Source organism: Hippoglossus stenolepis, chromosome 6, assembly GCF_022539355.2.
Source record: "Hippoglossus stenolepis isolate QCI-W04-F060 chromosome 6, HSTE1.2, whole genome shotgun sequence".
Taxonomy (NCBI): Eukaryota; Metazoa; Chordata; class Actinopteri; order Pleuronectiformes; family Pleuronectidae; genus Hippoglossus; species Hippoglossus stenolepis.
In genome coordinates this window covers 13,608,249-13,737,022 of record NC_061488.1, presented here as the reverse complement: position 1 = coordinate 13,737,022, position 128,774 = coordinate 13,608,249, and the positions used below count along the sequence as shown (strand labels likewise).

At 42.3% G+C, this 128,774-nt stretch overlaps 8 protein-coding genes across 13 annotated transcripts in view; 4 read left to right on the top strand and 4 right to left on the bottom strand.

Moving 5' to 3' along the window:
- The first annotated feature begins 19,155 nt into the window (after positions 1-19,155).
- fignl2 (fidgetin like 2) lies at positions 19,156-36,436 on the top strand. Its single transcript, XM_035159625.2, has 3 exons — positions 19,156-19,292; positions 20,844-20,984; positions 31,819-36,436. Exons 2-3 carry the CDS (start codon positions 20,960-20,962, stop codon positions 33,855-33,857), a joined length of 2,064 nt encoding a protein of 687 aa, XP_035015516.1. The 5' UTR covers positions 19,156-19,292; positions 20,844-20,959; the 3' UTR covers positions 33,858-36,436.
- Positions 36,437-41,273: 4,837 nt separating this feature from the next.
- On the top strand, positions 41,274-59,790 carry stat6 (signal transducer and activator of transcription 6, interleukin-4 induced). The gene is made up of 20 exons (XM_035159090.2): positions 41,274-41,777; positions 45,893-46,038; positions 46,259-46,403; positions 47,387-47,467; positions 48,597-48,780; positions 50,361-50,452; positions 50,824-50,972; positions 51,470-51,586; positions 51,697-51,864; positions 54,237-54,324; positions 54,411-54,533; positions 54,729-54,821; positions 55,592-55,795; positions 55,881-55,975; positions 56,069-56,202; positions 57,065-57,214; positions 57,328-57,388; positions 57,491-57,541; positions 57,840-57,959; positions 58,074-59,790. The coding sequence occupies exons 2-20, from the start codon at positions 45,905-45,907 to the stop codon at positions 58,132-58,134; spliced, it is 2,250 nt and encodes a 749-aa protein (XP_035014981.1). The 5' UTR covers positions 41,274-41,777; positions 45,893-45,904; the 3' UTR covers positions 58,135-59,790.
- Positions 59,791-62,124: 2,334 nt separating this feature from the next.
- On the bottom strand, positions 62,125-63,500 carry mipa (major intrinsic protein of lens fiber a). Its single transcript, XM_035159401.1, has 4 exons — positions 62,936-63,500; positions 62,586-62,750; positions 62,410-62,490; positions 62,125-62,310 (listed from the first exon to the last, which is right to left on the bottom strand). Exons 1-4 carry the CDS (start codon positions 63,293-63,295, stop codon positions 62,125-62,127), a joined length of 792 nt encoding a protein of 263 aa, XP_035015292.1. The 5' UTR covers positions 63,296-63,500.
- A 3,039-nt stretch (positions 63,501-66,539) lies between these two features.
- Positions 66,540-70,814, bottom strand: ptges3a (prostaglandin E synthase 3a (cytosolic)). 2 transcript variants are annotated; one of them, XM_035159250.2, is made up of 8 exons: positions 70,641-70,814; positions 69,638-69,751; positions 68,413-68,482; positions 68,221-68,319; positions 67,943-68,032; positions 67,798-67,842; positions 67,627-67,648; positions 66,540-67,507 (listed from the first exon to the last, which is right to left on the bottom strand). In XM_035159250.2, coding segments are annotated over exons 1-8 (444 nt in total). In that variant the 5' UTR covers positions 70,643-70,814; the 3' UTR covers positions 66,540-67,505. The 2 variants fall into 2 exon arrangements, with proteins under 2 accessions (XP_035015141.1, XP_035015140.1); XM_035159249.2 differs by having other exon boundaries at positions 67,627-67,651; positions 70,641-70,813.
- Positions 70,054-81,828, top strand: dtx3 (deltex E3 ubiquitin ligase 3). 4 transcript variants are annotated; one of them, XM_035159245.2, is made up of 5 exons: positions 76,018-76,687; positions 76,917-76,957; positions 77,432-78,234; positions 79,123-79,340; positions 79,892-81,828. In XM_035159245.2, the coding sequence occupies exons 2-5, from the start codon at positions 76,945-76,947 to the stop codon at positions 79,965-79,967; spliced, it is 1,110 nt and encodes a 369-aa protein (XP_035015136.1). In that variant the 5' UTR covers positions 76,018-76,687; positions 76,917-76,944; the 3' UTR covers positions 79,968-81,828. The 4 variants fall into 4 exon arrangements, with proteins under 4 accessions (XP_035015138.1, XP_035015136.1, XP_035015135.1 ...); XM_035159247.2 differs by lacking the exons at positions 76,018-76,687; positions 76,917-76,957 and adding an exon at positions 70,054-70,390; XM_035159244.2 differs by having other exon boundaries at positions 76,020-76,957.
- Positions 81,829-83,399: 1,571 nt separating this feature from the next.
- Positions 83,400-86,575, top strand: LOC118111685 (probable E3 ubiquitin-protein ligase DTX3). Of its 2 annotated transcripts, none has more exons than XM_035160495.1 (3): positions 83,400-83,801; positions 85,362-85,579; positions 86,009-86,575. In XM_035160495.1, the coding sequence occupies exons 1-3, from the start codon at positions 83,436-83,438 to the stop codon at positions 86,085-86,087; spliced, it is 663 nt and encodes a 220-aa protein (XP_035016386.1). In that variant the 5' UTR covers positions 83,400-83,435; the 3' UTR covers positions 86,088-86,575. The 2 variants fall into 2 exon arrangements, with proteins under 2 accessions (XP_035016386.1, XP_035016387.1); XM_035160496.1 differs by having other exon boundaries at positions 83,402-83,786.
- Positions 86,576-99,837: 13,262 nt separating this feature from the next.
- rnd1b (Rho family GTPase 1b) lies at positions 99,838-111,128 on the bottom strand. The gene is made up of 5 exons (XM_035158050.2): positions 110,880-111,128; positions 110,290-110,377; positions 103,547-103,656; positions 103,296-103,430; positions 99,838-102,776 (listed from the first exon to the last, which is right to left on the bottom strand). Exons 1-5 carry the CDS (start codon positions 110,997-110,999, stop codon positions 102,531-102,533), a joined length of 699 nt encoding a protein of 232 aa, XP_035013941.1. The 5' UTR covers positions 111,000-111,128; the 3' UTR covers positions 99,838-102,530.
- A 5,526-nt stretch (positions 111,129-116,654) lies between these two features.
- cacnb3b (calcium channel, voltage-dependent, beta 3b) overlaps positions 116,655-128,774 on the bottom strand; it is a 23,050-nt gene continuing 10,930 nt past the window's right edge. The window contains exons 2-14 of the mRNA XM_035160280.2: positions 126,087-126,206; positions 125,845-125,967; positions 125,618-125,739; positions 125,346-125,398; positions 124,903-124,922; positions 124,631-124,711; positions 122,481-122,539; positions 122,174-122,274; positions 121,901-122,052; positions 120,789-120,884; positions 120,496-120,666; positions 120,357-120,408; positions 116,655-120,254 (exon numbers count right to left, since the gene is read on the bottom strand). Coding sequence (XP_035016171.1) covers positions 120,379-120,408; positions 120,496-120,666; positions 120,789-120,884; positions 121,901-122,052; positions 122,174-122,274; positions 122,481-122,539; positions 124,631-124,711; positions 124,903-124,922; positions 125,346-125,398; positions 125,618-125,739; positions 125,845-125,967; positions 126,087-126,206 — 1,128 coding nt within the window. The 3' untranslated portion in view covers positions 116,655-120,254; positions 120,357-120,378. The remainder of the gene's footprint in view (positions 120,255-120,356; positions 120,409-120,495; positions 120,667-120,788; positions 120,885-121,900; positions 122,053-122,173; positions 122,275-122,480; positions 122,540-124,630; positions 124,712-124,902; positions 124,923-125,345; positions 125,399-125,617; positions 125,740-125,844; positions 125,968-126,086; positions 126,207-128,774) is intronic.

Below are 128,774 nucleotides of genomic sequence, written 5' to 3'. Positions count from 1 at the left end.
TCTCGCGAACCGTTCTTATCGGCTTCACAGTTGGTATGTGTGGTCTTAATGGCCCAGCGAAGTACAATGTCAAATTAACTACGACAGCTTGGTCAAACCAAGTCAAAATCTCCGCAAGATCATTTTGTTAATTTGATTGTTGATTTGATCTCATGGCAGCAAAATTCACACAATCACTTCCTGTTTGGCAATTTGTCTTCAAAGCAAAAGCACAATGTACGTATTGTTGCTATAATACTTGAGCTGATGATACAGAGCTTTTATATCGAAAAGGTGTGAACTTGAGTTTGAAGATTGTGTCGCTTGCTTAACAGCCCCCCCAAAAAGGCGACATGTAATGTATGAAAAAAATAACAGCTGTAAATCATTCAACTTATATAAGCCACACATGTGAACAAGGATGAAGCAAATTCAGTTTATTATAAATATAATATATTTAATATAAATAACCATAAAATCTTCATTTCAGATAAACCAGGTAGGATGAATCTAAAGTGTTCTAACTTCACTCTGCACCATAGACTGTTAAAGCTCTGCGCACAATGTCAAGCACACAAACAATAAAAAACTGATAATATATTGAAGGCTAGTTTTAAGGAGGTTTCACTCATGATTTATATTAAGATTCATGTTTTTAATGTAATATCCACAACAAATGATAAACTATTTGGGGCCAGTTAATCTTGGTTTTCAATCTTCTTTACTCTTTAACAGTTTCTAAGAGTAGGCGGACACATTTTAGAAAGGATAGATGTGAGTCAGAGGACGTGATGATATGGGAGCACATTTTGTTGGAGATAACATTCTTGTCTTTTCCCTGTCAAGCATAAATATTTAAGTAAACCTGTCAGTGGCGTTCCCTCCCTCCTGGTGCTTTCCTCAGAGGACGGAGAAAACAACAGTGAGAATGAGAGGAGAAGAGACACACCGAGAGAAAGATAAAGACCCCTGAATGATGGCTGTCTGTCAGCAGGGCTGTACTTTGTGGCTATAACCAGGACCACGCACATGCAGACAGGTCCTGCATGTGTGTGCCTAACACCTCTCAGGGCTGTCGGTCTGATCGAACGGCCCTCCAGGCGTCTGTTATGACAGCTCTCTCTTCGCCTTGAGAGACCTCATCTGGGGCATGTTCTGACAGGGCGGCCGCTTGGAATAGCTCTGATGAGAGGCAAGCGCAGACCTCTATCATACTGCCGCTGCTCCCTGTCACTCTTGCTTTCTCTCTTTGTTTCTGTGTGTCTGCTGTATCTTGGCGTGAGTGAGTAATATCAGCCATTTAGCTAGAATGACACTGGAGCACATACCTCAGCCAAGACCCAATAGCCCCCCTGGATCTGCACCGAATTGCACACACTCATAAATAGCAATTCCTTTTTTATCAAGATCCAGGAATTATTATCTGAGCAACCAACGAAAATGTTGCAACACGCCCTATCTCACAATGTTAGAGAACATTCCTGGATCTCCCCTTCTGATCTGGATCCTCACCAAAATTGAATCGGCTCTTCCCTGACATAAGACGCATCCTTTCACCAAGTTTTGTGGTAATGCCTCCTGTAGATTTTGTGTAATGCTGCCAACTATCAGACGAACAAAAAAACCCCAGATGAAGCCATAACCCCCTTGGCCGAGGTAAAAATGCCCTTGACAGAGCTCTGGCCTGGCTGCAGTTAACACATCAACCTGCACCATCTGTGACAAGCCTAGAAGCAATTATCCAATACCACATCCTCACTGACCATCTGTATTAAAACCTGCTCACAACACCTGAGATTAACCCACACTCAAACCTCTCCTGCAATAATCTAGCTTGTCCGCCAGCGCTTGTTGAGAGCCAATAGTGTGGGGGTGGGTTCAGGGTCAGCCTGTGCCTTGTTCAACGTATTCAGCTGCTGCTGCCACTGGCCTGGTCCACAATCATAGCTATGGCTGTCATAAAATGTCCCACAGCTGAAAATGACTATAAGCCATGCTATTACAAGCCCAGATAGAGAGAGGAAGGGGGGCTTTGGCTGTAAAAGCAGCATCATGGACTTGCCCCTCAAATGGCACCTGAAGGTCAATGGCCAGCTACGAGGCTCCAGCTGTGCACCAACATCTCTAAAAACACATCTGACAATAGTCTTTATTTTGCCTTTCCCATTTATGTCCAATGGATCCCCTTGTTTACATGTTAAGCAATGCCAAGTAATTGTATTTAGCTCTAACGCACCACTTCATTCAACCTAATTCTGTACTATTTTGCACTATGAGGGCCTTTCTCATATATAATTCACATATTTTTTTGTGGTTGGCCTTTTATTTAATGTGACCCTAAACGAGTTGGTAGGTTCTGTACATTTGTAGCAGGTGAATAGTTTCCCCCGGGGGTTCAGCCCGTTTGTAGGTTTGTTTGTTACTCAACCAATTTCCATGAAATTTTGTGAAGCGGTGAAGAGTAACCCAACGAATAGCCTATTCATCTTTGGTGCGGATCCTGTTCAGGGGGTGGATCCAGGGATATTTTTTTTGTCACTTTCATTAACATCGGGGTTCAAGGCATAACTGTCCTTGGACAAGCTGGGGGGGGGATACATTTCCCAGTTGGCCAAGTACAAAATAAAACAACTTTGCTACAGGATATTGCAAAAGAACAGACAGCCGAGCTCCTCTGCCTGGTTCGTTATCATTGTATTCGAGGTCAACGATTGCGAAGCGTTAGTCTATGGATGTGCGCTTGGGCAGTATATCATTACTTTATCTTCATCTCAAAGGCATGTCTTCATGTCTTTCAGCACTCTGCAACATCTCACAGCCAGAGAGGTTTTTCATTCCTCTTCAAGCAAAACAACATACTTGCTGTGAGATGGAAAGATCAGTGTGTGCACGGCCGCTCTACGTGCGCTGTGCCTTCAGCTTAGAAAATGAACAGACGTTCAAAGTGCAGAGGGCCACAGAGACAACCTGCACACTTGTGATGTTGTCAAAAGTGAGAGGTACTGAAATGGCCCTGATAAAGAGCAGAGCTGCCATGGCTCAATGTGAGTCAGAGGTGAATAGGGAGATGGAATTGAGTCCAGCCTCGTGCACATGGCTTGATTGTGTGAAATGTTTGCCGCTCGCCACTGCACAATGCTCAAGGCCGGCCCTCTCCTTGTGCTCTGTCCTTGTGTCGCCCGCTGTAGCCTGTTAAAGGTGCATTGAGCCCGAGCCTACTCAATAATATGGACATGGATGGAAAGGGAGTCGACATGCTTGTTCCACAAAAAAGAACATGCTGCATCGCATTGTTGCATTGCGACAAACAGGCCCACACATGAGTCTTGTAGCTTGGGCCTTGAATATGAGTGATGGGACTTAAAAGCTGCCTGTCTCTCAATGCATGTTCTCTCTTTTCGCCGAGGCCATTAAGCTATCAAAGATGTGGCCTGTGAAGAAATGAAACATTGTCCAGAGCTGAGAATTCCTCTGAGCTGGGGGAGGATAGGGAGAGAGTAGTGTGTGTGTGTGTGTGTGTGTGTGTGTGGTGTGTGTGTGTGTGTGGTGGGGGTGATGGTGGTGGTGGTGGGGATTAGAAAAAGGTTCTGAGGTGGAGGAGAGGGGAGACGATGATGATGGACAGACACGGGGGAGCCCCCCTCTGGTATCAAAGCAGCAGGAATGTCGAGCGGGCTGGCAGGACCTGGAACGCTCTTCTAACCCTCTGATCTGATGTGATGTGTGAAGTGGAGGGGTGAGTCAGGGCTTAGCAGAGCACACAGCACCCGAGATACAGAGCAGGGCCACAGGCGAACAGCTGGTTACCAGACCTACACCAGCATTGGACCAGAAGAAGAAAAAAGAGGGGGAAAAAAGTGGTCATTAGCTTTGCTGTGTGGATGTGTTTTGTTACATGAGCATTTGTTATGCTTTGATGGATGCCCTCTTTTTTGTGTTATTGCAAAAAAAGCACAATACCCCTCGAAACGTCAATAAATCTTTTAACCTTATGATACCTGCAGCAAAATCCAAATCCCATATCTATTTAGCCTGAAAAAACACTCGTCGGTCAATGATATTTTCTATTTAACCCGGTGTGAAGGTCTATGGGCACTTCCCTCTCCATCTTACTGGTGTTTGGTGCTTAATATGTATGGAGCAATCAGAGCTCTGCTGCCTAATTGACTGGGGCACCTCTCCATGGCTGCACGGGGTCAGGGGCTGCGTGGTTGGAGACTTTGTGCCTCCACTCCATTTCGTTTTTTCCCACTGGTAGACAAAAGCCCAGCTCCTTCTCCAAGTGTTCAATCCCAATGAGACACATGCACATGGAGTGTATCTCTTTGACCTGACTCATTTCCCTGTGAGCGCTCGGACTGAGACAGAGAGAGGGAGTACAGTGCAGTGTCTGTGGTGAGCCATTACAGAGAGGCCGAGAGCTTTTACAGTATCAGTCCAATTATGGCTTTGCATCCGCCTCTGCTTAAGTCCATTTGCTTTTACTTAATGCCCCAACTATTCCCCGATGCTTTGTTCTTCACTCTAAATACAAATCTCTCTCTCCGTCTTTTTCTCTCTCCCCTCTCGTCTCCAGGCTGAGTGGCTCCTTCGCTCGCCCTCTCCCTCCACCTCCTTGCTGAACATGTAAGCTGCTTCTCTCCGCTGGCTGTAGGGTCATTAGCTCACCGGAAATTTTGGCTTTGTTTCTCTTTTTTTCCCCTCTTCTTCTTCTTCCTTCGCCTGGAACAAAGGGAGAAACATTCAATAGTTATTGATTTGGAGACATACAACTTTTACTGGAGATCCCATTTAATCACAAAAGCTGATTTATTGTAGGCCCTCTGACAATCCCATTAAATTGCTGTCTAGCTAATCAAGTCCATTCTTTCTCCTCGAGGACTAATCTTTTATAGGGCCAGCAGAACAAATCCCAGCAGTAACAGGATTGGCGGGGGAACTAGAGGGTTCAGGGCTTCATCACCTTACCGTAAAAAAGAAGAAAAACAACCCGCAAAAAAATGATGACAAATATCACCCTGAGTTTGCCATTGTTTATCTAAAGTGTTGGCTTGTAAGTAAGTGATTCTGTTCCGTGACGATGGTGCCACAAAGGTTACGACATATAATAAGTTATTTTTCAACCTGATTATTTAGTATCCTAAAGTAAAGTACTGCCAATTCCAGGACTAATTTGTGCAACATTGTTGATCTTTGCCGTCTTCAGGATAATCCCACCCTGCTGGGGTTCATTGCATTTCACGCTGAGCTAAACCCTTTTGGTTTTGTGCATTTTTAATCTGGATTAACTACGTTTTGGGAAATTCATGCTGTGTGGTTATGTGCAGGTCTTACATTTCACATACATTTTTATGTCTGCATGTCGTGTGCATCTTCGCAGACATAGCACACCCTCAAGCCTCTAATAATGAAATTGTTCTAGTAAACCTTTATGTTTCTCTCTCCTGCGTGTCGTGTGTGTGTGTGTGTGTGTGTGTGTGTGTGTGTGTGTGTGTGTGTGTGTGTGTGTGTGTGTGTGTGTGTGTGTGTGTGTGTGTGTGTGTGTGTGTGTGTGTGTGTGTGTGTGTGTGTGTGTGTTTCATCCCTGCTTTATGAGTCACTCGGTCATTGGGCTCTAGCCCATCCACTAAATGAAGTGGAAACCCAAAAGAAATGATGATAGAAACCCAGAGACACATGACTGAATTTTATGATGCGCTGATAAAATTTCACTAGCTCTTTTCTCATTGGATAATTCCGGGGAAAGATACAGCTGGTGGTGCTTTATTTTCTTTCATTTCATTTTGAAACATCCACGCCCACTTGTATTTTTAAAACAATAATCTTTAAACTTTGTGTATTTCACTGTTTCATAAATCCAACATTATACACAATACGTTTCTTATTATGCGATGCGGCAGAGAATTTTGTTGCCATTTTGCCTGTGAAGGAAAATGTCAGTCATAACATTGCCTTTAGAAGGAAATGATGTTATTTCAAATCGTTAGTGATAGAGAGCTGTAATTGCTTGCTGTCGCGGTACCTGTCGAAATTCAATACTGTCAATAGAGTGCAATCCTGTGTCAGTCACTATTAGTCTGGTGAACATGTTCTATTTGATTGTCATCTGCTGTGAAACGTTAACTGGGCTGCAGGGTATACATCGGCTTCGTGTTTTCAGTAATGCTGCTGTCCCTTTTAATATGATGAATTCCTGTGCTACCCCATCTTTGTATAAGAACAAGAAAATTGAGACATCCATTCCAGTCTGCTTCTCTCAGCCTCATCGATCCCAAGGTTAGAGGGACAATGTGGCTTTCTCACACAAATAATGCGATAGCTACACTCGTACAGCGCATGGACATTGTTTCTGTTACTGGAGTCACGTGTTTTCATACATTATCAGGACCCGTGGCCCTAATGAAAAGGGATCCTGTGCACAGGCCTGACACGCCCAAGTCACACGCAGGACAGAGTGCTGCCTCTGCAGGCCGCTCCAAATGTCCACCTCAGCACCTCTGGACCTCAGTGGAGTGACCATTGATTTGATCTCCTCACTTATTCCTTCATTGACATAGATACACTGTGTCAGAGCTGCTTGACAGAATAAATCTTAGTCAGTCCACACAAGCTTATTGTCAGCAGACATTTTAAGGGTTTTCCTTTGGTGTTTATGGAGATTTTCAGCTCCTAACTCGATAGAAGCACTGCTTAGCTTTAGATGGTGATTGCATTTCGCCCCTCTCATATGCATACTAAGAGTGGGTTCCCACTGAAAAGATCAAGGCAATCTATGTGTGGCCAATTCTGGGCTTCTGCCAGGAAGACTCTGTCGATTCCATTAAAGGTGGGGCCAGATGTTTGTCATTACCTTTATTGATAACCACAGGGTCAATACTGTGATTTATTCTGCTGGGATAGGACTAAGCTTTAGTCACAAGTTTCACCAGGGCCTGATCAATAGTACACAATGGACATGTACAACATGACCACACATGAACTGAGAGCATCAGCAAAGCTGTAAATCTATCACAAAGTTTGGTGCTCAGGTGCACAAACTGTACTGACTGCAGAGAAACTGTAAAAACTGTTGGGTGTGTTTTATTTCCACTTCAAAGTCCACAGCCTTTGACTTACAGCTCAGTCAGTCATTGTGAAATAATTGGGTGGAGAGAGGAGTGTTATCATGTGTTGTGTGTGTGTGTGTGTGTTCTGTTCTTACACGTGTCTTCCCCATGTCATGCACGTTTTCAGTAAAAGCCATTTAAAATGAAATGTAAAAACTCATGGATTACATACAGCTGTCTGGCCATGACATGAATCTGTTACAAGACCAATCTGTTGTACAACTTATTATATTGCTGAGGTTCTGCCTTTATGGCTCATGTCTGTTCCAGCCTCCTAGTTAGAAAGTGATTGAGCTAATGCAATTTAAGATTTTCATCTAATAGAGTTTAGTTTTGAATTGTAAATCTGGATGATGGCAACACAAATGTGGGATTTTAGTGTGAGTGTTTTTCTTGTGTATTTACATCATCCAAAATGTTTTCAACAATGTTCAAACCCAGAGAATTCCCCAATTGTATTCATGGTAACAGGACGTTTCATTTTTGTTGCCTGTTAATTATGTTATGTTTTACCCGTGATTTACACATCCGTGGCAAACAACATATGACTGAGGACAGTGTATAGGAAAATCACACTGTTGGCTATTTAACCCATCAGCTTTTTTTCCTTCCCACTGTTTGTTTTTGTCACTCGTAGTGGATCACGATTATTCATTGCTGCTTGCTGCTTAACATGAATAAAAGATACACGACTACCTCATACATGGATACGATTTGTGCCTGAGTCGCATGCCAATTTTCATGAAGACAACAACTCCCATGATCGCACGCTGCTTCTTGACGTCATCAAACCAGGTTGTTCTCGTTCTAAAAGACCCCAAACGGTTTAAGTTAAGATAGTGCATGTTTATTTGCTTCTAGTATCTAATGTGAATGATAACAGGTCAGTGTGTTGAAAAGTTCTGACTGAGGGAAGTTGATTAAATGTTTTCAGTTTAAACATGAGAGTCGGCTGCTGTAGCCTGTAAAGGGTAGTGGTGCGTTCAGTGGAGCTGTGGGCCTGCAGCAGTGTATCCAGCGCTGGACATTCCTCTGGTGGTGGTGGTCTATAGGAGAAGGGCACTGACAGCAGCCTCTGAATAGACGCTGAGTCGCCGGACTGGACCAAAATGTAATTACCTCTCGCTCACAATGTCACACTGCAGACCTGAGCCTGACAGCAGCCTCAGAATGGAACGTGCTGGGATTGAATTAACCTCCAGCTGGGAAAGGTGTTGTTGTATGTGTTAGTGTGGTGTGAACCACACCAATGCCTTTTTCCATGCCTGCAACTCACAGAATTTTCTTGAACTCACACTATTATGCTGCACAGAATCTGTTTTTTCTAAAATTGCTTGGGCAAGCGGTGCTGTTTCGTGGCATTTTTTGACTTTTGGCCTGGCCAGCCAACCACGGGAATCTGTTCAGACCACTGGCTAGTGTAATACACTCTGGGCTCTGACATACCGAAATACTGGAAGCAATAACACCAAGATTATTCTCTCCCTCCTTGAGCTTCATAGACTCATTGCTATGATAAGCCAATAGCTTCAACAGCTCCATAGCTATTAGAGTCAGTCTATCCCTGGAGTGACAGTAATTTGCTGCTCCCAGTATAAACCTTTGTCATAGTCTTTAACATCAAACAGATTATGTGCAGTCACTTATTGAGATTGATTAATATTTTCATGATGCAATTTATTTGCTGGGGAGTGTACAGCATGCACTGGCTGAGTGGGCTAATGTAATGTAATGGGGACTTAAATGAGCCATTAATCTGGCAGACCCAAGGGTAAAGGGACAGCACAAAAGGGACCCAGAGAGCTGATCACAGATGATTTGGGATTTCATTTTTTAAAAAGAATAATTGCTGGATGTAGGAATCACATCAACTAAAAGTCAAACAACACAAGTACTGTATATCACTTCTGAGATTTTTTTTTTCTCTTTAAAATGTTCCATCAAAAGCAATTTATAGATGACACAGGGGCAGGGGCAAACTGAGGCTTTAAGAGAGGATACCAGGTGCTTCAAGATCGGAAATTGAAAATGGAGATAACACTGTGGAGGAAAGGGAAGCGAGGTGGCGATACACAATTATCTGTAGGAGGGGTTGGGTATTATAAATGACCCTGTGAGACCAGAGTGGGAGGTGGGAGCCAGCGAGCTGTCGGGGGGCTTCCTGGCTGTATAATTGAAAATCATTCAGACAGCTGTACAGTTTAACCTTGGTGGACCATGGTCTTAGTCACTAATTGATGGGTTGGCATGCGCAGGCAATTGAAAAGTGAGGTGAATGTGGGGAGACGTCTCGCCTGTGTGTCTTTATGTCTGTGTTCCAAGAAAGCTTTGTAAAGCATCTGCGTAAATATCTCTCCCATGTCCTTTGATATTTGTCTTTTCCACCACACTACCTCACCCAACATTGCAACATCGGTCCGTGAGTAAATTTCTTATCATCTCTGTGTTTGTCTGGAGCAACGATTTCAGCTCTGCAAACCACCCACCACCAAGATACTGATATAACAGAATGCTCCATTTTGTTTTGTTTGGGAGTGATACAAGCCAGAGAGGCCAGTGAGTGATCTACAGGAAGCAATAGATCTCTCTCTGGTCAGTCGGAGCAGAATCCTGTCTCCTTGCTCCATGCACAGGGCCGGAGCGGCGTGGTTTTCCCTTCCCTCGTGGAACCAGATGCATTATTGATGGATGGCTGATTGGGAACTCAATTACACAGAGATTACTGGGCTGGCAGACACTGGGACACCGCTACCCTGTCAAAACGATTGAATTAGGGCACAGGAGAGGAGGGAAAGTGTCCTTCAGAGACGCCTCTCTCTGCAGACCTCCTGGGGACACCAAACGGCCACAGCCTAGTTCATTCTCTGACAGATGACCTTCCCAACAGCTGTAGCTGGACGGCCTGCTGGCTGGATACTGCCGCACAGAGCAGAAGGGAGAATCTTTTTAGAGGTTAACCGATGTCCGCACAGTGTAGTGGAGTTGTACATTTTGTGGAGGATTCAGTTTTGTGTGTGTGTGTGTGTGCACAGACACACATTTTGTCTGCGTATTCCTGGGTATAATTTGATGTATCAAATGACAGCTGCTCTACCTTTCATACTGAGGTAGATGCGATGATGAGAAAGGCTCCGAATGCGAATGTATGTGCATAAATATTGGCATTTCACCAAATCTCATTCATATAACATGGCGCACCTGAATGAGAAGCGTGCCTTGCAGGGTCGCATGCTATTACAAATTTAATGTGAAATCTGTATCGAAGAAGATGAGAGAAGGGGGCTTCGGCATCGGAAATGGAAGCATTCATCTTCCTTTTCTGTTGGTCAGCAAATGTGCTCAAAGCAAAGGAAAAGAGCAAGGCGACAAAAGCTGATCTCGAAGAAGAGAAATCATTTTATACCAGACCACACTGTGAAGCCTATTTCCCCCCTTCAGACTGGTGCAACTATCCTGGACCGCTGTTTATTGCATTCATCAGTGAAGATATGGAAGGCTGAACTCATGTGTCTGTGTCTTCACATTTCTGCCCCCCCAGCTTTTCCTCGGAGGACAACTCTATTTTAGACAGTCATGTACAGATGCAGTTCTCTTCCTGTATCGTTTGGAATGAAAGCACATGTGTGATCATGGACAAGGTTTTCCATTCCTTGTGTCTTCTTCCATTGTCGCACTGTCAGTGTGTCAGTGAAGAGAACGACTCTTGAAAGAGGCCTTTGTCCCGGTTCGCGTTGTCAATGGAGACGGGGCCGTAGCTGGGATTAGGTGGACAACAGGCAGCTTTCACCAGGCTCCTGCTTTGTCCAGGTCTTCTCCAACAGGATGGACTCTTTAGAAAGGACACCCCGGTGAGCTGTGCCCCGCTCTGTTGCCCCTGTCTCCCTGAACACTGGGCACAAGTTAGACCCCGGAGAAAAGGTTTAATAAGGAGTGGAGAATAGCCATTAGCTCCCTACCAACCTCTGTTGATGGAGGAGAAAATAGAGGGACCAATAGACTAACACAAACTATTGGAGTCTGTGACAATCATGAAAGGAGAAACTAATTCCCTCTCCTGGGCGTAGGCCTGACTGGTCCAGAGAAGACCTCAGTCATGACTGAATTTAACAAACCACGAGTTTAAAGAAAATTGGAGTGGTTGTCCATTTCCTCATTTATCCCATTCAATTAAGTGGATGGATTCTCACTTATTTAGAGGTGTGTGTGTGTGTGTGTGTGTGTGTGTGTGTGTGTGTGTGTGTGTGTGTGTGTGTGTGTGTGTGTGTGTGTGTGTGTGTGTGTGTGTGTGTGTGTGTGTGTGTGTGTGTGTGTGTGTGTGTGTGTGCGCACGCGTCTACTCATATTGAGCCTGTGTTCATGCCTCTGCATTTGTTTGTGACTCTAGGTTGAGTCCCTCTCTTTATTACTCTCCCTCATTCATTTACCAGTGTCTTATTTATAAAACCAATATTTTCTATATTCCATCCTGGGGAAGTGATGGTGTCACTGAATGCACTCATTCACACCCATGGCAAGCATTGATTTCCACCGTTCCTGGCCTGCATATATGAATTGTCTTTTCAAAATTAAATCAATTTTCAATCAATCCAGAAGTCCTTTCTGCCACAAACACATCTATAAATAGTCGCTGGTTTGAGAGGAGGGTGGAGGAGTCATGATTAAGTGAGATTGTATTCACACATACCTGAACCACTCCAATGGCAAGATAATTTAATCAAATAAAACTGTAATATTTTTTTTAGAAAACGAGCCACAGAAAATATCAGTTACCAAACATGTAACGACACAAAACTGTGGAAACAGCGAGCTGACAAAAATGCTAATTGTTGCTGCTGTAGGTGCTTATCATTAAAACCATTGGCAACGGATCTGTGACTGTGAATAAACCCCAAGGATAAAGTTTCTTTCAACCGGCTGAGTGGGCTGAAAGTGCATCGTGTGTCCGTGAGTCATCGTTCAGCGTGATGCCAAAAGATCAAGTCCGCCCCGCGGTATTTGAAATAATGAACACTTTACATACATTTGCAGCTGACCTATTCATTGTGAATGAATGTCAGCTATTATTTAAGGAAATCACCTGCACTATGTAAACATTTTTGCAAATTAGTGTCGGTGACTTTCATCTTGCCTCAGTAAGCAAGGCCCTGTTTTGCATCAGTTATAATTTTTGATAAGCATGTCCTCAATCGTGTAGGACATGAGGACATTGTATATATCAATTGTTTTTTAGTTGATTAAAAACATGTCACTGTCGATTCAAGAAAATAGCATTTCAGAAGTGTCTGTGCACAGCTTAAGTTGGTTAAATCATTTTTAACTGATAGTAACTGTTAGGCTGCAGGAAGGGAATTAACTTAAGTTGGCAGTTTGAAAGGATGAACACACACACACGCGCGCGCGCACACACACACACACACTTTAATAAGTTAAAATCACTGTTAAAGTTAAGGAATAATTCAATGAGCTGCCCTTATTATCTACAATCTCCAACTGTTTTTGTTTGCGTGTGTTCGCAAATTGTAAATCCACATGAAATATAAAGGACCTAATGCCAATACTATAATTGATACATAGAACTGATGTGACATATGATCCACCTGGAGCTGATGTTCAGGACTGGGTCGTATCAGCATCTTCTCTCAAGCCTAAATCGCCCAAACAATATAAAATTCCCACACAGATTGTAATTTGAAACAGCTTGGAGCTCTCATATAATCTAAATTCAACTCCCTGACCTCCGTATAAGACCTGTTTCCATGCCCTCGGACCACATGCCTGCATGGCGTGGAAAGTTCAGGTTTCCAGGGTCACATGTCTTTCTCCAGATTAACAACATGCATGGACGTGACCAGAGACCCTCTGACACTGCAGGCTCATGCAAACGGTGTAGGTATCAGAGAATGTCCATGTGTCCACAGGATGCATTCAGACGTTGCTTGTCTTTAAAGACATTGTTCGGCCGACTTTCTCTGCAGTTCCTCTCTGATCATTGGTCATGATCAGCAGCATAAAGGCAAGGTGACATTACTGAAAATATAACTGCCTTAAGTTTTATTTTAGGCTTCAGAGGTACAAGGCTCAGTACAACAATATCATTTCAAATTATTAGCTGCTAAATATGTTATACTCTTGTGTTTTGGGATTTGCTCCCCCATGTCTAATGTGTGAAACTATTCATTGAGCTGAGGAGTCTGTGGGTGTCTTATCACTTCGAAGCGCTAAATCTGATGTGTCTGTTAAGTTTTGTGAATGACCTCTGTGGGTGTGTGTGTGTGTGTGTGTGTGTGTGTGTGTGTGTGTGTGTGTGTGTGGTGCTGCGTCAGTATCTGCGAGCGCTGTCAGTACTTGGAGCCATGCCACAGGGTTTAACCCCACCGCATTGATCCCCAGGTTGCACAGGGCTGCCTCCTAATTCTCCATTTTCAGCTGTTAGAGATAGAATTGGAATAATAAACAGCTGAAGCCCCCCAACCACCACCGACCGTCTTGCACACACACACACACACACACACACGCACACACGCACACAATTTGTCCCTTCCTCCACTGCCTGGTTGGGGTAGAGTTTCTCTCCCTGTCCTAATCCCAGCCAAAGCCCAAACCCTCGCTCCTCCACTCTAATGAAATGTTATCGGCCAACTTTGTAAATCTGGGGTTGATTATCACTATCAACACATGCACATTTTTTGGTTTATTTCTGGACACATAAAACAGAAAAGTGCGAACTCTCGACTATCAGTTGTGTCACTGGATGGTTTTTGTGCGTTGCTTCCCCAAACACTTATGCATCACTGCGCTTTGAGTTGCTTTCAACAAAGCTGGCTGGGAACACAAGAAATTAGAAGTTATATGTGTTTGGAATTACAAAATGTGCAAAAATGTTCTCACATCATTGAATCTGGGTGTTTAGTTTCCCTTAAGTTGTGCTTTGGTCCGCGTCAGTCTACACAGTCCTGGAAACAATTAGTCTCCTGAGGTCAGACCTCAGTCTCATACCTCAGGTCTCCGCAGAGTCTCTAGATATAGATCGGCCTCAGTGGTTGATCTATATATTATCACTTACAGTGTCTAAGGTCTAAATAAACCCTCTAACACAGGTGCATTTGTGTTTATGTAAGTCAAGTAGGAAATAATTGTTAATGTCAATTTGTTAATCTTGTTCTTTTTTCAAACCTTTAATATATTTTACGTGGTTTAATAATTTGAATCATCCATCCACTTAAAGACCCCACAGCAGCAGCACTTGAAAATGTTAAAGACCAGATTTCACGTCGGTAGTCAAAAGTTGGACAGTGTAACTAAAGAGTTTGCCTTTCACCGATGAAGAATGCAGCAGGAAAATGTGCACATCATTCAGCCTGGGGAGAGAATGCAGGAGGCAGGACATAATGTGTAATATGTGCTACCGCAATCACAGGTTTTTGTTCACAGCAGATCGACACTGGCGTCAGCCCGTATCACCAAAAACTCTCAAATCTCATTGTCTTTCCAAGTTGACATCTTTGTCTACACCTTATATGTGTTTTGTTCTTTTTCATACTTAGATATTCAGTTTTGCATCCATCCCATGTTATAAGTGCCATCAATTATAATTTTCTGGAGCCATCCAGTTGTATTCTCACATGGGCTCACTTGGATATTTTCTAGACATTTTATTAGGGGACTGGCAGGAAAATTTCAGCAAAATGTTGTGAGTTCAGTTCATGTTTGAAAGCAGCTTAATACAGTAGTTAGGTTTAGCTGTGTATGGAACTCACTGAATACCTCACCTGACAAAAGTGTTTTTAAACGTTGCCATTAAATAAATGCTTGATAGAACATGACAAAAAAAAAATACATTAGTTAAGCTACTTTAATTTTCAAAAATAAAGATCTTATTGTTAAGTAAGATGCAAGGGACTTAAACAGTGTCACTGTTTGCAGTACGTGTATTTCCAGTTTTTCAAGTTGAATGAGACGTGACTGAGTGAAGAGTGATTTTGTTGTCAGAAGTAGTTTGCGTGTGTCAGTGTTCAGATGTGCAGTGTACAAGGTCTATTCTCTTGTTCTTACATAGAGCAACTGCAGCTTTGAATCCATGTCTCCGTGCACTCAAAGCTGTTAAGCATATGATCATATGATATGTTGCTTAGCTACTCACTCTGCGGGGCGGTGTTGCATGCAGATTTTCATCAAACTAAATAAAATGTAAGCCTGATTCATCAGTTTGGCTCGATGAAACCAGCTGACACACTGACCCGTTCATCACTGGGCGAGCAACCTGCTGAATGGAGGTGTTGAGCTTGACATGCCCCGGAATATGAGGTCAAACGCTAGCGTGTTGACCTGTAGCCTCTGTCCATTCAGGAGTCATTTTCAGCCTGCCACAGCTCTTTTGTCTGCCTCTCATATCTCTCCATTAACCTCCAATCACCAGGCACCTACGCAACCTCCCAGTCCTGACAGTAGCCCATGTACCCCGGTGTCCGCTGGACTGAGTCTCCTCTGGGTGTTTGGGGAGCCTGAGCCGTCACATGTGTGCAGAGGCATCTTCATGCGAGTCAGAGAAGGGTGCGGGATCGTCAACACTGACACCTGTCAAACTCGCTCACATTGCACAGGAACTAGTCTGTTCAAGCGTACCTGCTCTGTCTCTTTCTCATTCTCTCTCAGTCCTATTTTTCTCCATTTTTTTTGGGCTTGTCTCGTGTCCCGGGGCCCTGAAGTCTTTGTGCTTCAGTAGTGCTGGGCTCAGCATGCTGCCTGTGTCCACACACTGCTGCCTCAGCACTAATAAGGCAATGGAGTGATAGAGAGAGAGAGCGGCGCAGTTGTCTGCTTTCAACATCCCCACCCAACCGTACCCTCACCTAACCCCCCGCAGAGACGCCATTAGCAAATCTATTGAGGGTCCCATATTAGGGGAAACATTAAGGAGTCTAATTGTGGCTCTGAACTGGGTCTCACTGGGTGTGTTAAGTTTTGTAACCACTCTAATGAGTTGGAGTGTTTCCTCCAATGGGTTTATTGCCCTACATTCCAATTTGAGCCATGTCACTGACCACTGGGGAATCTCCTAAAATAGCTCGACCCACTTGTCCTACAAAAGAGTCTTCTCAGAGGCCATGTGTTTGAAGGGTAATTACAGTCCATTACAACTTGGCTCTTGTGTCTGTAGTTTGGGTCATTATTTCTGTCTGTTATAACAGTGTGTCCACTAACGTAAGTGAAACCCAGGAACAGGCCGGCACTGCAGGATAAACTCAAACCAGGCGAGAAACATGAGCAGATCGTGTGATCAGATAGGCGGAAAACGAGCCAGCATCAAACTGTGTGTGTGTCTGTGTCTGTGTGTGTGTGTGTGGCACCCTACAGCAAGGTAGTTCAATGTTAACCAGGAAATTGGTTGGTGATGCATGTTTATAATGGACACTTAATTATCTTTTCCATTTAAGATTGATTACCACGGGGGTTTATTTATCTTTCTGATCATCTTATTCCTTTTGAGTTTTTTTTTATTCGTTTTTAGTGATGTTGTTGATTGTACTTGATTAATTTTGATATTTCTGATAAGATTATTGACCAAAACTGCAAAAACACAATTCCAGTTGTTGTGATCCTTAAGTGATGAATGTGAGAAAGTGAAATCCCGTAATGATTTTCCATCTCCAGGCTGCTCAGGTTGCAAACACTTTCCATAGTACAGTCACATGATGAAGTGCATGGGATGCTCACACTAAACCTATGACCACAATGTCCCCCCTCTATTTTCAGCTGGTCCACTCTGTGTGTGTGTGTGTGTGTGTGTGTGTGTGTGTGTGTGTGTGTGTGTGTGTGTGTGTGTGTGTGTGTGTGTGTGTGTGTGTGTGTGTGTGTGTGTGTGTGTGTGTGTGTGTGTGTGTGTGTGTGTGTGTGGTGTCCTGTATCCTGTAGCTTGTGCGGGAGCGCTGCAGAGAAACCCGACTGGAGCAGCGGCTCCGTGTAACGGGAGGAGATGACTGGACCATGTGGCCCTGCAGTGTGTGGTGCTAAAAACAGCCTGACAGCTGCGTGTGCGGGGAGTGAGTAAATGAAACTGGGACAGCACCTGACCACAGGATAGATGGAGCTCGGAAACATTTCTGAAAGTGTTTAGTGACACAAACATTGGATCATAAACCCATCTCATATAATTGACACTATTTATTCTAATGTTTACTGGAGCTGTTGCACGTTCAGTTTGTGGATCTCTTATTGCAAATACCAGAGTAAAAGAAAATATCTTCCACAAATACTAGAACTTATTTTCCTATTTATGTGATGTTTATTGACCGTCTCATTAGTGTTAGGGTTATCAAATTTCTTTTTAGTAGAATCAAAGCACAACATTTATTATCTCGAGGCAATTTACATAGACATTGGACTGATGCTGATACTTTTTAGTTATAACAAATGTAAATGATTACAATTTTAAGGTAATGACAATTGCTGCTAAATCCAGTCTTTTGGGGGGATTGTTCTCTGTCTAAAGTTGTATGAGAGGTTTATCAGTTTCACCTTGCAGCAACTTGTCTTTTAGCTGACCTGACAGCAACTGGTAAGTCGACTCACAGTCACTAGTTTTTGTTTTACTTTTGGGAAAGAAACATGAACCCTGTGGCTTTGCTGTGATGGGTCGCCCTGGTGGCCACAAACTGGAAACCAGCATTTCAATCGTAAAATGAATGAATGTCAGGCAGGTGTAAAGTAAAAACACAAACTACCACAACCAAGATAAGTCTCATCCACAAAAGGAAAAACAAACGTACAAAATTAGAGCCCGACCAACGTGGATTCTTTGGGAGTGATGCAGATACTGATATAAGGGAGTTATAAATGTAATCGTAGCTTGAACTTTGAATTAAGAAAATAACATTATTTTAAAATGTAAACATAAACGCATTGCTTATCAGCAAGCATGAATGCTGATACTGATATATCAACAGGGGGACCACTGGACCTTGTTGAGCAATAATTGGCTGGAATCTATTGCAACAATACGACTTAACGTTGGTCTAACTTACTTATTTATCTTCCGTCAACCAGTGAGCAGTTAGAGATAAGGAAGAAATCCTACGACATCTTTGATTTTATGTAGTTTGTTATGACTTTTTTGTGACTTGCTAACTCTTGTCGAGTTGGTATTTCAACTTTCTTCTTGGAAGGATTTTTCTCGGGGTCGGAGGTCTGGGTTCTGGGAGAAGATCATTTTGGACTAAAGTATAGTAGGACAGTCCTGGCTGAGGGCTGTGTGAGGACTGGACTTGTGAAGTGCTGGTTTCAGGATTGCTGTGATTGGGGGTGGAGCAACTGTTAATCAGTAAATATCTCTAAACTGTGAGCTGACTTCTTCTTAAACAAATCACCCTTTTTTTTGTGCCTGTTTAAATGTGCTCCATGCGGAAGACGTGACGTGTGGGTGAGACAGTTGAGAAAGATCTTTGACAGAGCTGAGAAACAAAAAGGTTATTCAGTAAAGTAACATTGTTTCTGCTTTTGAGCATTTAAGCAGTTTAAATACTTTGAATGAGTGACAAGTAATGAGTAATTAATTACATTTTCCAATTTGTCATCTGTTTTAGTCAGTCAGAAGAGAATCCAGCCATTGTTCCTCGGTGTGTGTGGGTTTTTTCAAAATCACAATCTGACCACTGTTCCTTCAGCTCTGTCTTAATCCTCCTGGGGCCAAACCAAACTTACCCTGGTCCTTTCCCTCCAACCAAAAAGTCTCTCTCCCTCTCTCTCAACTGTCATCAGTGTCCAGGCTCTTTCTCCTTCAGAGCAGGATTGGTCAGTCCCCCACTCTCTGCGCTGCCCTCCCCTCATTCTATCTGTCTCTCTCTCTCTCTCTTTATGCAAAAAGTATTTAAGTAGGAGAGAGAGAGAAAAAGAGAGAGAGAGAGAGAGGGAGGGAGGGGAGGGAGAGGGGGATGGGAGATCAATGGGGGAGGGGAGCTGAGTGCTCACTCTGTTGTCACTGGCCATAGAGAGGGAGGGAGGTAGAGAGAGAGAGAGAGAACATAGAGACAGAGGGAGGGAGGTAGAGAGAGGGAGGGAGGGAGGGAGGGAGAGAGAGAGAGAGAGAGAGAGAGTGGAGTTGTGTCCCATATGTGGAAAAAAAGCATAGCAGTACACACACTCTGGTCTGGTCTACTCCAGGGATTATCCTAGTGCTTTCAGATCTGATGGAGGACGTGCAGGCATGAATCGGTAAGGCTGCCTGTCTTCTCTGCATCTCTGTGTTGATCTGCTGTCACAGCCCGCTGCTCTTCCTGCTGTTTGACTCGGCTCTGCTGAAGTTGGACGAGGAACCCGAGCTGAGCTGAGCATGTTGTAGAGAATCTGATTTTTGGCCACTGACCATGAGACGTTTTCCCCAAACCTCCTGACTGTAGCTCTGCCTTCTCCTCTCAGCCCCTCTGGACTCTGCAGGAACAGTGTTTGTTTTCAGTGGAAGCTGTGGTTTGCTGCAGAAGTGTGTAGTTAGTTTCTCTGGGCTGACTGAGTGTTTAGAAGTTGACTGTCAGTTAGAGCAGAGGGGGTCGTATAGTCGGTGTTGTACGTGAAGCCTGTTGGTGTCCAGGGTCAGCCGTGTGGTCATTGCGTAATTTCTTGTCCATAGGAATGGTGCATGAGTGAATGTATATACTGCTGTTTATATTTACACATGCCCAGAAAGATAAACTCTCTTAAACTAATCCAACTTTATCCAAAAGCATTAAATGTCAATGTTGCATTGGGTAAAATACTGGTGTCTAAAAGTTGTTTAATATGTTTGAGTTTTATTTCCTTGCTAAATCCTCATCTTTATTTATAGAGTGAGAGTATATTTACTGCAATATTTGTGTATTTGTGGATTAAATGTTTTCACATATTTTAAAAACTGGAAGACAATTGCAGTCAATTGCCTATTGTTCTAAGTCTATACTCCTTAATGCAGCTAATGCACAAATGTGGATTAAATAAAATAAAATTTGTCTACACATTTTTTAGAAATTACACAAATGGCTGCTGTGAAAAAACTACATTTTCAGACAGTTGTTTTAATCTCACGGTTTTGCTCAGAGAGGCAGATAGGTGCTTTATATCAGAATAAAACAACACTGGAGGATTAAACTGATGTTAATCTGTGCATGATTAAAATGTGACATTTACAACCCAAACCAGAATGGATTACTTTGCCATATTTTCTATAAGTTGGTTGAATTTATTAAGTTTTCAACACATTTTCAATGTTTTTCTCCTCATACTTACTTTTTTTTTCCTTGGTGACAAAAGCTAAACTTTGAAATCATGGGAGACATTTTTTTTTTTTCTTTACCTTTTTGCCTGTGCAGTTCCAAAAGTGTTTGTTCTCCTAAGAATGCAGTCTTTATTGCCCCAGTGCACAGAGCAATGGTATGCATGAGTCTTTTTGTGAGGCAGATTTAGAAAGCCCTCTTTAGAGGCTGCACGCAGCTTCACAATCAGCTTAATGCCTGCCTATAATGAATACCCTTGTGTGCGTCAATTTGGGAGAGTGTGTGTGTGTGTGTGTGTGTGTGTGTGTGTGTGTGAACTCGTGTTTTTGTTACACTGATAGCGTTCTCAGGTTGGTCAGTAATTCTATCATGCCCTGGCTGAATTCTCGTGTGTGTTTGTTGCTGTGAGAGCTTGTGCGATCGGTCGGTTGACATGTGAGTGTTTGTCCAGACATTGTGCAGCAGCCTGTAACTGCCTCACCTCCCTCTCTCTCTCTCTTTTTCTCCCTCCGTCTCTCAGGGTTGTTCTGTTGTCAGCGCGAGCTTGTGCCAGTGATGGACCACAGCCGGACGGATACTAACCTGAGCTGGTGTTCACGAAACAGCATTCCTCCTTACTGAGACCAGCTCCACAGAATGCTGAGTCCTATTGTCCCCTATAGTGAGTACACTGTTCTTTATGTCTTTCCTGCTGCATGTCACCTCAAACAGACCCACTTGAGTTAGTTGGACTTTGCCTGAATCAATGACACCCCCCCTTCCTATACTCCAGAAATAACCAGGAGTGGATACTGTGTTGTGTAAGAAGAAAAAAAAAGGCACAGGTGAAGTGTTGCATGCCTCTGTGCAGAAACAGGCACTTTTTTTTTTTTTCCTTTACGTGACTTGTTGAAATGCTAAACCCTCGGCACCGGCCCCGTCTGAATGTTTCATCATCAGGCGGAAGACACAGATGGGGAAGGGAGAGAGGCAGAGGGAGACTGGAGGGCTGATGGTGTAAGCTGCAGAAACCCCTCAGTTCTGCCACTGTCATTTTACCTATACAGCTCCGGACCCACCACCATGCCGCCTCCCGCTCTCCTTCCCCTTTTGCCCTTCTCTTTCTTTTCCCCCTTTAAAAATGCTGACCTTAATAACTGATGTGTCCAGTTTTTGGCCTCCCCCTTTCTCAACCACCCACCAGGTTTCATTTGAGTCCAGTGCGCTGGCTCTCCACAACAGCATTGTTTGCCGGCCAGCATGGGGCTGCCTCCGCGGCCCCGGCTTCAACAGCCCCCTTTTTGTTTTTAACCAGCTCTTTAACTTGCCTCAAATGAGCATTATCGGGCATGACAGTTACAAGAAAAGAGGGAAATCGCACCGAATGCTTAATTTAAAAAGTATTGCTTCATAATAGATGGTAAAAAAGTTTGAATTTGCAACAAAATGGGGTGCGGAGGCCGTGTAGAGCAAGTGTGTGGGTGTGTGAATTCAAACTGGACAAAGCAGCTTGATTAAAGCATCTCGAGAGGATGTTTGACAGTTTCCATTACTCTTTGTTTGCTTTTTGTCAATTTCACCCTTGAAATAGCCAATGTTATTATTCGACCACTCATTAGATGAATGGAATTCAGAGCTGAATAAGTAGTTGACCGCATGTGTTGTTATGAAACATGTTCCCTCACAAGTGGTTGATTTAAAGCCTGTTCTCCCAGAACATGTTGTGGCTTTTTCCCATTAAATAATGTTTATACATAAAAATCCAATTAGGGCGAGTTGCTTACAATAATTGTCTTCATGCATGCTGGTGTTGCTTCTCACAAGCGCTTGTGTAACTGGTCTTCCCATCAGTTCCCTGCACCCTGCTAGTCCATACTCAACGCTGCTGCAGTGGACGGCACGTCCAAGAATGTCACAAACTGCTGGTGGAATAGTTAGCATGCCTCCGGAGCGCCACACTGCTGGTCCTTCACGGGAGTCTTCCAGTACATTACGTACCAGCCTTTGTGTGTGATTATCTTTTATGATCAGGACGCACAAAGCTGGTTTTCATCTGCTCTGTCCAGCAGCTTGATGGCTTTTTTTTTTTTTTCATGTACAGAGTAGCTCTGTTCTGCAGCGCTTCTGCAGGGGTGAGATCGTTTCAAAACAGCCGGCCAGTGTGCACGTGTGTAGACAGGGGGATCGTATGAGCGCACACAGCAGTGTAAGGTAGTCACGCTGTTTACTCTCAGACTGGTGACACAAACACACCCCTGTGCTTGGTGGTGACACTGCAGCTCACTGTCTTTTAGTTAAAGTCTGTAGTCACGATTCTAGCTCAACAATAACGGACTGTTATGGACTTTGCATATGTGCAGGACATGCGAAGACTCTCACCTCCGTGTTGAAATTCCCTTTGTGGGAATGTCGAGCATTCCCACATCCCAATCCTATTTCTGACTCCTGCTGAAGGCATTTCTGCCCCAGCACATGGACTGGTCCCAGTGTATGAACACACAGTTAGTAGAGCCATCAACACACACCACTCTTTGTTATCAGGACTGCCCTGACATATCCAGTTGCAAGGGTTTAGATGGCACATTCAGCCAGTGTTTGTCTGTCGTTCTTCCTCTGTGTGTCCGGCCTTAGTCCTCGTCTCCGGCCAGTCCAGAGGACTTCAAGCTGGGGCGAGTAGCCCTGGCTGGACCTGAGAAGAAACCTGAGAGAGATTCCAGGGGCCATGGATACTCCTGGAGGGATTTGGTGCAAAGAATCTGTAATCTGCACTTCAAACACACTCTTAAATCAGTCCCAGGCCGCCAACCCAGGAGTGCCCTAACTCTTGTTGCTGGGGGGGCCCCGCTGGTGTAGCGATACCTTTTCTTTTAAAACAGCCCACATACACACAAACACACAGATACACACATGGGGCAACCACACACACACACACAGTCCAGATCTGGCAGTTTTTATAGCTCTCCTCTGCCTGACCCCTCTCTGGCTCTGTTTTTATGTTTTGTACGAGTGTCTTTGTGAATGACTCGGCTAAGTCATGGAGTAGTTTGTATAGAAACAAGAAAGGAGTACAACTCGTCCAGGCCCCTGAAGGAGCAGGTTGGAGGGGCCATACCAGCATCTATTCCTATTGTCGGCAGAGTGGTATGAGTGGTGCCGTGCAGGGGCCTGTGAGGCCCTTGAGTAAACACGCAGCTGGCTAAAATGTGTGTGAAGAAGAGCCAGGATCATTAGTTTGGGGTGTGAATGGGCTCTAATTAGCCTCCAGTGTGTGTGTGTGGCTGTGTATGTGTATGTTTGCATGCCTCTGTTACCTCAAGAAAAGAAGGTTAGGGACCCAGGGCCCCGGGAGTCCACTGGCCCTCTGCTCTGTCTCTCTCTGAGGGATCATCAGCTCATTAAGGAGACCTCCGCTCCCGTTAAGGGCCAAATTAAGAAGCAGGGAGGGAGGTGAGGCTCATTTGGATGGCAACACTTCACTGGATTCCTGAGGCAGCAGAATTCAGAGCTCGACAATGAGACGCAATGTCTTTCACACCAGTGCAGCTCATTAGTAAATGACTACACTTGAGAAAATACTCAAATTGCTGTGCCATTCGGTGTTTGCAGTGCAGTGATCATAATATGCACGGCCATGACAGCAGGGACTGTTGAATACACTGAGCTCTCTCTAATATGTGTGTGTGTACTAACAGAAAAACAACAAATCCCAGAGCTGTCCATGTGCCGAGGGTATAAGCTGGGAGCACAGAGGGGCCGGGGGATTTGGACAGAAGGGAGGGAATGGAACATGCACACTGGGAATGGGGGGGAATAAGGGAGGTGGAGAGGCAGAGAGCCGGGGAAAGAGGGAGATTGCGAGGAAAAGATATAGAGCTGAATAGGGCGAGATAGAGCAGAGATTGGGCTAGTGAGACAGATGGAAGGGGCGATTGGTCATCACAGAGCCTTAGGACAGCTGTTCTTTGATATATTAGTGGACACAATGACCTAAAGCCAGCCTGCAGTCACAGAAAATAGGAACCCTGTTTTTCTTGAAGGACTGGGGAGGGAGCAGGGGGGGTTGTTTGCCATTTGTGGACATGCGTTTGCAGGCACGGGGGATGGGGGAGTTGTTTCTAAAATTACGAGCATGAAGTGACGCATCCAGCAATTATTCCGCAGGCTTTCTAGTTTTGGGAGAGAGCTGGGAAAAGGGCTGTACAATGAGCACGCACTCAGATGGGAACTTTCCTTTGCTGCACTGTCATTAGCAATTCTAAACAGGTTTGTCAATTCATCAGTGTTAGGAAAAAGTGCCATTTAATAGTTTGGCTGCAGCTCCTCTCCACCCACTCTGCACAGCAGCAACCTTTAAGGACAATGTGAATGCTTGTTCGCAGCTTAAGATTTGCCACATATTACTCATTTCATTCTCTTTTCTGATTCGTTTATTTATTTATTCTAGTAGATTAATAAATACAATTCTAGTAGATTAATAAAAGTTGGTGTGATTTTGTTATTCTCCAAAATGCACAGTAGAGCGCTGTCACGTTGTCCTTCCCTCCGAATACAACCATGTTTTCTGCACAAGCTGACAAAAACTATTCTGACAGCTGGCCCGAAACATTCCCAAAGGGCGATGAAACAAAAAATAGAGTCAAACTGTCATGCTGATACATGGAGTACAGATAGCTCTTTCCACAGAAAGAGGAACGCATAGAGATGGGGAAAGAGAGAGAAGCGTGCATGTGCACACACACACACACACACACACACACACACACAGAGGACATCCCTCAATGCCACTGCAGGAGATGGGCCCGTTCCTCCTGGGATTGGACTGGTGAGGCGTGTTTGAAAAGAGCTGCGTCTGCTCCTGCTCTGGGCAGCAGGTGTGAAAACTCCCCACCAGAGCTCCCGCACTCTTGTGTTATTACGTCTTTTTAGGGCCATGAAAGAGGGAGCAGATGAGCCAGAGGGAGCGAGAGGCAGAGTGGGAGTGTGGGATTGTCTTTCTTTTGATTGATAGCAGCCCTGTGACTAACACATAGATTTATAATAATTTTCCCTAGCAATGCCCAATTATGCATGGCTGATAAATTATGATGCCTGTTGTCTGGTGTGTGCATTATCCCCCGTCTTAAGGCAGTTTGGGAAGGGTCTCACGGACTGACCTCGCACTTCCTTTAACAGCTTCTTGGCAATACCCCACATGAAAACAGGGGCTATTCAGCATGTGTGGGTTAACTCGACTTTGTGTAACACGAGTTTTAGTATAAGAAACACGATCCGCAATCTATGTGAGGAATTTGTTATTTTGAAGTGTGCTGGTGCAAACTGTGCACGAGCTGATAAAATGTATATGTCATTCCGAAGTGAGAGAACGTCCAGAGACAATTTTCCACTGTCTTCACTTGCCAGGCTGTAAAATGTGGCCGGCCTCCGAGATTGGTGTTTTTATGACAGGCCAGGTAGTGTGCAGCGGCAGGACGGCCGCAGCCCAGTGAGAATGTCCTGCTTGATATTAGTGCCATAAATCACAGTGAACTTGAGAACAGAGGACTTAAGGGCCTTCAAGAGTGAACGACAAATCAAGATAAATAACAGATTCTCGGTCGCCTCGTGCTCTGTTTGAAACTCGACTCATAATCATTCAAAACAACGCAGTTAATTGGATATGTTTATCTAAAGTGAACTGTAGCATTTAAAGATTTCTAGAAAAAATATAGAATATCTACGACATCCTAATGTCCAGAAAGCAGCAGTTTCATTCATTAACTCCTTTGTCATAACATAACAACTGATGCAATCATCAGAACGTCAAGTTTGTGATTTTTCAGCATTAATATATTGTTTCTCAGACTCATATTTTCTCCTTTGTTATGGCTTTATGGTTTGTATTATAAGTGCATTCATTTCATTTTCTGTAAAGCATCGGTTTGGTAGATGTGGTCTTAAATTCAATCCCTGACATCTTGACACAGCAGCTGGAGCAGCATTCTCACAACAAATTGACTCTGCCCTCTGTGCAGCCTTTGTTGAAACATTGGAAGAATTTTGTTTTGGCATTAAGTAAGTTGATTGTGTGTATTTTTTTGTGTGGACATATTTTATATCCTGACTATTGCACTGTTTAAGCCTTTCTTATCAACAGTTTCATATAGACCATTAATAATAAACTTTTAAAGGAAACCGATCATGCTTTTTATTATTTTCAAATAAATACAAATTTAAGTTTGAATTAATGAGGTTGACCAAAGCTCAGACATCACTCTGCTCTTAGCACTATAGGTTCCAACAAGCGGCCTTTTATTTATCTCAGATTTCTTTATACTGTCGTCCACGTTATACAAAGCTTGTTCCATCGAAAAGGGTCTACTGCAGTGGTATTATAGGCATTTAATATACTCCACCATACAAAATGTTTGCAATCAATTTTTTACTATCTTGTAGAAATATAATATTTATTTCTGTATGTTTGTATATTAATTTCCTCTGTATAGAGTCAGTTTATATGAACAGATTGTCATTGAAAGACTAAATCCTCAAAGTTTGACCACTCAGAAGAAAGTGGGCTTTTAAGGACACCTGAGACAATATTGTTTTGTTTTTGTATTGTTTCATTCCGCAGCTCAACTCAGAGGCTGCATTAGAGATAGATAGGGACTTTGCTGAACAGTGATTAATGCAGCGCTTCTCTGGCGGAGTTCCAGATTAAAAATATATTGATGGAAATGTGTATAATAGGTTTAACATGTAATTATGCAGCTATATTTCTCCAGAGAAAGTATGTATTTCATGACTTTCAGGCATTTTTATAAAGTTGGAGGACATATCTTTTTAAATATATAGTATATTTTGTATATGAAGAAGTTGACCGGCTAAGCAACCGTCTGCAGGTCTGCATCATTACTCTGGATATTTATGCTTGTAAGAAATAAGAATTAAATAATGATCAAAAAAATATGAGGAGGACATATGTTTCTCCATCTGATTTGCGTCTCTGTGTGGACGTGCACAATCGAGTGGAGGAGCTCTCTCCGGTCACTGGTTCGGGGTAGAGATCAGCCCTGAATAGAGCCTTGATTGGATTGATCCACAGCGCCCTTGTTTACAAGCGGCCTATTCACAGTCGGCACGGTTTAATAGCACGCTGTCCCAGAAGGCTTGTTGCATCCGTGTCCGTTTTGTTCCTCGGGGCAGGGAAAACAAAAGTGCCGGGAAGGGAGAAGGGGAGAGCAACCTCAGGGGAGTTGTGAAACGGCACTGGAGCCCTGCATCTCTGGGCTTCCTGCCAGGATAGCGTTTCACCTTACCCACTGATTCCTCTTTTATAGAAAGCCACAACACGGTCTAGAGTACTCCAGCCTTTATGGGCCAAAGGCTATTTCAGTTTCATCCAGTCAGCAGCAGATTCAGTGACTGTGTACTAGACTTGAGCATTCGAGGGCAGGAATCACAAATAAACCCAACACACTCCACCCCTGAGCCAGAAGTGGTCTAATTTTAATTTTAGGGCCTCCTTAAAGTAAAGTGGGTTTTCTGGTGAAGAGAGCCGGGCCACTGTCTTCATCACGCACTCCTACAATAGGACGCAGCGCACACAGGTCCCTCAATAAATCCCAGGCCAACACAAAAGCTGTCAGTGGACTGCAGCTGAATAGATTAATAAGATTTCCATAATTAGACAGGCCCCTGACAATAGGATCCTTCAGGCTTTGTCTCAGGGCCAACTGGATTGTCCGAGCCGCGCACGTCTGCTGGACGGCCGTGCACAACAATGGCCGAACAGACAGTAAGGTGGTCAGCGGAGGAACATCTGTCTCTCATGGGGCCGAGAAAACAGATGCACACACACACACACACACACACACACACACACAAACTGGGAGATTTCATGTGCATAACACAAGGTTCCTATGAAGATATATATGTTAAATATATATAATAAATAAATGACATATCCTTTCAACTCTCTTGTGACTCATAAAAGTGTTTTTAAACTATAATCCTCCTTCTAATATGAGTGAGACAGCATTGATGGGGGTGTGGCGTATGTGAGGGACGAAAAATATATCACGATTAAAGTTGAAACAAAGCTTCTTCCATCTGGATTCCAAAATGCACAATTTTTATAATAGTGTCTTGTTTCTCTGTTGCATAGAATCCTTTACAATCTAGCATCGTACTGAAGCACACAGTTCGTTGGAGTCAATCTAATCATCGCAGCGTCACTATCCCCACATTGTCCTGATTTCCGACTTCTAATCTTAGCTTTCTTCCCATCCCTCCTGTGAATTAATCTACATGATGGCTCTGATTTAAGCAGAAGTGTAGATTAGAGTTTGCTCAGTTTATCGAGTGCTACTGCTCTAAAAACCACAATCCGGCAGCAGAAGGCAAGATCTAATTACACGGAGAGAGCTAAACACTGCACTGAAGCCCTGCTGTTTTCATCGGGGGTGAGTGGCGGCCTATCACTCATCTCACTCACTCTGCACATACAGGGACAATTATGGAGTGTAAAGACGTGTACAATTTATCTCGGATTTAGGAGTAAACTGGTTTCCTCAGGTATACGCAGCTGGCCCAGGGGGAAGTGTGAGAGAAGTCAGTTCTGCGTTGGTGCTACTGTGATGATGGAGTGGACAGCAGTTAGCCTGCCTCACCGAGTCCTCTAATGTCCGCTCCAGTCCACTTAGAGGGGGACGAAGCGCCTGCTGTCCACTCTCTTCCCTCCCTCCCTCCCTCCCTCCCTCCATCCCTCCCTCCCTCCATCCCTCCATCCCTCCATCCCTCCCTCCTTCCATCCCTCCCTCCCCGCTGCAGGTTTTATGAGCTCCCCTGGGCTCTCATCCATCTCTGTCACACACAGGCCCCATTATTGGGGCTGCTCACAAACTGGTTGGGCTGCAGATGGGAAGGGCCTGCAGGACATATATGGTTTCTGCAGTCCGGACAAAGGCCTGCAAGTCAGACCGCAAACAAATATGTGTTCATCTGGGTGTGGACAAGCCAATGTCCTCAGCATGTTTGTAAGAATCTGACAGTGTGAGAATGTCCTTGTGCATCTTGTCGTGGTGGGTGTGTGGCTGCGTGGGTCAGCCGAAGCTTAGGCAAGTACTTGAACTGGTTTGGCCATTGGGAACTTAAGGCAGTGGATTTGAATATGAAGGACATGATAATCCAATGGCCATCTGGTCTGCTGGTCTCATTTGACTGAATAAATAACGTGCGTAATCTGAAAACACACATGGGGAGGTTTGGAAAAGCGGGGGAAAAAGAAAGAGGCCAAAGTTAAGGAGTGAGCTAGAGAGCAGCAGCAGCAGCAGAATCACAGGCTCTGGATATTGAGATTTGATTTAAATGGCAATAAGAAGCCTGGCTCCACACACACAGACAGCCATGAATAATGAATCATCGGGCGTCCACTGAAGGGAAAGCAGTGAGGCCAGTAATGACGGCTTTTGCCTTATTCCTTTTTACCTACCTTTTCTAGCCGGAGCAGTTGTCACCTCAGGGTAAATCACAGCACTTCAATAATGCCAAGCTATGTGTGGAATGTCAAGCTAATGCCTCAGCAAGAGGCAGTGCTAGTCTCCAATGAAGCAGATGATTTTATTATTATAATTGTGATGTATTTGGTTGATGCACACTTAAACGTAAACTCTGTACTTTACGATAACATAGAGACACTATGAAATCAGCTTTGGATGGCAAACCTATAGCATCGAATAGCATGCAAACATTAGAATTAGCAGATGCACTTTAGGGAAAGCAGTTTGTAGCTGTTATAATTAATCAGTTAGATGATGATCCTAAAATTAATCTGCAACTATTTTAGTTCATTTTTTTATTCACGTTTTAAGCAAAATGCCATACATAAGCGCAAATGTCAGAATATGATGTTTTCCCTTGTCATACATGATGGTATCCTGAATATCTTTTTAGACCTTACCTTAATATGCGGGGTATTATTACAGATAATTTTGATTGATGGCAATTATTAGATTCATCAAAAAAGATGATTGTCAGTTGCAGCCCTAAAGGAGTTGTAATACTACTTGGTTTAACAACATATTTTAGAGGATGACAAGGTCTTTTCATGACCGGACATGGGTGGAGGACAATTCATGGAGGAAAAAAATGTTTTTCTCCTGTTAGCTCTGCGATGTGCTCGGTATGTAGCAGCCATGATCAATCAGACCTGGGTCCGTGCTGAAGTCAGCCAGAGGAGCAGACATTCCACTTTCCCAATGTTCCATGGGAGACTGTGCTGATGAATAGCACACTGTGCTGCACACCCAAACCCAACCCCCCTCTTTCTGTCTTCCTTTCTTTCTTCCTTTCTCTGTTTCTCACTCTCTCTACACCACTGTCCACACACAGACCCTCCTTCCCCACTCCCTCCCTCCCCCTGTCCAGCCGGCCAGTGGGCCTTTGGAGCGCTGGTGTGCGGTGGGTGGGTGGATCGGTGGGTGGTAGGCGGGGGTGCAGGGCGGAGAGAGCAGGCATTCAGAGCAACATGCACTGGGAGATAACAATAGCTCCTCTGGGAGACATGCAGATGCTAGCAGTATAGGGAATAGTGGTGGGATCTTATCGCTACTCTAACATAAGCTGGGAAAGAACACATCCATCCCCCTCAATCTGCTTTCACTCTTTTACTCTCTGCAGCTTTCTCTTTCTCCTTCCACCTCCCCTTTTACCTTCCTCTCCCTCTCTGGGAAATTCGAGCTCCCCAGCATGATGGTAACACTGAAAAAAGTTTATTTTACAAACAGAAGAAAGGCCATTTTTTGTCTCTGGAGGGGGAGCGAACGGACATGGAGAAGTGTCTAAACTTCTGTCTAGTTTACGCATCTATATCAAGCCGAACATAGTTCATTACTTTTGGTTGAATGCATGTTGAGCTCTCTTACGACAGTGTCATACATTTCTGACAATAACAAATGTAGTCAGGTATTTGCCTTTTGTCCCCAGTTAGATTTAAAGTGGGGGCTGTGTCTTGTCTTCATATCAAAGTCACACTTTCAGAGTGTTTTAATAACAAAACTTAAAAAACTTAAAATAATAATAATAAACAACAATAACAACCAAATGATATTGAAGAATATCTAAAAATTCCTAACCTACCCTATATCATATTATTCTTTCTTATGTAATTCCATTTAGTGGTGACTCAAACTTTGCTTGGGATGTGTCAATCTCAACTATAAATTGTATATAAGTAAAGTGATATTTTATATAAAGACCAACTTTGATTTTGAGAATTATTTCAATATTAGTCATAGCAATGAGAGAGACTAAAACTGTTTCCATTTTCCAGTTAGTGATAAGGAGTTAGTTTAAGGCCCTCTATAGTACCTAATGGATTTATACCAGGATCAGGAAGCTGTAACAGCTCAACCTTCTACCTCTGTTCTGAAGAATATAATCACTACGACACCAAGGTCCTATGTTTGATAAAACACAGTTACTGGTAAATGTAATTAGAGTAAAACTATAATATGGTTTCTCTGTCTTTCTTTTGTCAGGTCTGTTAAAGATGCACTGGAACCCAGAGCATGCCCAGCCTCTCAGCCAGTGGCCTGAGCAGCACCTGGATGTCTCCTCCACCACCTCATCTCCGGCCCACAAGTCAGACTTATACTCTGGCCGCGGCCGCAACTCCAGCAACTACGCCTGGGCCAATGACGACATCTCCGCCCTGACAGCCTCCAACCTGTTGAAGCGCTATGCTGAGAAGTACGCTGGTGTGCTGGACTCACCATATGACAAGCCACCTACTGTTGGCACCTACCATGAGCCAGGAGCCTTCGGGAGCCTCAATGGCCAGAAGACTGAGCTAGAGCCCTGGCCACTGACACACAGCACTGATGCCTCCTATTCCCTGGTGCCCCCGGGAGGCCACGACAGCCTCTCAGGTTCCAAAGTTTTAGCCACATCTGGGGGACTACCGGGAGTTGGCAGTGTGTCAGTAGTGAACAGTAACCTCTCAGACTCCGGCTACAGTGGCAGCAGCTCCTGCAGTGGCTCCAGTGAGTACCCCAGCTACAATGGCACCTATCTTTCCTCAGGGTACTGTCCCCAATCCAGTGCAGCACTTCCCCCTTCCTCCCTGCACAGCCTCCAATCCACCCCTACTCTGGTCCCCAGCTATAGCCCCACCACACCTGTCTATAACTATCCCCCAAGCACATACCCTCCCCAGACCAGCCTCGCCCCCAGCTATAGCCACCCCTCTGCAACCTACCTGGCCTCAGGTCTACCCGCCCCAACTCCTGTACCCTCGAGGCCCACAGTGGTAGGAGGCAGCTATGGTTACCACAGCACCACCCTCGGGACATCTGAATCTGGAGGAACATTAAAAAGAAAAGCATTTGAGATGAACGTAGAAAAGGATGAGGACGGGGATGGCTCTCGTTACAGGAAATATGGCTACGACCCCTTGAAGGCCGGGGGAAACTCACCCTACAGCGTAAATGACAAAGAGTGCCGGGGAAATGGCTACAACGGTTCAGGCAGCACAGACCCTCAAACCTTCAAGCCCAGTAAGGCCTCCTCCCAGCCTCTGGTGTCTCCTCAGTATGGAGCAGCAGGGGAGTACAGCCCTCCAGCAGGTATGACAGGGGAGAATGGTGTAACAGAGCAGGGCTTCAACCAACAGCAGCAGCACCGCGCACAGGCCCACAAACGATCCCCACTATGTGGTCCAACTGTTGAAACTATGAAGAGCCCAGATCCCAGATTGCTGGACCTTGTCAATGGGGAGTTATTAGACTGCAACCCGGCCCTTGGTTGGAATGATCTTGCCGGGCTCACCCATGTCAAGACTGCCCTGGAGGAGGACCTGCTGTGGCCTGTGTTAAGGCCCAGTCCAGTTGTGCGGCCACCAAGAACCGTCCTGCTGTTTGGCCCCCGGGGAGGAGGTAAGACGACGTTGACTCGTTCTTTGGCTTCACAACTGGGGGCGTCCTTCTACCAGTTGAGTGGAGCCATGCTGGCCTCTAAAGGGAAGGCCGAGGCAGAGCACATTCTGGGGTCTCTCTTGCATGTGGCAGGGGCCCGTCAACCGTCAGTGGTGCTGCTTAGTCAGGTTGAGGCCATGGAAGAGGACGGGCTGAGGCAGACACTGCTGGCCACCCTGGAGAAAGCCCAGGTGGGGACCCCTGGTCTGGTGATTCTTGTCTGCACCACTGGCAGGCCAGATCTGCTGCAAGACGCAGTTCATCAGAGCTTTGCCAAGCGATATCATGTTGGCCTGCCAGATGTAGGTATGCGCAGGCAAGTGCTGCTGCAGGCTGTGTTGCCCCAGGGCTGCAGCCTGAGCGAGAGGGAGCTAAGTGCTGTGCTTCAGCGCACCGATGGCTTCTCAGTGTGTGAGCTGCTGCAGCTCAGCCAGCAGGCGCTCTCCTCAGCAGCCTCCCCCACTGGGGCCATGCATGGCCTCCCCACATCCTCCAAACCCCCAGCCTTCACAGACTTCGAGAATGCCTTCTGCAAGGTGCGCCCACACACCACCACAAAAGAACTGGACACTTGTATAGAGTGGAGCAAGATGTATAGCCACTGAGAAAGCAGCCAGTCACTGTACTCGGACTGCAATATGAACCTGTCTTTGCTTTGACATGGCAAGCCTTGGGAATGTTTTGTTGTTGTTTTGTAATTACAGATTATGAAGCCAAAAGAGCCAGAGAAGTTCAAATATACTGGAGAGCTGACAGAGTTGTATTTCTGGCAGAAGCATGCCATGGTGTACTGTTTTTCTTTTTTTTGCTATGAATATCCGCAATATTTTATTTTTCCCAAAGAGAAGAAAGATGAATAGGCCTTGCTGAGTGGGGTAGTGTATTAGTCATTTGGCCAATGGGAGAATCTGATAGCTATTTGGATCTTCTCTGAGATCCTGATTAGCCTTGGTCCAGGACAAAATCAATTATTTGTTGCTAGGTGACGTGGTCCAAGATTATGGATAATCAGGGTTTGGAAAATACCCCCTTTGACTGCTACTCTCAGGATTGTATTTATTGCCAGTCCAGTCCATGTTATCCTAATGTTGATTTAGTCTTTGGATTGTCACTAATCATTGAGTACGAAGGGCTCGGGATCAGCAACATTTCAGCAAACCTCAGTTTTTGACCAAAAACATGTCAAACCAAATGAATAATCAGCAGAGCTGTTATATTTCCTCAAAAGGGACTTGCCCTCAAAATCACAATATATCAATATTCTCGATAGCTTATTAATAAATCTTGAAAAAAACTGGCACTCTATTACTAGATTTATTCACATTTATTAAACATGACTATATGGCCGTCCCTTGCCGGGTGTTCAGTTGCAGTTACACTCAACACATTTGCTTGTAGTGTATCTTCATTCAACTATTCTCCCAATCTTGAAATGGTACAGACAGCTGACTTTATTATTATCGTTTACTTCCATATAATTGTTTTATACACATTCCTCATCAAGGGCAGTTTTCCTGAGACTCACACTTACAGAGCCACACCTGCACACCCAGCTTCTCCTACAGCGTGTCTGTTTTCTATTTCACTTACTACTTTTTGTTTTCTTAGTATGTAGTCTTGTTTGAAATGCTCAGGAAGAATTTCTTTACCTCAGAAATATGAAATAAAGAATGTATGTAATCTTAGGGTCTTAGTAGGGAGGGTCGCAGAGCGGGATAAAGGAGCGAGGGGAACCCTGACAGTCTTGTAATACCCACTGCAGCTGGGCTTTTACCTCGGGAGAGAAACTTGAATATGCTACAAAGAGTAACATTGAATGTAATTCAGGTATTTCAAAGGATATTTGATGCCATAAAATCCATGTATTATTATATATGACTATATAAATGCATTTTCTTTTCTGTTCTTTTACCTTTTATTTTTATTGTAGTTTATGGTGGAGTGATGTTTGTCTTCAAGAATGCTATGTAGTATACAGAAAATATTCCTTTTTTTGTTGGACAAACTGCTCGCAGATCTCCGCGTGATTCTGTGTTTACATATCCTGTATGTGCTAGCCGCTGTCTAGAGTTTTACCAACGCAAAAATATCATTTGAAAATGTAAATACAACACCACGCACAATCACACGTGTGCACTCACAGTGAACGTCCGAGCACAAAATACCCCCCCCGCAAAAAAGAAAACAAACCAAAACAAAAAAACTAAAATGTTATGCGCAGCTTTCAGCAAATCCCAAAGTGTGAGGATTCACAGTTAATGTGTAGGTATTGTGGATGAGCCCAACATGGAGACAATCCAGACAAATCTCTCCTCCTGCAGCAGAGCGGTCCGACTGCTCCGTTTTAACAAGCCGGAAAAACCTGGTCACTGGACTGCAGGTACAGAGGTCGTTGGTGTTAGACTGTTGCCATGGACCTGAGGACGTATACACACACAATGATGTAATATTTCCTACCGACCTTTCCTCCCTCTCTCTCTCTCTCTCTCTCTCTCTCTCTCCCTCCCTCTCTCCCTCCCTCCCTCATCACTCTTTTCCCTCTCTCCCCTGTGCAGTCTCATTAGATTGGATTGCCCCCTGGCCACGAGCCCCGGTGGCCATGTGGCGTTGTATCCTCTCCCCCACCCCCCTCCCCGCCAACCCCCCACTCGCCTTTCCTTATACCGATTCCTCCGGAGTGGAAGTGGTCTGATTGATGTCCAGCAACCTTATATCACAGTGCAGCCTTCCCCTCTCCAGCTGGTGGCTTCAGTCATGCCATACAGCCAGATCAATCAGAGTGACCCCCGCTGTGCATACTGATCACTGTCTCAGAAACTGAAAACACATTTACAAGTTACAGAGCGTCCCCTGCCTCAAGTGGCAGGACATCGCCGGCCGTTATTCACACGTAATTACAGAAAGTGAAATAATAACGACAGCATTCGGATTAGTCATTTCCAGTTTGTCCAACAAACAAGCTTTTATTTTTTACATGTTTTGATCTGTTGTTCTTGGTTATTGTACATTTTCTGTAACCATTTCTACCTCATTTTTGCGGCATATTGTACATGAAAGTATTTATTTCATGTCTTTATTGATGTCTGATAATAATGTTCTTGAACTGTAATGGTCTACCTCAGAAAAGACTGTATTTTAAGAGAAGAGTATCACACAATATTAAACAGAATTTGTCAATACTGTACTGCAGTTGTTTTTATTTTTCGATTTTTTTCCAAGGTGCTGCATTTGACCCGAGTACTGAAACTACGCGATGCTGGTGCACGGTGCTTACCTCATGTGTCTGTAGCCTGGTTTGACCCCAGCGTCGAGGGCAGCGCAGCTACTTAAAGTGATTGGTAAATTCTTTATCGTGTAAACACAAAAGAATCACGTCAGGAGGTTCTGGGTTTGTTCCAACATTAGCGCGGATCGACTTCACACAGTAGGATGTACAGTCAGCAGGCAAAGTCAATACGAAAAAAAATGAAAGCTGCACTGCTGTTATAATTAAAGCACGGCTGTGTGTCGTGACGAGTGTGTATCTGCGAGAGGTCAAAGATTAGAAAGAAAGGATAGCCACGCGTGTGAGTGTTTTAAGATGAAGACCGAGAAGAGCACTGTGTGTTTTTTGTGTGTCCACTTGCACAAAAGTTTGTCATCCTGCGTGTTTGTGCGGTTTTATGCGTTGTGGCGTCCAGGGCAGCAACAGAGGCAGTGCTACTACACCCCTGAGGCTTCAGGCCCAGCACCAGAGCGCAGAGGTCCTTCATCCCTGTCACTGTCTGTAAACAACAGCTCTTCCCAGCGGCCTGCCCCGTGCTATTCCGGGCCCTTCCTGACATCTTTCAAAGCCTCAAAAATAATTCGAGAGCCGAAGCAAAATCTGGGCAACTCCATGCAAAGCAGTGAAAGTTTAGGCGAGGCCCGGGTACTGGGCGCGTCGCTCCTCGGTTATGGATAGCTCTGTCAAAGCGAAGTTTGAAACATCTGTGTCTGAATCCCACCAGAACAGTGGTGCTGGTGGTGTTGATGACACAGTAATTAATTGTCTAATAATGATGCATAGCTCTGTTATAAGTGCAACCTTGTGCAGCGGCCGCCCTTCATCCTCTGATGAAGGATAATCGTTTCTGCAGCTGTTTCAAAATTAGCTTCTATCTTTTTCTGTCACAAACTCAATAACATAATCCACAGAGCAACACAACCTTGTAGGCAGGTAAAGTAGACCATGTGGTAATGGGACATTGGAATACGAGGGGGGGGGGGGAGCTTTTTCCTCCACTTACATACTTATTTAACACTTGAGTTATTCAACCTTATAATAAGGGACATATCTGGTAATTGATAATGACGTCTCAAAGGTGGTTCGTGTGAAGTTTACCTCCACACAGTGTGATTGTGTTGCTGCAAGGTGACTTATTAAACTTCAGAACAGTAGCTGATTGGCTGCCTTCTTCATAGATACCGACAGTACTTCCATAGCAGGGCTTTCAGTGAGTCACTTCCAGTAGGTGACGTCTGAAAAGCAGTTTGTCCTCTCTGTCCTGAGTAATGCCCGTCCTCGAGGAAGTCAATCATTTTCCTTCTCCCTGCTGATTGGAGGTAATTAGGCGAGCCCAGTTTGTAATTGGATAATAAAAGATGCTAATGAGCTGCTGTCCTATTTATTTATACTGTGGCAGTGAAGAGGACACAGCCGTCACACTTTCCTCACTGCGATACAAAGTTATACTGAAAGGACATTTCACAAAAGTATTACCTTCATACAAATGGGTTTATGATGGAGTTGAGGGTATATAGTATATAATAGTTGGTCTTATAACGTATTAAACTATATGATAATGTCAGAAGTGTGCATCTGTAATGGAAATCCGAGATTGTAGTCTTTGCATTGCACTGATGGATGCATGACCATTTTGTTTGTTCAGTCTTTATGTATTTCTTAGTTTTGCGCTGATGGAGACAATTTTTTCCGCCTGCACTCAACACAAATAACCGATTTTCATGTTGTTCATGCCATTCTTCAGCATCTGCTTCATTCAGAGGAGCTCGAACAAAAAGAATCTCGAAAGTTATTTATGGAAACAACCTTCATAAAAAAATTTTAAAAAATAGACGTTCATTCTCTGAATCTCATTTCGCAGCGACACAGTCCTCGTCTCTACCTCTGCCGCCGTGCTGCTGGCCTTCCATTGTCCAGGCCTTGATACTGACAAGGTTGACATCAGAGGAGAGCTCTGACACTTGGTGAGTTAGGACTGCCAGCTGTTAGCAATCAAGTCTATTTTGAAGTCAGGGACACATGGACCCCCAGGGCCAAAGCAGCAACTAGCCCGGCCCCCTACCCTCCCCTCAACCCAGCCTACAACTTCCAAAACCCCCTGGTCCCGCAGATAGAGAGCACAGCTGTATTAGTTCCAGATGTTGCAAGACCTCAGCGAGGGCCCTTTACCTAAGAGGACCCCAGAAACGATGACAGAGGATCATTATGCGACAAACAGCAATAACACAAAGATTTGAGCTAAAACAAATGTTTTGACAACAAATCTGCGCAACTCACCGCAAAAAAATGCCTCAATTGTCAAGTTCCAAATGACCGTGACATTTCTTTTATTGAACATTTTGTGATGTGATTTTCTCAAACTCTTGTCCTTGTCGGAGGAAGAGCTGCATATCAGGACAGAGAAAGCCTGATCGCTGCAGACTGCTTTTAGAGAACAGGATCAATGCTGTTTAACATTACGTATTGGCTTTCTCTTTCCTGGAAGGTGTAGCTGTCATCACAAATATTGGCCTGAATACTAAAGAGTCTAATCTTTATGGTCCAAATCCATCAAGCCGGCTACATCTGGCAGTTCAGCACAGAGCAGCATAAGACCTGAGGAGAGAACATGGAGAAACTGAATCCTGACCATTAGAGGAAGATTGCAGCAAAAAACAAAAAGCAAATCTAAAATTGTAGATCAATAGAAAAAGAGGAAACAATGGAAAGTCCTCAGCTTCTATGAGAGAATCTGATCAAATCTTTGCAGCTGCATTGTTTCTCTGTTGGAGAGGTCAACCTCAACTCTCAGGAAATTGGACCTGACAGGTGGAATGTCCTGCCCCCTCTCACATGACTCAACTGTTATCACAGAATAATAGATTTATAGGAGAATGGACAGACCTCTCTTTAAGAACGTTTGAATCTGAGGCGTCGCCGTGACAACGACTGCAAAATCTGATATTGACAGATCAAGTGATCAAAATAAAATCCTGCCACAAAAAACTTCACTTACATCATGTTGGGGAGCCCGCACGTGATCATGCAACATCTTCTATGATGATCTAATTTCAAACAGACCCCTGAACATTACTGAGGACCAGCAGGGTTTCTTCAGGGCTATACCGCCCTCACGTGGCCAATCCAAGAACATGTAAATCCCCAGATTGACCAGATTGTGCCACGAATCCCCTCAGATTAGATCCAGATAAATAAATATAAATTTTATATGTTACATGGATTTATTTTATCGTAGAGCTTCGTCAAAATATATGAATTTAGTCCTGAGCGATTAAAGTACTGAACTCAGTCTGCAGACTCACAAATGAGACGCAGCTTTAAATCCAGCAAAGTGGATTTTAAAATAACAAAATGCAAAAAGGACAATGAGATCAGATGAGGAACGTTTACAATTATAAACAGCACACGGTTACATAAACATACAATATACGAATAAAATAAAGATACAAACAAAACAAGATTAGAACAGCAAAACCTCCCACTGCAAAACAAAATCGAAAGTGTAGTGTAACATGTTAAACTCATATTGACGACCCCTTGTGGCTATATTTTGGGAAGACTAAAGAAAAAAGGGAGTCAAACATGACAAAAGCAATGAACCTGCATAATTATTATTATGTGCATTTTTAAGTATTTTAATTGATACAGTATAAAGTTGTATACTTTATCTTGTACTTAACACTGATTTATACTTTGTTTTCTACTTGTGACCACATGGGTCATGTCTGGAAAAATCCTGTTAAATATATATATTTTTCAGAGGCACTTCCCAGTGGGGGTTGTGGATTGTGTGTGAACTTCCATGTTTGTGGTTTCACACCAACCCCTGCGACCTCCAACAATCAAGCATCACGGCCTGGATGTGACCATATGTACCACTATTCATATTATTTATTCAATACATATTTTTGATCATTTATTTTTTTTTTTTAAATTTAATTAGTGTTTCTTAAACAAGTACCATTGTTGGCTGCTCTCTGCTCATGTGTGGATTGTGAAAGGGGACTGGAAAGTGGGAAGTGGGAAAAGATCTAAATCACCTGCTCTCTACTTGTGCTTGACGCTACAATATATTAAAACAAAATACACATATACATAGTTTTGTGATCCTGGAGGCAAACTCCAATTGGAATCCAAGCAATAAACTGTAGTTGATTGTGAATGTTTCTATTCAGAATGTCCAATTATTTCATATCCTGACTGTTAACAGGCTGAAACCCCAGAGTGTGTTTTCAACAGTCTACTGTAAAGATCAAGTTGGTATATGTGACATCATCAGTGATGTCATTAGTCGGTTACAGCTGATAGTGGTTAATGGTGCAGTATTGGAGATGACTGTATCTCAGCCCTGGAGAGAGCCTGACAAAGAGCTGTGGTGGAGTGAGAACTACAGGCTCAGTCGCAATAGCCCCACATTTAGACGCCAGAAAAAAACTTTCTGCGACTCAGTCCAGAAGTGTCTGCGTGTGGTGACGTGTGCGCCCTGACGACTCAGTCCAGAAGTGTCTGCGTGTGGTGACGTGTGCGCCCTGACGCTCTCTGTCGGTGGATGCCGTTGGGAAGATGTTGGTCTTAAAGGAGCTGCCAGCTGCAGATATGGTATCATGTGTCTCAGTGAACTTACTGGAAGTTACTGCCTATGGGGAAATGACGAGACGTTACTCCGCCCATGCACTCCTTATGTGGAAGTGAACCTTGCCCACCTCTAACCCCCCCCCCCCTTTGTTTTACATACAGTACATGTGTGGCATATCTATGGTATCCTGCCGTTGTTTCTGTCTTGGTGCCTTGAGGCCTGCAGGGCGCCTGTTTTGTTTGTGATCTGTGAAACGTGATTTAACCAGAGGGGCCGGTGTGCGTGTGTGTGTGCGTGTATATGTGGCACATCTGCTGCGCACAGGGGGTGACAGTGAAGACGTCAGGGCGCGCACATCACGTTCCTCACCATGTTCAAACTTGAACGTGAGGGCACTCAGGGCAGGAAATAATTACGCGCGGTGACACGACGTGCGCGAACAGGGAAGTGACTGAATCCACCCTGGCTTTCTGAGCTAGAGAGAGTTGTGTGCGTATACGGCTCGGCACGACGGACTGGCGTTGGTCCAGGACCAGTGGGACACGGGCAGCGATACGGTGGGTGATGGAGGGAGGACCTGTTGAGTAACACTTACTGGATGAGTTACTGAGCACTCAAGAGGAGGAGGAAGAAGAGAAGGAGCCCAGCGCTTATCAATGTTTTGAAATCTGCCTTAAACTGAAGGTAAGAGTCGACGCAGTGTGTTGCTTTTTTGAGGCCTAGTCCGCCCCGAGAACTTTGCGTAAAACTTGTCTCAACGTTTGATAAACAAATAAACAAATAAAAACAACAACAACCAAAAACAACAGACTGTAGCAGTGTGTCTGTGTCTATGTCTGTGTATGTGTATGTGTGTGTGAGTGTGTGAGTGTGTGTGTGTGTGTGTGAGAGAGAGAGAGAGAAAGAGAGCTAGAGAGAGACTTATATCCTCGTACACTTCTTCAAAACTTTAATAAAGTTATGACGTCTTTTTCTTTTTTAATAGACCCAAATGTAGGTTTACTTTTAATCATTGTCTTGTTTGTTCGTGTAATGTCGGAGTTATGTACAAAGTAGCAGCAATGTTGTTGTTGTTTTTTACTTACAAGGAATTTAATTGTTCCTGGTATTCATGTTCAGCCCATGTGATCACATGTTGATATTGTTAGAGTATCAGTACAGTTTATTCGATGTTGTATTATTAGCTCCCCGAATAACATATCATGTATATTGTTATATTCCAGACAAGAAGGCCTTGCGTAGCTGCATTGAACTCCAACATTAAAGTTGAATTAACCCTTTTAATAACTAAAGTAAACTGTATTTATACAGCACCTTTCAAAACCCAGTTACAAGGCAAACAATGGCAAACAATGGAAGACGGTTCAAAAGCAGTTTGAAGATCACAAAGCGATGCAGGACATATACAGAGACAAATGTTACAGATGAGGAAAACATGACAAAATAAAACATTATAAAATTATTAAAATAGATGACTGTATTTAATGTGATTCTGTATCGTACATATACGAGTGGGGTGTTAACAGCAAGTTATAAAGGGACGGCAGTTTGGTTTGAAAGTGTGTACGTTTAATACTGTATTGTAAAGATAAGGGCAAGCCAATAAGATTATTGAAATAATTATTGCAATAAAATAGCAACATAACTTCGATATATATCAACATACTGCGTATGGATTGTGCAAGAACAGTGAGGAGGTTTAACACACAATTCATTTACCTCCGATTTGTGAGTTTAAAACCACAAACTTCACTCAGGAGCAAAAATCTGTCTTTATCAAATCAAATAGTTTGATTGGTTTGAATGTTGAGGCAACGAAGAGTTAAATCGTCAATATGTTCATGACAAATATCCAGTACATAATCTGCTACTGTATTGAGACGACCCAAAAAACCATGTTCTGGCCTCAGAGGGTTTCACATTAGTTTAGTATGTTTACCTAATATCTGTTCTGTTTACTATGTTATGCTATGTTATATTCAGAGTATTTTGCATGTTTTTTACGGGCCTCTGGGGAGTGTTTGACCTTTTGGGCTACATAAATAAAGTTGACTTGATGCACAGTGCGATCATGGGAAAGGTTTGCCTTCAAGGCTCTTTGCTGGAAAGCTTTTGCATGTGGTTAACTATGTTACGGCCCATTTACACCTAAACGTTGATCCTTTCTTAAACCTAACAAAGATTTGTTTTCTTGACTTTCTGTGCCTGAGAACCGAAATCAGAAAGCACTTCTACCAGTGACACTTTCTGACTTCATCAGAAATCTCAGCAACCAAACATCTCTGAACTTCAGCCGAAATTAGAGGAAGTTTCTCATCAATTATGCAATAAAGTTTTGGCCTTTGACTTGCAAAGTCCGTCTGTAAACTGGTGCTTTTCGTTGGGAGGAGAATCGATCGAAGTGAGTTGCATGATTCTTACTGGAGTTGTTGAAGATAAGTGATCTGTGTGAGTTGGTGAGGTTTGATACTGGAGAGGGAGGAAACTGGTCTTAGTGTTTTTCCGCAGTGGATGTTTCAGGGAGGATGCATTAGTGTGCACAAGGGATCAATTACCATGTGTGTACAACCATGATGTGCAAGATAAGAGCGAACTGAGGAAAATTGGGATAGTGGGACTTGGTTGACCTGCTTGTTTATTGAACCTCAAAGATCTGGTCTTTTAAAAATGAAAGGTGTTTGTGCACTAAATGTGCAGTGTCCCAGTGCATTATATAGTGAAGCCTCATCTGGGAAATGTATTGCAAATGGCTGACCCTGTGATACTACTGCAGATTGCTTCTGGCCACCCACTTTGTCTTTCTGAGTCTCCTCATAGCATTGTGCCCCATGTCCTTACAATGCACAGTGATACCCACACACTCCCAACACCAGGGACTTGGACCAGGGAACACTTGACCAGGAGCTCTACAGGTCTGACACCCCCACCTTCTGCAAAAAGCTGCAGGATTGCCATGTTTTGAGTATAACTGAACTTCCAGTTATTCCCATGCAGAGGTCAAAATAACCATAAGCTCATGTCGACAAAGTCAGAGTAGTACAGTGGTACTGTGAGTGTGAGGGTGATGTGTTGATCTAAGATGCAGGGCTTAAGGTTCAAATAGTTGTGACTCGCACGGCTACAGCAGTAAAGCGTGCCTGCTAATGTCAGTGCAGGCCAGAACAAATAACAAAGGCTCTATAATCTTAACTGTTTGTTGCTATTATTAAGACTATGAGTCCTTTTGTGCGAGCTTCCCAAAATGTTTAACGATCTCTGGATGAGTATTGCACAACACTTCTTTCCTTCAGTATGACTCACCAGACTGGCTCATGTCAAACACTCATCTGGGAGATGTTCGAAGCTTTCAAATGCAAGAAAGGTGTGATAGTGCCTCCGAAGCGCTGCCGGCAATTGTTGGTTTCACCCTCACGTTGCCAGGAGACAGCGGTGAAGTTTCGAAATTTAAGTGAAAGTGTAGGACTGAGTTTTTGTGGTTCTCTCTACCCATAGGAAGTGAAGAAAGCTCCAAAGACATTTGCTTGGTTTATGCCAACAACAAATTTACGATATCTGAATCTGTCAGTGTTGGTGTGCATGTTTTTCCATATTTTGATCTCACCTACATGCAGTAGTTTTGAATTCAGTTCTAAGTTTGTTTATTGCTGTATTTAGAACATCAGATAGCTCCGTACCCCAGGCCTCTATTGCTGTAAAACTACACAGCGTCTGTTCATGTTCCTTCTTTTGGATGAACATGGGCACAGTAGTCGATTTTTAGTTAATCCCACATAGACCATCTTAAGGCTGCAACTGTTCACTATGCATAGCAACATTATATTCATCCATGGTTACAGTGAGAACAGTTTTACTTAAGAAAAAGTACAAATAACTAGACAAAAATGTACTCAAGTAAAAGTAAGTCCTCTAGTTTTCTATTAAAAGGTTTCTTTTCTACTTGAGTAAAAGTTGGTACATGCTTTTAAATGTACTAAGAGTATAAAAAAGTAAAGGTACTTGCTGAGTGTAGCCTATTCTCTATTGTAACAGCCTGCTACACCTTTAACTGAGCCTATTGCATATTCTGTTTCATATGAGAATAATACAGACTCTACTGAAAACCGCATCTGACTGAATGATTCCAATTGAAAAATATATTATTGTTCGTCACTTTTGACACAATTCTCCTTTCGACATATTTGATTTAAATGGGTGTGAGCAATGATTGGATGCACAGCATGACTTCTTTCTGCACATTTGAGAGGAGTGTAATATAGTTTAAAGGGAAACTAGATATTATTATATTAATGATTTGCATCTATGGTAGGAATGAATGTGTTCGGGCTGAGTAGGGTGAAGGGAAGTGCAGAGAGATGCAAACATTTTTTGTTTTTGTTTTGGTCTTTTGATGGGATTTGTTGATGATGGAGATAAGAGGCGACACCAGCCTTGTTACTATAGTAACTGCCAATGAGGTTTTGTTTGTTCATTGGTTTGTATGATTGTAAACAAGATTGCATTCAATCTGAGGTCATTCCATTACATTTAGTATGGATCCGGATCAGGGAGCAGATCAATTCATTTTTTTTAACTTTCTTTACATTGCGTGTCAGGGACAAATTCATGGGTCTTAATGAAAAATAATTTGCGCGGCTTGATTTAATTTAAGGGACTGTTTGGGCTCGGCAGTGCAATTCTAGTTCTATAATATTAGCGTTTTTGATTAAAAAAATATGCCCTGTTTGTGTTTTCAATCACTGTGAAATGCAGTAGAATTGAATATTCATGCATGATATGTCTTTATACTCTGATTTTTGTAGCCCTGCTTGATCATGGCCCAGTGGCAACACATGTCCCAGCTAATCCAGTGCCTGTCTGATGAGATCGTCAACAACCTCTATCCCCCAAACGCCTTCCCCATTGAAGTCAGACACTTTATAGCTGAATGGATTGAGAGCCAAAGATGGTACACAAATGCACACACACACACACACACACACACACACACACACACACACACACACACACACACACACGCACCATACATAGACATACAACGACATGTTGAACAAGCATGCTGATGATTTCATTGAATATTGTGTTTGCTGGCTCATGAGCTCTTGTCTGTGTGTGGCTCTATTACAAGCACATCTTACATGCCCGTGTGTGTGTGTGTGTGCTCAAAGGGACGACTTTGTGCTGGAGAAGGTGGAGCAGGAGAGCCAGGCCCGAGCTCTGTTGGACCAGATCATCAGCATGTTGCAGTCGATTGCTCAGCAGAATGCGAATGTGGTGGTCAAGATGAAGTTGATGCAGATCAGCAGGTCCATGGTAGGAGAACTGCATGACTCGGATCGGATTTAAGTGCCTCCCTGATTTCCTAATAAGATTCAGAGAGTCTTTCTGTTGAGGTTGGATGTAGCCATTGTATTCGGTATAATATCAAGCAGCTGCCAATGGTCACAGCAGGTCTGGGTCTGAAATCACTCACCACTCACTCTAAAGTACATTCTTAGTATTTGTCTGAATGTTTGTTTAGTGAAATTCTTTATACCCCTATATAAAAAGTAGTGTGCAGCCAATCACGACTAATCGAGCAATATATACCATCATGCATTGCCCTTGTGCTGCATGAAATACAAATGGCCACCAGACGAGAGTAGAGAATGCAGTATATTGTAAAAACAAAAGATTTTCATGTCTGAATAAAAAATACACGAGCCTCAAATGTGACAGAGTAGAAGGGAGAAGCAAACAGAAAAGCATTGATTTTAAATGAACTGAAAGTTTGAAGCAGTAATTATGTAGAAAAACATGCCCGGTATAATATGAAATATGATGATATGGCATGTTTTAGTTGTGCAACAGCAATGACTTATTTAACGGTTCATGAGAAAATGAGTCGTGTTCAAACGTTTTTTATTTATTTTACTGATGAGCTGAGTATGTAGTCCTTTACATGGAACTTCCTATACAGTAGGAAGGAGTGAGTGAGTGAGAGATTTCACACACAACTTGAGTGATGCAAGACAGGGAGATAGACAGGAAAACACTCTCTGGAGTAATCAAAGACATTTTCGAGGCTGTAGAAAAGCTGAAAGGTGCCTTCAAATATACTTCAACAAAGAAGAAAAAAAATGAATACATGTTGATAACAAAATACCAGTAAGAATACCTACACTTTTTTTTTTACATATGTTTGTGCCAACCTGCTACAACATGTATTCAGACAAGTTAACATCGGCTAAATGTACCATTGTATACTAGAAGCTGTATCATAGATGGATTCAATGGGACATGTGGTTTCTTTACAGACTGGGTTTCAACAGCACCCTCTACAGTTTGTAGTGCTCGTCAGGGACATCCTCAGGAAGGAGCGGGCCCTGCTCAACACGGTGAGAACCTCATTAACTGACACAGTTTGGTTTTAGTTGTCTTAGGGCCAGGTGAAGCTTGATATATAGCTTGTTATACCCCAGTATAAAATCTGTATGTGTACAGATCCATGAAGACAGCATCATCCAACAGCAGGGGTTTTGGGGGCATGAGGTGTAAAAGAAATGTATTATCCCTTTTTATTTAGCAGTATTTTGTCTGCAGTTGGTTTGACAACTGTGAGTCAAACTCAAGTCCACAGTCAGTTTTCAGTTTAAATTGGGTCAAAACAATGCAGTTACAGATAAGCTGACATCGTTCACTGATTCACAAGTTATGTTGGAAAATCAAACCCAGGAGACAAACTGTAAGTAAACAGATGTTGTAAAAGGGCTAATCTGGACTTTAACAGCTGACAGCATCCTTGAACGAAAAAGGCCAAACAAGTCTGAACACAAATGATGCACATTTTAGATTCCATTTGTTTTAAGACACGACATCTAATTCTACACTCAGTCATTCTTCATCAAAATGTCTTAAAACAACTCAACCTTCATGTTATATATTTTGTAAACTTGTGTACTTATATCATCCAAAATGTTTCCAACAATGTTCAAACCCAGAGAAATCCTCATCTTTAGTCCAAATAACAGGGCTTTCATTTTGGTGGCCTTTTAATTGCGTCATATCCGCTTTACCCTTGGGTTTGCCTGTCAGCACTAAAGCCTCCAGGGCAAATACAGGATGACGAAGGAGAAACACACTTCTAGCCAGTTAGCCAATCGCCCACTCGTAATGGATCACAATTACTCAGTGCTGTTTGCATAGCACTTCAACACATGACACCAGGTAGATTTTGTATCTACAATGGTGGTGAAGAAGATAACTCCCATGATCCCACGCTGCTTCATGATGTCATCAAATTAGGACTTTTGTTATTGTTTTGATTAAGAGACCCCTAGTGGCCGAAGTTACATATTGAAGTTAAAATTGAATTGAATTGTATGTTTATTTCTAATGATGTAGGTTTATTACATATATTTTTATACGTACCCCTCTTTATATGCACTATAATCAATAATTGTAAAACACAGCATGCACTCAGTGTCTCTCCTTGTTAAATTAATAATAATATTACACTGTGTGTAGTCCACTCAGCTCCCCAGCCCTCCCGCGTACCAACAGTATGAGGGTGGAGAGCCGTCGTTCCCCAACATGCAGGATGTGGACCACCTGGTTCTGAAGGTGCTGGAGGTCCAGAACATTCGACAGAAAATGCACCAGCTGCAAGAAGAGCTCAACTGGGAGAGACAGAACTATGAGGGTTTACAAGGTGACACACACACACACACACACACACACACACACACACACACACACACACACACACACACACACAGTTTTAGAGACTTTCTGCAGAAATGCCTTTCTTCATTTTCACATTCCTAAAATACTAAAAACAGCTGATATTAACTGAAAATGGAGTAAGACTATTTCAGTTCCTCTTTAATAAAACAGAAGTCACTTTCTATATTAACAGTTTCAGTTTAGTTTTTTCATGCTTTTTAATAATTTTTAAATTTAGGAATTTAGTTTTTTAGTTTAGTTTAGTTTTTTTAAATTACATGTAATTCATCTGTATTTGCTTGCAGAGAATTTTGTGACATGTAGGTTTAAATGTTAGAATGTTAGTTGTAGTCTATAAGTAGACTATATTGTTAAAAGATGACGTATAAGTCTTCGTAGGAAAGCAAAGCTTTTTTTCACAAAATTACATGTCAGAGGTTTAACTTGTAAATATTAAACAGTGAGGGGCGAAGAATGGAGCCCTGAGGTGCTCCCAACTTTTCAAAGCAGGAAAACCACTGGTGAAATCAAAGTTGATGATGGCTGCCTCTCGTTCTGTAGAGTCACTTCCTGGTATTGTGCATGCTTACTCCCTGACATGTCAGAGCCATTGTTGATGTTAAAATTTATGTTCAGTCTTAATGTTCCAAAGGTTAATGTTGTAATTTACTCTTGTTATTTTCCTGCTTTGACAATAGTCAATGGCCTCAAGTTGCGTTTTTTGCATATAGGATGATAAATTAGTCACAGTATGAGTTGGCCACTCATTTTTAGATAAGAGAAATAAACCTCAGTGATCAGTGGTGCGAAGAGCAACTAGTTGACCTAATACAACTACCACAGCCATTAAACATATATATTCTTAATATGTTTTGCTTGTTATACTCCTCTATTGATGCTGTTTTGTGATTACACTTTTATGATTCCTGTTGTTTTTATCATTTAAAGCACCTTGTAAACCTTGTTTTGGAAAGGTGCTAGATAAATAAAGTTTATTATTTTTATTATTATTATTATACAGGCTTTCCTCTACTCTGTCATTTCTAAATGATGCTGTAAATGTGACTTCATTGCGTCTCCATTGAATACTTCTCCACTAGGGTTAGGGTTTCAATATTGTCCTTGCTTTCTCAGAGAAGAATTCATGGATCTAGTAAAAATCTGACATGTTTAGGGGACTGATATTTCGGAGTGTTTGAAATTTGTTGCAGATTTGAATAAAAATCTGAATCTAGTCAATTTAAAAGTGGTTTCATCAGGACTTTCTGAGGCCTGAGTGGTCTTTTATTTTATTTTTCTGATGAACAGTGCAACTACTGTAGTACTTGGCATTCCAGCTACATAAAATGAATATATTTAGCCCAGCTTAGACTGTGTCTTTGTTAACTTGGCATGTTCATGTGTTGCTCATTCTACTCTGTTTTACCACACAGGGCCCTATTAAGAGATTTGTATGTCAGTGTTAAAAATGACAGGATGGGTGTTTTCTTATTAGAAAAATGCCCACAGTTTTCTCCATCCACCTGCAGTGTACAAACGACTCAACATATTATTTTATTCCTACAGGTCCAATCCAGCAGAACGGACTGGATGCCAAAAAATCTGAAATCCAGAAACACATCCAGCAATTGGAGTACAATATGAATGCAATGGCCACGGTGAGCTGGGATTATTCTTTGTTTATATACAACCACAGTAAATTAAAGTAATGTCATATCAAAACAGTGTCGACAAATTTGCTCAGTAGAGCAACTGCTCTAAGGTCAGAGCTTGACATTTGTAGTCATCTAATAATCACACTGCCTCAAGTACAAGTCTGTCACCATCACCATTATACATTTAGAAACTAAAACAATCCATATAATTGTTTGGCCTAACGTTGGTTTGAAATAACTTTAAACACTTGTTAGTGCAGGAACAGTACGTAATATTTCTGTGTTTGTGTGCATGATGGTTATTGACATGCACATTCATGCACGTGTTTGCCCATGTGTGTCAGTTTAATGTGTTTGGATACTGGTTGCTGTAGAAGCGCTTCCAGCTGCTGCAGGAGTGTGTGGACTGTCTGGACCGGTGTCAGGTCCGACTGCTCAGCAGGCTGAAGGCGTGGAGGTGGGAGCAGTGCAAGGCCGCCATCGGACATCCCTTTGACGAAAACCTCAACCCCCTGCAGACCTGGTGAGGTGCACCCCACTTCTTCATTACCTTTATCCTATCCAAGTAGAACCACACACCTAATTAAACATGACATCTAAGCAAGAGTGAATAGAAGAAAGAAAGTTATATCTTGGGAACGCCTTCAGACAAGTTCTTCAAATTTGTCACAAACATTCAATAGAACTCGAGAGTGGACAAATTAGCATTTGGTGGTAACAGGTCAAAGATCATGGTTTCTGCGACCTCACAAATCAAATTTTTGGCCATAAATCAAGACGCCATATACGCAAATCATGACAAAGTGTCACACATATTTTTGAAAGAGTAAAATTAAGTGACATGATAATGTTTTGCAAAAGTACATTTCTGGCCAGTATTCAATGTCATATCACAGAAACAGATATATTTCACATTAGGTCAGTTACTATGGTGACTTATCATTCTTTGTTGGCTTCGGCATTTTTTTGTCTGGTATTTGTCTTTAAATATTTTTTACTTATTACTTATTTTTCTGTTAGGTGTGAGCAGCTGCTTGGAGTGAACGGGAACCTGCGACAGGAGTTGATGCTGGTGGTGGAACAGCTCCCAGAGCTCCAGGAACGACTGAGGCAGCTTCAGCAGGTTCTGATTCAAAGGTAGCACAGTCACATGAGTTCTTTGTCTGTATGTATTCCAATTTCTATTTAAAATCAGAGACACATTTTAAACATGGTTTCCTCACTCATGTAGCTGATGTTTCCTGCAGCTCTCTTGTAGTGGACAAGCAGCCCCCTCAGGTCATTAAGACTCAGTCAAAGTTCTCCACCACTGTGCGATATCTGCTGGGGGAGAAGGTGGCTCCTGGGAAGCCTGTGGTGATGAAGGCGCAAATCATTAATGAACTGCAGGCCAGGAACCTGGGCAGTGTCCCCGGGTGAGTCATGCATATATATATATACAGTAACATGACAGATTACAGTTTCTGACTGAGTCTGAAGTCTTTTTTTTCTCACCTTTATGGAACAAAGAAATAAACGTTCTTGAATGTGTTCTGTTAATTACTTTAGTTTTTTTATTAAAACATGAAAACATGTATCTCTAAACTGTTAAAATGATTTCAGAATCGTAAAGAACAAAATTATGTAAGATCTTAAAGATTTGATTTGTCATTTAGCATTTTATTGACACCATTAGCAGGATTTACTAGATCAATACAACTCCCTTATCCTGTCATAATGACCTTTGCCAAAGGGGTAATATTTTCACTTGTGTCTGTTTGTTTGTGGGTTTACATTTACATTTTGGTGCAGATGCAAATTGAGGTGCAGATCCAAGACTTTTCTCATTCTTGGGTGTCTTATGACAAATAAATCCCTATAGCTATCAAACACTTCCGTTTTTCTTTTATATTTTATTTTCTACTAAAAGAAGTAGACAATCATGTGTAGGATTGTTCAGCCTTGGCGGTGGTATGAGCTCTATCTAGTGCTGAAAAAGTCTGGGATTTAAAAACAAATATTTTTGTAGGTTTAAAAATAAAAGGTTGAAGTGGCTTTTTAATAAGGATAAATATTTTTTTTAAGAAAACAAGTGGGAGCTAATAATTACCCTGTATTCTCAACTATAATTAGATATACATTTATCTTCTGTAATTTGGAATTTGAAAATTTTTTGTGTATTAATATAATAATAATTATAATAGATTTTATTTGTACTGCACCTTTCATATAAGAAATGCAGCTCGAAGTGCTTTACATACAATATAGTTCAAAATAAAAACACATTAATACATATAAAAAACATGTTAAAATGTAAGTTAAGAGAACAGATTTTAGGAAACATAAGAACATGTTGAAATGACATTGAATAGAAAAGGGATTACAAAATAAAAAAAATAATTATATTTCAGAAATGCATGAAAACAGAAAAGGCAGAAAGTGATGATAAAAAAAAAAGGCAAGTGAAAGAGCAGGTTAAAGGCTGAAGCAAAGAGAAATATTTAAAGTTTTCTTTTTAAGACGTTTACTGAACTAGCTTCTCTGATATCTAGCGGCAGTCTGTTCCACAACTTTGGAGCGTAGTTTACAAAAGCTGGATCTCCGATTTTCTTTCGGCTGTGTTTGGGAACCTCTGATAGACTTACTGCAGATTACCTCAGAGTTCTAGAGGGGACATAGTTAAGTAGAGAGTCAGCTATAGAACTCTGTCCTAGTCCATTCAGAGCCTTGGATGTAAGGAGGAGAACCTTAAAGTTAATCCTGTGTGTTACAAGTGACCAGTGCAAAGCAGCTAGAACTGGACTAATGTGTTCTCTCCTGGTTCTGGTTATGAGTTCTGAATGAACTGGAGTCTCTCTATTGTTGTTAAAAGTGCATTACAGTCATCCAGATGGCTGGAAATGAAGGCAGGGATCAGCTTTTTATTATCTGTCTGATTTTGAAATGGCCGAACCTTTGCTATGTTTCTAAGGTGGAAAGGTTTGGTCACCTTGTTGATGTGGGCCTTGAAACTCAGATCTGAGTCTAAGATAACACCTAGACTTGTCACCTCTGATTTAATCCAAGGAGTTAGCTGATCCAGATGATTTTCCAGCATTTCTCTTTTTGATTTTGGGCGGACTAAAAGGATTTCTGTTTTATCCTTATTAAGCTTGAGAGAAATTATTGCTCATCTGCTTATTTTTTGCTGACAGACATTTAGTGTTGGAACGTGGAGAGTTATCATCATTTGGCTCAGCAGCAATGTACAGTTGTGTATCATCTGCGTAACTATGGAAACAAACATTGCACGCTCTGATGTCAACCAGTGGCAGCATGTACAGTAAGAATAATAAAGGTCCAAGGCCGCTCCCCTGTGCAACTCCCAACACAGCATTTCAGTCAGACAACTCACGTTCAAACGTTTATTGCAGCAGTAGAACAGGTTTAGTGTTTGGCATCTAGGCTCCAACTTAATCACTCCCCCATATGATTACACAGGTATGATGGGAGTGATGAGCAAATACGTGATGCTGGGGTGGTGGAAGTGCTGAAGCAACTGGTAGAAATACTGCAGCAGCGTTGAGGGCAAAGGGGGTGATGGGAAATGTCTCTCTGCTTAAATAGAGCACCTGATAAGGTGGGTGTGTATTATAGATGGTTGTGGAGAGTGAGGTATGTCACATGATGTATGTCACATGATTGGGGCAGCGCAGCTCGAGTTGGCTGCCTGAACTAGCTCGCGGGGTTCGCTTCATTTTAGCTTGTAGGTATTCCTAATTTACATGACGTCAAAATCCACATTGACCCTTTGTTATGTTGTCTGCAGTGATAATGTCGGGGAGCTGATCAACAACACGGCCATCCTAGAACACAACACAGCCAGCAAGAGCACATGTGCTACCTTTAGGAATATGGTATGTGCTGATAGAGATTTATCAGCTGAGATTTAATTATTGTTCTGTCTCGCTAGCAAATGTAAACTCTTATTTTGGTTCAACAGTCCATCAAGAAGATCAAGAGGGCCGACAGAAAGGGATCAGAGTCTGTGACGGAGGAGAAATTTGCTCTCCTGTTCTCCACAGAGATCACCATCACAGGCTGTGACACTCCCTACAGGATACAGGTGTGTGTAGGGAACCCAGTTTCAACAGATCTCCCCTCATTCGTCAGCTCACAAGCTTCATTTAGCAGCCACAGCAGTGGTAAACTCATTTTAAAAAGATTCCACATGTTGCCGCTGTAAAACATTATTTTAAATCTTATGTGATTTGTTTCTCCTTAGTTTGATCGTTAAACTTTATTATGTCATTGATTTTAGATGATCTCGCTGCCGGTGGTCGTCATTGTCCATGGAAGTCAAGACAACAACGCGCTGGCCACCATCATTTGGGACTGTGCTTTTTCTGAACCAGTAAGTGTCACATTAGTCTTTTGTTTAACTTTTCTAATAATATCCGCTATTGCGTCTTATGCTATAGTCGACGATGCCAAGGATCGGGACACCCAGACATCCAGGCCAGCTTGCTTCCTGTGCAGGTCGTCACTCCGTGTATTTCCTTCGGGCTGTGCCCCACCAGACCACAGGACCAATATGGCCTCTGAGGGGGAGGCAGAGTCTGAAGACACGGGGAATATCCCTGGCAAGACACCGGGGGTGGATGAGATTCACGCTTAGATGTTGGAGACTCTGAACATTGTGGGGCTGTTTAGTCTGAGAAGCCTGTTCAATGTCTCATGGATGTTGGGGAAAGTGACTGAAGACGGGCAGAGTGAGTGATGGATCCTGGAGCCTGTGCTCAAGGGGGAAGTCTATGCCGAGTCAAAATGTCTGTTGTGAAAAAGGTTTATTGGGTTTCTATGAAGGTGAAATCACTGCAGGATTGTCACTGAGCGAAGGTGACAGTCATGTTTACACCAAGTATTATCCACTACTGGAGACCTGGGTTTGCACAAAACTACTTAACATGTTAATAATAATAACAATAATACGATTTTTCAACATGAAAACATCATAAAACTTAATTTTCTTTACAGCTTCACAGTGTCGAGCTAAGTGAGAGCCATAGACCTTATGCACACAAGCTCTGTGGGATGAGTTTACTGTGTGTTGCTCTTTGCTGTGCTGACTGGTGTGACATTTTAAATACATTCATTCTTCTCGCCGTTTGTCTTTGCCATCAGGACAGAGTGCCGTTCGTCGTGCCGGAGCGCGTCCCCTGGAGGATGATGTACAGCACTCTCAACAGTAAATTCACCTCTGAGGTCCAGACGAAGCACAACCTGGACCACTACAACCAGCACTTCTTGGCCCAGAAGATATTTGACAAGCCTGACTTTGCTGACGACTTCAGCAACATGATGGTTTCCTGGGCCCAGTTTAATAAGGTACGCTCAAGCGTATGTCGTCATGCACAGACATACACAGGCTGACATATTCACTCATATCTCACTGTGGCTGTCAATTCTACAGGAGGTTCTCCCGGGTCGACCTTTCACTTTCTGGCAGTGGTTTGAGGGAGTAATGGACCTGTCCAAGAAGCACCTGAAGACCTACTGGAGCGAAGGGTGAGGAGACTCGACAGATGGTGAAATTGTTCAAATTAGCAGCCTGCTAGAAAATGAATAATGACAAGTGTTTCCAATGTTTGGCCCCATTAGGCTGATATTTGGTTTCATTGGGAAGCAGCATCTACACCTGATTCTCAAAGACAGGCTCAACGGGACGTTCCTTCTTCGCTTCAGTGACTCGGAGATCGGAGGCATCACCATTGCTTATGTGTCTGCTACTGACCGTAAGTGTTGGAGGGGCACCAATTATCTTATTTAACTTCACAAACATTCGGAAATCATTTAAAAAAAGAATTTATTAAATTGCTGGACAGCAAAACTTTTTTTAAAGTTGGGAGACCATATCTTTAAGCTTTCTGTAGTTACACTGTTGAGCATTTTACCTGGATTATTGTTTTTTTTACAACAGAGAGCTTTAAAAAAAAAAAGACAAATAAGACTCTAGTGAAGCACTAGAAGCATAAACTGTAAATGAAGATAGACGACACGTCTCCCCGTGCTACCATTGTACAAAAATGAGGCTCAAATATCCCGTATACAGGAGCCGCCACCGTGGGCTTTCGACATCATATGGAGTCAGAGTCTGTTTCGGTGTTCCACCGATTCTCCCTCTCGATTAATGACAATTCAGTCTCAGTGGTCAATCAAGACATTTAATACATTTTTATAGCATCAAATAACTAGTTATAACCAAATTCACTCGACAAATGAGCACAATATACATAACTGTGATAAGAACTACTTAAAATGACAGAAACCATCTTTGAGAAAATGTTACTTCTTAGTACTTTTGTTCGGCCCACCCTCTATAACATGGAGGAGGCAAGGTTTATGACCTGTACTGCTGCCAGCCACCAGGGGGCAGTCATGTTGTCCATCTTTACATGCAGTATATAGTGAAGAGATACATATTTCACATGCTGTTATTTGTGTCACCTTTATTGTAATAGAGGTCTTTTAGAGTGCTACATAGTGCTGGGCTCCCACAGGTAAAACAGTGGACGTTAGAAGCACAAAGTAATAATAACAACTCTCAGACTTCTCTCATGCACTGCAAAAATAAAAGTATATGTTTCTTTTTCCAAGATGGGGCCCAGAAAATCCAGAATATCCAGCCCTTCACCAAGAGAGACCTTGAGATCCTCAGCCTTGGTGACCGCATCCGTGACATCAATCACATAACTCTCCTGTATCCTGAACTCCCTAAACATGAAGTTTTCAAAAAATTCTACTCAGGTAATGTTCTTCATCAAATTATTGTTAGTTTTCAGTTTTATGTTCTTAAATCCAAGTGAGGACAGGCAATTAACAGATGGAGGACTTTTTGTTTTGTGCTCTTGTTGAAACAGAGCCTCAAGCATCACCCAATGGGGGTTACATCCCGGTGTCACTGCATACTAAAGTCGGCATGTAAGGAAGATCTTTATTACAAATAAACCACCACATCTTATGCACTTACAGTCATTTTGAGAGTAATGGAAAACATTTTAAACATGTTGTGTTTGTGTGCAGTGAAGCTCGCTCATCGATGCCCCCTCCTCACATGGCCGACAACTTCCCTGTGTAAGTGTCACACCTACACTTCTCTTCCTCTCTTTATTTCCAAACCACTATTCCCCTGTGCTGTCCTCCACCAGCCACTGACCAGTCCTCTGCCACTGAGACTGTGTTTGTCTGCACATTTACTTTTGTCCCACCCAGGCTGCCCCCAGGAACCTTATAATCAGTTAAACTTTTTAAAAGTTGAGAACTTTAGGAGTTGGAGGCACCTTTGCCTCTGTATATAATGGATTACCAGTGTCTTCTTTTTCAGGACAAAATGTACATGTTTCCTGGTTACAGTTCCTGCTCTTCCTTTCAGGCATCAGTTCCAGCAGGCGTTCAGCCCGCAGGACTCCATCACTCAAGACATGATGGAGACTGCAGCTAATTCCGATGTGGAGTTCAGCTCAAACCCTCCTGTTGTCTTCCCAGAGGACCTGTAGGTGTTTTATCTTCATACCAGTGCATGACGTCCATTTGATTTCTTTTTTTCCCTACAGAAATTGTTTCACTCAGTGTTGAGAGACCATTAAGTGTATGTGTCTGTCTCTAGTCCCCCAGGTAACACCGTGGACATGGATTTGGAAAGTATTCTCCAGACACTGAATGAATAACAAGACGTCCCATCAAAACTGTTGTGGAAGGGCAAAGCAGACGTCAAATAGAGACCCGAGACGAACTCATATGAACTTATTTATCATCATATAAGATAAAGTGTTTGTGCAGACATTCTTCCTTCACTGTCATTTTCCATCTACACCTTCATCTGCTTCTCTTCAGAGACAGATTTTATGTCTCTGGGACTCTGAGCTGGAGGAAGCATGGAATCGTTTTGTGGGCAAGTAAAGCTGAGAACAAACCAGAATGAAAAACGCAGTCATTGCTGTCTCCCGGCCTTCTGTGCTTTGTTTTGCACTTTAAAAAGCAACAACTTTTTTCTCTATTCCCTGATACTGGGTTTGTGGCTGTTGATTTCTTTGATACATTTGTGTGAATTCAGAAAAATAAGTGGATTACTGTATTGATTACAGTGCTTTTAAAACAGTGACTAATTCTATGTGATAGCTGACAGCGTGATGCTCATGGAAAGATAAAGGTGAAAAACAGAACAGTGAGCTGGTGGAGATTATTTGTCAGGTTATGAAACTTATCACATGTTATTCTTTGTGTTTGTTGCATATTTGAATGTCAGCTTTATTGTATATAACTCTCCTTGTGATTGGGAAGCTTTGAGAAGCCTCTGCTATATTATGTCATGTCAGTCAGTTACACAGTGAGGAACAGTATGCATGGTTAATACTTCATAACTCGGCTATGGGTCAATAAATGTTTATAGCTCTAACCTATTCTGTGGTATAGTGAGGATAAGAAACGGATAAGATAGGAACGTGTTTCACTTACATTTACAATGAAAGTGATGATAATGGTGGCAGGCAACATTTATCTCATATTAGGTATAATAATGTATCAACTACCATCAAATGAGCACCTATAAATATTACATATTACAGGCTTTGCTCGATATTTTTATTTTTATTTCTCCTTGCTTGCTGCGATGCAGTCTGTGTCCAGTGATAAAACTGTGAAACTCAATGAGATGAGGTTGTGCTTTTATGTCTTTTCTCTGTTTTGCATTGTTAGAGCCATGTAATTCTAAAATATCTAAATAGCTGGAGTTAATTAGAAACTTTGCAGTATTGCTCTGACAACAGATGCATTACCTTTCCATCATCATCATCGCTCTAAGTTTAATTTTGTTCTGAATTTAGCATCTTTTATTCACATCCAAATGTATCATCAAAACCAGACCTCCCCCATAAACTAACTTTGGGTTCAATCAGAAGCTTTGCACTAAACCTGACATCACACCCAATGCTTGGCATGTAATAATACATAGTGTAATAACGTATATGTCAAATATAGTGTGTTGAATGTAGCATGCTTATTCACTGGATGGTAACCCTTTATATTCATGTGGATTGTCTTTCAAGTTTATATAATCTTATTACTATGGTGATAAATTCAAATCTCAGTTCTTCTCAAATTATCAAAAATATTTTTGGTTAATTTACAAGAAATTAGATATTAGTTCTCCCTCCTAAAACAGCTATTTGTGGCACTACATGGAGGAGTGTATCTTGCATAAGTAGTTGACAGCAGATATATTTATAATATCACAGATATGATCCCATCTGATTGCTAAATGTTTTTTGTGAGGGCTTACTGGGTTATGTTCTGGAGTGAATATGTCATAAATGATAACTGTTGCACTTAGTGTATTTAGTGTCAGCTTCTTTGGTATATACAAAAGTATGAAAAGATCTATTTAAACTCCTTATTTTTCTACAATGAGTCTAAAAGAAAAAACAGACAAAAAAGGATTGAAAACATAAGAATTTTTTGATTTTTTTTGACATATAAAAATAATGAATCAGTGGCATAGAGATTGGGAAGCGCCTGGTTCCATGAAGGCTGTTCATTGGATGAAAACATATCGTTGTATAACATTATTGGCATCACTTCCATAATCCATCAGCCAAAGAGGAGACATTGCATAACTATGATATTATATTTCCTATCCATCCGGTTTCAACAATCAAGAAATGTGTTGTTTTAAAAAAAAAAAAGAAAACTTTACACTGTACATCACAAAGCTTTTCCATTAGAACACAAATTCTAATTTCAACATGCCACTAAATTCTACTCAACCACTGCCAGGGAAATCACACTGAAAAAAAAGTAGAAAGGAAGCAGAAAGAGAATCAGCTTACGTGTCTGGTTCAATGACTGCTCTAGTGAAATTTTGTAAAATGCTCACTTCTCTCAGTGCCCCGTCCCCTTCCCTCCACCCCAGCAGCTTTGGATGTCCCCTCATCGGAGCAGAACAAGATGGCTGCCTCAAAAACAAAGGGAGGAGGTAGGGTGATTAAAGGAGGGATGGAGGAGAGAGGGGACGCCAGGGCCAGCGCAGAGCTTCAAAGTTCATGTGCTATCATAGACCGTATGAAAATAAAGGTGTACATGTGTCACCCTGTACAAACACGCTAAAGAGTTCAGTCGCCTCGCAGTGACCTTCTCCCTTCTCCCGAATATCAGAGAGGGGCTTGAAACTATATCACTCCTAAAGAGCCACCCAGCTCAGCGTCGAAAAGAGAAGGCACCAGGTGTTTGCTTAACACCAGCAAGAAGCCACCACACCTCATGCACTCTGTCATTTCTAACCTGGATGTTGATGTAACAGAGACGCCTCGGTTGTGTCAAACAACACAATTCAACTGGAAAACACGTGTTCGTCATGACAGCTTGTCAGGTTTGCTCGCTTTGTTTTCTTCCATGGCAGACACGCAAAAGTAAAAAGCAAACCAACTATCACACACCTGTACATGAATCTCGAAAGCTTCAAGGACAAAATCCTGTCAGAAGGTAATTTTAAAATGTAGCCCAACACAAATACTGGATAAGTCGTCTCAATTTTGGTAAAAGCCTGATTTCCCACCTACAAAGCAATGTGCCACAGCTTTCAAGTTTTTGTAAATGTACCTTCATTGAAGACTGAGGAAAGACCAGATGGTTGAGTCGTTATTTTAGTATAAATATGAATGTGTGTGTGCTTCACTAGATGAGACACAAACTGTGAACGGAATGAATTTGGCTTTAAGATGAATTATCTGCATCTGATATAAAAAGGGGGATCTCTCTAAAAAGAATGTGGATTAAACTTCTGCAGTATCAGTGAGGGTTTGGAAAAGGAAACATCTTTCCCAAAAATATTTTGCATGATAAATCTAAAATAATAGTAATAATAATAATAATAATAATAATAATGATAATCTTGATACAAACAAAGTATTGTGGCAATGAAAAGTGAAAAATAAATGATCCATTAAAACATGCACACAAGCATACACATGCACACAGACATGCATGCACACTCACTCTGGGTTTCTCTCTCTCGCTCACACACACGCACACACACACACACATACAACTAAAAAAAAAAGTGAGCCAAATAAATACTGTTAAAGTACAATACATACATGTAATTTACCCAAAGTTCAAGAAACAAAAAAAAACGATGGGCGAGATCACACCGGATCAAAATGGAAAAGCATGCAGAAGTCCACTGCTCTACTGTAGCTTCACTCCTAGCAGACTACGAAATAGAGAGGAAAAAAAGAGAGAGAATGGGAAGGATAGAGGGAGAAGCCCCTGTCCTGAGCAGTTACAGCCAGGAAGTGACTGACTGATCCACACCGCAGGGCACAGGGTGCTTCCTTCAGTGGCAAGTCTTCTTCTAACCCTCCATCTTTTGTCCTGCAGTCCAAGGGAGGAGGAGGAGGAGGGAGGAGGGAGGAGGAAGGGTGAGTAGGTGCGAAATCAGGAGAGAAGGTCGGGGCTGTGGGTGCCCCTTGGATATAATTCAGTTGTGGGTGCACAATTAGGAGTTCGGGATACGTGTTAGCATTTGTGTAGACGCTGAGGAGGTATGTGTGCAGAGACGCTGAACAGGCCGAGGATGGACCGGGAACTGAGGGTGCGGAGTGAGATGTTATGGGTGAGGGATGTGTGGGGAGGGGTCAGAAAGCCAATCTTCTACTCGGGACTTATAGAGCTTGTGTCTTGAGCTCGATGGGCTCTCCCCTGGTCTCCTGCTGGCCCTCAGCCTCTGGGGGTCGGATGCCCTTCAGCGTGGCAAGCCTCTCGGAGAGGCCTCGCATACGGGGGAACAGCATAAAGTCATACAGCAGCGCACCCAGGGCTCCACCGATCATGGGACCCACCCAGTACACCTACAAATTACAGAAATTGTCAGGGATACTGAAAATGTCACATTACTATGGTTTAAAAGAGTTATATGTATAAAATATTTACAAATATGATCCTCTTACCCAGTGGTTGACAAAATTCCTGACCAGGACAGCGGGGGCGAAGGACCTTGCTGGGTTCATTCCTGCTCCAGTGTAGTACATCTAAGTCAAAGACAGAGAGAGCAGTTCATGTGATGCAGGACTATGTTGGACCGCGAAAACTGTCGTAAACTTCTAGACTGAAGGTTGTTTCTTACCCCGAGAAGGTGCCCCATGAGCACAGAGAAGCCGATGGCGAGGGCAGCAGAGCCCAGACGTCCGTTGCGCCTCTCATCAGTCACAGCAAAGATGCAGACAACAAGCTGCAGGGTGAGGAAGACTTCCATGGTGGTGGCCATGCCCAGACTGATGCCTGGCTGCAGCTGGAGGATGAGAAGGGTGAAGAAAGCCGGATTAATACCATGATACAATTGTCGTACATCTTAATGTGCCTTCCTTGTCATGTTTTAGACTCATACTGTAAATTTAAAATGTCATGAAAAACTCCAGAGTAGGAATCACTCTGCTTACTTCTGGTAATGGACAGAGAGTATTCTGGTAAACTTACCGTGTTGAGTGCCAGGTTTCCCCTCATGTTGCTGGGTGTGACCCCATACAGCACGGCAGCACCAGCCATTGCTCCGAGACACTGGGCTATGATGTAGAAGAAGGCACGGAACAGGGACATCTGGGAGCCAATCAGGTAGGCAAAGGTAACGGCTGGGTTAATGTGACCTCCGCTGATGTGGCCAATGGACTGGATGAGGGTGGCAGCCGCCAGCCCAAAGCAAAATGAAACATGGAGGACATTAAGCGGCCCGGTGGTCCAGCGGAGGGCTGCCCCCAGCCCAAAGAATACGAAGAACATGGTGCCATAGAACTCGGCAAACACCGCCCGCCAGAACGACATAGATCTGAACTCCCACATGGTGCAAAAAGGTCAAAAAACAACCTCTGAGCGATGGAGGGATGAGAAGTCAAAAGATGAACGAACTAATCAACTAAAAGGAGATGCCTCTCATGCACAGAAAAGACTGTTGGAGGTCAAAGAACATAAATCAAATGACAAAAATCCGCCCTCAAACAGACACCGCGTCTCTAAAGCTAGATGCAATAACACGTAAACTGCTCAACATGCAACTGTCATGTAACCTACTGAATTCTGATTTCTGTCATAGAGAGCTCCTGAGTGGAGCAGCACGCCAGTCTCTGTGCATCTATGTGCCAGCCCCGCTGGTCGTTAGTAGAAGAACATGGATAGACAAACGTTAAGCATGTCCTGCAGACATTCAGCCTCTTTACCAGAGCAGGGGAGCTCAGAGGCCTTTTTATAACACCCCAGGGCAGGAGTAGCCCCGCTGATCCCAGGGGAGGAGCCAGTGCACAATACTCCGAATCAAAAACAAAATCAGTTAACCCTTCTCCCGCCCTGACCTCTGTCGGTTCACTCTGAATCCACATTAACAGGTTGCAATTTTTATAAGGTGCAGAAATATTTAACGGGGAGCTTGACAATTACTTAAACTCATTGACGTGATAATGCTCTAAAAACACTGCACTTGCTTAGTTTAAAAGGTTTTCGTGAAATGAGGACTTGTGGAGATGTGGTTGGTGTAGTAATACATCTTCCATTCACACTGGGGGATTTCCAGCTTTTCAGGGGTTCAGCTACACCTCTGGAGATGGGAGGTGAAGATCTAGTCCCTAAATACCACCAACACTTTGAAGCACTAACACAAAGTTGTAGAAAATCCCTTTCATAACACGTCTGACTGAAAACTTCCCTTATCAAACCTGAAAAAAGAAAAGCAGTGGCCATGTGGTGGGCAGCACCTTTGAGCTGGTAGGAGTGGAAGTGCAGTGGTAGTTTTTTTTTTTCTATTAATTTTGATATTGGTGCACACAAAACATAAATACAATTACAACCTCAATCTTTAACTTATTCTCCATCATCGTCCTTTCATTGTCTCCCTCGAAATGTACAATCAAACATTCACTCTAATCGAAACTGGGATCGCCAAAGCACGAGCACTTTCTCTACTTGTGCTCTGGATTGGTACAAATTAGGTTCTGTGGCGGCAGAACTGATTAGGCCAGACGTTTACATTGTGTGCGCTGGGTGGGTTTGGAGGCTCAGATCGGATAAAGCGGTGGAAAATCCAGGGTCGGGGAGGAAGAGGGGAGAGCAGGGCCGGGGCATTGAGCTTCTTCACTGGAGCATCATGCTGACCAGGGCAGCCAGAGGGGCGGCCGCTGCACCTCTGAAAGGATCATGCTGACCTCACTGCTTTTTCTCCTTTATGCATGGAAACAAAACGCTGGCACCGACAGTTTCTGCTGGTTTCTATGATCTGTTTGTCTAGTTGCCACTGTTGAATCTCTGAGTTCACTTTTCCATGGTGTAGTGTAGCTCTGTACACACACACACACACACACACACACACACACAGGCATATATATTTGGCCTCCGCACCGTAGAAACTCCAGAGAGTTACTTTGGAATAGCATTAGGAGAATTTAGCAGAGAATGTATGCAGTTCGGACGTTGCCTGCGCTTCACACATACATACAACGCTGAAAGGGCCAATGCACACCTTCAGAAATACAGTGGACAGGTGCCTAGAAGACAAAGCACATGCAGGTGAGAGAAGAGGAATCCCGCACATTGTCATGTACTTGCAATTTACACGTAATAAAGTTTTTTTTGCAAATACAGGACAGTGTGCTGGATTTCTCTTCTCACACATACCTACATACATTTTTAAATCTCACGGCAGCCTGACGATTGGCTGTTTTTTCCACCTCAATTAGGGAAAACGCAGTGAGCAGAATCTACCGCTATCAGGACAGCAGCGGTTGCTACTAATTAAAACTGTCACTTTTTCTTCAAAAGATCATGTTGATCCGATCCTGAACGTTTATTAGTTTGCCAGATGATGCATCGCTATTGTCACGAGTGTTATGTCCTTCTCATGACTCCGTCCATCAGTGGTAAGCCAGCTTTTGTGTGTTTAAGCCCACAGTTTGGTTTTACAGGGGAGAAGGTGCTTGCATTGTATTTTTTCGGACTGCTGACTCCTACACAACATGCAGCCCCAAAACATTTCACAGTGCAGTAGAGACTCTGGCCTGCACTGGCCACACGGCGGTGAAAACATTAAAGAACATGACAATCTCATTTCAGGAAACTTTGAAACACCAGATCATATACATTCATTTCATCGTTAATAATCTATGGTTGTCATGGCTTTGAATAATCTCTGGCCTTTACTGACTGAATTAGTTTTAATAGCAGATAAGATGTAATATTAGGAGATATTTCCTTTAACATACAGCAGTTGTCATGTTTTGAAAGATTGCACATGGCGGACTATCAAGCTTCCATTTCCCCCCTGAAAGGCCCGTGGAAGTATTAGAGAGTTGTTAGATCACAGGGCTGTGAAGCTTTAGCACTACGCAGTGGCTACGTAGTGACATTTCACATCTGCTCCAGCTTAATGCAAAACTCGCACGTTCAGTAGCAGCTGTAACTGTTCCTCCTTGTTTCATACTGGCCTCGAGGACATTCTGTTCTTTGGCAACAGATGAAGCACAAAGTCCGAAGTCTCCATCAATGTGACAGAATTCTTATGTTCATCTGATTAGAGGCTTCAACTCGCTGATTAGAGGCAAATCAAGTGTTTATTTTCCACCACTTGACTAATGTTATTCAAACCAATGAGACATCATATTAGCTTGGATTAATCTTAGTAAAGATTTTCTGAGACATTGGAATTGTAATTATTTAACAGCCAATATGGACATAGTGAGTATTATAATAAAAATATTTCAATGTACATATGGGCAGGTCAGTGTCCTGATGGTAATTCTCACATTAGTGAATATTCATCCCTTCCCAAATTAATTTAGTTTTGGAAATTCACACATGCATCTTTTACCTTGATATGATGCTATTGCACATATTATAATCAGTTTGTTTACACTCAGTTTGTCAAATCATTTTCTACCTGACAATTTAGTATTTTGTTAAATGTGAGGTGGAGTGCTCACATAAGCCCCTTGGACTTTCCTTCTCTCTCCTCAACCTCCACTGTATATTTTGTATCTGTCATCTTCTGTGTAAATAAATACATTTTTGAAAAATGAAAAAGTGATAGGTCAATACTGAAACCTTGTGTTCAACAATCTGAAGCAGTTTATTCGAAATGTATGCTTGAACTCCCCCAGCATAAAACAAACTCAAAAGTGTTCAACACAGGTTGAAACAAAGACAAAAAAGCCTCAAAAGCTTAGTCCTAGTGTATGTGACATTTACAACCTACACTATTTTAACTACTTGGGAATTTTTGGGTAACTACATAGGATTTCTGCCTTCTATGCAATATGCTTCTGGAAGAAAATTAACTTGTGTACCTGTGACAATGTGCAATGTTTGGTACACTGACACACTGAAAAACTCACCTTCTCAACAGGTGCTATATGAAAAGTTTGAAACACTCTTCTACCATAATCTCAACACAACTGTTGCACAAGCATATCTGTTTATTATTCTAAATGCTGAAATATGATGAAAACCTGATTTTGTTTAATATTTTCAGATCCTGGCATACATTGGAAAATCCATCACAAGCAGAACTCAGGTTTTGTTTTAAATTAACAAACATTATAAGTGCAATTTACAATACAAACATTAAAGGGGGAAAAAATCTGTCATTAAAAAAATCTACTTTTTTTTTTTGGAAAATAGGCATTTTGAGTTGTTTTCCTTTCTTCATTAGAAATCACAATGATCAATACTTAACCCGACATCGCAAATAAAAAGAGAAGGTGTAAGACATCAGCACATCCCATTAAAGTCATTTAACAATAACATTTTCATTTGAACAGAATTGTCCATGCAGAACAGAACAGCAAAGCACAGCACTGTATGTCGCTACGGATCTCTGTGCATGTCTGTATCCAACAGTCACTCCTAGTCACTCCTTGAGCGGCTTCGCTTTGGAAACAGCGAGGAGAGATGACGTTTCTTCTCCAACGTGGTTGCCAACTCGTGCCCAGTCTCTCTCCTCAACAGACTTACAACTTGCTTTGTTTACTAGTGCCGTGGCTTTCGTATTCACCTACTCAAGGTCGGGAATTTCTGGAACAGAGAGAAAAAAAAAATGTGACGTGTGTCAACGGTATTATAATTTAATCTAATAATTGACGTATTACAGCCGATTAAAAATTTTCTTACAGCTCATTTGGTATAGTACTTACATTCATCTTCACCGTCTGGAGACTGCTGCAACAAAAATCAGAAGTAACAATTACAATTCTTCCTAAACGTCTTTATATCATAAATTTCACTTGATTAAAATACACCGCTCACTGTAATACATAATACAAACCATATAAAAAATGTAATATATGTGTAACAAAATTATTTACCTCATCTAAATCACATAGATCATCTCCTTCCATGCAGTTCATCATCTAGAGAAACCCACATAAGAGACAGCAATCAGTTTGTCAGCACTAAAGTACATCTGGACATACTCACACTTGACGCACTGGGCATATTGAATGTGCTTACCTCTGAGAATTTGTCATATCTCGACAAATCCTCATCCGAGTCATCTTCCCAGTCTTTCCAGTTACTGAAATCCACACTCAGCCAGTTGCACTAAGAGATGATAGATTCAAATGTTTGAGTAAGGCGATATTTGGGATGTACTCACTTTACTCCAGCTGACATTTACAAGGTGTACAGATAGGGGGCATTCTATACTTAGAATTGGTGTGCAACAAATCGAAACCTGAAAGTTGACAAATACCTGTGGATCCACAAGTCTTTTAATGGCAGAAAGTTACCTTCGGCTTGTCTTCGGTGAGTCGTGGCCATGCTTTCCCACCCTCTGCTTTTCGTAAACAACACAACACAGACCTGCCAGTGCGTCTGTATTTGGATCCCTGAAGGGAACAGAAAGAGTGTGATGAAGGTTTTAAAACAGATACAACACATGGTAGAGCTACAACTATGACTACAAGTGACAAAAAACTAACTTTGGGGTCGATCTCTGCGAAAAGGTCCAACGTATTTTCGTGCTTGATTTTATCTGCTCCAGCGACACAGCTGTTAGACGAAATGAAAAAGGAAACCTGATATTTCACATTCAACTGCCAACAACTGAAGACAACAATTCTGTTCATACACTATTACACATTCAGTAAATGGAGCTGGGATAGAGCACAAATAAAGATTTATTTTCCACCTAACAAAAAGCCATAGTACAACATCTGAACATTAACTGTGAAGCAGAGCAAAGTTACAGTGGTAGTTATAGTTAGTAGAGGTATGTTCAGGTCGCTCTCCAAAGTCCGGAGAATTAGGGCCAAACTTTATCTGCAGTTTTCCTTTCACACATGCACAACGGAGCGAGAGGTTCTCTGAACAGAAACATTCACAACAGCAACAAATCCTCTGCATTACTCAGGCGAGGGGTGGTGCAGACGGGTGCAGCAGACAGAGGCAGGAAGTAACGTAGATCCGGAGAAAGTACGGAGATTCTCCGGAGTTCAGTGCATGTCTGAAAGCAGCTTTAGTGTGTTTTTGCTTTATGCTCATTTAGTTGCTTGGTGTTGAAATTGTGTTTGGTTTAGGTAAAAATGATTTTCATTAGCTTTTAGCCAAGTTTCTTCCTGTTAAGTGGGTATGCTACATGTATACGTGGCTACATGTTTAGCATGCCTTACAATGGTGTTTGTCGCGAGATGTGACGCTGCCCCCGGGAGCTCGGGCTGTCTCCATTCAAAAACAGATCTTTTTTTGTTTTTACTGCATTTTGATGTTTGATCTACACCATAAAAGAAGGTGTATGTGCAGCTTCACACCAACATTCATCTGCTAAAGGGGGAAATGTTATCTGTGCACACTTTAAATCTCTGCTTAAGACAAGATGATTTTGATGACATCACAAGTCTGGAACCTAATTTTAGTCCTTTTGCAAATGAATCTAGTGTGATGTGGAAACTTGAAACTTCCTAGGAACCCGCACACAAAGAATGGACTTACGAACCCATATACATATACATATCAAATAAAGGATAATGAGTAAATGTGTGTGAAAGAAAATTGCAGATTAGGTAAGAGATGTTTTGTGGGGGAAAACGTGTCAGACACAAACGATTAAAAGCAGATTTTTACGTCCAAAATATCTCTGGGGCGATTCTTAAGATAATTCAGAGAAACCGATAAGTGGTCAGTTAATGTGTAATCAATGCTACTTACCAAAAATCTATTTTTGACTTGTCGAACCGCACCTTCACCTCCTTGCTGTCCTCCACGCAGAACTCTACAAAAACACAGTCCCGTCTGTCGTACCACTTAGCTGCTGCAGGCTGCCTGATGACAAAGAGGAGAGAGAGAGGGACTAAGTGACATGGGGACAATCTTACATCATCCACGATTCAGCCTGATCTGACAGAGCAGGGCTGTGTGTGTTGGGTGTGTAATGCTCATATTCTGCTCTAGTGATCCACGTTCACAGGGTGTGCAGTTCATCTCAGGTCACGCTTGATGATGGGACGCTTCACTCATTCATTCAAGAAGAGCCCGAGAGCCTGTTAAGCACCCATCATTGTTTGATCTAATAACTAGTGTTGTGTGAGAAAAACACTTTAACACGATACGCCCTAATCAAAATGGTGGATCCTCCTATACTACATTACAGATAGTAGACATTTACCACAGCAACAATTAGATTAATGCAATTAGAGAGTCGGGACAAGGCTTCATCCGCAGTGAGGTCTATAGTTATACAGATGGGAGCCATGGTTTGGAGATATACATCCATTCGTAGTGGGACAGCTTGTGTTAGAAGACATGTTCTCGCCGGTGAGCACCTCTGGGTAAAAACGAAAGCTAACGCAAGCTTTCGTTTCCCCGGCTAATCATGACACCGGGCTTTTCCACTGCTAGCATTACCCCCGTCACGTTGGTTGGCATTAGCCTGCTAGCCAACGTTACCTCAGCCAACGCAAGGTACGTAAACAAAACGAGTATGTCGACTTGTGGCGGTGACACTTTGCGATGTGCTGGAGGTAATTTAGCTGTGGGTGTATTTTTTCTTTTTTTTAAACGACGTGTTGTGCCTTTTTAGTCCGGCACTCGCCGAGGCTAACTCGTGTGCTAGCTCCTCTGGCTAACGTTAGCAGGCGGATCCACTACGCTGCAGCAAAGACGTGTTTGCTGGTTAGCGACGAGCGTTCGCGAGCACGCAGTGAGCACTTACATCTTCACCGTTCCGGGGGATGGAGGTCTCTCTTCGGTCCACGATATGGATTCACAGCGTTAGCAGGCTGCAGCTAAAAGATCTGTGAAGCCGCGTTAGTCGAGTTAGCTCACTGACGTTTACACCGACACATGTATCGCGTGCTTTCGTCGTCCTCCCGTGACGTGAAGTGGTTTCACGCCGCGTGCGTGAGACGCGACCACGAGAGCCAGAAAACCATCAGAGGCAGATTTTCAGTGAATGGAGAGACACGTGTAAGACATTTGTAATAATGTGATTGTACCAGGTTCATCACTCAAAGAACCACGCACGTTATCAGAGGAGGAATAAAGTGAATGTAAGATAACACAGGTCCCAGGTTTACTGCATCATCTGGGTCTGGGAACTTTGATAGATCACACTTCCCTTTCGAACATTTGTAAGATATATGGCCTGCCACTCATAACTGTATCATGAGACTTTCTTATATCATGTATAATATATAGTTCTTATAATATGTCCATGGTCCCACTGAAGTACATCAACTATATTCATCCTCCTCCAGACTTGTAGAGGTGTCAAAAAATATATAGTTTTAAGGCCATAACTAGTTTCAAATTGGAGATTAACTTTTGCATGAATAACACTTAGGAAAACATTAATCAGGTCCATTTGGTGGAATGATTTACAGGAGGTCAGCACTCAAAGCAATGATGATAATGATAATAATAATAATAATAATAATAATAATAATTTAGTTACAAAACAACTAGATCAAATCGAGTGGAGCCAATTACAAACAAAGCCATGGAACATAAAATACCAAGATAAAGTGAATATGATTGGCCTAATCTCAGGTTGGTTGTGATACAACCCAACAACATATTCAATATTCAATATTTGATGTTTTCCTATTTAAGAAGGGATTTAAAAGACACCAGGGATGCAGCACGTCTTATTGTCCACAACCAAGAGGCTCTAGCAGAAAAGGCCATGGTGTCCTTTGGTCATTAACTTGGGAAGGCCCAGGCACATATAGGGAGTCAATAAAACCTTAATGTACTTTAAATAATTTGATGCTCTAAGCATAGTTAATATTTGTTGGCCACTTACTGTATTGTTTTGTCAAGTTGCTTCTATTTTTACTGATTCAAGTTTTAAATGTACTGAGAGCCTGTAGGACTATCGGCATTTTATTTCATTACAGGAGTAGTATAAGACTGGAACCAGCTAGTATTTTCATTCAAAGCATCTAACAATTATTTCATTTTAATAACTGTTTAATTGACTTTATAAAATGTCCTACAATTGTGAAAAAGCCCAAATTATTCTCGGAATCCCTTAAATTCCCATATTCTATTTTTTTTTCCTGCCAGATGTGATTAATATAATATAGCTATTAATAGATGCTGGTGTTTTCCATGTGTTTTTTCATGTGGACCAAAGCATTCAAGCATCAGAAAATGAAATGGAAAATGACTGGTAACTTTAGAGGAAAACATGGAGGCTCTCCAGCTGACGTCACTGTGGGAGCAGCTTCAAGCTGTTGGACTGTACCACTGCGTGTATCACCACTGTGAGGCAGTGAGTGAGAAAATGGAAAGAGCAGTCTCATCTGCTAAGTGGGAAATGTTACCTGGGAATTGAGCCACAAATAACACAGGTGGTAGCTTAGGTAGAAGAACAATCTTCTACATGAGCGGCAGTGTGTGAATCAGAGAGAAGGGCACATTAGAAAAGCTTGGTGCAGAGGAAAGATGGATGCTCTGCAGGTTACTGATGACAAATAACCTGTCTGTGTTTCCAACTTTGATCACTTTGTGCTGGACATTTGTCTTTTCAAGAACAAGAGAAATGACACACAGCAGATGCAGGGCTGGAGAAGTTCATAAAAGAGATTTTTTGTTGGCAATAGGAAGGGCTGTGGTTAGAGTTTACAATTAAACAGCGAGAAGGGGATATCCTGTCTGGTGGTGAGAAAGATAACATTCTGCAGGAAGGTCCGGGTTTATTCCATTCCCTCGTATTTATTTTTAGTGTCAGCTGTGGATATTATAGACTCTTTGAAAAGCAAACCAAAGTAGCAGCACCAGTCTCTAGACCTAGTTACTGTATCTCCACCAAGGACGTTGTGTTTTCAACAGTGTTTGTTTATTTGACAGTTTGCTGGATTACACAAAAACTACTCAACCGTTTTCCATGAGATTTTGCACAGCGGTGGGACATGACTCACAAGAACCCGGTACATTTTTATGCAAATCTGCATCAGGGGACAGATCCAGGACATTTTTTTTACCACCTTCCTTTGGGAGGTAGAGCAATTTTCAAAAATTTAATGGAAGAATTTGTTTTTTTGATGAAAATAGCAGACTGTTTTTTGTGTGTGCAATTTTGTGCAGATTCAATAAAAAATCCAGATCTAGTGAATGTAAAAGTGGTTTTATAAAGGGACTGTTTGGAGGAGGTATGCGCTCCACTGAGTGCTATTCTACTTGGGCCAATATCTTCCTGTAATCCATTTAAAATTGAAAAACTTGTATAGTATTCACCTTATAACGACTTCCCTGATATCACTGATACCACTCATAGAGTTGGTCAAGTGTCATTTAAAACTCTGGCTGTGCAAAAAGGATCAGTTTGACAGAGCTTAAAATGGCTTAACGGCAAACAAAATCAATGACTGGAGGAAATGTGTTCCTTAAACATTGAACTATGAGGAAATACAGAATTATGTGTGTTTATACTGTACTGGGGAGTAAAGTGACTGTGTAGCCAATCAGAGCTGATGTTTGTTCACAATTTACTTGATTTGTTATCGAGAGGGTTTGTTCACGTGATCACTACTGTTGTAAACTGTTGGTAATCCGACATATGTACCTTTTCAAACAGAAAAATATCTACTTTCTAAGATCAATTACTAATTCTTTAATTTCTAACAAATAACAAATAGTTTGATCGGTTCTACTAATAATTAAGAAGGAAAACAAGAACAGCTGCTCTGGTTTTGCTGCACGCTCCATTGTTCCAGCCTTGTGTTAAAAACAAATTAAAATTCCAAGATAGAATTTTACATGATAACTTTCACACTAAAAGGGTTTACTTGATTGCGTTTGATAATGGGACATATTTCCTTTAAATAGCAGTTAAACAAGGCTGTGATGATGCAGCCAGACACAAATCCGGGAGCAGCTCCACATGCAATGAATAATGGAACAGCCCCGTAGATCACAGCCATGGGAGCTTTACCAGGATATGACTTCATATTCTGAGTCACAGCTGGATCTACATTCGTGTAAAACTCATCTGACACAACATCTGAAAAAAAAAAAGAAAACAGTTAGCGAGCCCACAGTCAGTCACTGATTTGGTTTCACTAAGCGACAAATGATGAGAACATTTCACATTGTGATGCTGGTGATGAAGATGTTGACTTTATTGTCCAAAATCTGTAGAATAGTAATATAGAATTAGCTTTAGGTTTGCTTTTTCCTCTGGGTTTGGCTACAATGACACAAATTAGTGTTAAAGTTTGAGTTAGCCATAGTGATGGAGAAAATAAGATAAAAAATATGATAATCTGAAATGAACTTGTGAATGTGGAATAAAATGTGTAAACAAAGGCTGCAAACTCCTCAGCAGTCTTAACATTATTTAAATTGAAGGCTTTGGTGAGTAAGGCCATCACATATTAGATTTCAACAGAGGTTAGCTGAAGAAGTTCAGACCAAGAAAGAAGCAGATGATATGAAAAACTACATGACGCATACTCGTTAAATTCAAATAGATATTGTTGTTTGGAAGTGATGTGAAATATATTACGTGATGTTGCTGGCCTCAGTTCTGCCAGCAAAGCGATCTAAAGTTCGCCGGGGCCAACTGTCACAAATCCTGAATCTAACCAAAAAACAAAATAGGCAGAGAGATTATATCATAGTTTCAGTGAAAGCTCTGGTGGAGCCTCCTGCACTGGTGGTGCAGACTGGAGAGGACCTATAACCTTCCTGATGTCCTTGTGTCTGCAATGTTTTCTAATGGAGAGAAGAAAACAGATTTTCACTTCTTTTTTTTTATTGAAACTTTGAAACACGAGGTGTAATGATGAAGCTGTTATGAATCAGGCTCCTGGAATTCTTCTAATTTTTGTTTTCATTCATGTATCAGTGTGGACATACAGTTAGTTATTTGATTGTATAGCATATTGCAGCAGTGGGTATATATGGATCTGTTGAAGAAAGTTAAAATGTCTTCTGTTATGTGATGTGCAGCAACTGTCACCTGTTTGAGTAAAACCCAGGTGCACATCCTGTAGTGAAAAGCAGCAGGGTGGAGACTGTGTTTCTACACACACCATGTTCCTGTGTGTTTCCAGTATTTTATTGGTACAGCCCATCAGACCTTGTTTGCTCCCACGCTAATTTTCTAGTGCATTTGTCGGTTTTGTTTGCTCATTTCAAATATCTGTGTGGAAAAAGCAGTTGACAGTTGCCATTTATTAAATGATCTCCTGGGGCCATTTGCACAAACTAGTCTTCACATGGTCCTAACGTCTAAGTTGGCCTTGAAAGAAAAATAAATGAATGACTGCAATTATTGGAAATTACTTTCTAGATCAGAGGTTAACATGTGATGAATGCAACTCTCAATTATCAGACCTGAGAGAACTGAAACAACAACCTGGACTGCAAACCACTGCAATTTATCAAGTACAGAAAGTTGCAAAAAGTAAAATTTGCTGATAATATGCTTGTTTGAGGATTAATTCATTTTTTGGGGGGCATTTGACTTGAAAGTTGGTTAAATGATTGCTAAGAAATAAAAGAAAGATGGCTACGATTTAGTAAGATAAGATAATCCTCTATTAGTTCTACAATGGGCAAAGCAGCAAAGAGGACAGTCAAAAAATAGACATTAGTAAAGCAAGGATAAATGAAAATGCAATATAAAGGAAAATATAATGTAATATAATATCTATCTATCTATCTATCTATCTATCTATCTATCTATCTACTATCTATCTATCTCTGTCGTCTCTGTCTATCTCTCGTCTGTCTGTCTGTGTAGTTTAGTGACAGATTACAATGTATTTAACAATATGTTTGTTGTTACACTTCAATATGTTTAATAATAATAATACTAATAATAACGAAAATAAGAATTCATTTTATTTATATGGCATTTAAATCAATGCTCAAATACAACTTAAAAATACAGAGAGCAAATAAAAACAAATAACCCAAAATATGAAATACACATAATAATCACACATTAAAAGCAGTAGTGGGTTTATTAGTGAGATGTGTCTTTGATTCCATTATTACTATTATTATTATCATTATGATTATGATTATTTAGCTGAGTATTATCAATGACCTCATCAGTCAGTGTGTGTGACAGACAGCTTCATTTGCATCTTAACTGAATGAGTGGGTCTCTTCTCCGTGGTGTGTAGGATGGTCTCTTGTTTGCATTGGCGTGTGTCGAGCACTGTGTGACTGTTAAAGCTGTTAATCACGACTAAAAGTATGATTCACACACACGCACACAACACACACACACACACGCAGCCAATCGTGTCAGCTCAGTGACGAACTTCCTGGTCACATTTTCTCGTAAGTCCCAGTCGCCTTGTTGACGGCTGTGTTTGCTCCTGGTCTCCGGCCGGGAGGAGGAGGACGCGGACCCACGGAGAGACAGTTAGAGGAGACGGGAGCAGGAGCTGAGTCTGGACGGAGCCGAGCTGTCACACATCGGCAGCTTTGTGTCGGCGGGCTCCGGTTTTTAGCTCCAAGGACGCGCCGAGGAAAGCAAACACAGACTGGGGCGGGCAGCGGGGGACGAGGGGCAGGGTTCGGATGGCGTGTATCGTCAGCCAGGGGAGTGCTGCCGGAGGACTAATGAGACGCGAGCCGGGGGTAGGTTCGTGTATCATGTCTTGACTGGAAAACAGCAACTACCCGCGGATAAACTGCAGCAGCACGTCAGAGAGACAGAGAGAGGCCTCCTGTGATGGAGCAGCGTGCGCTGTAATCCGCACCTCAGTCCTCAGCAGCGACCGGCGACGGCAAAGGGTGAGGTGTCCGAGAGAAAAGCTCTTATCGTAGCGTTGACATGAAATGCATCCGAGGCTGAGGCTGGGCTAGAAATCTGTGAATCCCCCTTCTTCTTCTTCGCACGCCGCCGCTGCTGCTGGTGCGGAGCATGGCTGAGGCTCGGCGTGTTTATCACCGAGCAGCAGTGATCGCAGCGTCTGTTCCAGCCCTTCAGCTTCTCCTCTTCCTCTCTCCCTCTCCTCCACAGGACGCTCTTTTCGCGATTGAAGGGATTTATGGGATCGCAAGGTAACCACCCGACCGCCTCACGTGAAGAAGTGTCACCCCTGTGCTCTTGCGTATAGGGGATTTTCGTGTTTTTTGCGCGAATAACGGGGCTCCAGCTCCCTTTGTTTACAGTGTGCATTTCTGAACAGCTGACACTGACGCGCTGCAGCCACCGCAAACAGCTGTAGAGACATCAGGTCTACTCTGTCATCATGCACAGACACACTGCAAACTAAACATCTGGAAGAGGGGTCTTGTTGTGTGTTGTTTTTTTTTAATTTGCATTGCCTGGAAGGTTATAGGCTGCATGGGAAATAAATGAAAACCGATCACAGCCCTGCAGAAACAATAACACTCTTGTGGTCATGTTTGAGCAACCTCCCAACCTCCCATAATGCATTTCAAAACAGCATTATACAATAACACAAGTGAACACACCAATTGTGTTTGTGTGAATACCTGTTTGATGACTTTTGTGTGTCTCTCTCTGTGCAGTTTCCTCTGATGAGATGAGTGTGCGTGCTGGCCAGGGCAGTGATGAGGTGCTGGTTTCACAGGCGGTGTGGGATTACCTGGCTGCGGCCGGGCGGCCCTGGCTCATTGACTTCCAGCACAAGCAGGGGATGAGCGCTGGCATCATTAGGCGAGGAGAGAGGGGGGGCTGCTGCGCCGTGAGGCTGCAGCCGGTGGATGGCTTCAGGACTGCCGGAGCCGGGGTGATGGATGGACCCATCTCCAGTGAGACGCGGAAAGCCTTCATTGACTTATGCCGCTGTGCCCGCAAAGAGATGAGCAAACAGGAGGGGGGACACAAGAGGAAGAGGGTTCTGCTGCCCTGCGTGGGAGTTCTGGAGCCCAACGGCGAGGGGAGCCTGCTCCAGCCTCCGCCGCCCCAGCCTCGACGCTCCCAGAGACAGCAGCAGAGGTTCAGGAAGCCTGCTGATGAGGAGGCCTGCGCCATGCTTCACGAGGCCACCCAGAGGAAGGACGCGGACTCTGGCTTGGCTTCCCATGGTGAGGCCGAGGACAACAATACTTGTTCAATCTGCATGGGGGACATAGTGGAGAAGACCACCCTGGAGAGGTGCGGCCATTCGTTCTGTCGCTCTTGCCTGGATCAAGCCTTTAAGGTGAAGAAAGCTTGTCCTGTGTGTCGACTGGTGTACGGCCAGTTGATCGGGAACCAGCCTGCCAATGGTTCCATGATCGTAGAGAGAGATCCGGATCTGGAGATTGCTGGCCATGAAGGCTATGGGTGTATCTGCATCATCTACAGCTTCCCTCCGGGCCTACAGGCGGTGAGCATGTGCACAGGAATAGATTTTACCTCTTCTTTTTAATTTTGTGTAAATCTGTGTTGATCTATTTGTAAATTTGTGTTGATCTATTTGTGAACAAAACTTCAAAACAGCATCTGAACCTTTTACCTCTCTCAAATTAATTGACAGACCTTGCAATGGATGAGAAAACATTCTAAAAATGTCAGTTTTCTGATGATGTTTAATATTTTCATATAAGTAATATTTGTAAAACCCTAAAACAGGTCAAGTCACTACTATTTTCATTTTAATAACAAACTCCTCAAATACTCGAGTTTAGCTCAGATTTATATGGTGAAAATGAATGGTGTTTTCTCAATGCTACTTCATTGGCACTCTAACCTTCAATTCATCCTTTTACATTTAACACCTTCTGTCAAAAATGCAGCATCCAACATTTCCTGTAATGCAACCAAGTATCCAGTATCAGTATCTTTTCTTTAGATACTACCTGTTAAACATAAACATCCTTTTAAACTCCTTGTGCCCAGTTTGTATGCAGACTTTCTGTTGTAGCTGTGTAATTTTCAAACCCAAGAAGACCTGATAAATTCAACATGGTTTCAGTTCTCATACTTGCAAAATATCCTCCCCACACACGGCATTATGAAATAAGTATTACTGCTCCCGATGAGCAAACTGACCTTTACGTATAAAATCAGGAATCCTCGCATAGTGCTAGGTCTGTATGCTCCAAATATGTCAGATGTAGCTCTTGCTCTTGTTGAAGGATCTGCTATACAAAACTGCTACACTACTCACAAAAGCATTTAGCGAACAGTTAAAACACAAGACACAAACTACAGACCCACAGGGTTAGTTATTAATGATCCTTAATAATTATCCCGATCCTTTTATCGCCTGCAGCCGGAACACCCAAACCCTGGAGTTCGGTACCCAGGAACAGACCGTGTGGCCTACCTCCCTGACAGCCCCGAGGGGAACCGTGTGCTGGGCCTGCTGCGCCGGGCCTTCGAACAGCGCCTTATCTTCACCATCGGTACCTCCATGACTACGGGCATGCAAAATGTCATCACCTGGAATGACATTCACCACAAGACCTCAATATGGGGTGGGCCCCGCTGGTATGTATGGGCTTTTAGTTGTAATTCTCCTTTTGGTAATAATTTCTGCAACTTTTTCTGAGATGTGAACTGAGAATGAAAGAACTGTTGTTTATAGCAAATCCTCACTAGTAACGGCCCTTATCACCAAAAGTTCTCAAATCTCGTTGTCTTTCTTCATTGTTGTCTTCTACGTGAGTGACACCTCTTTTTCAATTTGATATATTTCTATTATTCCAGTTTTACATGGTAAAAGAAATGTGTTAGAAACGCCACCAACGCCCCTGCTTTCTCGCTGTAAAATTTAGGGACATTTTGCTGCTGTGCTCTCTCATGGGCTCACTTGCACATTTCACCAGGGAGCTGGCAGGAAAGGTCTGGAAAATGTCCAGAGCAACTGACTCAGACATTTGCATTGTCACATACAGCCCCTTTGGAAAAAATGTTTGCCCCATCATGACTGACAGTTCCTGGCAAAGAAATGCTTTCTCTTGATGTCCTTGGCTTGATGGCGCGATCGCTGTCCGAGCTCATAAAGATGCACTGATGGCTTTTTTTATTGTTCCTGACAGTTTTGGCTACCCAGACCCCACCTATATGGTACGAGTGACGGAGGAGCTCAGAGAGAAAGGCATCACAGCGGACTGACGACGACAGACTCTTCCAGGACTTTGTGCGACTTTCTGAGTGTCCTTGTCCTTGCGGCGGACATGACTCGGCTCCAGGTTGTGCTCTGAGACGGTCCGTCCTTCGCAGGATGGCCTAAGTCGAGGCCCTCAGCAGACGAGCGTCTAATGCTGCAGCAGAGCCCACATCACTCCGCTAGCTGTTCCTCTGTTTGTTCACTTTCCTCCGAATTAGGCTTAACCCTGTGCTACATGTGGACGAAAATACTTTGAGTGCAGTGCATTCTTGTATTACACAATCCTCTACCTGTCACATTTGGCAATAGGAATCTGATGCACTTATTTAAGAGCATTGTGGGGAGTAGGAATTCACAATACTTATATATTATTTAGGAAATCTAAGTTTAATGTTATCAGGACAGTTTATGTTATATTAATGTTTATTTCTACTCTGGGGATTACTTTGTTTCTTACAAGCACACATTCTGGGAATTATCTCCTCCAGAATTGTCTGTTGAGTACGTCTCTTTTTTTTTATTGTTACTAATTACTTGTTGCAAGGATCATGTGGCAGAGTAGAGCTGCTTGAATCGAAAGAATTCCTTTTCTGAAGTTATTGCAATCTAAAGCACTCAAGAGGCACTTTGGTACGGCAGTCTGTTTTAAAGTAGGAGTAGGAGTCGCGGTTTTTTGCTTCCTCTGTGTGGAAGAGTGCTCGGAGCAAACAGGTTAATGCAGCCATCAGCTAAAAGCTCGGTGACTACAAGTTGATGTCAATTTGCTTGGAACTCTTCATTTGCGTGTGATCTCCATTTCCCCCCCCCTTCATTGTTACCTAAATCGGAAGAATGTTAAACACTGTCTCGATGCAGCACCTTTTATTACATGTATTAGGACTGCCGCCTGTTTTTAGTTTTTTTGCCGGTGGGCATCTCTGTTTTTCAAGATGTCTCCAAGGTGTTGAGTCCATTACCTCCGTTGTTAGTAATGTGCTCATCTAATTACCAGATTTAAAACGATGTCAAATGTAAAAGGGCATATAGACCACTCAAACCAAATCGAAGGCACAACTGCTCTTTAAATATCCATGCCTCCGTCCCTGTCAAACTGGGAGATCTGCCTGCTAATGTTCCCATTTGAAAACATGTTGATCTGAATAGCTAACCTACAGTGAAACAATAATGGAGAAAAAAAAAAACCGATGACGTGGGAACAATTGATCTGACTTAGGGTGGGTGGAATACTGATTTTGTTGTGCCTTTCTTATATTCACTTTGGATAAAAATCAAAGCATGATGTTACTAATGAATGGTAAGCAGTTTGGGCACATCTTGGTGTTATTTGATAGGTTCGCAGCATTATGTTTGTAGCTGTACTATCTGGCTTTAGGTACAAGTACTACACGGTTCCTGAGAATATGTAAACTAGTGTGTATAAAATTAGCTTCTCCTTAAACATAAACATTCTTGTAGTCCAAATGCTGAAGAAACCCTCAGACAGATAACGCTGTGTGTCTCAAAGTGCTTTGTTAAGTACAGTAACCTGCTTGGCTAGTGGTAAATTTGTCATTAATTTGACCGGTCGGATCCATAAATCAAATACCCTTTCTTATTATGTTTTCATCCCCTTTTGTATTTTAGTTAAGGGACCAACTGAACTATTTTTGGGACACAGGATTGTAGTTTACTAAAGCTACTGTGCAAACATTTCTATGCATAACATGACCGAGGAGGAGGATGGATCATAGAGAGATTACACTCATTACAAATCGATTGTTGAAGAAAAGTTTGAGTTTTGCTTTTCTAATTGTGTTGATTGGTACTTTGTTGATATTCAGAATAATGTGCTTTACATTTTAATACTTGAATAAAAAGTTATGTTTGGGTTTGTGTTGGAATATTCAGCGTCAGCCCCCCAAATAAATTAGGTGCATTGTGAGCATATTAAATTCTCTGTCCGTTTGGAATGAGTTCAGGTTGTCGCCTCATCAGGATTTGATCTATAGTTATGCTGTTGCATCAAAGACTATAATAACACCAAAATATGGAATTCTGCTGATGTGTTTTCTACCATGTAGTTGATAACATAGTGACTGATGAGTGGACAGAGCTTCAAAATACCTCAAATACACATTTAATGTTATTTTGCACCACAACTACATTTACAAATTGGTCTCAATGTGTTTACTGTACGCTTGTGAAGAACATTTTTAAATATTCATGGCTCTACGATCCACCTTATTTGGTATGCAATTGTAACTGATGATGATTTTGGGGTGTGCCGTGCACAACTGAGGATGATCACAAGGTTTTATACTAACAACTTATTACTGAATTATTCAGAGACACTCTTCACCACTGGCAGGCTACCTCTTCATTTCAACTTGGCTGACTGAAGAATTGGAGATACCACGTACTTGTTAATTTTAAATTTGTATCAGTTTCCTAAAATCACTTTTTCTGTTAGGAAACACCGAGAAGAGTTGAGTTTGTTTTGAGACGCTTTTCTTCATAAGGAAATCCTTTGGTCAACATTTTCATAATTAAAAGTTATACTTGGATGAGCATCACTTTCCACATGAATAAGTGTGGGGAAACTGGTTTGCCCTTTCCAATATTATGACATCGTAACTAGATCTTTCTATTTATTGATACAGGTTCCATCACATGGACAGTTTTACAAACAATGAAAGATAAGATACTGCTCCTCATCCTGATTTTGTTTCCCCTCTTTCATACATCAGGTTATTGATTGATAAATGAAATAAATTGTGGTGACATTATACAGTTGGTATACATATTGTATAGATTAACTTATAGTTGCACATTCAGATTGTTAGGGACTCATTTTTATTTTTGAAAAATAACAGCTGCACTCTCATTAAGTTAAGCAAAGGTATCAAGATCACGTATCAAGTAAAGATATATATATATATAATTAAATTAGCCAATTTTATTTATCTTCGAATAAGACCAGGACTTTACTCTCTATATTTATAGAGACTTATTTGTGATTAAATTGGCGTACAATTTTGTTCAAGTAATATGACTTTTATAATTAAATTACAACTTTATTCCCACAATATTATCACTTTTTTGTCTTTTAATTAGCCTACGACTTTATTGTACTAATATTATGATTTGTTCTCATAAAATTAGGACTTGCTCTCGTAATATTGTGACCTTTGGTAATTAAATTAGCCAATTTTATTTATTTTCAAACAACGCCAGGACTTTACTCTCATGACTTATTTGTGATTAAATTAACCTACATTTTTATTCTAGTAAAATTATGCGTTTATTAAATGACAACTTCGTTCCCATCATATTATAACTCCTGCTGGTTTCTCTAGTTCCAATGTCCGTCTCTAACTTCCAACCCGTTCTAATGGGGCTCTCTCTGGCGCCACCTAGGGATAGAGTTGGTTTCTGGGAAGCACACTGCCTTTAATGTTTTGCTGACGTCACACGACTCCGGAAAACTTGTTTACATGCGCACGCGGAAGCAGCTCGCAGTGCTTGTGGCGTCACAGCCGGAAGAAAAGAAGATGGAAAACACCAGAAACAAGAAGAAGAAGAGTTCGGAGGACTGCGCCATTTGTTTGGACCAGATTCAGGAGGAGAAGACACTGGCGTGTCGTCACTCTTTCTGCGCCCATTGCATCGACCAAGTCTTCAGGGTGAAGCCCGCGTGTCCGATCTGCAACACCTATCACGGCGCGTACACGGGGACCCAGCCGCGGGGCACGATGGCGGTGACGCGCAGCTGGCAGCGGCTGCCCGGGTACGAGCACTGCGGCTGCATCATCATTCAGTACAGTTTCCCTGGGGGGATCCAAGGGGTGAGGAGACTGACGGTGATCACACATGGAAACCACATGCAAGTTACACCACTGTACTCGCGTCTTACTTTCAGTACTACATGTGTACTCCAGGGGGCGCTGTATGACGTCAAAGCCCTGCGTGCACACACACCCACACACACACCCCATCTCGATTTGAGGTATCATGACTCAACTAACCATCATGCCCCTCTGGGATTTCCTCCTTATGCTCAGTGTCGTGCAAACAAACCAACTGTTCTTAGACAGTCACGTTTAAAACCTCCCGTAGGTTGGTGTTTGAAGAGGAGCATTCTCTGTTGCCATAGTAACATTGTAGCAGAGGACACAATGTGCCTTTTATCTGGAGTTGCCCACCACATGTAGTAAAATACTTACAAATCATGTCAGTAATGTTTTTTTTTACTATTTACTTGCTGCATATATATTTATTCATTTGCCACTGTATTTATTTTATTATTCAGTATTTATTCCTCTGCTGCTACCTGGTCCTGATCATATCTTCTTCATTCACCTTAACTCTACATCATTTCTGTCTGTATTACTTACCTCAGTGCACTCCGATCACTTTAATCATTCAGTATTTATCTAACAATCATTTCTCCCAGCTGTTATCCTGTTCACAGTTCTTTTACAGTCATATACACTACTCTCACTTTATATTTTCAGTAAACTGCACTGATTTTTAACTGTCTGTGGACATGGCACTGATGTCATCATTGTTTTCTTTCTTGTTTTGTGTCTTGACATTCTCTATTGGCCTTAGATTTGCCCTTCGCGGACAAATACAGTTGTTTAGAATTTGAATTAGGATTTACAAATTCTAATACTTGTTTGATTATAGTCTTGTAATTCATACAGTTGAATGCGTAAATGTGGGCACCTCCAGGCAAATTACATATTTGGTAGATTCGTGAAGTGAAAAGGAGTAAATACAACCCCTGCAACAAAAGGGATTTTATACTTTTTACTTCGTAAGCCATGTCAGCACTTAGTAACTCCCCCTTTGCCAACGGTTAAGCATGGGGATAGATATATTATGCTTTGGGGTTGTGTAGCAGCCAGGGGCACAGGGAGGAATGGATTCACTGGATGTGAATGTCCTGAAGTAAGTTAAGAAAGGAAAACTGATAAAGATTCTGGCTTGTTTATATGAAATCCCCCAATTTAAGAAACACAAGCTGAAACTTCTGGAGCAGCCCTCACTGTCCTCTGACATGAACATCACTTCAAACTTGTGGGTGGATCTCAAACATGCTGTGTGGACAAGACGCTCTTAAAACCGTCAGATGTAAAGTGATCTGTAGGAGGAGTGGGTGCACAAAAAAAACAGACAAACAAAAAACTCACCAACATCCAGCAGAGAAAAGTGAAAGGCAGTTTGAGGTGATAAGGTTGTGATGTTGTGTAACACTGACGACGCCTTAAAATTGATTACGATGCCTCGTTTGGCTGCTTGTAGGGAGACATGAGAAGGAGCATCACCGTCTTCAGTGTCAGTGAGCATCAGTGTCTTGGTCATGAAAACACGAGTTATCACAATAACCGATGCTTTGTTGTTTCACCATGTTACAGCCCGAGCACCCAAATCCTGGGGTGCATTACAGCGGCACCGATCGTACAGCCTACCTGCCAGCCTGCAAGGAGGGAGAGAAGGTGGCGAGGCTGCTGAAGAAAGCGTTCGACCGGAGACTCATCTTCACCATCGGACAATCTGCCACCACGGGCCTCAACAACGTCATCACCTGGAACGACGTTCACCACAAGACCAGCACGACCGGCGGCCCACAATGGTATAACCCCTCACTGCTGTAGAAGAACCACTCCTTTCGCCTGCGGGTGTCTTGTTGGCTGTAATACGGGGTTTATGTTCGTCTAATTAGATGTTGTGAGTGTGTCTCTGAACCAGAAGTCATGCTAACCCATCTGGTAGATGTTGAGGTATTTCAGAAGAAAAGAGAAAACTTTAAACTTTAAACAACACAAAGTGAATTGGATTTATCCTCTGCACCATGAAGTCAGGCAAAAACATTTTCATGACCCAGTGTTTTCTTTAGAATCAGGACATTCTCTAACCAATCCTTTTTCCAAAACCGATTTAGCTGGACCGATTTAAACTCAAACTAAAGATGCATTGAGGTAAAAGGAAGAAAGCAGGTTTTTGGTTGCAGAGGAGGAATCACTACATTGCTTTTGATTGCTTGTGTTTCTTGTGTTTTCAGTTTTGGATATCCAGACCCAGCATATCTGTTCAGGGTTCAAGAGGAGCTTCGTCTTCAAGGAGTGACAGAGGATAACTAATGGATGAAGACGTTAATTGTTCACCTAGATTTATTATTGCTGCGTATTATGACAAGTGTGCACTTTTACATTCCTCCACAGGGATCTTGATCAGCGACACTTTAAGGATGTTTTTCTCTGCAAGGTGTTTGAATTTAATTAATGGATGCGAGACATGGAGGATCACGGCTTTCCCCAAAGATTTTAAATGTTCCTTTTCGACTTACTATGCAAAAATGACTTTAAGCACAGCCTGTACAAGTACTTAACCTAAACAAGATTATAGAGTACTAGGTCAGGGACTATACTGCTCATCATCAGATGAATGTTCTTATTTGCTATTTTCACAATGTCACACAAAAGCACAGATCTGGTGCCTTGTATTTTTCAAAATAATCTTTACTTTATATCTGTTTGAGTATAATTTGCTAAAGTTATTGTTTTTATAGGTATTTTCTATGACAATGTTTCTTTGTGACACATTTGCTTAAAAACATCTTCAATTGGAATTACAGTGTTTAAGTCTTGTTTTTTTTTCACTTATGCCTGATTGAACACATGATGCATCCATCAGGAAACATACTGTGTTGACAGAAGTGTCCCACGAAGAGAGAATCAAACAAACAAAGCGTCAGGAGAATTCACTGGTCCACTCGTGTCCATTTTCATTTAGTATCTTACCCCCTGTGGTCCACTAGAGGGCGCTGCTCTCCTCAGAGAAGTCTGTGTGCTTGGTATGCAGCTGTATCTTCATCCCAAAGCCACAGCACCTCCCAAACCTCATCGCCCAAAGTCAGTGAGAGGAGCAGATGATGAGTCATGTGTTTCCATGGTGCTCGGGGCAGGTTTGACTGTTGTGTACAATGAGAGAAAGGATGTCAGCCTGTGTTTGACCACATTCAACCGATCTTCACTGGATTTGTGACTGAAGTGTGAACACTGTAAATGATGAGCATTTGACATCATTCACGTGTCTGTGTGTTAAATGTGTAACAAGTGTGTCACAGTAGCAATCCGCAACACCAATAAACCTGGAGATATTGTAAATAGAGTCTAATAAGACCAGCTAAAAGCTTTTAAGCTTTTAGCTGGTCTAAGTTAAAAGCTCAAGTGAAGTGTTGAGGTGAAAGTATGTGGAAGTGGTTGAATTCCACATGTGATAGAACATTCTGTACATTTATCTTTTATTTTGATGGGGAAATGCTTATTTCAGAAAGTATGATATATATTGGAAAATGTAAGAAATCCAATAATGTAACAAATGTTTAAGCATGTATAAAAAAAACTGTTATATATCTATAAATGCTCAGAGTAGAGCACATACCAAAGTCCAACAGTCCCCTTATGAAACCACATTTATCCAGATCAATTTCAGTCCCCTAAACACGCCTGATCTTTTTTCCCCAAGATCCATGAATTATTCTCTGAGAAATAAGCAAAGATGTTGAAAATCTCTCAGAGGGAAAAATAATTGTGGATCCGGATCTACACCAAAATGTAATGGGTTCCTCGTTGATCCAAACTGCATCCTTCCAACAAACTTCAAGATTTGTGGAAATAGGTTCTGTAGTTTTTGCATAATCCTTCTAACAAACAAACACTGGTGAAAACATAACCTCCTTGGCTGAGGAAATAAGAAACTATCAAGAATATTTCAACCTTATAAGAACATATGGTTGGATTGTCTGATCTCAGGTGTCTCTATATGCAGCAAAGCTTGACACACATGCTCAGTTTTATGCTTTTCTCTCCTCTGGCCTCTCCAGTTACTAATAAAAATCAATCATAAGCAGAGGATTTTTTTTTCTCTGTGATAAATCACAGATTTATGGGATAGAAACAACAACCTTTAACCTATATTTCTATCAGAACGAGTGCACATGTGACGAGGCGGAGTCATCAGGCTCGACCTCCTCAGCGCTCTGATGTTAAAGGGGCTGGGGGACTTTCTGTGGCCTGTAGAATCCGAGGGCATCTGCTGCTCTCACAAAGCAGACCAGGACCCATCTGGTCAAATGTACCACCACCGCCCTCACTGCCCCACCTCCCCCTTCCCGCATTTCCCCCTATAATTCATCAGTCCAATCCATTCCTCATCACCATTTACTCTTGTCTTTGTTGAGCCTTTATCGTTTAAATATGAATATATATGATATATGAATAATGTTTTGTGTAAGTGGACAGAACATACAGCATCAACTGATCCACTTGCTCTAACTTCATGAATATTTTACTCATTTGCACTTTTTTTCCCCCTTGCATTTAGTTTCTACATATTTACATTTTTTACAATAACTGGAAAAGTTGTCTCTCTAAGTAGGTTAGCATATTGATTGAAGATGTATAACATGATATAAATTCTGTGTCTGCTGTCTAAAAATTCCCTTTCACTTCACTGAATGTAACCTACATTTGAACATGGAATATTTCAAGTGAAAGAAGCTGGAGAGTCTTTTTACATTAGAGGACGTCCTCTTGACAGTGTTTCTTTATGCGTAATCATTTAATTTATTCTTTTATTATTTATTTTAGACTACTTGTTTTTTTTATTTACACTCTCACTTAAAAAAGTATACGGCTTTGGGAGCAGATTTCATATTAACATTCAATGACTCCTTGCCCCTCTCTGCAGGTATACTCCCCTTCCCTGTCAGAGTCCATCTGCTGATAATAAGGGCAAGGAATTACAGAGTTGTAAAAGAAGCTTTATAAATATGTATTAATGATTATGCACAGTAATGTTGCGGGTGGATTTAACATACATCGGCTTACAGAGCCATGTGACGCGCCTCTATATAAAATGGACGGATGACAGAGTGAAAATAAGCTCTGAAAGTGTGTGGATTAAAATGAACACATCTATAGCTGCTCACGCTCGTTTTCCACTTGAAGACTCCTCCGTCAGACACTGCAAATAGCGCCAAGACCTTGTTGATTTCATGTTTCTGGGTGTGACTACAGACTAGACGGCTTCTCAGGAGGGGCACCCGAGAAGCACACAGGCGCGCGAACCCGTCAGTGCAGTGCAGATGATAAGAAAATCAGTATGTGACAGTGCGGAGCTGTTGTTCTCGCCCCCTCTCCCCACTGTGCTCCTTAATTAGAGCGTCTCTGGCAGCGGGGGAAGCCCTGGCACACAGCCTGCCTGCCTGCCTGCCTCCTCTTCCTCTCATCCTCTGGTGCCAAAGCCACCCAATCACAGATATACCTGTCTGTCTCAGTGCAGGGCATGCTCCTCTTCCCACAGTGTAATGAGGATCAGCTCCTCCAGACACAGCCTAGTTTTCTGCTTTTCATTATATCCTCACTCGCCTCTCTCTCTATTAATACCAAATTTGAAAGAGATAAAGATCATCTGACTTTCCTGAATTGAGAATCTCTACGTTAAAACCACGACGGACGAGAAACAGACATTCGATAGTGTGTTTGTAGGTGAGGTTTATGAACCGTCTCCACACACACTCTTTGTGTGACAGAATGTCAGCCCACACCGCCGACATGCTCATCCACTGTGCCCGAGGCTGTTTGCTCAAGAACAGCAAAGTGAAGGTGGGTGTGTGGGTGCTTGTGCTTCTGTGGCTTTTGTCTGTGTGCCCTTGACTGCATCTGTGCGTACAGTATGTACCAATATGCACTAGTGAATACATGAGCCTGTGTGTGTGTGTGTGTGTGTGTGTCTGTGTGTGTTTGTGTTTGTCAGTTTCTCACATTCTGTTCTCTGATTCATTGCTGGGGCTACACGGCTTTTTTTGTCTGCCTGATTTAGCAGAACAGACCCTCTGCTTTTTTTAGTACTGCTGACAGATTTACCGACTTACTCCACCGACAGGACACAACGGCAGAGCTGGCAAACTATCGGGGTCTTTGGCTGGGTTGTCGGCGTCACAGATTGAAGCCTCCTCTCAAGCTGTTCTTCATTAGCAACAGCCTAGTTTCTCCCTGATATGAGAATAGTAGCACCATCGGCTGTGTGGGAGATGAAAACAACGTCCAGTAATACCCTCCACAAACCTGAATTATAGGAGCGACATTGTTATCAGTCGATTATCGTGCTTATAGAAGTGCTTTTGGTTCATCTCACGTATTACAGGGGGGTGCCAGGCTCCCTTTGTTGTGCTCCCTGTCAGTATCCTCGGCCTTGGCCGTCCACGCTCAGACTCGCTCTCAGACTGTCTCATGTAAGAGCAATTAGCTGTGGCTGTCATGGCAACTAGCATGACCTTTCTATCATTTTACAAACGTGAATCTCAACCGAGGGCCTCTCTTTCTTTTCAACAGCGAAAACAACTTTTTTTTCACATTGGTGGAAAAGAAAACGTTTTTTTTCCTTTTTCTGATAAAAACGAGGCTTGAAGACGTGTATCTTGGAGGAGACACTGGTGAGCACATCATTCCTTCCGGTAGCGAGGATGTGGATGCCTTTGAGTTTTAATACACCCTGCTATATTTGACATGATACTGTGGTATGCAGTGTTCCCTCTACTGTGTGTGAGCCACACTGAGACCTGTTATTGTACTGCATGAATAGCAATGAGCCTTTATTGCTCAATTACCTGCGTCAAGGAGGTCATGTTTTCAGCCCGTTTTCTTTGTTTGTGTGTTTGTTTGTAAGCAAGATTACACAAAAACGACTGAATGGATTTCCACGAAACTTGGTGGGAAGGATGTCTATGTGTCGGGGAAGAAGTCATTGGATTTTGGTGCAGATCTGGATGAGGGGGTAGATCCTGGAGGTTTTTTGTACTTTCCAACAGACAGGGCATTTTTCAACATTTTGGGTGATTTCTCTATGAATAATTCCTAAATCTTGATTTAAAAGAATCAAGCATGTTCAGGGGACTGCATGAATGTGTGCAGATCCAATTACAAACACAGATCTAGTGAATTTGAACGTGGTTTCAGGAAACTGTTGGGCCTTGGCAGAGGCATAAACTCCATTGAGTGACATTCTAGTTCAGTTCGAATACGTCACGTTTGACTGAATGTTTGATTGTTTACTAATACTGTGAAAACAGGAGAAAAAAAACACATCTAATAAACATGTAACCAATCTCCTTGGCGCATATTTACACTTGTCGAGTGCAGTAATCAGATTAAAGTAATTAGTGTTAACCAGTTGTACACTGATTTGCCAGATTGCAGGTGCCACAGAGGAACCATGGGGATTATCAAAATAAATGTGCTCAGGCACAACCTTGAGCATGCGCTTTTAAGGCTTCGCAAATTGAATATACAGTGTAAATATAAATCTGGAGCCGCTGAGGAAGAATTTGTGCTCACACAGCCGTATATTTTATAACGCTGTGCCAAATTGTGGGCTGTTGCAGCTGAGAGACTTGGAGGCAGAAACTGTGAGTCACGCAAAGATTTTATTTCAAGTGATATAATGAATTCTTCTGTACTTTAAGCCAGGGTGAACATCCATGCAGGGACCTGATGGAGATCTGTAAGGTAAACCTGGAGAACCATCCATCCATCATCCATCCATCCATTATCTATACCGCTTATCCTTAGGCGGGGTACACCCTGGACACATCACAGCACCAACGTACAGAGACAACCAAACATTCACATTCACATTCACACCTACGGACAAATTAGTCTCCAATTATCCGTACCCCCACACACTAACCAGTTTCTTTTAAGAACACCAAGGTTAAGTGTGTGAAAGCAAGAAAATCCCCGCAGTTATGAAGTGGGCACCTTGCTTCACCTGTGGTTTGTTGATGCGGAGCCGCTGCACACGCAGGGCGCTCGGCAGGAGTTCTTACAATTAACGAATGGAACAGCTGCACTTTATGGCGGCAAACAGCTCACTAAGCAGTTTACGTTGAATCATAAAAGTAAACAGAGAGCTTAATCATGTCAGACAATTATAGCAGTGTTGTGTGAGTAACTATTCCGGCTACAGTAGCTTATATCCTTGCACCATGCAGGAATCAGGGTGAGTCATAAGATGCATTTTCATATTCATAGCTCATGTGTTTTTTTCCAGACAGATTAACAAAATTAAAGAAGCCAAACCAGCATCCAAAGCCGACAGAATAAAGAAATGTTAAAGGTCCAGTGTGTAAGATTTAGGTAAAAGGGATCTATTGACAGAAATTTAATATAAAATATTCCTAGTGATTTTTTCACGAGTGTGTTTCATCTAAATTATACAAATTGTTGTTTTATTTACCCTAGAATGAGCCCTTTATATTGAAATACACTTACATCGGGGGAGTCCTCTCTGTGGAGGCCGCCATGTTTCTTGTAGTAGTCCAGACTGGACAAACTAAACACCCTTTGAGTTTTTATGAAAACTGAAGGTTAGAGCAGGTTCTCTTTCATGTTTGGAAGGGGAGGATGAGGTGAGCTACCACATGCAACTTCACCACTAGATGTCACTAAATTCTACACGCTGCAACTTTAATGCAAGCATAAAATGTATCTTTGGAGAAAAAATTGTTCAAACTGACTTCTGGCATCACTACCTGTCAAAATTAATTGCAAAAAAAAATTGTGTCCCAGATTGCATGATTTGTAAAAATATTTGTTTATATTTAAACTTAATATTCCAAAACATTTGCGAAAATTAGAGGATAATAAACTATGATGTAACACATTAGTTAAACACAGTGTAGATCTATGAATAAATTGTCTCCACTCCAGAGCTCTTTTTGAACATCAAACGCTATCTAGGCAATTAAAGACAGAGAGAGAGAGAGAGAGAGAGAGAGAGAGAGAGAGAGAGAGAGAGAGAGAGAGAGAGAGAGATGGAGAAGAAGGAGAGAGTGAGTGTTTAAATATTACTAGCGTGGCATACTAATTCCTGTCACAAATGTGCCTCCAGGCCCTCTACAGTCTGTATCGAGACAGAAAGAGAGAAAAATGCACATTTACTTATCAAAAACTCCCCCCAACAGAGGGATGTGTGAGTCAAAACAAGAGGAAGAGGAAACGGAGAGGGAGGAGACGCACAGAGGGCAGATGAAAATCCGATGAGAGATGAGAATGTCTTTGGAGCTGATGTGTTGCTGGTAGCAAACTGTATCCCAGTATCTAGAGCACATATTGATTAAAAACCTTTATCTCAAAGTACTTAAAAAAATAAAAAATAAGACATTGACACAAACCCAGACAGCAAACCTGGCATTAGCTTTTATTACATCAAGATATTCCGCACAGCTAAGACAAGGAACATCAAAAAGCATCACTGACACCCTCTGAAATATTTAATCATTTCCAACTCCCGTCTTTAATAACTATACATCTTATACATCCAGTCTCTGACACCATACATCCACAGCTGCGTTTTAGGAGCTGGGAGACGAACTGGAGAACGGAAGGCATCAGACTGTTCGACAAAATTTGAATCTCTCTTTGTTCCACACTGGGTGTTATTTAAGCCACGTGACTACGTTTAGAACATGAAAACATTCACTGCACTGTCCTGTCTGCTGCTCCCACAAATACAAAGTCTCACCTGAGAACCTGCAAGAGGTCTGAGGTCAAAGTTTTGCTGTTGAGAATTGAATTTATTTAATTTGTCATTTGAATAATTTTTAACAGGAAATAGCATGGAAATGTAATATTTGTGTTCATACAGCACTTCCATACGCAATGCTTTTACTATCACCACTCATACACAGCCCGGGGACACTTGCAGACTGCGGGAGCTGGGGATTGAACCACCAACCTTCTGGTTAGAACCTTCTGAGGCACAGCTGCTCCTGCAAGTACATTGACTAATTGTATTCCTGTCCATTGAAGACAGTCTGCAGAGGCTGCATGGATGTTCAGGATGGCAGTTAGCTGAGAGCCATATCCACCCATCGTCTGGCACTCAGTGGGCGGCTGTAGCTGAAGGGGTCTTCCTCTAACCAGAAGGTTGGCGGTTCGATCCCAGTCTACCCTTCCCAGTTGGCAAGCTACTGAACCCCCAAATTTCCCCTTCTCATAGAGAAAGTGCTGCATATAGATGATTGAATGTGTGTGTGAATGGGTGAATGGCAACAAAAAACCCTGTACTGCAAAGTGCTTTGAGTGGTCATCATGACTAGAAAAACTATATAAATACAGACCATTTTCCATATGGTTGTTTCAGTATTTGCATTATACATATGCTGCTATGAGTCAGTAAATGAAGCTCATATTGTCTAATACCACAGAATGCACTCTGGAGTTAGATGGTAGAACAGGACAGATGTGTTTTATTTGAAAAGGCAACTCTGCTGATCTGATAAAAAATCCACTCACTATATGTCCACTTCTTTCTTTCATCTAAAAAAATAGGAAGGAAACACGCTTTTACTACAGATGTGCTACCTGTTGTTGTCATGACAACACGTCCATTCAGTGAAATTGCTGCAGATTGCCACATCAAATGCCGGTCGAATAATTAGAAGCCTCTCTCATGAGGTTATCCGTCCGATCTTCACGTCTTTTTCTCCAGTTCTGCTCGTTTTAGTTCCCTGTGGATGCTGCTAGCCAGCGAAGACCTCATCCCAGTGCCGTGCTTATGTAATCTGCATCGGCTCCATGCTTCAGTTCCCCCTTTGAGTATGTACATGCAAGAACATCCCTCCAGTGTGTGTATTCTCAGTACTTTAACAGCTCCCCTGTCACTAAGGATCAATGTCATCGCTCAGCTCAGTGTTTCTCTCAGAGCCACCCCTCCATTTTATTTTTAACACACCAGTGTCCGTATCTGTCGCAGCAGGACGAGAAGAGAGCATTTCTGCTCAAGCTCAACTTCATTTTGAGGTGAAAACAGACACGAGGTTCAGGCTAAAAGATGCAGAGCGAGGGAAGACATCCTCCCATCTCTTCTCTCTCCCCCTCCCCCTCTGCCTTTGCTCTCTCTCTCTCCCCCATCTTCTTATTTTCTTTTCGCCCACCCCCCAATAAAGCATGAGAGCAAGAGAGTTACTGCTCGGTGGGAGGGCCCTGTGTGCATCCCGGACGAAGCCGAGCACACACCTCACACTCCCCAAACCACAAAAGGCACATGCTCCCGCCTGTAGCCATGGTTCCCTAAAGAGGAGTCGCTGAGACAAAAATGAGCAGAGTGCTGCCTGCAGTACCCTCTGCCTCCCTTTTGTCTGTCCCCCCCCCCCCACACTGCTAATACTTCTCCCATAGCTGCAGGGACCTTAAGGATAACAGTTGCACACATGCATGCACACACATGAAGCTGATCACTGATGGATACATGCTCTCTTTAGAGGCACGCACTGCTCCTTTTAGTAGCTGCCCGTGTTTTCAGAGCAGTCCTTTAATGTTCCCTGTGGGTGATGAACCTGAATCACAGAGCAGCCTCATCCATCAGTATGGGCTGCCACGTATGGATCCAGTACCTTGATCCATGCGAGTAAAGTGCTGCTCATGCACATGACAACTGAGCACAAAGTAGTACGATGGTGCTGAAACGCAGCAGAGACACAATATGGTGTAATTATGGAGTAATTATCACTGCTGTACTCTCAGTCTGGTGCGGCCGACCTAATCTAGCATTTTAATCAGCATGAAGGACAAAGCACTGGACCCTGCTTATTTCTCCACTGGTGCAGCTGAGGGGACTGCGGGTTATGGCCGGCGTACTGGATCGCCATGTTATTTTGGCTTGTGCGGACACACGGAGGATGTGGCCCGTAGCCAAATCCGCTGTGTGTGTGCCTTTGTGTGTGTTTGTGTGTGTGTGTGTGTGTGTGTGTGTGTGTGTGTGTGTGTGTGTGTGTGTGTGTGTGTGTGTGTGTATGCTAAGGCTACAGCCCATGCATGTGCTCCTCCGTACCCTCTCGTACTCAGTGTGTCACAGCAGAGCACGCCTCAGCCTTTGTGTGGTTGCCCAGTGATCACAAAGAGAGGGAGAGCATGTGCACGTTGTGTGTGTGTTTATGGTTGGGATGTAAGGTTTGGATTTGTGCACTCATTATCTGTACAAGACAATCCAATCCCGTAAAAAACACAACGCTCACAGAAATCCATGGGTGTTGCTTTTGTGTAACATTTATTTATGGTGAGCTAAAAATGAAGTGTTATGAAGCTGGTATTCATGCACAACATAACATGACTAAAATGCGCCCATTTTTATTTTCTAACAAATACCTATTATTACATAAACCAGAGGCAATGCTTGCCCACACAAGTAGTGAGAGAGGATTAGAATAAACGGATGATTACTCCTCTAGGCCCCATCTGCTAAATTTGCATGACTTGTGCCACTGACATGTTTCTGGCCCATCCTGGTTAATACATAAGGATGTGTCCTAAAAAACACCACAGCGATTTCTGGACTCATTTTGAAAGAAACACAACACTCAGTGTCGGAGGAACAACTTGTGCTTTCCCACTGTGGCCACAGGGAACATTAAACAATTGCTCACATTTGACTGAGCTCATTGGTGGTGCTGCCAGGGAAGCACAAGGTCAAGAGAGAGACCTCTGGGGAGCCGTGGGTCTAACCACAGGAGGGAGTTTAGGGTCAGGGGTCACACAGAAGAGGGGTGGTGGTGGTGGGGGGTGTGGAGGAGCTGCAGCACACAAAGTGTTTACTCCTCACTGGGCTGCCTAAAGATACGGATATCCTCATGTTGGAAGGTAACTGATGCTGTATGTGTAAAATGATCATCCATAGGACGACTATGATGCAATATCAACAAGTAACATAATAAAAAATATTTGAGTTTTATCATGAGACACTCATCGAGAAAGATAAATACAAAATTGCGAGTACAAAAGACATAATCTGAATGCTGTGATCATCTTCTGTTAAATCCCGTTATGCTACCCCTTCTTTGAAACTGGCTGAATCAGAAATTGATGGGTTTGGATTTTCTGGCCGTGCCCTGCACTGCGGCAGAGAATCTGGTGTCTGTTTGTCTAAGGGAGAGAGAGAGACAGAGAGCGAGAGAGAGAGAGGGAGAGAGGAGCGGGAGAGAGAGAGAGAGAGAGAGCGAGAGGGAGAGAGCACACAGACTGCAGGACTCTCCTTCGTCACACCTCATCAGTAATTAAAGATTAGCACGTATCTGCACAGATGCACACAGATGCATGCATGCATTTGTTTTTCCTGCTTCATTCATCAGCACCATTTTTGTTGCCCCATTGAAAATGTGCATGTCTGTGGCGGCTGATGGCAACAAGCTGCACGTTGAAGTCACTCTTCAAATTGCTTACAAGTCAAACCCTTTTTATTTCATCTGCCTCCACAGAAACACAAAGTGAGTGACTACTTTTGGCTGCTGTGTCCTTGCAGAGAGTTATCCGAGGACCCAGGCGATCGTATTAAAATTACACAACAGCAAAGAGGGTCATCTACTCAATGCTGCTTAGCTGCCCTCACATCACCCTTTGTCCAACCCCCATCAAAACCCACAAAAAAAAGTCCAGTCCAGCCTTAGTTCGGACTCATTTTACTGTCATCACTAAAGGATATGTAAATAACCGATGGAGAATTTTCCATCATCAATCTGAACGTAATTTATTTAAGTGTTGGTAAGATAATGTAAGATAATGATCGTGTCACTCATGAATTTCATTTCATGATGTGATGATTGATTTTTGCGAGAAATGTGTGTGAATCAGAATTAATGCACAGCATTTTACAGCCCATTAAATTGGCTTTGTGTGGGTAAAATCACGTCCGTCTCCAGCTTTTGTCCATGGCAACGCAGTAATCCGTGATCAAAGCGACCGTCTGTTTGTTTAGGAGACAAAGAACTTTTCTGAGGTTGTGTATGTGGCAAAGTTTTAACAAAATGGCAGAGCTGATCCTAAAAGCTCTCTGGATTGTTCCATGATGCCACTTCTCCTTAACCGAGCCCTTGAGGTACAAGCCACAGCTGAGTGGGCAATTGAACTCCCCGTGCCTGTCCAGATGTTGGCCTAATTTACCACGACGAGCAGCGTATGTGGCCCATTTACATGTCCTCACACCCAGTGTGCGTGCCCCCATGTGTACAATGTCAGCCTCTACCTCAGGTGCTCCAACAGTCAGCTCACCAACCTCCCATGATTCATTTTGTTTTTAGCTCGAGTATTTTTTGGGGGAAAAGTTTTGCTGCATGAATTCTGATCTCCAGTCCACGGAGGCCCTGAAGTGCAAATCCCAACTGGGAAAACACAACAGCAAATCAAAAACACAACAGCAAATCAAAATCACAACAGCAAATCAAAACACAAATCAAAAACACAACAGCAAATCAAACACACAACAGCAAATCAAAAACAGAACAGTAAATCAAAAACACAACAGCAAATCAAAAAACAAACAACAAATCACAACGCCAAATAAGAAAATGTTTTCGTATTTATTTTTGTGTTTTATTCTTTTTGCTGTTGTGATTGCTATGTTCTCAGGGCCACCGTACAGGACATCTCTGGGTCAACATCCTCACACCAGCCTCCTAACAAACCGTTTCATTTTGACGAGAACAGTGTTGTGAAGGTGGAAAAACACAGAGAAGATGTTTATATTTCTTCTTTTACTTGTAACAGTTCAATTGTCAAACACCATCATAACTGTGTTGAAGAAACATTTGTCTAAGCACTTGAATCATCAGACCAAAACATTAATGAATAATAACATTTTGTTGGAATTTAGTTTCACTTTCGGACCCCGGATTATTTACCTTATTGTACATTAGAAATGTTTCGGTGAAAACATTAGTGGAAAAGTATATGTTATAGGCTGATTGACAAACAGAGAGACGGTTGCAGTGGTGAATAGCTGGTGAACATACTGAACACACTAGGAGGCTATACATTATATTTACTTAAGAGTTGGTGAAGAACAAACTAAAATGAGAAGATTGTATTTTTATTCCAGAAACATGTCTCCAAAACTTTAGTTTCAGGAGTGTACATGGATTAAATGTGTCACTGTGTCACAGCGCCATTAGAGCTGCTTCAAAGTCTAGTTAGAGCACTGGAAGAAGAAGCTGGTTGGGCTGCTGGCACCTCCGCCGCATTCTGTGGCATCAGGCCAGTCTTAGACACCTCAACATCTGGAGGGGACCAGATGTGGCAGGTTTGAAGACAGACGAGAGCAGCAGCCTCGTGCATCCTCAGAAGTGACAGGGAAGCTGTGAAGATTTCCAACAATCTGTAAGGTTGAATGGGAGCCAAGCTGTCTGTACATCTATAATACCCAACACGTGCTTTGGTTGCATTCATCCACAGCTGGTGTTTTATAAATTTTTTTAAATAGCGAATATCAAAACTTTATCATGTCATTATTATGCTGTTTGTCAACTGCTCATCTGACTGACGTGTTTTTTCTTTCTCCAGTCTGTGACTAACTCACTGATTGTCAGTAGAAAATGAAGTGATAGAGAATGTCAGTAGCTCCTCATCCATCCCTGTTAAACTTTGCTCTACACTTAATGAGGCGTGCTCTGTATGCATGCAGCGACACAGAGCTTGTTAAAAAGGAGTTATTAGCTCTGATAGTGTGGAGGACACGAGCCCCCCCCAGTTCATACAGGGATTCTTGAAGTGATACACCACTGGAGACATGTGCTCACTTTCATTACAACAACCTTCAGAAATATGTGATCAGAGGGTATGAACGAAATATAAAAGGCACCAGAGTATTTTGACTGTTTTATGAAATGTGTAAAAGGTTTTGATCGATACCACTGTTTGATGGAGGTTTCAATTAAAATCAATGTATAATGTAAAAAGACTAAAGGTGCGAGAGGAACATCTCTGAATAATAACAGAGACACTATGTTACATAAATGAATGCATGGGACTTAGGCTTTAAATGACAGGAAAACAACAATTCAAGGGTGCCAGACAGGGCAAGCTTTATTCAACACAGGGAAAAAAACAAAAAACAAAAGAAAAAAACATTAAATTCCCAAATTGATTTTAAACAAATGTACATGTCGACCAATAAAAGGCAAAAAAAAAAAAATTAGCTACTAAATAAATAATCACATCAATAACAATATTTCCATTTGACATCCTTGACAATATCTTACAGTGATTATAAAACAGGAGACAGTATGTACAATCATACAACTTTAATAAGACATGCTTAGGAGTTTGACTGCACCGTTGCACCACACACTGACTACTACACAAAGGCTGCATATTAACCGACAAGGTCTGTCCCATCTTCAGACATCCTGGCATCACAGCGCTGACCCCAAGAAAAACATCAAGAAAACCTCTTTTTTTTTTTTTAAACAAACCTGGCAATAAATGCATAACTGATGCTTAAATAACAAATGTGGGGATGTCTGCTTGTGAGCCAACCGCCTCTGTCCACACAATCAACCCAACAGCCAGTCTCCGTGTTTCCTACGCTGAATTGTTGCTAGGCAATGCCGAGGAATTTTAGTCTGTGACCGTGAACTGGGAGCCTTTGTGCAAATCACCCCTTTAAGTTCCTGCGACCACCAAGTGGAAGCCCCCGGCTTCATCAAGACGCTACAACCATCTCAGGGAGGTATTTCCAAAACAACACTGGTACGCACATCATGCATTTAAATACAAAAAAAAGAATAATGGAAAAATAACTTTCTTTGGACAGGGCCAGCCTGTGCATGTTGAGTTCTTGTTTACTTGTTCTCCTTAGTCCCACATTATTTCATTTCCCCCACACACTAGCCCTTGTTACAAGATGATTGTTAAGACTTTAAGTTTTTTTTTCCAATTTGAAAAGCATGTCACTGTCAACTCACACAAGCAATTCAAGAAAGTCTCCACTGCCTCAGTACCTTTTTAAAATTATGATTATGTAAAATTGACAGGAAAGTCTCCAACGCTGTTGTTCCCTCTTATTCGCATACGCCGATTTTTTTTTTACTACTATGATGTCGTCATTGGTTATTTTATATACCAGTGGCTACACGGAGGGGGAGGGGCAAACACAGATCAACAGCCTCTTTGTACAGCAGGGATGGTTTTCGCTCACATGTCCATGGAGCATTTAGAGCATGACAGTAATCACAAAGCTCCGTCTTTATTGCCACACGGGTTGCCTTGCATCACAAGCACTTAAATCATTATTGCTTTATGGTTAGAAGCACAGAGATCAATGCTGCACACAAACATAACCATGAAGTCAAAGATTTAAGCTCAGGAAAAGGGTCCATGTTTTTGCGCCGCAGTCGTTGTAGCTTATAGTAAGAGCTGCTTATTGGAGGTCAATAGATAAACAAGAGACACAAAACTCATCTCGGAAGAATAGTCGGGTTGCGAGTGCTACATTGAATTGTTGGAATTGAGAGAAATCCACAGGCATATTACAGTCGTCAAAAAATCTCAGTGACTTCTGGGTAAGTGATATGAAAGGCTTTTTTTTTTTTCAAAAACTGCAAGCCATCTGAGATTGGTTGGAAAACTGTCAACGATGCAATGCTACAAATCTTCTGAGAAATATTCGAAATTACAAACCAGATCCTCCCGTTAGAAGTGAGCCTGAACCAGGTAGGCGACTACAGGCATCATCCGCTTTTTTTAAATAAGCCTCGCAGCGCTGGCGTCAATAACCAGCCACGGCTTCATAAGTCACTCTGAACAGCCATTGAACCGTTTGTGTTTATGCTCCTGGTCACAACAACAACAGAGTCTCTTCTCGTCAGTACAAATCAAGTGTCTGTCCCGTCACCAAAACAGTTTTTTTTAAAAGTAAGACTCCAGCTGTGACAGCAGACACCGGAAGCACAGTTAAACTTCCCTTTATTTTTATTTTGCGTGTATCGTCATTTCCTCCTCCCAGTAGTCCACTGAAAGCCTGTGCGCGGGAGCAGAGCTACACAACCATGCATCAACAATCCATGCAGGTTGATATAGTCTAGACTGCTGTCGGCACTCACAGCTCTTATCCCTGCTCTCATCACCACTGAGACGATGAGAACAGCCCTCTGTGTAACAGCTCTCACTGTGGCCTGTCCCACTCCCTCTGCGCTCTCACAGGCCTAAATAGGGACAACAGCAACAAGCTAGTTTGCACCGCACACACACCTTTGATAAGAGGGATGTGCAGGATTTTTGCTAATTCCTGACGGTCTCATGCTAGATTTATTTTTGCACTTAGAAAAAGATCCATTGAATTGTCTAAGAGGCATTTACATCACAAGATTAAACGTCACACGTTGCACATATTGGACAAAATCAACATGTGCCTAGAGAGAGTAAAATCAGACAGATGTAACACCAGTTTAGTTGCATACTGTTTACAGGTGAAGACATGAGAGCTCAATGATCAAACCTTGACTGACACTGTTTGTTTGAAAGCAAGATTAACAGTAGTGGAGAAAGATGGATGTGCGCTAAAAGGTTCAGGAGCAAGTGGACAGCGAGGTGTCCACCTCTTCTGAGGGGCGTTTTGGTTTCCGGGGGGGTGAGGGAAGGATTCAGCAGGAAGCCCTGATAAAACCATCATGCCCACCCCCCCTTCCCCGAGACCAAAGAGGCAGGGGGCCGGGGGTCGCATGTGAGGACTGTAACCCGAGAGGTCTTCACTCACATGACCGAGCAGCTCTTGGCCTTCTCCTTCTTGAAGGTGGAGGAGAGCAAATCCGACTTGCTGGGCAGGTGGAGCAGTCTTTTGGAGAGGCGGCGTGTGGGGCTGGGCTTCTGGAGCGGCTGCAGCTTGTTGATGCAGGCCATCGCTGCGGTGCGAAACACGCTGTGGATGCTCTTCTCCGAAGTGAACGCCGAGCACTCAAGGTAAGCCTCTGCACCCAGCTGCTTGGCCATAGCAGAGCCCTGGAAATAAGTGGAGTGATGAATGGCGCTGTTCAAAACATCCCTTAATAAATTCTCAGAGTTTGTTATTTGTAGCAGTGTCGCTGCGGGTGAGAGGCTCAGGAGGAAATGTCCCGGCAAGCCAATAAAATGGCTACAAAATTAGGATCATGCGTCACTGACGGGTGGGTCAGGTTACTAATTGTATTCCTATTTCCTTCGTCATCATATACAATCGAATATAGTGTGTCTATATATATATATATATTTATATCCCAAGATTCGAGAACCAGTTTTAAAATATTTGAAAGTCTCAGGTGACAATGAGTGAAGTGGCATCAAGAGATGTGTTGCTAACAGCCTGAACAGATAATATGATGTATACTGTGCATCAATATCGAATGGTCCCTCACATAAAATAAAGACAAATATGAAGCCTACAAAGAAAATGATTGATAAATGCTCCATTTAATTTTTGCCATGCATTGTTTCTGTTCAGATGGAATATTCTCCTGATTGTGCTAACCCATTGGGTCTCACCTGCTCATAGGCGATGGGAGTCTGTTTCTGATTGGACAGCTCCATCAGCGTGCAGACGTCTGTGCGCAGGTCAATCTTACAGCCAATGAGCAGGATGCGTGTGCTGGGACAGAAGTCTAGGATCTCAGTTTTCCACTGTGAACGCAAAAAGGTCAGTTATTTCAGTGGACAGTGAATAACGGTTTACTATCCAAAGGAAAATAAATCACAACGAAAGCAGCAGTGAGACACAACGTGCAGAAGCCCTTTACCTTCTTCAGGCTGCTGTCCACAGTGTCGGGACGGCTGATGTCAAAACACAGCAACACTGCGTCTGAGTCGCTGTAGCACAGAGGCCTCACGTTGTCATAGTATGGAGAACCTTATGGGGCAGAGACGAGAGAATCATCAAGACAAACAGTAAAACACACTGATCCTGATTTCAAATAGTTTAATTGGAGAGATCAGACCACAGAACAACCACATTGGTGGTGATTGGGTTTATTTTTCATCCGTGCTTGTTTCTTTGTTATTTAGCAGGATTACTCCAAAGACTACTGGACAGGTTATCAGGAGACTGGATGGAATTTTTTGTGGATCTGGATTTTTATACTTTCTTAATCATTGTGAGATTTTTCCAAATGCTTGTGACTTTTCGAAAAAATAATGGAGATCTTTATTGAAAAACATGACATCTGTAGAGTCCTAATATCTATCAACAGGTGGAATTTTTAACTGTAGTTTAAGACTCAATAAAAGAATTTTCTTTATTTAGTTACTGTATGGCAACACATTTATTTCAGCTACATCAGAGAAGATATTACGTTTAATGTAAACAGTTTGCAAATCAGCCTTGGCGGACGTGTGTGCTCTTCTTGTTCAGATCGAGTTTAATTTATATCTAATGTTAATTTGAGAGATACAAATTTCAGGAGAATCTATTGAAGCCACCATTTTGAAATATATAACACAATTACAGTTTGCAGTTCTAAAAGTTTATCGATGTGTTTTTTTCCCTTAATGTTTGATGAAAAACAGTCTTTTGATATTTTTACACTGGGAGACTATATTTCACAATAAAAGGCTTCTAGCCATCACATCAAAGTTACAGACTAAATTTGCATTATAAAATATGTAAGGCCTCGTGTGTTAAGCCAATAATGAATTCATTTAAAGTGGGGACTGTTTGAGGTATTGATCGCTATGGCAACAGGCAGATGGTCAGTAAAAATGTGTGATGGAGCAGCGGAGGTAGAATACAGCTGCAGGGATTATGTGAAATCGGCATCACTTCTCCTGCTGAGCCTCACTTTGCTGTCCCTGAATCTGCCCCCCCCGCTCCTGGCATTTCAGAGGGACAGAAGATGACAATCGAGCACTAAATCCTCATTGATCTTCTCTTGCAGTAGATTACGCAAGTGAAACGGTGGGGCTCGGGGCAGGCAGACGCTCCCACTCATGCTCGGAATCCTTAAGTAAGCCACCCACCCCCCCAAAAATCCTCCGCTCTGCGCTGATACCTCCAGTCCCTCTGTTACCACAGCAACAGCCTTGAAATCCGCCATCTACATCAGGCATTCCTCCCACCTCTCCATAAAGGCTCGCCTTAACTGCCAATCAATCATTTTACACAGCAAACTGCCCACCCACCTACTGTTGGGGACATTCCTCTGCTCTGCAACAGAGCTGGGGACCACAGATACACACATCCAATCGCACAAAAACACACATTTAATGCCAGCACCGACACCTAATGAAACACACGCTCACAAATTTAAATTTGGCTGCAGCCAGAGGTGATACCAATCTGTGATAAGATGAAACAGGAGAGGAGCAGCTCAATGGGATTAACATGTTTACTTTAGGCTCCGTGTGAATCCCAAAAGGGATTCATTGTTCCTCTTATAGCCGCAGATAACAGAGGCAGTGTTTGTAATCACTCATTACATGTTACACAACCCATCCTAATTGATTTACACCGTAGAAAACAATGCATCAGAAGAAAACATATGAAAAATAAAGCACAGAGCAACATGGATGTTTGCATACAGATCAGTTCCATGAATACTTAATGATTTTCCACATTATCAAAGGGTAGAACTGAATTTGCCAGCTGCCGGGCGCTGTGAGTGGAATAATGACAAGCTGTGATGAAATTCCTCAGGGCTCAGGGTCCTGGAGAATGTAAACATCACTGCAAAGGAACAAAGGGACGCAGTTTTGTGTTCTACGTGTTTCTATGTCTTTAGAATAAAAATGACCGCTCTCGTGCTTAATAGTAAATTAACTGAAATATTCTGATTAACGTAAATGTTTCACTACCACTGTATTCAACAAGAGGAGGGAAGCCGCCTTAAGAATTTCATTTACTTTCATTCAATGCCCAAACGCGATTTCTCATCTGTGAGACAACTTTGCGTTAGCTGACTGTGAAAATTGACACACATTCACACCAGAGCAATTAGCCCCACCGGGATGTTGAGTCGGTGTGTGTGTTGTGTCTCTGAGGCACTATAAATCTTCTCAATCACATTGCAAAGGGGGTGATCACCGTGCCGGGAACCTGGGTGTGATTCTGCATTAAATAGCCAGTGATCTAATCAATGAAAAGCCGCACAGATGCTGTGCAGGGGGTCAGAGAGCCTCAGCAATTAAAGCTGACAAATTAGTTTAGTAGTATTATCCCGTCAAGGGGGAGGGGTGATGAGGACACATCTAGGGTGTGTTTTTGGTTTCTCAACCCTCCAATGAATTTATTTGATCTTCTTTTTTTGGACAAAGGATTCATGAAGGCGTATTTATACCACCTTTAAAGGTAAATGAAGAATGATATGAATGTGTAAATGGTAGTATTTAAAGCTCTGCAGCCTTGGCAGCTCTTTTCCAACACTCAAGGATCCAGTTTCTAATCCTGGAAGAAATCACAGTTTCAATTGTGTTTCAAGAAAAAAAAAAAGAAGAGGAAGAGAGGAGGGAAAGCAGCGCATCCTACTGAGGCGGATCACAAAGTGCCCTCCTATGCCATTAATCCTTCACCCCCTGCAGTGTGATATCACAGGGTACCAGTCTCTGACTCTCACTCTCATCCCTCCTTCTTTTCTTTGCCACGGCCGAGAGAAAGCCTCGGATAGACAGATCAATGCACATGCAGCGCCTAACCGTGGCCCAAATGTTTTTCCTGTCTCCCCCTTTTCTCAACAGCATGCCGCTACAACAGATGGAGAGTTTGTGAGGCATGAAACGTGGAGAGCGAGGCTGACGAACTGGGGGGAACGGAGGGAAAATGAAAACGAGCATAACCAAATTCCATGTGGCTGAGCTGGGCTCTATCCTTCTCGATGGTGCAGCGCCCAGAGCCAAGCGTTGTTGAGGTGGAAATTGGGCCATTCAGTATGAAAGTAGGCTTCACAGGGCCGAGACTTGTGTCAGAGCCCACAGGTGGGGGATGGGAGGAATCCGACTCGCCGTGCGTGCGTGCATGAGTGAGTGAATTTCTGTGCTTAATCAACTGAGTGACATAGCCCGTCTCCATCATTAGCAGACTCCTCTCCAACAGAGAGAATACAGGGGTCAGACAGATAAATGATCCAGTGATGGGATGACTCACAGATTTGGGGATGAGAGTGTAGCCCTGCCCCTCCACCCACACTCAGCCGGCTGGGAGCTGTGCTGCTGCTGCTGATAACTATAGGCTTTACAGACATGGCCAAAAACCACACTACATTGCATCAGACAGTTGTTCCCTGGTTTCACATGCCAGAGCCAGTCAGAATCAGCAGTGAAGCCCCCTGCAGGGAGAGGGAGGATGATTCTTTGTCCCTGTGCATCGCCACGTCTGAAAGGCTAACAAGCTTTGCTTTGAAACCTGACACTGTCAAAGCTCATCACGCTGTGGATTCTGAAGTTGAGTCAAACAACCGTCTGTTTAAGAAGTTTCTTACATTTTACAGAGCAGGGGATTAATCGATTAACCATAAATAGGATAAATCTAGAATGGAAATAAGCATCCATCACTGCGAGCTGAGTGGCCATTAGAATTGACTGATATCCAACCATTAACAAAATTATTGTCTATTAACAATGTCTCTCCTCTACAATTATATAGATTGTTTCATCACTTTAAATGGACATTGGGCTCATTCCAACTAACTTTCATTTAGCTATATATCATTTAAGAAATTATTATAGATACAGCATCCTCTAAACCTCAATAGATTTATTTGCAAGAGCGTTCAACCTGAAAGAAATTACTCACTAACGCCATAACAAGATCCATTATTCTCTGTTCATGAGCTACAGCCGATGGACAGTGTTCGCCTTCCTTCCTCTTTCTCTCTTCTCCCCCCTGCATGTCCGATCAGACCGGGCTGATTAAAACCCGTGGATTGATTTTGGTCTGTAAATCCAATGGCGGAGCCGGGTGGAAGGAGCTGCCTGCCATGTGGGGCCGGTGATGAGGTCAGTCTAATCAATGAAGGGGAGTCGGGATAACGAGGAGACCCTCTCGGTGCGGCGCAGCTCCACGCAATTAGAGCAAATTACAGTAAGAAGAGTAAACTGTACAGTGCGAGCAACAAATTGCTCCTGCGCCTGTCGTCCATCACCAGCAGGAGAGATGTCTATAAAGAAAATAAGAGGGAGGAGGAGGAGATGCAAGTTCTCCTCTAAGTGGAACAGGAAATTGAAAAGCATAGTATATAACTAAAGCTCAACTAATTTTTATCCTGAGGGCAATTTAAGTTTTTCATCTCACTTTATTTCACCTACTTGTTTGAGTTGATTCATTTGGTTTGATTGATTATTTTTGCTTTAAATGAAATCAAATGTACTGTATTTAATCCTAACACTTTTACTCTTTCTTTTGCTTCTTTGCAGAAGTAACAGTTTCTTATTTGTGTTTTCTTGGTTTTGGGAAATTTTTTGTTTATTTTCTGTAATCAGCTATTCTGTAATTGAGGTCTCTTCCTCAATGTAATAAAATAAAGGTTGACTGTGTTGCACTCTATTACTACACTAATTTTGTAAAATATGGTGCAGCATGTGTTTGTCATTGTTCCTCGAAGTTGAGGACAAGCCGGAAACAAAAGTTTGTTTTCTTCATGGCTAACAAGGAGCGACAAGAAAGAGAGAAAAGAGAAGAGAGAAAGAGAGAAGAAAAGAAAGAAAGAGAGAGAGAGAGAGAGAGAGAGAGAGAGAGAGAGAGAGAAGAGAGAGAGAGAAAGAAAGAGAAAGAGAAAGTGTGTGAGACTCATTGGATAAGTCAGAAGGGGTGGTGGCCCAGTGGTCCTATTCAGAGTCTTAATCCCCTGCATCATGCTGTTTGAGTGGTGACCTGGGGCAGCATATGGAGGGGAATGCAGGTCACCAGAGTTTCTGAGCTGCCTCTTGTCTGTCTGCTCCAGAAAAACCGTCCTGCTCGACAGGATGTCTCCCTGCATGTCCATCATCTGCAGGCACCGGGCCCACTCCTGCTGGCCTGACCCAAGGTCCACAGTCTGGGATTAAAAAGCAGGATTTGGTCTGGGGAGAGAATTACACTCACTGCGTCCCTACTGCCGCTTTTGGATGATGTTTGGGGTGAAAAAAATATGAGAACAAACTGCATCGTCTCAGACAAGTGGGTCTGTTACATAAAGGATTTGTCGTACAGACACACACACGAGCCAGCTCACTCAGCCACGGCGACCTAATGAAACCGCAGATATGTACAGCTCAGAGTGCAGGCAGAGGGATGAAGCCATTGTGCAGCAGGCATGAAGGGGGAATCAAACAGGTGCTCCAGACCCGTGCTCACAGAATTCAGGTCAACACGCTGAACAACAGATCCCCGGGGAGATCCACACTGACACATTGACCCTCTTTTTCACGCTTTGTGTAAATGAACATATGATGCACAAAGTCAGCAATAACAACAAGTGAAGTGGAATAATCTCGGTCTTCCTGCCAATAGTTTCCAGTGAAACACAGACATGTTCTTATGGACGTGTCAATCCCTCTTCCTGCCACATGGAAACAATTTATCGGGTGATGAAGAGCTACTAACTCCCAATGTTCAATCCCAAGATTTAAGATCTTACCTCCAACACTTGCTGTACAATAAAATTAGTGAGTATACACAGGATTTTTTAATTTTTTGGGGTAAATAGACCAAAAAAAAAAGTGATTGACCCCCTTTGCTATTACTAGTAGAGGAGTTTGTCTTTCTGCGTTTTTCCAATCTTGAATGATACGAAGAAACAGATGATGTTTGCAAGTAAAAAACAATAAGTACACAAACGTTCATGGCTTTTTACGCACCAAGAACCGGAAGTTAAATACACGTCATAACGAAATAAGAAATGGTGCAGCTTCTCGAATGCCAAATTAAAAAAGAAGGAATGACCCGGGTGTCTTGTTTTTATAACTGCCGATAAAATCGAGTGCATCATTTGACCCGGGAGTGAATGCTAATGGTATAAATTCCCATTGGAGACAAAAGCCAGAAGTTAGTGGGTGTTTGACCACTGGATAAGGGGCTCTAGAATGACCCCGAGGCTCTGGAACCCCTTGCCTGAAAAGATTGGACTTGCCATCTTTTTTTAAGTCATTGCTTAAATCATTTTATAAAGCCTGATTTTTTTGAACTGGTTTTTGATGGATGTTCTTTAATTTGTATATGTTTTTTTTTAATTTGTTATCTTTCTTTTTTTTTGTTATTGTTCTGGGTTATTTTATTCCCATGTATTTTGTAAAAAAATGTGTGTAACCTTGTTCATAGGTGCTATATGGAAAAAGTTTAATTATTATTATACTATAGAATGATTAATCTAAAAGATGAATCAGGCTCAACAAGTGCACATGATGCGTGTCCAAACACCAACTGTTGTCTCCACCACTATCCTCCCTACTCTCATTACATCCCCAGCTCTTCTCCTCCTCCTCCTCATCCCCAGCCTCCTCCCTCAGTGGCGCAGACAGACGGCGGCAGGCCACGATAGGCCACCCAGATGAGAGGAGCAGAGGCGGGATCACTTACCTGAGGTGTCCCACAGACTGAGCTCCACTCGCTGCTCCTCCAGCTCCAGACAGGCCGTGTAGTTCTCGAACACCGTGGGCACGTAGGTCTGGGGGAGCAATTAGCAGCGCGGTGCCATTAGTGTGGAGGTGTCAGGTAGAACAGACATTTTATCAGGATAATTAGTGCGACACAACAAAAAAAAATCAAAAAAAAAATAACACGCATCGAGTAATCAAATGAAATAAACATGAGCCTCATCGGAATGTGATGCGATTTCAGATCCATCAATCACTTGGATCACTGCAGCACATGCGCCAGGGAAGCAGCCACACGTGCATGTAAAGGGAATACAACCTCACGGGCTAATGCCATGGAACAGATTGTGCAATTTAAAAGTATTTTACGGTACATGGATACAAACTAAAGCGAAAAGGATGAGATCTGAGAAAAAATGCGCATGAGAACAATCACTGCAACAGACGCACTGCTTTTTTTTTTCTTCTGCCGTCTTCAGTCATTTTTAAGAGAATCTGATTGTAATGAAAATACAAAGCAACTGATTTGTTTTCTGCGCAAAGATGAAGCACATCAGTGGATCGGGACATTACCTCTGGATAACAGTCCTTCGCCAGGACTTGCAACATCGCTGTTTTTCCGCATTGAACGTCTCCCACAAGAACCAGTTTACATCTCACGACCAGCGGTTGTGTATTTCTCCTTTCCTTCATGATGGTAACTGTGGTCCAGTGTGTTTTTTATTCAAAAAAAAAAATCTGATACAAGCAGCAGAGCAGCGCAGGTTTGATTCCCAGTGTGTTGCGATGAGCGTCCCTGTGAGTCCCTCTCTCTCTCTGGATGCCCGCAGTTGATCTGATTGAATTTGCCACTGCGGCTCTTTATAAGGGCGAGCGGCAGCCAATCAGAGCTCAGCATTCCACAGGCTTTCTAACATCCCCCTGCTGCAACTCAGTGATCAACATCAGAGTCAAGGATGCAACAGTTTCATTTTCCATTTACTTCAGAACACTGTCGAAGGTTATACTGAGAAGAATATACTACTACTACTACTACTACTACTACTAGTAGTAGTACTACTAATAATGATAATAACATCAGTAATAAGAAGAAGAAATGCAGAATGTTAAAATGTAATAAAAAAAAAGGAGAGAGCAGGTTTTAAGAAAACTAAGAACATGTTAAAATTACATTTAAAAGAGAAAAAAAAGGAAATAAAAAATGAAAATTATAAATAATATAGTGCAGGAAAATGCAAGATCTGGTTTAAGGATGGAGCAAGGAGAAATGTTTTATGTTTTCTTTTAAAAACAACTTAAAACAAAAAAGATCTTTTATTTCATTATGGCCTTTTACTGCTATATACCCGGATGGCATGAGGATGTGGGTCACTTCAGGCAATGATGAGGCACTACTGGCCTTCCTGTGGCCCGGACTAAATGGATCTGAGCCTAAAGTTGCCAATTTGTAAAATAGCAAATGTGACCCAAATATCCCAAAACAATTGTGGGCCTTTGTGGGCAAAAATGCGATACTCCAGGAAAGGTGTAATCTGGACCTAAAGTGGTCCGTGTGGTTACTGGTGAATAGGCCCAAGCAGTACAAACCATATTCGGGCCACATTTGTCAGTCAAGTGTAAGTCCGACTCTTTCTCTAATCATTGAATTTACACACGTTTAACATCAGTGTGTGTTGGGGCCTGTGAGAGTCAGTCGCTGCAGAGCTCTGTTTTGTCACCTGTGGGTCTCGACACTTAGCCTGCAGCAAATTGATTGATTGGATTGATTTGACTCGCTGGATCAATAGCAAACCACTGGCCGAGCCCAACGGGACCAGAAGACAAATCCGCAGCGGACTAATTAGTTTACTTTAATCTGCACAACAGAGTCAAGTCAATTGCAGGCAAACAACTCAGCTGCTTCAGATTCCGTTTTTATTTGTCACTTCCATAATCCACATACATGGGAGCAAAAGGCTGCACTCCACAGATCAGGGTGCAGGTCACATTTAACATTAATCACATTATTCGTGTAATATTAAAAACATTAAAAAAACTTTAACAGAGAGTAGCTTTAAAACTTAGAAGACAGTCAGTGGACATTTGAAGTGCTGGGGCAATTTCTGCATATCACCCTTTGCTGTTGGAACCGGGGATGGAGGCCGCGTTTGTGTATTCAACAATGAGTGGTGGATTTTCTTCTTAAATTGAAGATTTCCGCTCACAGTTCCTCTGCAGACAAGATAAGATTTAAAGAATATCTCAGTGAATGTTTGCTTATCAAAGGGCAGCCTGAGTTTGCTTCAGTGTAATACCACCATGCCGACATGTGGAGGGACGGTGTGAGGCCCTCTGATAGGTGACAAGCTATCGGCCGCCCACACGTCACGTCAAGGGTCGCTCCTCTCACTCGTGCTGCTCAAACCTCTGGAGACACACAGGCACTGAATTTCACACCCTGAAGGTGGTTTTCCGAAGCAGCACGTCATTGTTTGCAAAAGAGGAACTAGAGGATAAAAGTGAATTAACTTCCTTCTCCTGTGTCTGACGGCCTAATGGCTAATTTACTTACTGTTGGCAGTCAGAGTCCTGAGCAGTTTTTACCTTAGTAAAGTAATTAAGTAATTTACCTTTTGTTCACACCAATCACCCCCACCCCCCATGCTGAGACCTGTCTGTGTTCTATATATACAAATATGTTGTGGTGTCATCGGGCTCATTCCCTCTTCATTCATAGTATTTCAATATATTTCAAGTAATCAGAATTAGAATCAGAATGTAGGTTTTCCACATACAAGGAATTTGCTTTGGTGTTTGATGAATGACAAATATATGAAGCAAGAAAAATAGGGGGAAAGATAAAGCAAAGTACGTTTGTACTGTTTCTCAAGGAGAAAGATAAAGATGGGAACCTGAAGAACAAAAACAATCATTGAAAAACTAAATATATACAAAATAAGAGTTTAAAGAACAGATTGTGCAGAAGAATAGGGACATTTTTACACATTTTCTGAAGGGTGTAATAAAATGCTACTCACAATCAATAGTGCAATATGAGAGGAACTCTGCCTCAATATAATTAAGGAACATTTTTAGAATTAGAGTTTTTATGCATCCTGTATCCTTTAGGATTTACAAAAACATATCATCTCCTAACACAGTCCACTCTGATGGTTGCTGCTACAGGTGAAGTCACCATGTCATTTGAAACAATGTGAAATCAGGTTGTTAAAAGAGGAAATAAAAACAAGGGTGCGCAACTTTCAAAAAAAATATTTAATTGGTATGTAACATGATTAGTTATTACCTCCATCCAGCAGGCCAGTTTGTTAGTTTGTCCTATTTTCTAATATACAGATTTCCATGAGACTTGGTGGAAGGATGTGGGTCTGGAAGAACCCAATATATGTTGATGTGGATTGAGATCAGGGGCGGATCCAGGATTATTATTTTTAGTTTTTATTTCTTTTACATTATTCCCAGAGAATAATTCCTGCATCTTGATGAAAAAAATCAGGCACATTTGGAGAGTTGGGATATGAGATGCGTGAGATGTGGTGCAGCTTGATTGGCTATAAGGGGGCTGTTGGGTCTGGGTGAGGTATGTGCTCTACAGAGTGCCATAGTTATTGATATTATAAAAGATAGAATACAGCATTTTGCTCAGTTTCATAAACCTGCAGAGAAGGTCAAACAAATGTAGGAGTGGTCTTTGAGGGACAATGACAGTAAATGAATCGTTAATGGCCACTTCCTGATTAACTTAAACGTGCTGTTTCTATGTTGCAACAAATTGGCCTATATAGCTCCTAATTTGGAGCTAATGCACTTAAATTCAGCAAACATGATGGTAAGTGAAGTCTCAATAAGTCGTCTTTTATAATATAGTAATGCATTAATCCCTCCTCTGTGTAAGGGCCACAGTTAAATGCCTTTCCACTCTTGTCTAACGCTCAGGGTGTAATGAAGACCTAAAACACTGCAACAGAAAGAACATCCCATATTTTTCTTAAATAACATAGTGTAAAGTAAATAAAGTGTGTTGTGAAAAGAGGGATGAACACGCTGAGAGTTCAAACTGTGCAACCTTTCTTAATGCACGCATGTGTTGGAAACACTTAGCTGATCCCTTGTACATGTGTGACAATGGCTGCATTACAGTGGAAGTGGGTCTACTAAGGATTCATATGCACAGGGCACAGCTTTTTGTTCTACACCACTGATTGTTACTGAATTAAACTTCAGTGAGACAGAAACACTTAGGAAGAAAAGTTGCAGACTATGAACTCTTTCTAACCCTCAGAAGCAAACTGCAGAGAATACATTACTGCCTGCACAGGCACCACAGAGCTGCTGTGTTGGGACAGGGAGAGACAGGTGGCTGTGAATAATCATCAGGCATGAAGTGACAGCTTCCAATATGGCTGATACTCGAAGATGAGGAAGAGGAGGAGGCTGACGACAGTCATACACACGGCCACAAGAAAACACACAATAGCTGAGTCATTATCCCTCTCACAAGATTCTCCATCAGAGAATCAGCACATGGTGTCATAACATCATTTTCTTATATGAATTTCATATGTGATCATATGAAGCAGCAATTTACACATTTTCACGGGCATGTCTGGGATAGATCTGTGATATTAGGCTCCCAATCCCTGGTTTAGAAGTGATGAATCTAAATCACTGGCAGATTATATTACCGCTCGTATGAGGGCTGATCAAAGAGATCTATATTGCACGTCCTCAGTCCTGAGATTATAAAAGCAATGGAAAGCATTAGTCCACCCAGTGGAGCTTGTCTGCAGGGGCTTTATTGCAACATCCACCATCAGGTTGCTAAAAGAGCTGGGAACCCAGTCCTGTGCCAGGTCGTAAAAGAAACATCAGGGACTGCAGAACGCTGGAGCCAATGACTCTGGATCAGGAGGAATAAGACCCCAGCTGGGGCCCAAGATGTTAGGGACCCCCAGGTCTGGTCAGCCTGCGGGGGGCCTGCCTTAGCAGAGGGTGTCTAGTGATTAAAAGGCCGAAACTGATGATACGTCCCCAGCATCTGCTGGTGGTCGGCAAATTATCATCAAACTAGTGCAGGAGACTTTACAAAGTTCAAGGGATATTCACCATCTTGCCCTTTGTTTAAAAATGACATATTTCAAACCTTGCTATCATTACAAATTTTAGTGAGTGAGGAGATGCATTTTCCAAGATACAGCCAACACCTTAGTCTGGAAGCTATAGCTGCAGGGGTTTGCTCCCACTCAGCTGCGAGAGCATGAGGGAGGTCGAGCACCAGCTGAGCTTCAATTTCATCCCAAAATGTCTTTATAGCTTCATCCCGGAGGGAAGTGTCATGTTGAAAAGAGTCTCCCATAAACTGTTAGGGCAAAGTTAGAATGAATCTATTGCGTATATGTATGTGTAATCGCTGCAGTGTAGCAATAACTGCGGTGATAAATATGATGGAAAGGGCTGGAACATTAATATCTTTGAAAGTGAATGAGCCAAACTACGAAAAAATATTTTTCTGCATATGTGGGGCCTGAAAATTTGAATGACCAACATTTCACCTATGAAACAATAGGGGGAGTGGTGATGCGGGAGACACACCTTTATAAGTAGGGGTCCCATAAAAAGGGACTAAGGGACTAAATGTTCCACTATACATTTCAGGTAACAACTATTGATATAGATTTTGTGTAGTTGTAACAATAAATATTACAAATATTGGATGTTGTCGGCTGTAAAATAGGCATTCTTGCATAAATGGGCCAATGCTGTAATATTTTGATTTATATTAGTTGAAACTTCAGGGGCCCAAAGCATAAAATACAGTCCCATATCAAAAGGACGCAAAAGAGAGTTACCAGAAAACACTCAAAGAGTTAGTTCACACAATCACAATTTATATTTTCAACTCAATTTTATTTGTATAGCGCCAAATCATAATATACATTATCTCAAGGCACTTTACATAGTGAGAGAAGCTGTTTTAAAATGAACAGCATGGCAATGTGTCTTTCCAGAAACAGCGTTTGTGTAACTCTGAAAGTTTGGTAGAAAATAGTTTCAGTGAAAACAGTTAACAATGAAGTTTAGTGTGGCAGAAATCGACAGATCTTACAAACCTGTCTGAATAAAACCAACGTCACTACATTCACCAGAGGTAAGTTGGTAAAACAAAAATTGTTTGTTTTTAAATTGTATGTTTAAAACGAGTCAAAAGCCATTACTGATATGTCTGATTTTCGTGATGGATCATGAAGCATATACAACCTAAAGGACTCTCAAGACATCCTACTTCTGCCCTCTGTTGGTTGTTTGATGAATTACTGAGGAGAAATAAAAACACCACACACAGTAATGTTACTTAAATGTTTTTTTTTTTTATTCACCTCTTCTTTCAAATGTAGCATAGACAAAAGATGCACCCTGTACACATCATCGTCAGACACCGTTCGATCTCATTCCTCTCGTCGACTTGTCAGAAACCATGGGAAACGTTTACCATCAGACCAGCTTGTTCAGTATTGGAGGTGGGTACAGCATAACATTTAGTGCATTTATTGCATCGTAAAGCAGACATATAAATGATAGTAGTGCAATTATACCCCATCATAACTGAGGAGATATCTTGATAGTCTCAGCTAGTGTCTAGACTTTGTATTGCATACAGAATTTAGGCAAGTGAAACACAAATAGGAAATGATACTTGTAAAAAATTGTGCTTTGGACGTCCAAAGAAGAATTCGCCTTTTTGTAGAAATTTCCTGCGATAAAGATTAAGCAGACAGGAGGAGCTGATATTTATAATTTTTGTTGTCGTTTCGATTTTTAATCCTATAAGAAGGTACTGTGCTCTCTATGCTTCGTCGAGAAGAAGTTATGTAGCTCAAACCTGGTCCTTTAGAAATGAATGTGGGTGTCAGTGGAAGCGTTCGGTACGGTGGTCCTAAATAACTGCAGTGCATCATTCTCAAAACAGAGGAAAAATACATATAAACAACATGCTCTCTGAGGCGCTGCATAAAGATTAGTGACTAAAACCCTTCTACTTCCTGTCGGCATTTGTTGTTTCTGTGCAATTTGATAATAATATTAATAATAATAATAATAATAATATCTGCATATTGAATATACACTATGTACAGTTAAGCTGTGATAATGGGTGATTGGTTATGTTATGTTAAAAAGTGAATGCGAGCATGGTCCTAAAAAGCCCTTCTGATGAAACAGGAATACAATATGTCATGCACATACTTTGTATCATTTACATGTGTGGTATGTTGTTAGCCGAGCTCTATAGTTGTACATGGTGAAAGCAGATGCAGTTGGGATGCGTTTATTTTGGTGAGCAGCGTGAAACATGAAATGGAGGCAAAGATGCTTAAATAAATGTTAAAGAGATTATTGATGGCTTTGCAAAGTTTGGCAAAACTTAAATTGACTCATGATTGGAAATTGTACATGTTCCTTATATGTGTTTATGTATCTTTTAATGTTTCTCTTGCAGTTTGTTTGCATATAAGACCTCTAATAATGACATAAATATACCACCAGAGGGCGCTCGCCATGTACTTATAAGCCTGCAGTACTGTTTGTGCCAAAAGACAATTAAATTATTTATCAGTCTTGTGAGGAGTTAACTCTTTCAGTGTGTCGATGTGTGTCAATAGTTGTCGCACAGTTTCATTGTGGAGGGTGAAATGCAATGGTGGGATGTAATAAAGTACATTTACTTAGTTACTGTACTTAAGTACATTTTTCAAGTGTCTTTACTTTTACTGCATTACATACATCCGCACATATCCCTACTCTCTACTCCACTAAATGTTTACAATGCACTGCCTTACACGTTCACATTGTTTTTTTATATTTTAAAGTAATCAATAACAAGAGTAGAATTGGTCCACTGATCCAATCAGAACGGGCAGGTAACATTAGACCCCGCCTCCTGCTGCAGTAGCATCACTTGTGAAGAAACACCGCCGAGACTCAGCCACAATGATATAGTAGACTGTTGCATAAAAGAATAAGCCACACTCGGCAAGTTACTTTTAATACTGTAATTGTATTTTAAAAGCAAGTTCTTACTTTTACTTAGAGTAGATATAAATATAAACCAATGTAGAACTTTTACTTTGACTTGAGTCCATTTTTGTCTATTTATTTGTACTTCTACCTCAGTATTATGTTAAAGTACTTCCCTCACCACAGTGTGGATGTGTCACAGGTACATCTTTGCCACTGAGCAATTCAATTGTAAAGATCTCCAACTATACCATTAAAAGAGAAAAGAGGAGTTTATGGTCCATCCACTGTTCGACCTACCACTACACCACTGAGTAGAAGTGTAATGTAAATTATATCACATCTGATATGGTATCAACAACAAATAACGACAAACTCTTTGGAACTCTTTCTGTAAATTATCTCTATGAGGTGTTTTCCAGTCCACTTAGAAAACTGAAGATCAACATAACATAACATGATGAGTTTTAACAGTGAAGTTACTCAGGACAGAGCAGTAGTCCTGCTTTAAATCTTTCGGTTTGACTTTAAAACTGAAAAACACGACCTGAAAATCTGACATGTGATATATCTCTTCTCTTCTGGAGTAATTCACACATGTGCTAAATATGACTGAATCCCTTGATATCTGTTTATGTAACAACTTATATTTCTGAGTGGATAAAAATGTACCAGAAAGAAGAAATAATACTCTACGTACTGTACGATCAGTTTAATGTGATTGGATTAAATCCCATTTGAAGCTTTATGTGACTTTGGAATTATTATTTTTTGCTACATATTTAATTGGATTTTCATTTTACTTGATCTACTGTATGATTTCCCCCCAACCATAAACCACCGTTATTGTAAATAATCCTTTCTAAGCCATTCATACATTCACAGCTGTGACAAAAGATGCACGGACCCACTGTCGATGTGCATCTCTGTGCTTGTCGTGCGTGGGTTTGCATCACTGTTGTGTACAGACATGTTATCAGCTACTGACAGCTCAGATATTTAGATAGTGGTATACATGGTAACTGTAAACAAATTCAATCAATAAAGAGAATCATTTTAAAAGGCTACTGGAAAACAATGAGAGACGTGATTATAAAGGAGGAGACTGACAGAAACAACTGTGCCTTAGAGGAAACTATTGGTAAAACTGTAGTGACAGCTCACAGAGAACTTAAGAGATGGAAGACACACAGAACTGGATTTCTGTAACTCTCTGCTCTCTTTGGTCAGAGAGGGAAGTCAGGTTGATCCACAAACCCGAGGAACCCTAAGTTGTTATACTGCATGTTTGTGTTGTGTGTTTTACTGACAGCTCTGCTGTGCTACAGTAACATTTGCTAACATACTCTGACTTCACAGGTGTGCAGTTTGTCTACAGTGTGAGCTGAATCAGCCGATCTGTGTCTGAGACGGCCTCCTCTGGGTGTCTAAACACGGATGGGCTAGCTCAGGATGTGACATCCGATGTGAAAGTAGGGAATCAGGAACAAGGTCGATGTCAGGGTGAGACGGGGAGTGAGGGGTGGGGGAGGTGGTGTGCAGGGGCTGCACTGCTGTACTGGTTTGTATCACCAGTACGCGTGCAGCAGTAGAAAGCGGCCCTGAGTTGTCACATGGCAGTGGGAGCAGGGAGCTCTTGCTGAGGGGGCAGCAGTGAGGCGGAGGCTCCTTCGGCACCGGTCAGATCTTCTCCTCCTCCTCCTCCTCCTCCTCCTCCTCTCCCTGTTCTTGTGACTCCTCTTCCTCCAGATAGCCAACCTTCTGCTCTCTCCCTCTCCAGGGACTCTGCTCCTGTTCTTTTCTTTGCCGTACAGGTGTGGCCAGAGAAGGTGGTAGCTGGATTTGGAGAGGTGAGGGCAGCTGCTGCCCCCTGGTGGCGCCCTGGTCCCTGTGCTCTATGACGTCCTAGTCTTGACTCCCAGCCGACAGCACAGGCTGCTCTCGCAGAGGAACAGGAGGCACGATTAATTAGAGAAAACATTACCAGTACCAGAACCCAGCAGAAAAAGAAAAAAAGAAAAGCAGATTTCTTCTCACCTCATTTTGTCAGTGGTAGTGATCATTCTATCAACTCTTGAGTCTCAGAGAACTAGAGTATGGACACAGGAGGAAGAAAATGTGTAAATAATAATGCAGCCAAAATGTTAAAGGAGCATTAGTTGAATATCCATCTTACCTGTTGGCTGGAGTTAGCTGAGGGAGGGGTGATCACACTTTGGTCCAGGAGGGGGTTAACAGGGGCGGAACAGGGGAGATGTGTAGCCCGCCAGTAAATTTCCAGGTACTCTGCGAGGTGTTCACAAGCATCTTCCAGTTGATTCTCATCCAGGATGACATCGAACATCTCCTGATTAGTCAAAGAAATGAACATGAGAGATAAGAAAGAGAGGTTACACCACTCTGTGTCCTTAAAAGATCCCTGTTGAATTCCAGCATTTTAAAAAGAGTGAAGTGTAAAGAATGACATACAGGCGGGCACTGAGCGAGCTTGTCCCCTGCCATCATCTGAACGTTGAGGTGTTTGCTTTGTGACTTCCCTCGAGATTTGATCAGCCTCTGAAGAACCTGTGGGATGAGACAAAGAGAGCCGAGCAGTTAAAAACGATTAAAGACTGAAGGTTATCATACACAATTTCATTCCCCTCATTATTAGTTTCTTCTTTTATTCAATCCTATAGAGTGAGAGCATCATGGTTTATCATTTCGATCAGAACACGGATATCTCACTTTTAATGTGGAGATTTAAAGCTCGATTCAGCCTGTAAGGAGGTGCAAAGTATAGAACCAAGCCATTATGAGTAATAAAATATGGTATATGTTTGTTTGTCTGTGAGTTAGCAGCATTCCATGAATATTACTGAATAGATTACCACAAAACTTGGTGGAAGGATGCGGTGTGGGTAGGGGAAGGAATTTCATGCAGATACCGATCAGGGGTGCAAATCCAGAACAAGAGATAGGGCTTTTTTTTATTTATCAGAAAATAATGTATGAATCTTAATCAAAAAACTAATATGTAGACATATTTAGGGGACTGACATCTATGAGTGTGATCAATATTGTGCAGCTTGTTTGGATTTAAAGAAACTGTTGGGCCTCAGTGGAGGTATGCATTCTACTGAGTACCATTCTAGTTAAGCATTCAATTAATGAAATGTCAAAAAAGGTAAATCACATTTTCTTGATCACATACTTTTTTCTCCCAGAATTATATAAATTCACTGTGACCTTTGACCTTCCACCATTGAAACATAATCACTTTATCTGAAAATCTTAGTCCGAGTTACAACTGAACAAAAGTTGAAGACATTCCCTGGAGCCATTCTCGAGACATCGCGTTCACAGGAATGGGACGGACGGTCAACCAGAAAACATAATGTCTCTGGCCACTGGCTTTCTCCTGCGTGGGGGCATTCAAATATTTGACTTTTTCCACTTGACTAAACAACCAAAATGATAAAGCAGATGTCAAAATTTGATCCTCCCACTCTTTTGCCTCTGAATTCAATAATAATGAACAACCATATCGACGAAAACGTTGAATGACTGTCTTATTGGGGTTGATGTGTATTGTGCTCTACTTTAGGCGAGGACACTTTGACGTAGACGACGATGGGAGCCAGAGAAGTCTTGAGAAGCTGCGCTGGGTGGTTGATGGTGTCTGCATCCAGGACGACCAGCTGCAGAGACTTGGCCAGCTCAAAGATCCTCTCTATCTCACTCTGGACCTCCGCTGTGAACACACCAAAGAAAGAGACACGTTCAGCTGAGCAACATCACCGAGTTTATCACAGAGGCGTCTATTCTTAGCAGGTATTCATCTTTATTTAGGAAAAAAAGGATCAAAGACTCACCGAGACTGGAGCGTGTGTTGGATCTCTCCATTATGGCCTTCTTGTTCAGCACCGATCGCTTCGCCAGTGACAAATCAGCAGTCACCCGTGTAATAGAGATCCTAAAGACGAAGCGTCGTATCACATCACATCCACAACTGTTCCATTTCAAAGGAGGAGATGAACTTGTTCTAAAAATAAATCATTGTGTGTCCTATCGACCATGAGAATGTGATAGGCAGAATCCGCACGAGCAGCCCTGTGGCTCATGTTGCAGAGTTACTGTACACTGAGCTGTACACTGAGCAACACACACAGCATTACCCACCTGCCATCGAATCGGTGCTTCAGGAAGTCAAACAGGGCTTTCTGCATCATGTCCGTCACCTGGGTGAAACATAGGAGAATGAGGAGACACTTAGCCCTACATTGATGGACGACACGTCTCCACTTCCTCCAACTATCCAGACATGAAGTCAAAGTATTAACGCCGCCATCTTGCGCATTTGGACCAGGACCATCTGTGCAGTAGAGATCAGAGGATGGAGCCGAGGTCCCGCCCGATACATGCACAGTCTCAATTATAATGTTTCACAGCATTTTTACATCTTGAAATAACTAATTCAAATCAAACTTATATTCAAACCTACCACGTGAATATACATCAGAACTGTTCTTATGTTAGAACATAAGAAATAACTAAATTGAGAGAAACCATCTAAACATGTACTTTGACTTTTATTTTGGTCCGTGTCCCATCCATTGACATGGAGAAGGTGGGAGTCACCTATCACCTATGATACAGCCAGCCACTAGATGGCGATCAAGACACTTTGGCTTCACTTTTGGGGAGCAGTCATGTTTACAAGTCTATTATATAAACATTTAATGAATGTTTTTTTTAAACACATTACACAATTTCAGCTCAGGAACTTGTCCTCTGAAGACATATTTTATTGAATAGCACTGGATAACCTTCTCTGCCTTCTTACCCACAGCTGCCAAATACATAATGATTTATATATTTACTATATGTTTGCTTTTTACCAGGCTTAGCACAAACTTTTGGATGCCTCACAGTTATCTATCAATGTTTACATACTGCTAATAAATATGAAAGGCAGAGAAAGAGCTGCCTTGACTTTCGAGTGCTTCACAGAACTACTGTAGATTGTGAAATTTATATTATCTCTTTTAAAAGAGCGACCGGGGCCAAAATGCCCCCAAAGTAGTGGCACCAGAACCTTTTTTCACATTAAGCACAGTATAACAGGGCAAAGTATATATTAAATACTTCCATTTTCAACGTTGGCATCTTACGAACAGACAGCAATGAGCACCATCATGGATGACACAGATACAGTTGGAGTGCATGTGTTTGCTTATGTATGTTTGCATGTGCACTGTGAGGGTGAAGCGAATCAGTCTATTTTCAAACAGTCCTGAAAAATGGATGGCCTTCGCAGTAGGGTATGAAGCGCACAGTGGTGTTGCTCCTCCACCGTGCAACAGAGAGAAACAGAGCGAGGGGGAAGAGAGTGAGGAAGAGTGAGAGAATATATTCAAGAACAATAGAGAGCGACTGAGAGCAAAAAAATGAACGAGAGACAAAGAAGAGGGGGAGAGAATGTGAGGGAAAGAGAGAGGGAGGCAGGCTGGTTCGCCACAGGAGCATCCCCAAAGCACATCACCAGAGTGATACATGAATATTTCACACACACACACACACACACACACACACACACACACACACACACACACACACACACACACACACACACACACACACACACACACACACACACACACACACACAGCTTGGCACGCAGCCTGCACAGTCACAGAGGAGAGAGTGAGGCAGAGAGAGAAAATGTTGAAGACATTCTGTTCAATTACACGCCTCACATTTCAACATGTTCATTTCAAGATTCATTGGAAACAGACATCGTCCAAGATGAATCGAGTTCAAGTGCAATGTGCTTTTATACACTTTATCCTATATGCGTCACATATATAACGGGGCAGACTCGCAGTTCTCTATCACTCAAAGATTCCTGTTGTGTGTGTGTGTGATATAACTTCATCAGGATCTGAATGTGGTGTTTAGTATCAGTGTTAATGGGATAATGGCGGCCAGAGTGGGGTGTGGGGGACAACTCCCCTGCAGGAGTGAACTGTGTGCTCATTATATGGACGTGCACAGTAAAAGTGTCTGAATCCTGCCTGTCTACTGCAGACAGTAAAATATTTATGGATGCTTTAACCGCCACCAACGCAGCATTGATTGTAGGATCCTCACCCGTACAGATATATTCTAATCTGCACATGCAGCACTCCCTCTCCTAAGGTATGGGGGATGTTTGAGAGGGGATGGCAGAATTGAGAGGTTGTCAGGGGGGATGATTTTTGGGACATTTTGGTTTAAAGGTTGAGTGTGTGGAATTAAGTGACATCTAGTGGTGAAGTTGCTCATCTCACCTCATATCCTTTCAGTGAAGGGCCCACCAGCACCACTGGCCGCATAGAAGGAACCACATCATATGGAGGTAGCTGCTCAGTCTGCACAGACCACAAACAGACAGGGTATGTTGAAGTGAACTGACAGTAAAGTGGCAGTTCAAAGAATGGCTACTAGTCACTCGCCATGTGCCGAGCCATTAGTGTGGAACTTTCCTTGACAGTGTTCTTAGAAATATTGTGAAAATGTAAAGTGATGCACAGAGGAGGAGGCACACTGAGCCAAAACGCACCTGTTTCTGCTTCTGTTTGGCTTCAGAATAAACAGAACAAACATTAGGCAAGAGGGAGAAAAGCTAATAAGATGCTGTGGCAATAAATCATTGCTTCACCAGAAAATATCTGAGTTTTGAGGTCCAACAAAAGTGCATTAACAGAGAAAACATGCATGTCATGCCGTGCTGAGAAACTATACGTTTGTATTGTGGACCTGCACAAGATAGAATTGTAGGATTGTAAACGTAGGATCTTAATTCAATGGTTTCTCACCCAAGCTTTTGTTTTCTGTTGCAGGCAGAGTGCTGATGGGATGTTTCACAACACATTTCTTTCTAAAGGGAGCAGTTTTGCCCAGGAATAGTCCCTGTATGTAAATCTAACCCAGTGAGAGCATGCAGTCCCAGTGGAGGCAGAGCAGACAGACACAGCAGCAGGACTCCTCCAGTCTCACTCATACCTGCAGATGGCGGGGTGGACCTCCAGCCTCCAGATGAAGCGTTACCTCCTTTCCTGTGGAGAAACATAATGCAAAGCTTCATTATGCGCAAATCCCCTCAGGAGGCAATTTAGAGAGGAGGATTTGGAAAACAGAGCAACACATGAGCAAGAACTTGTTATGTACCAAAAACAAAAAAGTTTTCAAAGAGTGTGCTCGACAGAAAGCTTGAAGAATTAGGCCAACAGGGACACAGTCTCTGTTGGATCTCTCAGAGCGGTGTGACCTCTGACCTTGCTGCTGTTTTCTGCTCATGTTTTATCCTCATGGCTTCGAGTTTGACTGGACTCGGGATGAAAGTGATGTCTGCCCCTTCCTTCACCAGCCGACCGATCCACCAATCATTGTTGTATTTCTGCAAGACAGCGAAACACATCTTGTGCAACAAACATGACATGGATCACCGTCTACATATGAGAGGGCCAGTGACAATGATGTCTTGTTTCTGCAGACCGCTCACCTCTTTTATGTGCAGAAAGTCTTTGCTTTCAAAGTTGATAGCAGCACCTTGGACTGGACAGTCTTCATCAAGGGCTCCACAGTAACTCACATTGGCTTTCACTGCGAATGCTACTGGTTTAGACTGTTGAAAGGCAAAATATATGAATGTGATACGTAAGAATCATTATGTTGCACAGGGCTCCTCAGGAACTGAAGGTGAATTTAAGAGCAAGCTTTGATCTTTGACCCCTGCACTCTCACCTTGGCTCTCTCCAGCTGCAACTGAGCCTGGCGCTCGGCTTCACGCCGAGACGCCTCCTGGTCCTCCTCCAGGGACAGGTCGGAATCAGAGGGTCGACTAGTGTAGGAATCGGCTGAACCCTGGAGGAAAGGAGGAGAGGAGGGTCAAAACCAGATGAATCCACATCAATACAGTACAGTCAATTCAACACCTTGTAGCAAATGTTCAGTATAACTCACGATACAGAAACTGTTGAGTTTCAGCAAATGGCGTCGATGGAGCTCCAAACAAATCACCTGCTACATCTCCCTCTGTGTCCCCCATGCCGTTCTCCTCATTCAACCTCCCTCTAAACCTGCCTTTCCTTTCCTGAAGTCATGTGACCCCGTCTGCAAGTTACAGCAGCTTTCCAAAGCAGCCTTCTCAGGGGAACGTGTGCGTGAGAACTGCAACAACACCAACAACCAGAGGAGTCCTGGTGTCTATTCATCCACTCAACCGGCCCAGAGTCTTCAAGGAGAATAAACTAAGATGTAAAAAACTATTGATAATACAAGATGCTACTGCAAAATCAAGCTTTCAACCAGCTTCAATAACGTCCAGATTGGTCTGTATCAACAAATAATGTGGTACAATTTTAATTACAGGCTACATTTTGAGTTTAAAGTTTGTAAATCCGAATTTAAAAAAGGTAAATGTATTTTTTGAAATTGAAAACATTTTCAAAACCAGCCTCAGAGTTTCAATCGCCCAGACATCAGCCGACTTCTGTGAGAGAGACCAGAGAGCATATTTTTTTTATATTATTGTTTATGATAGAGTAAAACTTTGGAGTTTGTTGCAATCATCTGGTGTCAAAGCACAATTATCCTTAATTAGATATTTTTTAACCTCAGTGGGCATATCTTTTTAAAGCTGGGACATTATAAAATGTTGAAAGTAAGAAGTAAGTGAATAAGAAAACACAAACAGTATTTTCCAAAATTCAGTTCCAAATCACAAAAATAGCAGCACATACAAATTCAATTAGAAAAAACCAAAACAATTGCAAAAGATTTGCAAAAAACGAGAACATCGATGTTCTAAAAAAAACAAACAATAAAGCTCTTTTTGGAAACACATCAAAACTGTGATGGAAAATAATCAAAAACAAATTGAATCCCAATTACAGTCACCACTCAACATCTTTACATTAACAATAACTTCACATGTGGCACATTTAAAATCACATGCAAAGTGTTTGATGGTCATTCGCACGTAAACTTCACCAGATCCTACATTTATCCCCTCACTCCGTCAGCAGCCTGCTCCTCCCCAGTGGCTGCAGTCCCAACAGGGAGGTGCAGGGAGCTGGAAGTCTCCTCACATACACCAGGCAGGAGCACCCACATAATACAGCCAAATATAGCTCCATAACAACGTCATCCCTCTTTTACCTTTTTTTTTTACCCCTCCTCCACCTGTCTCCTCCTCCCTCCTCCCGACCAGCTCTGTCTCTTCTTTGCTTTTTCCCCTGCCTTCCGAAGAAGCTGTTTTAGCTGAATCCATTGCAGAGAGTGTTGCTATCATTTAAATATCAAAGCCTGTCGGAGCTGGAGCAGAATATGAAGAGTCTACCAGTAGAAGTAATAAAACCTAATTAAAGCAGATATAGAGGCCTGCACATGGAGGGGAAGGACTGATATTCTGATGAACAGACTTTGGTCTCTTCAGAATAAAATATAAACATGTTGTCTTCACCCAATCTAATTGCACTTTTATATTGTTTTCACTTGATTAGTGAAGATGACCTTGCACATATTGAAATATACTAAAATGCATCCAGTCAAACACACTTGTCTCTTCCCTTTTGTCACTGCCAAGGATCCAAGGTCCTTTTGTGAAGCCTCACACTGATCTGATTAAAACCGCATGGATTCCTAATGAGATTTCAAAATGCTAAATAGTGTGATTTTCTTTGCTGTCAGATTTTTGGACTCATGCAAAATGTTGAGGACAGATGCAAAGATATCAAGGTTAACACAGCAAAGTCAACAAAGTCTCTGTTTTGATTCACTTAGAGGTTTTTACATTTCATTCAGTTGTTTCACTTTTCAAAATGGCACAAACACTTGGTTTGGTGTTGGTGCTGCTCGGTTTACTTCCATGTTTTCCTCTTCACTGCTTCATAACTGTGTCATGAGTGACTGATCACATATTACAACCAATTACAATGCAGATGATGGTCACCTCATGACAGTGCATGTAAAGGTCCAGAATCCACATCTATTACTAATATACTATTGTTTGTTAGTCAGCAGGATTAGGCAAAAACTACTCAACCAATTTCCATGAAATTATGTGTAGGGGTATTTTCACTTTCTTTAACATTGCAGGATATAATGTTTTTTCAACATTTGTATGGATTTCTCAGAGAATAATTCATGGATCTTGGAAAACAATCAGACATGTTTAGGGGACTGATATAAATAAGTGTGTGCAATTTGGTGCTGATCCAAATAAAAATCCAGATATAGTGAATTTAAATATGGTCCTTGGTGGAGGTATGAACTCTACTGTCTGCCCTGAGAGTTTAAAACTGTAGAAGAGAAATTGTAGCATGGTAAAAATCAAGAAATACTACCAGAATCAATAATCCATTTCACCACGAGGACGCTCACTGTATCCTTTAGACAAATTCACTTTGTGTCAATGCACAACTTTAAAAC

Coding starts and splice junctions, on each gene's coding strand:
- fignl2 (XM_035159625.2), top strand. CDS start 20,960: ATGCTGAGTCCTATTGTCCCCTATA. Junction 20,985..31,818: donor GAGTCCTATTGTCCCCTATA/GTGAGTACACTG, acceptor TTCTTTTGTCAG/GTCTGTTAAAGATGCACTGG.
- stat6 (XM_035159090.2), top strand. CDS start 45,905: ATGGCCCAGTGGCAACACATGTCCCAGCTAATCCAGTGCCTGTCTGAT. Junction 47,468..48,596: donor AGCGGGCCCTGCTCAACACG/GTGAGAACCTCA, acceptor CACTGTGTGTAG/TCCACTCAGCTCCCCAGCCC. Junction 50,453..50,823: donor ATATGAATGCAATGGCCACG/GTGAGCTGGGAT, acceptor TGGTTGCTGTAG/AAGCGCTTCCAGCTGCTGCA.
- mipa (XM_035159401.1), bottom strand. CDS start 63,295: ATGTGGGAGTTCAGATCTATGTCGTTCTGGCGGGCGGTGTTTGCCGAG. Junction 62,751..62,935: donor GAAACCTGGCACTCAACACG/GTAAGTTTACCA, acceptor CTCATCCTCCAG/CTGCAGCCAGGCATCAGTCT. Junction 62,311..62,409: donor GGAATTTTGTCAACCACTGG/GTAAGAGGATCA, acceptor TGTAATTTGTAG/GTGTACTGGGTGGGTCCCAT.
- ptges3a (XM_035159249.2), bottom strand. Junction 67,843..67,942: donor GATATGACAAATTCTCAGAG/GTAAGCACATTC, acceptor GGGTTTCTCTAG/ATGATGAACTGCATGGAAGG. Junction 67,652..67,797: donor ATCTATGTGATTTAGATGAG/GTAAATAATTTT, acceptor TTTTTGTTGCAG/CAGTCTCCAGACGGTGAAGA.
- dtx3 (XM_035159245.2), top strand. Junction 78,235..79,122: donor TCCCTCCGGGCCTACAGGCG/GTGAGCATGTGC, acceptor TATCGCCTGCAG/CCGGAACACCCAAACCCTGG. Junction 79,341..79,891: donor ATATGGGGTGGGCCCCGCTG/GTATGTATGGGC, acceptor TGTTCCTGACAG/TTTTGGCTACCCAGACCCCA.
- LOC118111685 (XM_035160495.1), top strand. CDS start 83,436: ATGCGCACGCGGAAGCAGCTCGCAGTGCTTGTGGCGTCACAGCCGGAA. Junction 83,802..85,361: donor AAGGGGTGAGGAGACTGACG/GTGATCACACAT, acceptor ACCATGTTACAG/CCCGAGCACCCAAATCCTGG. Junction 85,580..86,008: donor ACGACCGGCGGCCCACAATG/GTATAACCCCTC, acceptor TTGTGTTTTCAG/TTTTGGATATCCAGACCCAG.
- rnd1b (XM_035158050.2), bottom strand. CDS start 110,999: ATGAAGGAAAGGAGAAATACACAACCGCTGGTCGTGAGATGTAAACTG. Junction 103,657..110,289: donor CAGTCTGTGGGACACCTCAG/GTAAGTGATCCC, acceptor CTGCCCCATAAG/GTTCTCCATACTATGACAAC. Junction 102,777..103,295: donor CTCCCATCGCCTATGAGCAG/GTGAGACCCAAT, acceptor ACTTATTTCCAG/GGCTCTGCTATGGCCAAGCA.